The 141,483-nt window shown below is 48.2% G+C and overlaps 3 protein-coding genes across 5 annotated transcripts in view; 1 reads left to right on the forward strand and 2 right to left on the reverse strand.

Moving 5' to 3' along the window:
• Positions 1-6,748: 6,748 nt before the first annotated feature.
• Positions 6,749-70,221, forward strand: Nfx1 (nuclear transcription factor, X-box binding 1). 2 transcript variants are annotated; one of them, XM_051157766.1, is made up of 22 exons: positions 6,749-6,801; positions 11,551-12,540; positions 19,437-19,595; positions 20,920-20,997; positions 23,444-23,549; positions 27,222-27,293; positions 28,048-28,187; positions 31,107-31,206; positions 31,302-31,519; positions 38,949-39,046; positions 41,366-41,396; positions 45,857-45,936; positions 47,810-47,918; positions 48,424-48,543; positions 53,712-53,791; positions 60,362-60,592; positions 61,253-61,326; positions 63,067-63,168; positions 63,726-63,767; positions 67,323-67,421; positions 68,204-68,270; positions 69,736-70,221. In XM_051157766.1, exons 1-22 carry the CDS (start codon positions 6,777-6,779, stop codon positions 70,129-70,131), a joined length of 3,417 nt encoding a protein of 1,138 aa, XP_051013723.1. In that variant the 5' UTR covers positions 6,749-6,776; the 3' UTR covers positions 70,132-70,221. The 2 variants fall into 2 exon arrangements, with proteins under 2 accessions (XP_051013723.1, XP_051013726.1); XM_051157769.1 differs by lacking the exons at positions 60,362-60,592; positions 61,253-61,326; positions 63,067-63,168; ... (2 more) ...; positions 68,204-68,270; positions 69,736-70,221 and adding an exon at positions 56,268-56,818.
• An 11,474-nt stretch (positions 70,222-81,695) lies between these two features.
• On the reverse strand, positions 81,696-93,831 carry Aqp7 (aquaporin 7). Of its 2 annotated transcripts, none has more exons than XM_051157775.1 (7): positions 93,677-93,831; positions 91,570-91,809; positions 83,992-84,118; positions 83,025-83,162; positions 82,695-82,813; positions 82,305-82,522; positions 81,696-82,003 (listed from the first exon to the last, which is right to left on the reverse strand). In XM_051157775.1, exons 2-7 carry the CDS (start codon positions 91,666-91,668, stop codon positions 81,754-81,756), a joined length of 951 nt encoding a protein of 316 aa, XP_051013732.1. In that variant the 5' UTR covers positions 91,669-91,809; positions 93,677-93,831; the 3' UTR covers positions 81,696-81,753. The 2 variants fall into 2 exon arrangements, with proteins under 2 accessions (XP_051013732.1, XP_051013730.1); XM_051157773.1 differs by having other exon boundaries at positions 91,570-91,687; positions 93,677-93,800.
• A 43,412-nt stretch (positions 93,832-137,243) lies between these two features.
• Aqp3 (aquaporin 3 (Gill blood group)) overlaps positions 137,244-141,483 on the reverse strand; it is a 4,938-nt gene continuing 698 nt past the window's right edge. Inside the window, exons 2-6 of the mRNA XM_051157783.1 lie at positions 138,975-139,101; positions 138,510-138,647; positions 138,079-138,197; positions 137,671-137,888; positions 137,244-137,561 (exon numbers count right to left, since the gene is read on the reverse strand). Coding sequence (XP_051013740.1) covers positions 137,393-137,561; positions 137,671-137,888; positions 138,079-138,197; positions 138,510-138,647; positions 138,975-139,101 — 771 coding nt within the window. The 3' untranslated portion in view covers positions 137,244-137,392. The remainder of the gene's footprint in view (positions 137,562-137,670; positions 137,889-138,078; positions 138,198-138,509; positions 138,648-138,974; positions 139,102-141,483) is intronic.

Consider the following 141,483-nt stretch of genomic DNA (forward strand, 5'->3'; position numbering starts at 1 on the left):
CAGCGAGCAGCCTCAGCCTGGGCTCTGGGCGTATCTTTCTTACAGTACTGTTTCTTTCTTTTTTTTTTTTTTTTTTTTTTTTTTTTAAGAAAATTATTTATTTATTTATTATGTATACAGTGTTTTGACTGCTTGTACCCCTGCATGCCAGAAGAGGACACCAGATCTCATTATAGATGGTTGTGAGCCACCATATGGTAGCTGGGAATTGAACTCAGGACCTTTGGAAGAACTAGCAGTGCTCTTAACCACTGAGCCATCTCTCCAGCCCCTAAACTACTGTTTCTTATTAGCACAGTTGTGCTGGCCTCACTAAGGCCCTCGTGCATAAGTGAGGAACTAGTCCTAAGTACTCGGTTAACTCTAGGGTGCTCTTCTCCCGTGAGGGACTGACAATAAAAGAAAACCCAGAACGCCGTCCTCGTGAACTACCTAAACTACTGAACCCAGCGTTTCTGCAAGAGCAGCCAGTGCTCTGAACACTGAGTTAGCTCTCCTGCCCCCAACCTCAGGGTCTTTCCTGATCTCTCTTTGGTGATTACTCTTGACAGTCAGCCTGGTGGGAGTTAGAATCGTCTAGGAGACAAGCCTCTGCAGGTCATGGAGGTAGAAGGCCCGCCCTAACTGCTGTGGCAGGATTCCCTGGGGTAGGGTCCGATGGGCACAAGTGCTCATCACTCTCTGCTTCCTGAGTCCTGATGCCGTGTGATCAGCTGCCTTCAGCTTCTGCACCGTGACTTCCCTACCCTGATGGACTGTGAGCCAAAAGCGACCTTTCTCTTTAGTCAAGTGTTTTGTCACAACAACCAGGCAAGTAGCTGATACATTTTCCTTTTTTTTTTTTTTTAACCCAACTTTTAATGAATCCATTCCCTCTCCAGCCTGGCTTGGCAATTCATGTTGTGGTGTCTGTGGAACAAATCAATAACCATACGTTGAATATTAGCTGCTTCAAACTCTGTAACAGCCCAGGGACTATGAAGAGCAGTCAGCCCTCCCTTCAGAAACTCAGCGCCTGTTTTCCAGTGGGGCTAGGGCATACCTGTGACCCACAAACCTCAAGGCTTTCTCAAGAAGCCTTCCTTGGTTTTCCTGACTTGTCTGAATTTTTCTAGTTATCTAGTCTCTTCATCTCTTGCATGGATTCTTCTTTCTCACTCACTTCTATTATAGTTATAATGTATACTCAATTAGTACATATTATGTATGTGCTTATATACGCATTAGTACATATTACGTATGTGCTTATATACGCATTAGTACATATTACGTATGTGCTTATATACGCATTAGTACATATTACGTATGTGCTTATATACGCATTAGTACATATTACGTATGTGCTTATATACGCATTAGTACATATTACGTATGTGCTTATATACGCATTAGTACATATTACTATAGTACTACATACGTAATATGTCCTAATGACCCAGAATAATTGTCAGTAGCCTTATCTCCCTATTCTTTTTTTTAATAAAGATTTTATTTATTTATTATTATGTATACAGTGCTTTGCCTAAGGTACACCTACAGGCCAGAAAGGGGCATAAGATCACATTATAGATGGTTGTGAGCCACCAAGTGGTTGCTGGGAATTGAACTCAGGACCTCTGGAAGGACAGTCAGTGCTCTTAACCTCTGAGCCATCTCTCCAGCCCTATCTCACCATTTTTATGTTCAGTTCTGGGTGTTTCCATTTTAATGTCTGTGACGGTTGGCTTTTATTTTCAAGGGAAGAGAGGCTCAGTGAGTTAGTTGGTATGGGAAGCCCCTGCCCCCTGTGGGTAACACCATTCCTAGGCAGGAATCCTGCCGTGTGTGAGCTGAGAAGTTGTAGTGTTGTGTTCCAGGATCCTGGTTCTTACATGCCATACTTTCTTTACTTGTTAGTGACCTCATGGTCTTCCTGCTCACCATCAAACCTATGCTTCTAGCTCTGGCCTTTCTCCTGAGCTTCAGAATCCTAGTTGGTTGTTTTTTGGTTTTTTTGTTTTGTTTTGTTTTGTTTTGTTTTCCATGTTTATCCTTTTTGAGAATTTTATATGAATACATTATATTTATATCACTGTCACCCCCATCTCCTTGCTTCAGTTCCTCCCATACCCCCCCCCACACACTTTCTTGAACTCGTGACTATAAAAGTAATCTTATTCTCCCGTCTCAATTGTCTGGGAGGCTAAATGCCTCCTACTAACCTAGGCCTAGTCCTGGAAACTTCTAGCCTATGTATGTACACTCTAACCTAGGTCTAGAATGTTTCCAGCCTCTGAGACTTACTGCTTAATAAGCTCACCCTTACTTGTTCTTTCTGAGCTCTGGGCTGGCTGGTTCACCTCAACCATTCTGCCTCAAACTCCTCTCCTGGCTGACTTATTTAACCTGACTTTCCTCTGGACCTGGAATTGCTTGAATCTTCTGGTTTCTTTTGGTTTTCTGGCTTGTTCCATCTTCACCTGAGCTCTCTGCAACCCATCTCTCTATTACTATCCTGGTTTAAAAAAAAAAAAAAGCAAAAACCTGCCTCCTCTCTCTACAAAACTGCCTCTTTTAAGTAGTTTCTCTTTTCCTCTCTCTTCTCATGAGAGTTGGGTGCATCCTGTTCTGTCAAATCTTCTTTGACTCATCCATCACCTTTTCTGCCACTCAGACATCACTTTCAAACATGGGTGCTTCCTTCTATAAACTAATTTTACCTTTGTTTGGGATTAAGACATGTACCACCACACACACAGGATCTAAGCTTTTCTTTACCTGATATTTGCTCTGTCCCATGCTGGCCTTGAACTCAGATCTGTTTGCCTCTGTCTCCTGGATTAAAGGCATGCTTGTATTCCAGCCGGATCACACAGACCTAGAAGATCTTTGGATGTGATCTCTTGCCAGAATAACAGCCACATTCTGAATTAACATTCTTCTACACATGACTTCTTCTATAACTATTACATGCATACATATGTATAGCCTACTGAGTCCATCTCATGTTGCTGGCATGTACCCTGTGTTCGGGGCTGAACATTTGAGATTGTGTAACCTGTCAGGGGCTTATCCCTGGAGACAGCTGATGGCTGCCTTCCTCAGCAGCCATTGCGTGCCTACAGCTCCTCATCTAGTGATGGAGCCTTGTGACACTCCCTCCATTCCTGTTGGCGTGTCAGCTGGAGTTGTCATTATGCAGGTCTTGTATAGGCAACCATATTGTTTCGATTTCATGAGTGAAACGTCTCCGTCCTGTCTGGAAGACACTAACTCATGGCAGGCATCTGCTTTGGCTCCCTAACTCTTTTTTTTTTTTTTTTTTTTTTAAATATTTTATTTAATTTTAATTTATGTGCATTGGTGTGAGGGTGTCAGATCTTGGAGTTACAGACAGTTGTGAGCTGCCATGTGGTTGCTGGGAATTGAACCTGGGTCCTTTGGAAGAGCAGGCAGTGCTCTTAACCACTGAGCCATCTCTCCAGCCTGGCTCCCTAACTCTTAAATCTTTATCTTCCCTCTACCGAGATGTTCCCTGAGCCTTAGGTATAGATAGAGGTGTTAGAGGTGTGCCCACTGGAGCTGGGCACACCATGGTCACTTACTCTTGACATTTTAGCCAACTGTGGATCTCTAGAGCCTGGATATCTCAGTCAGTAAAGCATCAGACTTCCAGTTGTGGGTCCCTTAGTAGTCTGTGTTAGCTGCCAATATCCAGCTCTTTGCTTGACCATTATTTGGATGCCCCAGACTCTCACAAGCATTTCACAGTCACGTGGCAAAGCCAGCCCATTACCTTTTTCTACACCCACATCTCTGCTGCTTTCCCCCTCTGGCTAGTGAAACCATTATCCTATCACCCAAGCAGAATGCTCTAGAATTGTCTTCAGTGCCTACATTTTGCTTTATCCTACACAGCCACTAAATCATTAAACCGTCCTCTTAAAAAGTCATATTATTGAGCCGGACATGATGGTGCACACCTTTAACCCCAGCACTCAGGAGGCAGGGGGATCTCCATGAGTTCCAGGCCAACCTGGTCTACAAAGAGAGTCCAGGACACTCAGGACTACACAGAGAAACCCTGTCTCAAAAAATCAGAAAAAAAAATTAGTCCAATTTTGAATTTTAAAAGATCTTCCAACTCAATAATTTAGAGAAAAGCAAAATAAGATGTTACACCTACTGTGCACGGTGGCACACATCTTTAATTCCAGCACCTGAGAAGTAGAGACAGATAGATCTGTGAGTTCAAGGCCAGTCTAGTCTACATAGAAAGTTTCAAGATGGCTCTACTTCATGTTCCTGAAGAAGCCTGAATTATTGGGCAAATGCAGGTCCTTCATCTATTCCATCTAGTAACGCAGTGTTGTGGTACAGCTCAGGCAAAGTTGGGTTCTACAAAATTGGATTTTTACCTTGTGTTTGCTTTTTTTTTTTTTTTTTTTTTTTTTTTTTTGGTTTGGTTTTGTTTTTTCGAGAAAGGGTCTCTCTGTGTAGCCTACACTATCTTATCTCTGAAAGTTATTTCAAGAATTGTGTATGTTGGACCATGAGCATTTTCTCAAAAATCAGAGTGCTGGATGACAGAAAAGAGCACACACAGGGCTGATCTGAGCCTTGCCCCCAACAGAGACTAATGTGATACGTCCTTAGCCAACTTTGAGTGTCCCAGGCTTGGGGACATCCTGTCCATGACTGATTGTTTTGGTTAAGCAATCAAGCCTACATCGTGGATGGCAGTGGATGCTCCCCATCAGTCATTTCAGGAAAGCCCTGGGATGAATAGGAAAGTAGGAAAGAATTTCTTCTAGTCAAAACACAGCTGCTGCTTAAAAGGCATAAATAATACTCTATATTCAGGACCAAGTATCAGTGACCGTGATCTAGAGAACACGATTCAAGTTACCCTGTAGAGAAAAGAGGTTATGGGGACTTTCATTGCTACAGAATGAAATAAATCCTAAGTCAATGTTTTGATCAAATACAGTGGTGGGGCCATCTGGTAGGTGAGTGTCAGCAGCCTGGGGAAACTGTTACAGTTCAGATGTTTTATCATTCTTAGCTTTAGGTGGTCTGCTGGGTTTAACAGTACATTCCAAAGGTTTCACCTGGTTTCACCTAACACTCCCAAAAGTGTTAGTTCAGATACGGAGGTCGGTGGTAAACCACTCTTAGAGGGACCAAGGATAACACAATTACAGAACTCTAGTGAGTGCAGGACCTTCAGCCTTTACAGAGCTTCAGTTCAGAGTTCATTGTAGAATTCTGTGAGATGACCATAGTGTGTGTTGCTGCTGCTGCTGCTGCTGAGAATTAAGCCAGATCTCTGCCACAGAAAGAACTTCCGGTTGTAGAAACAGGATTGGGCTCTTAGGCTGTCAGTGGTAAACTGCCATGGCCACTTGACTCTAATTGTCAAGCCTTTGTTCAAAGTGTGTTAAGAAGTTAAAGCTTGGTCTTTGCTCTGCTCCAGGGACCCAGAGTGAGATGTCAGTATGTGGCATACTGAATCCCAAAGACACGAGGTGAGAGTCTGCAGCTCTCCCACAAAATTCCAGTCTCTTCCTTCCTCACTCCCTCCTCCTGTCTCTCTGATGGTCTCGCTACTGCAAGTGATACAACACAATCATGCCCCACTTTTGCGAGACAACTGTTTTCAAATATAATTCCTAAAGGATTCCCAAATTTGCTGGGTTAGAGGAAAGCTAGGCTGCCCAGTAGAAAGGGCTTCTTAGCCTATAGGTGTTATAAGGAAGTGCAAAGCCCTACAACCAGAGGTCAGGGACATTGTGGAGGATGTTTGTTTAAGACAGGGTCATATTATGCGTCCTGGCTAACCTGGGACTCACAATGTAGCTCAGGATGGCCTCAAACTCACAAGGAAGATCCTGCTTTAAGGCCAACGTGCAGTTACATTGTGACACTCTCTCCCTCTCCCCCAAACAGTAACTTCAAACCTTCACCCTCAATTGGTGTTCATTTTATTTTTGTTATTGTTGTTTTGTTTGTTTTTCGACACAGGGTTTCTCTGTGTGGCCTCGAACTCACAGAGATCCGCCTTCCTCTGCCTCCAGAGTGCTGGAGTACAGGACTGTGCCACCCCGACCGGCTTCATTTGTGTCTGTTATTTGCGCATCTATTCTGTGGCTCATTTGCATAAGCCCCTTTAGATGTCGTTTTCGTTTCGTTTTACTTAGACAGAGATAGGTAGCCCAGGGCCTGGCACTCATCCCACCCACAACCACCCCCCCCCCCCCGAACCCCTATTCAGCCTCCGACGGCCTGGGGCTGTCTGCTACCACCACTGCCAGGTAACCTTTTATCGTTTTTGCAGTCTTTTCCTCCACACTGCCCTTTGATTACTACAGAGGACCCTCGGCGCCGCCGGAGTGGAGCCACTCCAGGCAGACGGATGGCAAGTCGTGACAGGGAAAAAAAAAAAAAAGGCGTCGCAGCTGAAGAACACCGCACCTCTCAAAACAAAACAAACAAACAACAACAAAAAAAAAAACCAATTACGCAAGTGAAGGCCCTAGCACCTGCGATGCGGCCCCCTCCAGCCTCTGGTCCCCTCCCGCCCCTCCGCCTCCCCGACCCCCCTCGCCTTCCGCTCAGCCAGTCGCATTGGCCTGACGTCCCAAATGCGCCATTCCACAGCATCCTTCCCCCACCCTACCCCCGGGCTGTCTTCACGCGCGCTGGAGCTAATAGTCTCCGGGCGCCGGAAATCCGGGGCACGTGACCAGGTGACAGCCCTCGCGCGGCGACGGCGGTGGCGGCGGCTGCGGCACGGGATGGCGGAGGCACCTCCGGTCTCAGGTACCGTCTTGGTTCCCCGCGCGGGACCTTCGAGGGTCCGGGTGGGCGGCCTGGTGGAAGTGTTCGGTGGGGCGAGCGCTGCGCGGGGATCGCGGCTCGCGAGGGCCAAGCCACGGCGCGCTGCGCGTACGGAATCCTCCACCATCTTCCACAGAGGCGGTGAGGCGCGGCCTCTGGGTTTCCGAGGAGACAGATCGGGGCGGGTCCCGGGCGCCCAGCGAGCGGACACGGGTGTCCTGCGCTCCCCGCGGGGCTCCTCTCTGCCTTCCCGGGGCCGCGCGGCGCGAAGTCCGGCCGGCGCGCGTAGGCGAGTCCCGGTAGTGGGCCCTGGAATCCATGAAGGGAGTGTGCGTGCGCGCGGGGCTGGATGTGTGTGTGTGTGCTCCTCACCTCTCCGAGTGGCGTGCGCGCGAGCGAGCGGATCCAGCCTTGAGTGGTGGTTTTGGAAATCCCGTCTCGCTGTGCGTGATCCAGTCTTAGTTTCCCCATCAGTCAGTTCGGAGTTAAGTAAACTTAATTCCCGGGCCCCTCCCTGTTCCCTCCTGGAGCTTACCCGGGAGGTCGAGAAAGCCTCTATTTGACTGTTAATATAGGCTGTTTCCGTTTTTTTTTTTTTTTTCTTCATGGTGTACTGGTTAGATCCGGGGATGCACATTTTGTGGAGAGCAATCAAAAAGAAGCATTTTTTGCACTGGGGTGTTCGTGCACACTTACTTAGTGAACCGTGAAGCTTTGGAGAGTTAGTGCACTACATTAGCTCCTCCTATGTTCGGCTCCCACATCCACCTCCTTGTAAGCTGTAAGAGATCTGACGCCCTCCCTGGCTGAGGGACATCCGCTTACAGCCCTCCCCACTTCCCTGACGCACACTTACTAACTCGCACACACGATTAAACAAATAAACCATTTTTTAAAAATAAAGTAAACCAATGTTTCAGTGGTTTTTTTTGTTTGTTTGTTTTTTTAATGTTTCAGTGTTTTAAGGCATGGTGGCGCACACCTTTAATCCCAGCACTGAGGAGGCCCAAGCAGGACGATCTGTGAGTTCGAGGCCAGCCTGGTCTACATAGCCAGTTCCAGGCCAGCCAAGGCTACTACATATAGTGAGATTTGTCTCGGAAGAGCAGATTGGGGGTGGCGGTGGTTTCTTTTACTATCAACAGCATACTCTAACGTTATGATTTAAAGAAACACTTGTCACAACCCACTACGTAGATTTCATTTAATGGGCTGCTTTCTAAAAAATCAGCACAGCAATGTCCAGCATTGCCTTGAATTATAGCTGTGCTTCTGATAATTGATGGGGGCCCTAGTAAGGCTGTGCGTGTACTGAGCGACAGGTGAGATGTACTTATTCCTGCCTGGGTTTAAAGAGTGGAAGAACACACTGCGTTGGTGTACCCTGGTCCAGACTTGGATATAAAAGCCAGCTTGAGGAGTGGCAGCCTTTAGGCAGATGCATCGTCAGTCCCTCCCGCTAGGCCTTCACCGGCCCTCTAAGCTGATCAGATACTTGAGGCAGAGTTGAGCGAGGGGCTGGTTGTGACTCAGAGTCCTGGCCTCTGAGACTATGCCTTGGGCTTACCACCTCTACTCCCTAAAGTATTTGCTGAGTCCCAGCGGTCAAGAAGGCCTACTTCCTTGTTTCTACAGTCTTTGTTCTTGCTTTAACATCTCTAGCTCCCCCACTCCCTAAAGTAGAGCTCCCCAGCCTTCATGCTGTGGTGATCCCCAACCATAAAATTATTTCGTTGCTACTTCAAAACCACAGTCTTTCTGCCGTTGTAAATTGTAATATAAATATCCGTTTTCCAGTAGTCGTAGGTGACCTCTGTGAAAGGGTTGTTCTGTACGCCCAAGGGGGTCGCAACCATACCGGCCTGAGGTCTTTTATTTATTTATTTTTTTTTTGGTTTTTGGTTTTTTTTTTTTTTTTTTTTTTTTTTTTTTGGTTTTTCGAGACAGGGTCTCTCTGTGTAGCCTTGGCCATCCTGGACTCACTTTGTAGACCAGGCTGGCCTCGAACTCACAGCGATTCGCCTGCTTCTGCCTCCCGAGTGCTGGGATTAAAGGCGTGCGCCACCATGCCCGGCTGGTTTTTGGTTTTTTGACACAGGGTTTCTCTGTGTAGCCTTGGCTGTCCTCTACTCACTTTGTAGACCAGGCTGGCCTTGAACTCACAGTGATCCGCTTGCCTCTGCCTCCCAAGTGCTGGGATTAAAGGTCTGCACCACAGTACCTGGCACTTGAGGTCTTTAAATAGACTAAGCCAGGATGATTTTTTTTTTTTTTTTAGTGATCAGACTTTCTAATGGCAACGTTGTGGACAACATCACTGGTTGGATTCCTTTCACGATGCTGTGTTTTGCTGGGTCTCTGGTAACCCTTACTTGTATTACAATGATGCTTTGCTCAGAAGACATCTCACTTACTGAGGCGCTTCCATTTAAAATAGTAAAAAGGGTCTTACCCGTGCCATGGGACCATTTCCTGATTCATGTATCCCTTTCCTAGTGTCTCTTTAAGGATCTTTCTTTCATTAAAAAAATTTTTTTTCCCTGCGCATTGTTGTATCTATGTGAGGTTATTAGATCTGCTGGAACTGGAGTTACATCCAGTTGGAAGCTGCCAAATGGGGGCTAGGAATTGAACCCAGATCATTTGGAAGAGCAGCCAGTGAGCTGAGCCGTCTCTCCAACCACCTCTACCGGTCTTTCTGAGGGCTTTGGCTTAGGTCTAGTGAAAACATAACTGTATGGCTAAGGACAGCGTTGTCTGGATCTGCTCACTACTGTTCAGTGGGCAGCTCCCTGTGCCAGGCGGGTGGGCAGCTCCCTGTGCCAGGCGGATGGGCAGCTCCCTATGCCAGGCGGATGGACAGCTCCCTGTGCCAGGCAGATGAGCAGCTTTCCTGCCCTTCTTTCTAGCCCCTCTTTCCATCCTTGCTTCTTCAAGAGGAGAGAACTGTACAGCGCCTCTTGGTGCCATTTACCCATTCCACTTTTAGGTTTATCTCATGTTTCTGGAATACCTGTGCCACTCTGAGTTTGTTAATCCTCCTGCCATTTTGTAAGGCCCTTTCCTCCAGCCTTAGAACCACTCCCTACGTGCAAGTGTTGGGGACAAATCCTGGAGGGAGTGAGATGTTTCTCCATGGCCTTTATGATCTCACCAATTCTTCACCATGTTTCTATGGTACTGCTGCCTTGCCTCTGTCAGTGTGCAGTGTGGGTACAAGCACAAAGCTACCAATGCCACACGTCCTGAGTTAGAATTCTGAGCTTGCCTTGGAGTGCCTGTGGCCTTGGATGCTGCTTTTTTCTTCAGGAATGTGAAGACTGAATGAGTTAATGGGGCCAGAGAGATCGCTCTACTGTTAAGAGCACTTTCTGCTCTTCCAGAGGGCCCGAGTTTGGGTCTTAGCACCAGGTGACTCACAGTTTCCTGTAACTCCAGCTCCAGGGGATTGGATACTTCCTTGCCTCAGACTACACAATCATGGTGTGTACACACACACACACACACAGAATAAAGAAGTTGACATATGTAGGGCTTAGAAGATTGTGTGGCACCTACCAAGTACCTAGTAAGTGCCAGGCCTTATTATTAAACTTAAATGCACAGGCTGTGCAGGATACAGTTGGAGTCTGTGTTCAGATCATCAGTAGCTCTAAGAACAGTAGTAAGGCACCATTTTAACAGTCGACTTCATGTCTTACGGACTCTGTTGTTGCTGACTGGTTTTGTGTTATCGGGCAGATAGTTTCTCTTCTTTCTCTTTCTGTCCCCTCCCTTCCTCTTGAGACAGGGTTTCTCTGTGTAGCCCTGGCTGACCTGAAACTCACTGTGTAGACCAGCCTCAAACTCATAGAGCTCTGCCTGCCTCTGCCTCCTGCGTGCTGGGCTTAAAGTATGCACTGCCACGCCCTGCCCTAGCAGATGATGCCTCTGGGCTTCAGGAACTGAGTGGCCTGTACTCACAGTCACCTTGGGAGGGAAATGAGTGGGCTGAAATGAAAGCAAGGTTAAATGTTAAGGCTTGGAATTTTTAACAGTGTGGGAGTTACATCTGAAAAACCCAGACTGTACTCTAGTGGGAAGAGAGGGGCTGAGTGCTCGGTGTTCTGATACTATCTGTGTGGAATCTTTTAGGTGCATAATAATCCTTGGAAATAACATTGTTATCCTTTACTGTAGATGCAGGTGGCCAGGTGACAGCCCTGAGCTCATTCAGACTTTAACCATGTTAGCTGATTTCAAAGCCTGTTTGCTTGCTGTTATGCAACACTGCTTTAGTGTTCTGAAAGACCACATGGAACGTCTCATCCCTAGATCTGCCCTTTATATTTTATTGAGACAGAGTCTCACTCTGGAACCTGCCTTGGCCTCTCCAGCGTGGGGATTAGAGGCATGTACCAACATGCTCTGCCCTCTTCCTGAGCTTTGGTTTTGGTTATAAGCGTTCTTTGATTTTGAATCCCAAGTTAGGTCTCCTAAGAATTTTTAATGAATGTGCGTCCATAGTGCTGGATGGCCTAGGCCGTCAGTGGCCGTCTGTGGCCACTAGATATGAGATACTAACCGTCTTCTACAAGACTGAGAGCCTGACACCTTCACAAGAAACCAGTCTCGTTAAGCCTGTTTTATACAATGTCCTTAGGAAAATATTTTTTAGATGTCCTTTTAGAGTCCTGTGGGCTTCATAAGTGACATTAATTTCTTACTGAATGTCTATTTCTTGTTTCCTAGGCACTTTTAAATTCAATACAGATGCTGCTGAGTTCATTCCTCAGGAGAGAAAAAATTCTGGTCTGAATTGTGGGACCCAAAGACGACCAGACTCTAATAGGATTAGCAGAAGAAATTACAGTTCCTCACCTCCCTGCCACCTTCCCAGACACATCCCTTATGATGACATCTCTACTCTTCATCAGCACAGTTACGCCTCTGGAAGCAAACCTAAGAGTCAGCAGGGTTTTTTCCAGCCGCCTAACAAGTCGCTCAGGAACCATGGCTTTCAGCATCAGCCATGGCAGAAGTTACGGAACGAGAAGCACCAAAGCAGAGTCAGGAAAGCACAGGGGCTCGCCGAGCAGGCGGCAGATACGTCCAGTTCAGAGAGTGTGACCAGGTCAGAGAGTGGAGCACACCCTAGAGAGCACAGCCCTCCAGAGAGTGAAAAGGAGGTGGTGATTGCAGATCCAAGGGGAGCAAAGCCCAAAAAGGCAGCACAGCTTACATACAGCTATGGCAGGGGACCAAAGGCCAAAGGGAAACTCAAATGCGAGTGGGGTAATAGAGTGAGCCCGAAGTCTGAGGATGAAAATACCAGACCTGTGGGGATTTCCCACACTGACCCTGCAGATGCCTCCTGTAGAAAAGCTGTGGTGGATGGATGTGTGTCCAGACGGAACGAGCAGAGGAGATACCCACAGAAAAGGCCTCCCTGGGAAGTGGAGGGGGCCAGACCACGGCCAGGCAGGAACCCACCAAAGCAGGAGAGCCAGCGACATGTAAACGCAGGGCCCAAAACCAGCGTGTCCCCCATCCCAAAGGATAACCTCAGAGAAAGACCAACAAAGTCACCCTGTGACACTGGGAATTTGGCAGCTGTCAACAAGCCCTCCCGAAGGGTTGACCAAGAGAAAACTGCTCTAAGGAGACAGGCTCCTCAAGTCCTATCTCCTTTCTCCAGAGGCAAACAGAGCCATGTGCTGAAGAATGTGGAAACACACACAGGTATGTGTGCCTGGAGGGTAGAAAGGTGCTGCTTGACTTTCATCTTTAAGCAATATGTTAACATATTAGAAGCCAGAAAGTAAAGATGATATGGTGAGGTCTCTCCCTTAGTTCAGCATCTGCTTGGACTCTGCAGTTACCCGTTGCTGGGTTTCCTTTTTCTTTTTTTTTTTTTTTTCTCCCCCCCCCCCCCCCCCTTTGTTTATTTGGGACAAGGTTGCAAGTTCTTTACCACTGAGCTATATCCCCAAATCTTTTATTTGAGACATAGTCTTTATAAGTTATCCAGGGTGGCCTTGAACTTGGTCATGATCCTCCTGCCTCAGCATCCTGAGTAGCTGATATTACGAGCCTGCATCCCCAGGCCCAGCATTTTTTCATTTGCACGTTTTCCTCCAGTAAATTCTGTGTGAGAGCTTTAAATGTAGCCAGAGGCGGCACACATTTCTGCTAGTGTGCTTTTTTGAGCCGTGGTAGCAGAAGCAGGTGTTCCTCCACTGACTACGGCCTGTGCCTCCGCGTCATTTTTGCCCTACTGCAATGGTCCTGTCTTTTGTCTTCTTTTTTCAGTTCATTTTTTGCTCCATTATCAGCGAACAGTTTTTTCAAAACACACCCTGAACCCATCATTTGTCTGCTTTCTGGTTCTCATCACCAGCAGACTCCACCTCCTGCTCCTTCAGCATCGCCGTCCCCTGCTGCCTTGCTCTGCCGTTCATTCCAAATGCCTTCCTGCTTTGTCTTGCTACGCTTCCCTGTGCATCTCCTGTAGCTAGAGTTTCTGCCCCTCAGCTCACTGGTAAACTTTTTGCTGTTGTTTGGGTTTTTGGTTGTGTGTGTGTGTGTGTGTGTGTGTGTGTGTGTGTGTGTGTGTGTGTGTGTGTTTTGGTTTCTTGAGAGAAGTTTCTCTGTAGCCCTGGTTATCTGGGAATTTGCTCAGTAGATCAGGCTGTCTCTGAACTAAAAGATCTACCTTCCTCTGCCTCTGCCTCCCAAGTGCTGAGATAAAAACTATGTACCACCATTGCCTGGCTTATTCTCAATTTTTTTATGTGTATCTGTGTCTGTGTACTATGTGTGTGCCTGGTGCACATGAAGGCCAGAAGAAGGAGTTAGGCCCCCCACCCCCTCACTCACTCCCACCCCCTCATCCTCCCACCCAGAATTCAAGTTGTAGCTGATTGTAAACCAAACCTGAGGCCTGTGGAAGAAGCAGACAGTGAGTGCTCTTAAGCACTGAGCATCTCTCCAGCTCCTTGTTTTTGTTTTTGAGACAGGGTCTCACTCTGTAGCTCTGCCTAGTCTGGAACTTGCTATGTAAGCTAGGCTAGCCTTGAACTCACAGGAGTCTGACTGCTGGGATTAAAGACATTCATCCCCAGAACCAGTTATGTGTGCCAAGAAGCCCCCTGAGGCCAGAAGAAGGGTATCAGATCCCCTGGAACTGAAGTTACAGGTAGTCATGAGCTGGCCTAGGGCTGCTGGGAACTGAGCAGCAAGATGCGTACACCACTGGGCCATCTCAACAGAGAACTGCTGTTAGGCTGTCCTCACTGTGGATTCCTGGCTTGCTTGGAAGTCTCTGTGCTGACCATGCTGGCCTAGAACTCTTGGAGTTCCTCTGCCCTTCCAAGTGCCAGTAGAAGGCTTGTGCTCTGGTTCCATTAGCAAATTTTTTTTAAAGGTTTATTTGTTTATTTAGTGTATGAATGCTCTATCTGCATGTACACTTGCATGCGAGAAGAGATCTCATTGTAGATGGTTGTGAGCCACCATGTGGTTGTTGGGAATTGAACTCAGGACCTCTGGAAGAACAGACAGTGCTCTTCACCACTGAGCCATCTCTCCAGCCCCCAGTACCAAATTATTGATGCTTCAAAAGCTAATTTAGTCACATCTCCAGGGAGCCTTTTCTTAGCCCTGCAGTACTTACCTCTTCCAGTCCTTAACAAACATGTCTTTTTATATCATCATATATACCCTGTCTCCAGATTTATCACCTGAAACCATAATTTGTTTACACGACAGTGCCACTCATCTCAGACTAGCTAAGAAGAAGATACTTTGCTTTTTTTGAGACTCCCTATGCAGCCCTGGCCTCTCAGTGGTGGATTAAAGGTATGCACCACTACAACCAGCTTTTTTTTTTTTTTTTTTTTGCTTGTTTTTTGAAATAGGGTTCCTTGTGTAGCCCTCGCCAATCTGCAACTTGTTATCTAGACCAGGCTGGCCTTGAACTAACAAAAGGCTTTCTTTCACTGCCTCTGAGTGCTGGGATTGGAGGCATGGGCCACTATCCTTGGCCTAGTTACCGTATCTATCATGGTTGCTTTCTTTTTTTTTTCTTTTTTTTTCCTTGCTCGTGCCACACAACTCTTGGGATAGTCAGCTCTGACTGTTACACAGAACTTAGGTTGTACTGAAAACCTTGCTGTCAGTACATTCTGTCCTTGGTTCAGATTTCATCTTCCGAAGAAGCACATGTTCTCTTTGCTCACAGTTCCCATCCTGCCCCCTTCTTTGCAAATAAGCCTTTTACAGTGTTCGGAGCCACTCCTCATTTTGTTCTGAGTGTGTATTTTATCAGGCAAGAGAGCTGGGAATGGCAGCGGGCGTACCTTCAGTCCTAGCCCTCGGGAAGAATGGCAGCGGGCGTACCTTCAGTCCTAGCCCTAGGGAAGAAGACTGAGTTTGAGAACAACCTGTGGCACTTAGCAAGACCCTCCGAGTGTGTTGGGGTGGGGTGGACACCTTCAGGACATGAGATAGTCCTCGTGAATTGTCCCCTATTGGTCTCCTTTTGCTTTAATGTGAGACTTTGACCTAATCAATGGAGCTGCCACCTGCCCAGGGCTTGTTTTTTCACTAACCTCCTCACACTCGACCCCACAGTGTTTCTCTGTGTAGCCCAGGCTGGCCTGGAATGCTAAGATCAACATGCCTCTGTCTCCATAGTGCTGGGATTTAAAGTGTGTGCCATCATGCCTGGCTTTCACTGACCTCAAATCCTTTTTGGGACTCAAGCATGGGTGTAAAGAGGTTTGTTTTTAACACAGGGTTTGGCCATAGAGCCCAGGTTAGCTACTAAGTCTTGGCCTTCTCACATCATCCTCTTGAGATTATAGGGGAAGTAGCTGCCCACATCTTGGGTTATATCGTCTTCTTTAAGAACAGCTGCCTACTTGCAGTGCAGAAACCTAGTAAAGCCCCTTCCCTCCAATGGGAGATTATGTCATGTCCATCCCCAGATGAGACAATTCTTACCTTCTTACCACCTGTTTCTTTGTAGGGTTTTTTCCCTTGTGCTGGGGACTGAGCCCCAGGCCCCATGAATACGGCAAGCGCTTCACCACTGAGCTAGATTTATAGCCCACGTGACAGAATTTTCCCACCTATGGTCCCACGCTCTCTGTCACATCGTGTGTGCTGTGTGTCCACATTGTGTCTACATGCTCTGAGGCCAGCGGAGGATGTCAGGTGTTGAGCTCTGTCGCTGCTGTTTACTCCTTGATTGTTTAGAAATACAGACAGTTTATTAAGAAAAGGAAAGCACTCTTGAGAATGGGCCAATGAGGAGGAAAAAGGCTTTTAAATTATTATTATTTTTTTAAAGACAGGGTCTCATGTAGAACTGATGGGCCTTGAATTGACCACACAGTTATAAAGGAGGATGGCCTTGAACTTGCGGTCCTCTTGTCCCCACTTTAGATTGACAGGATTGCAGGAGTGTGCCACTGCACCTGATTGCATCCTAGCCTCTCATGCAGAGCCTGGTGCAGGTTAGGCAAGCACTGTACCATCCTACTTGTTTAATTAGATGTGGCTTTGCTCACTGTTGTAGTCCTGGTTGGCTGGAATGCTATGTAGACCAGGGTGGCCTCAAACCTTTTCACCACCCAAGTGTTGGGATTAAAGGTGAGTGCCACCATTCCTGGCTCTGTATATTCTATACATATATAATTTTTTTGTTTGTTGTTATATTTTAAAGTAAAATTATGATAATCAAGTTATTTTACCCACATGCAACTATTCTCAGTTTGCATCTATCCAAAAGACAATCCTCCAGTTTTCTTACATGATCACAGTTCTGCCATCACAAAATTACAATACTTCAATCTAGCACATAGTCAATACTCAGATCCCTTGGTTATCTCATAAAAAAAAAAATCTTTGTACACTTGAAACTTGAAAGTTGTAGTTTTTTGTCTTTTTGTTCATTTCTTTTTGATTACAGGGTTTCCCTGGCTGTCGTGGACTCACTCTGTAGACCAGGCTGGCCTCGAACTCAGAGATTTGCCTGCCTCTGCCTCTCTAATGCTGGGATTACAGGTGTGCGCCACCACTGCCTGGCTAGTTTTCTGCTTTATAAAATAGTGTTCTATTTGTTCCCTATGCTCAAGCGTTCTGTGCAGTCTAGCCTGGCCTTGAACTGCTGCAGCCTCCTTAGTGCTGAGATAGAGGTATGTGCTACCAGGCCAAGTGTTAGCTTTGTGTTTTTGTTCGTGTGCTGGTTACTTTTTTGTCAACTTGAGGCAACCTAGCATTATCTAGGAAGAGGGAATCTCAATTGAGAAAATGCCCCGGTGAGATTGGCCTGTAGGCATCTGTAGAGGCATTTTCTTGATTAGTAATTGATGTGAGGGATCCACCCTGTTGTGGACAGTGCTACCCCTGGGCAGATAGTCTAGGGGAGGTATAAAGGATAGACTGTGGGCTGGAGAGATGGCTCAGTGGTGAGAGCACTGGCTGCTCTTCCAGAGGACTAGGGTTCAATTCCCAGCATCCAAATGGCAGCTCACAACTGTCTGTAACTGCAGTTCTAGGAGATCTGATACCCTCAGAAAAGTGCATGCAGGCAAAAAAAAATACCAATGCACTTGAAATTGGGCTGGTGGCGGTGGCACACGCCTTAATCCCAGCACTTGGGAGGCAGACATTGTGGGTCTCTTGAGTTCAAGGCCAACTTGGCCATGGAGTGAGTTATAAGATCGGGTCTGACTATAAAAACCCAAACCTTCACGGTGGTGCCACCTCCTCCCAGTCCCACTGTTCCTCTTCGTGCCTCATAGAGTGATTCAAGCCCTCACTGGCCTTCCCGTTCTTCATGCTGTCCGGCCTAGGTGAGCCTTAGAGTCTCGATCCTCCCGTCTCAGCACCCTGTCAGGCCTAGATGAGCCTTAGAGTCTTGGTCCTCCTGTCTCAGCACCCTGTCAGAGTGCTGGGATTGCAGGAATGTACCATGACGCCTAACCCTACCAGAGAGCTGTAGATTGTTGGGGAAATGCAGAGAGGAAGAAGAACAGGTATGTTCAGGGAGTGAACTATAATTTTTGTAAGTGTGGCTGAGGAGTGCTTCATGAAGAAGCCACATTTTGAGTAAGGGGCTGAGCCATGCAGATATTTAAGGTAAGTCTCCTAGGCAAAGTATGGGGCATAAGGGCCCAGGCAGGGGCATAGCTGGCAGTATGAGAGATAGGAAGGAGGCCAACGAGGGCATTAATAACCATACCAGGCATGAGGCACTTCAGTTGTAGCACCCACGTGCAACGATAGTCTGAAACTGCAGTTCCAGGGTGGCTGAGATTTTCTTCTAAGCTCTGAGGGCACATGCAAGCCAAACACTCATACACATGAAAGTGGTGGTGGTGGTGACTGTTATTGTTTAATGAATTGGTAAGCTCTGACCAGAAGACTACATCTAATTTTCTGTACCCAAACTAGGACTTGAATGTGGGGCATCAGTGCCAAGCAAGCACTCTACTGCTGACTTGTATTTCTGCCTCCTTTTCCTTTTTGTTTTGAGACAGTATCTCACTGAGTAGCCTAGGCTAGCCTTGCCATTACTCTGGCAGGAAGCTCATAAACGTGTGATCCTCCTGCATGAGTGCCAAGTAGCTGGGATTGCTGGCTTACAGCCACCAGGCCAGGCTTAATTTGCAGTTTACTGTTTGTATTACTAGACTGCTAGTAAGGAGGGCACTGTGATAACCCAGGGAAGCAGAAAGCAGCTTAGACCAGAGTTGGAACAGCAGAAACTGGATCCTAGACATAGTCTGCTAGTTGCCGACAAAATGTGGAACATGTGAGAGAAAGCATCTGTAAAGGACTTACGAGTAACGCGTGGGTTTCCACAGTTGGCAGCCACCCATCGGCACATATGTGTGACATGTATCTTGGTACCAAGTTCACTGCAGCTGGGTTATAAAACAGCGGTTACCAGACAGGTGTGGCGGTGCCATCTGCAGTTGCAGCCCTCTGGAGGTTGACGCAAGAGGACTGAGGTTAGCTTGAGCAGTACAGCAGGACTATCAGCAACGGCAACAGAAAAGTTATTTATTAATAAACTGTAAGAGTAATGAGTCAGATTAAATCTGGCTGGGTGTGGTAGCGCTGGAGAAGCCGAGACAGGAGGAAAGGGTGTTCAAGACCAGCCTGGCTGAAAGAAGACTGTCTCAGAAATGCTAAACAAGTAATTAACTAACAGTGACACACTGCTGGGTAAGAGCAAAACAACAGGTAGTTGTAGTCTGTTCAGTGCTTACTATTATTTACTTACTATTTTGTTCATGGCATTTTGAAACAAAAGTTTCATTATATAGCTCAGGCTGGTCTTCAAATCCTGACCTCAAAATGAGTCTCCTGGGACCACAGGTCTGAGCTACAGCTCTGAGTGATCTGGGTGGATTTGGGAGTTTCCTCTGCTATAGGAATCCCTACCGAAGTGTCTCCTTTCTCTGTCAGCAACAGCTGCCCTTGCTTGGTCTCAAAGAATGAGTAGCCAGTTACTCAGAATAAGGTGTCTGTTTATACGATAGCCTCTCAAATGCCTTGTGTCTTTATTTACTAGTGTGGGGGACGGTTTTCTATATTTCAGTTTGTTTGTTTTTCTTTAACAGGTTCCCTAATTGAGCAGCTAACTACAGAAAAATACGAGTGTATGGTGTGCTGTGAGTTGGTTCAAGTTACAGCGCCCGTGTGGAGCTGTCAGAGCTGTTTTCACGTCTTTCATTTAAACTGCATAAAGAAGTGGGCACGGTCTCCAGCATCTCACGCAGGTCGTTTACTTCTGTTTGCTAAGTTGTTTTCACTCACTGCTTTGATTAATTTGGATTAGAAGCCTAACTTAAAAATACTATTTACTTAGAGCTGGGAGTGGTGGCGCAGGTCTTTAATCCCAGCACTTGGGAGGCAGAGGCAGGTGGATCACTGTGAGTTCAAGGCCAGCCTGGTCTACAAAGCAAGTCCAGGACAGCCAGCACCTCACAGAGAAACCCTGTCATGAAAAAAACAAAAATATATTTAAAAAAACAAAAACAAAAAACAACTAATTCTAAGCTGGGCATGGAGGTGCATACCTCTAATCCCAGCACTTTGGATGCAGAGGCAGGTGGATCTCTGAGTTGGAGGACAGCCAGGTCTATCTCTTTTTTAAAAAAAAATCTTCTAAACATTTAATCTGTAGGTAGACTGTTACTTATTCTCATGTCTTATGACTGGATTTAAGTTAGTGTAGTGGTGTACGCCTTTAATCTTAGCACTTGTGAGGCCCCCCTTGTCTACATAGCAGGTTTCAGATAGCCAGAGCTATATGCTAAGACCCTCCCCCCAAAAAGCTATGTATATAGTTTGCTTAGACGTTTATATAAACTTATCCTCTGGCTGCTGTTCCTGCATTTCACAAGTCTCTGTATATTAGAGCCCTTCCTACAGTATGCTCATGTTTATAGGTAATGCACATGCTCCTGATAATATGTTCCCAGCCGTGCCTCTCAAACTCAGGACATGTGGGTGTTCTTGTATACCCAAACGGTCTGTTTTCAGATGTTGGTATTAGAAATGGTTGAATAACAAGGATACCTACTTGATTCACCATATTAGTAAATCTTTATAACCTGAACACAACACTTAATGACACATTCAGCACTGTGTTTTGTTTTGTTTGTTTGTTTTTGTTTTTTTTAAGAACTTTATTCAGAAGCAGTAGGACAGAATTCATACACTACAGGGGAGCAGCTCCTGGTGGAAGCTACTTAAGACCCTGGATCTGTTTAATTGTAACTACTTCATGATGTGAATTCTACTTTTTTTTTTTTCTTTTTTTGAGACAGGATCTCATTAGTCTAGGCTGGCTTCAAAATCACAGATTTCCTGCCTCTGCCTTCTGAGTGCTCAGATTAAGGGTGTATGCCATTATACTTAGCCAGATTTTAATTTTTTAAAAACTGCTGCTTTTCAGGAGGGTGCAAAGGATTGAACCTAGGGCCTTGTATAGACAAAGTGCACTCCCTACCAATGAGCTGTATACACTGTTGGAAGAAACTGTATTTAATATTCTCTCTCTCCTTTCCGTTCTCTCTTCTCCCCCACCCCACTCAACAGATGGCCAAAGTGGTTGGAGGTGCCCGGCTTGTCAGAATGTTTCTGCATATGTTCCTAACACCTATACTTGTTTCTGTGGTAAGTTTGTTTGCACACACTGGAGCACTTTTTACTCATACACTGTACCTCAGTGGTCTGCTGGGCTTGTGTTAGAAGTTACCATTAAGACTTCAAAGTTGGGGCTGGAGAGACGGCTCAGTGGGTAAGAGCACCGGCTGCTCTTCTAAAGGTCCTGAGTTCAATTCCCAGCAACCACATGGTGGCTCATAACCATCTATAATGTCATCTGATGCCCTCTTCTGGCCTGCAGGTGTACGTGCACATTCATACATTAAATAAATGAATCTTTTTTTAAAAAGACTTCAAAGTTGTAAGACACTATACTACTGTCCTCATGCATCCTGTCACAGGGGAGTCATAGGCCCTGGTGCTCTTGGCAGGCTGTTCTGGAGGTGGGTCTTCACGTGGTGCCAACCAGGCCCATATAGATCCGAAGCTGTCATGCCGACCTCTGGGTCTTAGTGTGACACCAGAACAGTCAGTTGGCAGAGGCAGGTAAGATGTGGGTTTCCTGTCAGTGCTGGCTGTGACAGCTTTGACACTCTAGATTTATGTAGCATGGGTAAAGATAGTACTTAAGAAATTCATCATTGTCTTTAGAATGGAGAGGATGTTCTGTAAACAGTTTTTTATTTTGTTTTGTTTTTAAAGATTTATTTATTTATTACATACAGTGTTTTGCCTGTGTGTAGGCCTGCATGCAGGAAGAGGGCACCAGATCTCATTATAAATGGTTGTGAGCCACCATGTGGTTGTTGGGAATTGAACTCAGGACCTTTGGAAGAATAGACAGTGCTCTTAACCTCTGAGCCATCTTTCTAGCCCCTCTGTAAACTGTATCTTCCCTCTCTATAAAATAGTTTTTCTTGGTTTTGTTTATTTTGAGACAGGGTCTCACTGTGTAGCCTTTGCTGGCCTGGAACTTACTTTGTAGACCAGGCTGGACTTCAACCCACAGAGTTCCACCTGCCTCTGCCTTCCAAGTGCTGGGATTAAAGGCAGAGGCAGGTGGATCTCTGTGAGCTCAAGGCAAGCCTGGTCTACAAAGAGAGTTCCAGGACAGCCAGGACTATTACTCAGGGAAACCCAGTCTTGAAAAACAAGAAAAGATGTGCCACCCTGTTCAGCCCCCTTTTCCTGTTTTTTAACAGCAGCAGCCTTCTTTGATACAGATGCCAATCCCCCCTGCTGGCTATATGTCGTTTTTCCTCCTCCTTCCTTTTAGTAACTAATCTCCTTCTAGTTGATGTCATTTCATGATGGTTTGTTTCTCTCTTTAAGCCATTAGGTTTTGCAGCTGCCTTTGTTGCTTGTACTCAAAGGCCGTCGATGACAGTGGCCATATGGGCTGTGTACGTGGTAGCTTTTTGGCAGCATGATGCCCTTGACACCTTTGACCATTCCCTTCATAAAAAATTCAGCTTGTTCTATTTCTGTTTGTACACTATCCTTATTGTCCTAGCCAATTTGCTCATAGTCCTCTTTTTTTTTTCCCCCATAATGACAAGGTGTATTCAATCCCTGATTCTTTAACTAGCAAACATGTTCTCTCTCCCACCTTTTCTGTGGTTCTGGGTCAAATCCAGGGCTTCACACATGCCAGGCAAGCGCTCTGCTCCTGAGCTACATCCCATCCCCAGATCCCTTTTCATTATAATCTCCACTTAACTGTCTAATTTTGAATGCCTTTTTTGCCCAAAGGAAGCTCCTTTTGTTAATCCCTTCTCTCTTTAGCTTCTCAGTGTGGAATCTGCTGGTTGGAAATGTTTTATTACCAAAATCTGAGTTCTGGACATTAGCTGGTATTCGTGAGGAGAGCAAATATTCTTGAGTATTACACTAGGAGGGTAATGTGAGGTAGAAATAAGGGATCGCTGAGAAGTTAGGCAGACAGAATAACAGCAAGGCTTAGTTACCTTGGAGAACTAGCATTTACACACTTTAATCCCAGCACTTACTGCAGCTCCTCAGTGCCCACTGTGACGTTTTAGAACCAGGCTCCTCCTCCATCTCAACCTCTGCTGGTTCACTCCAGAGCTGCTGTCCCTCAACTCCCCTACAGGCTAGCCTAGGTCCCAGGGTGTGGACCGTGTTACAGAAATGCCCAACCACTGTGCTGTGCTGTGGCACTCTTCCTTTCTTCCCCAACTTCTTTGTCACTATTTAAGAAGATTTATTAATGGTTTATCTAGTCAGTACCTTAAAAAATAGATTGTGTTCAGTAGTTAAAATGTAAAAAATTATGTTTTCAGGTAATCTTGACATTAAGATTTATCACACTCAGTAGATTGTTTGACAAGCAGCATTATAGCCAGCTCTTTGTTTTAAGATAAGCAAAAATATGGTTGTAGTGGTGAAAACCACACTTAAGTTTTACACTGTCTGGTTGTACTGTGCGGTTTTATAAAAGTTGAGACTATGGTTAAAATTTATAGCATTGACTCTCTCATCTGACATGTTGTAGGTAAAGTAAAGAATCCTGAATGGAGCAGAAATGAAATTCCACATAGTTGTGGTGAGGTTTGTAGGAAGAAACAGCCTGGCCAGGACTGTCCACACTCCTGTAACCTGTAAGTTGGAAATACAGGCTTCTGGGGGTTCCCTGTGGGGGTGCTTTGCTAGTGACTCTAAGTACACGTCTGTTATCATGTAACAAGCTGGGGTAAAGAGGGTGGGGCCCTTTGCCGAGCACTGCATTTTTAGCAGGCATTCTACGTGAGCAGTGCTTAAACCCTTCCCACAGCCCACGATGTGATGCACACGTGTGATCGCTTCACTTACGGAGGAGGCTCAGAAAGGCTGTGAGCATCACGTCCAGCGTCATAGTGCTAGGATGTGATGGGCCTGGGTATCAAAAGCCAGTGACCCTTCCACTGTTCCATCCTGCCGGCTCTAGGGAGAAAAGAGCTTCCAATAGGAGCCAGGGGAAAGCATTTGTGCAGGACTTTGAGGGTGTAAGGAATACTTACTTTTCTTTCTCACAAAATTTCATTACCCACATGATGAGTTAGACTTTCCTCTGATTGCCGTTCATTCCCAAAGGATTATATTTGCCATCATTTAGTATGTCTCTCCCCAGACTACGTACTGCAGACAGTTGTGTCCTGGGAATCGAACCCAGGTCCTCTGGAAGAGCAGCAAGTGCTCTGAACTGTCAACCCATCTCTCCAGCATGTAGATTTTAGTTTTTCGTTGTAGTTTTTAGTTTGTTTTTTGTTTTTGTTCTTAAAGACATAGAAGAAGAAGGAGAAGGGGGCCAGCTAGAGTGGGGAGGGGACAGGAAAAGACAGCTGAGGAGAGGTGGGTGGGATGGGGACAGGAGAAGACAGCTAGGGAGAGGTGGGCGGGGAGGGGACAGGAGAAGACAGCTGAGGAGAGGTGGGCATCATCAGAACTACATGCTACACATGTAAGGAGCTGTCATAAAGAAATCCATCATCTTGGGGCTGGAGAGATGGCTCCTCCAGAGGACCCGGGTTCAGTTCCCAGCACCCACATGGCAGCTCACAACTGTCTGTAACTCCAGTTCTAGGGGCTCGGACACCCTCACACAGATACATATGTAGTCAAAACTCCAATGTACATAAGATAAAAATAAATTAATTTAAAAAACAAATCAGTTATCTTACCTTTTTGGCTTTATTGTCTGTTTGTGTGTGTGCATGCCACAGCACACATGTGGAGGCAGTGGAGCATTCCCTGCATCAGTGCTGTCCGTCTCTCTTACATGGGTTCTGGGAACGAAATCTAACAGGCCACCTGGCTCAGAGAGAAGCCCCTTTACTTGCTAAGCCACCTCCACGGCCGTGCCTTACTTTGTTTTGTGTTTTATTCCTTTGGTTTGGTTTTGGTTGGTGAGTTGGGTTTGGTTTGGTTTGGTTTTTTGAGACATGGTTTCATGTGTATCCCTGGCTGTCTGTCCTGGAACTCTCTTTGTGGTCCAGGCTGGCCACGTTCCTCCTGCCTCCACCTCCCAAATGCTGGGATTGAAGGCGTGCGCCAGTACTGCCTGGGTAAACAGGGAATTTGATTTTGTTGTTGTTGTTTGTTTTGTTTTGTTTTAATTTATTTTCTTTGTGTGACTGTTTTGCCTGTATGTATGTCTGTGCACCACAGACATGCCTGGTTTCTTCGAAGGCAGGAAGAGGGCATTAGGTGTGCCCAGAACTGGAGTTACGGATAGTTGTGAGCTGCCATGTGGGTTCTGGGAGTGAACTCAGGTCCTCTGGAGGAGCAACCAGTGTTTCTAACTGCTGAGCCATCTCTCCAGCCCTGTTTTGTGTTTCAAGACAAGGATCTCATGCTATAGCCCTGGCTGCCCCCGGCCACTCTTATACTCAGCCTCCTGAGAGCTGGGGTTACAGGTGTGAGCCACTGTGCCAAGCACAAACCACTGCTCTGTATGACACATACATACATATATGTGTATATGCACATACACATGTGTGTATGTATGTGTGCATATACATATCTATTCATCTTTTTAAAAAACAACAAAGAACTCCCCAATTTGTAGAAATCTCAAAAATAGGTTGAAGTGAGCTAGGTGGCTTGTGGGTAAAGTTCTTGCTGCCAAGACTGAGACCTGAGTTTGAACCCTAGGAATCAGCATGGTGAAAAAAGAAAACTGACTCCCACAACTTGTCCTGAGACCTCCACATGGGCACTATGGACCATGTGCACACACACACACACACACACACACACACACGACCACACACATGCACACAAAATGTGATTTTTTTTTTTTAGTTCCAAAAATATTGTAAGTAGAATTTCTTAAGCAGTCTCTAACTGACACTGCGTGAAGACAGCATTTATCTGAATATGCTTCAGTTGCATTGTGTAATGTTTTTCTTGTTCTGGCTTCTGTGCAGGGTCTAGCCTGGAGCACATCACTAAGCTCAGGTCTTCCCACAACCTCACGCCCCTGTCCTGGGGTCATGTGCCACCTCATCCACTCACTGTTGCTCACAAGCATGCTGTCCCTTGTGTCACCTTCTTTTCACTGTCACCACTGTCAGCCCATTGCCAAGCCAGCACATCACCAACAAATGAGAACATTTCTGTGCTTCTCATGGTCTTAGCAGATGTTGCTTCTTCCCTCCCTCCCTCTATCCTTCCCTCCCTCCCTCTATCCTTTCCTTCCTCCCTCTATCCTTCCCTCCACCCCTCCCTCCCTCCCTTCTGAGAATCCAGCCCAAGGTCTCCCACATGCTAGGCTAGTGCTCTAACAGTGGCAAGGTATTTTTATACACACATACTGTTACAGTTGGACAAAGACCCTATATTTTAAACCTAAACAAAACCAATATTTTGAGTTAGGTTTTACTCTTGGTTTGTTTGTTTGTTTGTTTGTTTTTTCTAAAATGATCGTTATTTAGAAATGATAATGCCACCAACTTTTTCTACATAAAAATATTTATTCTTACTTTTTTTTTTTCCCAGACAGGGTTTCTCTGTGTATCCTGGCTGTCCTGGACTCACTTTGTAGACCAGGGTGACCTCGAACTCACAGTGATCCACCTGCCTCTGCCTCCTGAGTGCTGGGATTAAAGGTGTGCACCACCACTGCCCAGCTTTATTCTTGTTTTGTTCTGAAGCAGACTTACTGTGTTACCTTAGCTAGCCTAAAACTCACATGTAGATCAAGCTGACCTCAAATTTGCAATCATCCTCCTGCAAATGTATTTAAGTAGCTTTTGAGAAGTACTAAGGCATTCCATAGTAGACTTACTTGTTGCCTGTCCTAGTTTGTTTTTGTTGCTGGGATAAAAAAAATTTTTTAAACTGACCAAAGCAAACTTAGGGAGGAAAGGGCTTCCTAATTTTATGCATCAGAGCCTATCACTGATAGAGGCCAGGGAACGAGCTCGGCAGGCACCTGGAGGCAGGACCGGGAGCAGAGGCCGGGAGGAACCCTGCGCATTGCCTCTCTCCTTCTACTCGTACTCAGCCAGCTTAATTATAAAACCTAGGACTACCCGCCAAGGTGGCACTACCTCGGTGGGCTAGGCCCTTTCATAGCAATGATCAGTCAAGACAGTGTCCCCAGACATGTTCACCGGACACTCTGAGAAGGCAGTTCCTCAACTGAAGTTTCATATTCCCTGTTGTGTCAAGTTGACAACAAAGATTAATGGCCACATTGCCATAGTCACAGTAGAACACAGCTACGGCAGCTTTGTTTCAGTTTTAGTACACAGAGATGGTTTATTCATTGAATCTTTTTCCCTCCTCAGCCTCTGCCATCCTGGACCCTGCCCACCCTGCCCTGCTTTTACAACTAAAACATGTGAATGTGGACGGACAAGGTAAAGTTAGAATTGCACCGAAGAAGAACCTGGTTTCATATGCATGATTTACTTGTGAGTGTCTAGCGTAAAAGATTAGTAAGCAGGTAAAAGTGAGTGGTGGGTGTAAATAAAGTCATCCCTCGGTGTCCCTGGGGACTAAAGGCAATGAACCAGCAAAATCAGGATATTATTAGGACAAGCTAGAATCAGAGTTCCGTCTCGTGCCTTGTAGTCTTATGGCTGTGTGCAGTGTAAGCATGCTTGATCCCAGGAAAATGCTGCTGTGGTTCTGGTCTGAGGGATCAGATCTGGACGCACTGTCCTCTTTCTGTTTGTAAGAGGAGGAACTGCAGGCAGAGTGAGAGGGGCTCAGAGCTGCCCATCCTTCCGGTTTCCTCAGGTTCTTTGCCCTCCTGTGTGCTGCTCATGGAGTCGGTGCTCTTAACCTCTGAGCCATCTCTCCAGCCCAAAATAATATAAATGTTTAAAAATTAGCTGAGCAGTGGTGGCATACCCTTTAGTCCCAGCCTTGGGAGGCAGAGGCAGGCGGTCTACAAAGTGAGTCCAAGACAGCCAGGACTACATAGAGAAACCAAAAATAAATAAACAAATACAATAAAAATAGAAGGAAACACTTAGAAAAAGTTGGGAACAGCAAAGTCAAGAGAAAGGTTTAATTTAATGGATGTTGAGGGAAGGGCTTGGGTGTCACCACTGTTTAGTTCCATGTAGTAGGAACCTGAGGGTGATGTGTTTGTGTCTGTCTTTATAGGCACACAATTCGCTGTGGTCAGGCTGTCTCAGTCCACTGCTCTAATCCGTGTGAGAATATTTTGAACTGTGGACAGCATCACTGTGCTGAGCTATGCCATGGGGGTCAGTGCCAGCCTTGCCGGATCATACTTAACCAGGGTAAGTGGTGTATACACTTGTTAGCAATGCTCGTGTGCTTTTCTGGAATTATATGATATGTCAGTTAACAACAAGACAGCTTTACAGAAACCTGCACGAGGGGGAGGGTCCGAGGAACGGGCATCAACAGCAAGCTCATGGTGAGTCATCTATACTTACTAGAGTGTCTGAGGTGAAAAGCGACTAAAGCCCAAGTGTTGGCAAGGGCAGAGCTGCTGGCATCTTCATACATGTCAACAGATGTATGAACTGCTGCCGTCACTTTGGACAACTCTTTGTCCAACTTGAGCATGCTTACAAATTACAAGCAAAGGTACACAGTGAAGCACATGTGTGTGCTATGACCCAGACACTCTGCTCCTTGATGTCTGCATAGCTGAAATGCAGAGAAAGGCTTAATACAGGGTTATGTGTCTCTAGAACCTCAAACTGGAAACAGTCCAGATGTCCATTAACTGGGGGAAAGAATAGACATCTTAAGTAATTTTCTTTCTTTCTCTTTTTTTGTTTCTTTGCTGACACTGGCCTTATTTTGTTGCCCAGGTTGTTCTCCAATTCCTAGGGTTCTGCCTTAACTTCCCAAGAAGCTGGGACTAAGTAGTGTACCAATAATAGTATTATGGCCATATGTAATCAATCTTGTCAGGTGGTGACTTGTCTTTCCTCTTTGTGCCTCATCTAAACACGTAATGACCATTGCTTCTGCTGTTCACTAACTGCTAATCTAAACATACAGATTACGGCTGAGTCCCCCTTGACGCTGCTGCCACCATCTTGTAGCTTTGTCTCTTGTACTAAGCATGCCTGCAGCCTTTTGGTATTGTACTCTGGTCATTTCCTGGTTGATTAGAGAGCTCCATTTTGTTTTTATTGTGATTTTACCGCCTTCACCCCACCCCCTCTATATGGCTGTGTAGCATATGTGTATAATAAGCATGTTCATATGTATGTGGGCTTCAGACAGGTGTCATCGTGTGTGCATGAGGCCTGAAATTGACACTGACTGCCTTCCTTGATCACTCTCTACTTTATTCTTTTAACTTTTATGGTATTACTTATTTATTATGTGTGAGAGTATGCGTGTATGGACATACATGCCATAACATGTGGAGGTGAGGGTCCGTTCTCTCTTTTTACCTCACGAGTTACAGGGATCAAATGCAGGTTTTAATCAGGCTTGCCAGTAGGCGGCTTAGCTACTGAGCCGTCTCACCAGCTTTATTCTCCACTTTATTTATTGAGTCAGGTCTCTCAATTTACTGAGAGCTCAATGATTAGCTAGTGTAGGCAGCTACCTTGCTCTGGGGCTCCTGTTTCTGTCTCCTGAACACTGGCGTTGCGAGCAGCTGCCACACCTGGCTGGCTTTTTATGAGGGTTCAGGGAATTAGATCTTTGGTCCTCTTGCTTGTTTGGCAAGTTTTTCTCAGCTAAGCTCTCTCCTCAGCCCAGTGTTCTGCTTATTAATTCTCTCTCTCTCTCTCTCTCTCTCTCTCTCTCTCTCTCTCTCTGTTTTGTTTTTTGTTTTTTTGAGACAGGGTTCCTCTGTGTAACTGGCTGTCCTAGACTCACTTTGTAGACCAGGCTGGCCTTGAACTCACAGAGATCTGTCTGCCCTTGCCTCCTTGAGTGCTAGGATTAAAGGTGTGCGCCACCATGCCTGGCTCAATTAACTCTTTCTTCTGTATTTCATTACCTCTAACAAAAGCCTCTGTGTGTTTGAATAGAAACATATCAGAGAGCCAGGCATGGAGGCCTGTTCCTGTAACCTGTGCCTTTAGAGGCTGAGACAGAAAGAGGGAGAGTTGGAGGCCAGCCTGGGCTACCAACCAGATGCTGCCTCAGAACAGAAGAAAAGAAAAAGAGAAAGAACAAAGAAAAGGCTGCTTGTAGAAGCTCCTGGCCGCTGCATCAGTTCACTGATTCTAAAAATATTCATTGTTCCTGCAACTATATTAATTCATCCATTAATTCATTTAGAGTAGTGGATAGTGATGCACATATTCTTACTAGAAGACGAAATGTCTGTGTGTGTGCGCGTGCGCTTCGCCTACGTGTGTGTAGGTATGCCAGTGTCTACACCATACATACCTTCTCAAACTGCATCAGGACTGACGTGTCCTCTTCCCCTGTGGCTGTTTTAGCAGGCTATCTCGTTATAGCCCTGTCTTGCCTAGAACTTGCGATTAAACCAAGCTGGCCTTGCCCTCAATTACATGCTGATTTTCTGTGCCAGTAGATAACCTAAATTGTCCTTAGGAAGAAATTGCCATTAATTAGTTCTATAGAATTTCATTTTTGTTTCTACTCGTAGTCACCATTCACCATGCGGGCAAGGGATGCATGCGTAGATTAATTTGTGATAAATATTCATTGTGGAAGAAAAAGATCCAGTGATACCAGAAAATTATGTGTTTAATGAGAATTATCCCTTTCTTCAAATTTAACAGTAGTATCCAAATTATTAAGAATTTCATCTTGTAATAAGTTTTTTTTTCAAAAGCGTGGACCATTGAAAGCATTTTTATGTGGACCCTAATATTTAAAGTTTCAAGTTCCTTTTGCTTGTGTTGAGGTGAAGATGGGGATTTGGAGTGAGCCCCTCCATGACTGCTCTGCAGCACCCTATGACATCCCAGGGAGTCCACAACCCGTGCTGCTCCACCGTGGCCTTAGTTACTGACTTGTGACCTTTTAACTTGAGGCAACCTGTCTGCGGGGTGTGCTGCAGCGGCACTGAGAGCTTGGCCGAGGAGCACCCTGTATTCTTATGTGAAGCTTTTAGTTGGTTGGAGAGCTGCTGTGTAACCGTGGAAATTTCTGCATTATGTCTGACCTACGCTAATGAGCATTTATAGATTGTTGGGAATATTTTTAAACCATGGAGAGGTTATTAATTTGTTTTAAATTGTGTCCTCAAGTGTGCTACTGTGGCAGCACCTCTCGAGATGTGTTATGTGGAACAGATGTGGGAAAGTCGGATGGATTTGGGGACTTCAGCTGTTTAAAGATATGTGGCAAGTAAGGTTTTCCATTTTTTGCTCTTAAAGTTGCTTTTAGATTAAAGCTTCATTTTATATAACAGGTATGCAACTGTCTGCTGTTTTTCTTCATAGGGACTTGAAATGTGGCAGCCATACCTGTTCGCAAGTGTGCCACCCTCAACCTTGCCAGCCTTGCCCACGGCTCCCCCATTTGCTGCGATGCTGCCCTTGTGGCCAAACACCTCTCAGCCAGTTGCTGGAACTGGGAAGTAACGGTCGGAAAACATGCATGGATCCTGTCCCTTCGTGTGGGAAAGTGTGCGGCAAGCCCTTGTCCTGCGGCTCCTCAGGTAACTAGTGGACATAAAGTTGTTTTTAAAATATTTAATTGGGGCATGAAGAGATGGCTCAGTGATTAAGAGCACTGGCTGCTCTTCCAGAGGACCTGGGTTCAGTTTTTAAGCACCCACATGGTGGCTCACAGCTGTCTGTAATTCCAGTTCCAAGGGATCTGATGCCCTCTCCTGACATAAATGGACACAGGTTCCACAGATATACATGAAGGCAAAATATCCATACACATAAAATAAAAATTAAAGAGACTAAAGAAAAAAAGAATGTAAATGTTTAGCAATAATGACACTTTCACTAAATAGTATTAAATGCCACTCATAAGAGCACACAGGTTCTGGGCTGGAGAGATGGCTCAGCAGTTAGGAGTTCAATTCCCAGCAACCACATGGTGGCTCACAACTATCTATAATGAGATCTGGTGCCTTCTTCTTGCCTGCAAGTGTACATGCCGGCAAAACATTGTATACATAATAAATAAATAAATCCTTTTTTTTTTTTTAAGAGCAGAGGTTCTTATAAATATAATGATCAAATTTGGATAAGTACTTTTTTTTTTTTCTTTTACTGAAACTACACTTGGGAAAATACAGGTTCCCCAGTAGTCGCTCCAGTTTTATCGCCAACATTATCGGTTCTCTTCTTAGCAGCCTGTGCCAGTACAAACACCATATGTACTTTCATTAATCTAGCATTCCACACGTGTTTAAATGTCATCTTTTGTAATAGGAACATGCTAAAACAACTGTGGTGGGATATTTAAGAACTGAAATTCACACCTTTCATCCCAGCACTCAGGGAGGCAGAGGCAGGCGAATCTCTGTTCAAGGCCAGTCTGGTCTACAAAGGTAGTCCAGTGTTGTCATACAGGGATTGTCACTCGAGCACCAAACTCAGTGAGATATTGATGGTTTATTAGAACGCCACATCCCAAGACTGGCCATGGCCAGGGGCACAGTAGACTTGGGAGCCTAACTGTGACATTGGCCTCCCTCTAAGGTAGGCTTTTTATAAGAAAAACCATAAGCAGGTAGCCAGGTGGGAAGCAAGGAGAGGCCAGCATTACAGCATTTTGACCAGTTAAACATAAGAGGAATCCATTTTGTTCTGAGAACAGTGTATTCAGGCAGCTAGACAAAACAATATGAGCTGATTGGCTAGGATATAGGCTTGGGGACTTTCCAGTCCCTGCCGTTCCGGGAAAAAGGAACAGGTACTGTGGTGGTGTTTAAGTAAAACATAGATTATCATTATCAAGCAGGATGTTTAACAAGAATTGAATTGTAAGTATGATCAAAATGGAGACATAAAACCAAAATGGTTTCTGATAAAGACAAAAGCTTTAGAAAAATAAAAGTAGGGAACTGAGATAAGGAAGAATTCCATTGATAATCATGCATCTTCCTAGGAAAAAGTAGACTGGCTTGGTTCGGTTTCATTTTAGTAAAAAGTATTTCTCCTGAGTGCCAGCAGGAGTCAGTGACGTACCCTTATCCTTTTCCACGGTCTGATTTTAACCCCATGTTCTGTTTGACTTACTGTCATTTTCAGGGCTTTTCTTTGGTTTGATTTGTTTTGGAGACAGTCTCGTATAGCCCAGGCTAGCCTTAAACTTCTTTGTGTGTCAAATAAAGACCAAATGACTTCTAATTCAAGAAAGACAGCGAAGGCTTCCTTTTTCTGGAAGGGTGTGGCTTTATAACAGTTCTGCAGAGCAGTAACCAGAAGCCCTCCCCTGAGGCTCAGCTGCTCAGCTGGCAATAAGCAAAACCAACTGAGACATGGGCAGTGAACGGAACCGAGGGCAGGAGAGTCAGTAAGGCAGCTGTGGCCCAGATGCAGGGCTTGCAGGGGGCGGCCATGCTGCTGCAGGTATTTACCCAGAGTTCAATGTTGAGCACAGGCTCAGCCATTGCTATCCACCAAGCTGTCTCCAGCCCCAGCAGGTTGTTGTATGCTTATTTCCTTTGGCTTTTAATTTTCACTTAATTTTTTAAATGGCTTTGAATGAAGTGCAGCATATTCTCATTAAAATTTTCAAACAATACGGCAACACATGGAGCAGAGCTGCGCACTGCCTGCCGCTCACTTCCTGTGACTCCACAGGTAGTGCCCGAGAGCTTTGTAGACAGCTGCTTGGAGCATATGCTTGTGTGTTTACAAATCATCTAACTTTTGACTTTTCCTAAGTGCTATTGTACAGTGTTTAATTTAACTTGCTTTTTGCAGGTGTGTGTGTGTGTGTGTGTGTGTGTGTGTGTGTGTGTGTGTTTATAACAGTTCTGCAGAGCAGTAACCAGAAGTCCTCTCCTGTGTGCAGGTGTGGAAGACAGAGGTCAATTTAAGTTATCTGCCTCTGTCTCTCCTCTTTCTTTTTTGAGACACGGCTCCTCCGGTGAAGCTGCTGTTTGGCTAGACTGTCTGCCCAACCAAGGCTCTGGGTGGTGTTGGGGATCCAAACTTAGGTCCTCATCCTTGAACAGCCACTGCTTTACCTAACGATCCAGCTCCCCAGCAAACAACGTATTTTGCAGATAATATTTGTGATCAAATTTTTAAACTTGGAAACCTAAATTCTTTTAAGAAACAACTAATCTTTTAAGTTAGGTGCAGTGGTATATGCTTGTAATTCTAACACTGGAGGCAGAAGGATCAGGATGTCAAGGGCCAGCCGAGGCTACATAAGGCTTGTCTCAAAGAAAGAAAAGGACGTAGTGATACACACCTGTAACCTCAGCACTTGAGAGATGGAGGCCTAAGGGCCCTTTAGAAAATACTAGATGTTCTTAATTAAAAGCAATACACTAGACTGTAGTGTAGGCCACTATACTACACTTCACTAGAAAAGAACCAAGGAGAAAGGGATGTCTACAAGGAGCCTTTTTGGAGTCAGACAAACCTCAAAGACTGTCCTCTTGACCACATTTAATAGGATCGGGCTGCTGAGCAGTTAAAAATGCTGCTGCTGGGTTAACAGAGCCTCAGGCCTGAATGTAGTCCAGACAGGGTACAATTTACCCAAACCAGCTGAACTGGAAAGAAGGAAAGAGGTGCTTAGAAAAACACCTGCCAAAACACTTGCCATCCTGGATAAGTCTGTACTTCCAAAGCTTTGCTGCCCAAAAAAGTAGATGGCTTTAGAGTAGTCTGACCACATCACAAATAAGTAAATCAACAACGAAAATGCTGGAGTGCTGTCTCATGCCTTTAACCCCAGCAGTCACTCAGGAGACACAGGCAACGAGTCTCTGAGCTAGAGGCCACTCTACCTGGTCTACTTAAAGAGGGCCAGCCCAGGCAACATGATTGGGACAATGTCTCAAAAAAGGGGAGGTGGATAACCAGATGTCAGATTTAAAAAGAACTTCAAGATACCCATTATAAATAAGTATGTTCATTAAACCAAAGGACCATGTTAAAGAGGTTAAAAAAAGTATAAGACAGAGTCACACCAAATAGGATATCAGCAAAGAAAAAGACACAGCCGGGCGTGGTGCTGTACTCCTCACACTGGGGGAGCCGAAGCAAGGGAGTCAGGAGTTCAGACCATCCTTAGGCCGGCCTGGGATACTGGAGAAAGAGCTGTTGGAGAAGAAACCACATGTCTGCAAGTAGTGGCACCGGCCAGCATCCAGCATCTAGAGGCTGAGACAGAAGGGGCTTGAGATGGACGCCATTCTAGCAGGCTGTGTAGTGAGGCTGCTTAAAAACAGCAAGAAGAACCAAATGGAAGGTTCTAGAGTTGAAATTTTAACAACTGCGTTCATTAAAGGTGCTCACCAACTGATTTAACCTGACAGAAGAAATGACCAATAGGACTAGGGTGTGGCTCAGCAGAGTGCTTACCTGGTGTGTATATTAGACTCTGCTTTCAATCTCAAGTAGCACAGAGAGGCAGGTGTGGGTGAGAGTTGGAGATGGAGCTCAGTAGAGCGCTTGCCAAACCTGCAGAAAGTGCTGGGCACTTCATGAAGTCTTATGTGGAGTGTGTGGCTGTAATTCTAGCTCTCAGGAGATGGAGGATTAAGAATTTGGGAGTTCGAGACCATCTTTGACTACACAAAGGAGAATCAGTTCAAGGTTAGTCTCAGCTACATAGCAAATTTTAGGTAATTCTGAGATACACAAAACCCTATCTTAGAAAAAAATAATAAGTAGAGCCTGGTGGCCATGGTGGTGCACACCTTTAATCCCAGCACTCAGGCAGAGGCAGGCGGATCTCTTAAATTTGAGGCCGGCCTGATAGCAGAGTGAGTCCCAGGACACCCAGGGCTACACAGAGAAACCCTGTTTCGAAAAACAAAAAAGAAAAACCGGGAAGGGAGAATATAAAGAAAAGAAAACTGATAGAACCTCAGGAAAATATTATTAAACACATTGTTATACATAGAGGGACTAAGAAGGTTGAAAGGAAAAGAAAAATACTTAAATAATGGGTGAAAACTTGCACATTTATTGGGAAACATTATATATCAAGAAAGTTTAAAAAAAAAACAAAACAAAACTAGGCAATGGTGGCGTGGCCTTTAATTCCAGCAGAGGCAGGAGAATCATGAGTTTGAGGCCAGCCTGGTCTACAAAGTGAGTCCAGGACAGCCAAGGCTACACAGGGAAACCCTATCTCAAAAAACCAAAAGAAAAAGAAAATGTTAGCAATGCAAAGAAATTCACAAGATAGGTAATAAGAATACTGTAATTCAAAGACAAAAAGATAGTTTTAAAAGCAGCAAGATAAAAATAAATTGTAATGCTACAAGAGAGACAACATACTCAAAATGCTGAAAGGAAAAAAGAAAGAAAAAATAAGACCCTTCTAACCAAAGATCTTTTATGTAGCAAAACAGTCTTTTGAAAATGATATAAACAAAACTATGGATTCATTAATAGCCTTACAGTAAATAAATACTAAATGTAATTCTTTAGGCTAAAAGCAAATAAACACAGATGGAAATTCAAATCCACTCCAAAACAACTTAGAGTATCAGAAAGGTCATTCATTATGAAAGATGGTATAGATTTTTTTCCCCTTGGACTGAGATTGTAGCTCAGCTAATAGGCCGCTTTCCTAGGATGAGTGAAGCTGTGGGTTCAGGCCCAGCACCACACAAAGCAGCTATGCAGAACAAATCTGAGTGTCCAGCACTTACACAGTAGAGCGAGAGAATTTTCAGGTCAGTGTTATTCTAAGCTACATTGTGCTTTTCAGGCCAGCCTAGACTACATGAGACCATGTCTTCAACAGCAAAAACAGAGCCGGGCGTGGTGGCGCACGCCTTTAATCCCAGCACTCGGGAGGCAGAGGCAGGCGGATCGCTGTGAGTTCGAGGCCAGCCTGGTCTACAAAGTGAGTCCAGGACAGCCAAGGCTACACAGAGAAACCCTGTCTCAAAAAACAAAAAACAAACAAACAAACAAAAGCAAAAACAAAAATGGTTTTTTTTTTTTTTCCCAATTTATTTATTTTTTGTTTTGTTTTTTAAGACAAGGTTTCTCTGTATAGCCTTGGGTGTCCTAGACTCACTTTGTAGACCACACTGGCCTCGAACTCACAGCCATCCACCTGCCTCTGCCTCCTGAGTGCTAGGATTAAAGGTGTGCACCACCATGCCCAGCCAAAGATTTATTTATTTATTGTTATGTATACAGCGCTCTACCTGCAGGCCAGAAAAGGGCATCATATCACATTATAGATGGCTGTGAGCCACCATGTGGTTGTCGGGAATTGAACTCAGGACCTCTGGAAGAGGAGTCAATGCTCTTAACTGCTAAGCCATCTCTCCAGTCCTCCAATTTATTTTTAAAACAAATATTGATAGCAGTAGCGGGATGGCTCAGTGTTTAAACAAGACTGATGACTTGAATTCAGCCACTGAGCCCCACCTGGTGGAAAAGAGTACCAACTCAGACCTCCACATTGCCCCGTGGCGCGCAGGCATACACACAAACTAAATGAATGGTGGTGCTCACATACCTTCATTCCCAGCACTCAGGAAGCAGAGTCAGGCAGGTCTGAGTTCAAGGCCAGCTCGGTTTATACATATGCTGTGGCATGTGTGCACATCATACACAGTAAATAATAAATATAAATTAACTGGCTTGTTTTGAGACAGGATTTCACTATGCAGCTCTGGCTGTTCTAAAACTCACTCTGTAGACCAGGCTGGCCTCAAACTCACAGTGATCTGCCTGCCTCTGCCTCCCTGAGGGCTGGGATTAAAGGCGTGCGCCACTACACCTGGCCTAAATATAAATAGAATAATTATAAATTGCAATAATTAATGTACGCAATACTGACTTGGACCGGGAGTATAACTCCGTGGTAGAGCAGTCGCTCAGCATGCACCGTTCCCTGGGCTTATCCTCAGCACTGCAAAGGTGAAAACAGCTCTGCTTGGACTTGCATGAGCCTCTGAGAGAGGGTTTGTCCTGGGCCTGGAGTGGTGCTGCCTACCTGTAATCCCAGCACACAGGCCAAAAGGCAGGAGGGTTATGAGTTTGAGGCCACCTAGGCTACATACTGATACCCTGTCTCAAGAAAGGAAAAAGGAAAAAGTGTTTGCTGTAAATCTAGTTACCTATCAACTGAATGCAAGCTGTCTGTGTCCATGCAGAAAACCCCCAATTGATGGACTTACCGTTTGTTCCTTCAGGATCATCTGAGATCCCCAGATAACTGTCAGAGCCCAGAGCATTTCATCGAAGTCTTCCATGACTAAATTTTAGGGAGGTGTGAATCTAATAGAAAGCAAAGGTCAGAAAGTCTGCTTTGCCAGTACTGAAAAAGAATTTAGTAACAATACACTATTAAGATAATTACAACACCCTGGTGGTCTACACCTATAAAGTCAGCACTGGAGAGGCTGAGGCAGGAGGATCAGAGGTTCAAGTCTAGTCTGGACCGCAGAGCAAGACTATGACTCAAAAAAAAAAATTTTTTTTTTTTTTAAATATCTTTACTAGGGGTTAGGATGGATGTTCAGTAGTAGACTGCTCGCCTGGCTGTGCGAGAGCCTGAGTTTGATTCTTAGAGCTACAAAAAAAAAAAATTTTTTTTTTGTTACCATTAAGTAACCTAGAGTCTTTATTTTAAAGAAAAGGTAGTTGTTTTAAAGAAAAGGTGAATTTGGGGAGGAGAGCTCAGCAAGTTCTTCCATTTAAATTAGAAGCAACAAAATGTAGAAAAGTTTTTACATTAAAAAAGAAGAACGTGTGCTTTGCCTCAGCAAGCAGCATGTGTGCAGCGCATGCTCTGTCTGTGGAAGTGCCCAGCCTCCCGCAGGAAGGGAAGCTGAGGAGGGCTCGCTGGTCACACCCTTCTCCCTCAGCTCCGATTCCAGAGTAACTGGGGGCAGAGGTGAAGAACACTGTTGGTGGTGAATTTGGAGTCACTGCAGTTTTCATTCCTGGCTCTTTTCCTTTTTCCTGAAGATTTCATCCATACCTGTGAAAAGCTCTGCCATGAAGGAGACTGTGGGCCGTGCTCCCGCACGTCAGTGATTCCCTGCAGGTGCTCCTTCAGAACAAAGGTGAGTCTGAGCAGTTAGAACCGCTGTCGTGGCCTTTTTAAGTGGTGGCTGGGAGAGGAGGAACGAAGCTAACCAGTTTTGCTCCAGTGTAGACGCACTGAACCCCGTCACTGTACACATAGATAGGCTGCAGTTGGGGGGCCAGTCACGGGGGTGAGGCAGCGCTACCAAGTGCACATGCAAAGAAAGAAGCAAAGCACTGCTGGGATTTAGCCTCGTGAGAACTGAACACGGCTCACAAAACTCCTCCCTTGAGAGCTGAGACAGCTACTAATGTAGCCAACATTTCTATTCATCTGAGCTGAAGGCCAGTGGGCCCCAGGACCACTTACAGCCTGATAATTCAAATGCACTGAAAACTGTCAAAGGCATGGTTGCAGTTTTATTACCAGGAAAGGACACACGTTAGAATGAGTCAATAGGAAACTTGGAGAAAAGAATCCAGCAAAGGACCAAACGTGACGCCTCATTTGTCTTCCCAGTGGAGTCAGGGCAGCGTTGCGTCTCTGTATCTGTGTGTGGTAACATATGGTTACTATTCCAGCCAGGGACGCTCACAGCAGCCTGTGCGTTTAGAATGTTTACTGTCATACTGGTGTGACTGCCCACCCACAAAGCCAGTCTCAGTCTCCCCAGACTTGGTGGCTACTGTGTGACCCTAAGACCATCCGGTGTGGCTGGCCTGCTTCTGTGTCATTGCTTACACTGCCCAGTTGACACAAGCCATAGACAAATAATGGCATTCAACTAAATAGTACCTCTTGAGAGTCAGGTCAGAAGCCAGATTTCAGTTTCTGATTTCAGTCCTGGGTAGTATGATTGTGCTTGGTGTTATAGAGAGGCAGCTGACCGTTTTGGAATTGGGCTTTAGTGCCCATTTCTGTCTTTAATCAAGCATAAACTCTCCCATGGCTGTCTTGGGATGGAGCCTCCTAAGTAATGAGCTGTCCTGCACTTCTAACAGGAAATCATTTCACTGCCTGGCAGGACTTCCCTGAAGAGCTAGGGTGGAGACAGACCTCAACAATTGATTGTTTTTCTTTTTATAATTTATGTAATTTTATTTTATGTACATAGATGTGAGGGTGTCAGATCCCCTGAAACTGGAGTTACAGACAGTTGTGAGCTGCCATGTGGATGCTGGAAATTGAACTTGGGTCCTTTGAAGGTGCAGCCAGTGCTCTTAACCACTGAGCCATCTCTCCAGCCCTGATTGATTGTTTTTCTTAAAGTAGCCAAGGTCTGAGCAACAACTGATTCCCAAGTTATTTGAAACTAAGCTTCAGAATAAGAGAAAAAATAAAACACAATATAACCTGTGACAGAAATTGTGTTATCTTCCGAGGCATCTCCTTTTACTTCCTCAGTGTCGGATCAGGGGTTGAGAGGGAGCTGGGGGTGTGGCTCACGATGCAGCATGGGCTTCGCACGTGAGGCCAGAGTTCACGTTCCAGACCCAAAAAGAGAACAGGGCTGTGAGCTGTTGTGATTTAATAATCGCCAATTTTGTGATGCTTTCAGGTGTTCTTAGTGACTTTTGTGAACGAAAGCTACAAACAATGCCCTTTGCTTGTCTTCCCTAACAGTCCTGGCTCTGCTCCCCGTCTCTCCCCAGCAGTCCCGTCTCTGCTCCCCGTCTCTCCCCAGCAGTCCTGTCTCTCCGTCTCTCCCCAGCAGTCCCGTCTCTGCTCCCCGTCTCTCCCCAGCAGTCCTGTCTCTGCTCGCTGTCTCTCACTCATGCTGTTTCCCATCTGGCACAGTTACCACTCATGTTCCACATTATCATGGCTCAGCAAATGGCATGTGGTAAACCTTTGAAAGTTTAAAAGGCCAAAGGCCTACTACATTTTGGCTGTGCTGTTTTTAGGGGCACTAAGTGTTTGCCCTTATGTTAAATGACAGCAGATTATTGCCTATTTTCGATTTGCCAAAAGTAATTTTTTGAGATATTGTCTCACTGTGTTGCTTGGCTTTCCGTGAAGTCATTGCCCTGACCCTGCCTCTTAGCTGCTGGGATTACAGGCGTGTACCTGCATGCTCATCTTCAATTTACCATTCTTACGTCTGCTTTTACCTTTAGCCACCTGTTTCTTTTCAGACTTTATAATTCCTAATCTGCTCTGAGTTTCAAGACCAGACCATAAAGAGTGTTGGAGTTGTATTGCATGGAACATGGGGAAATCTGGGGCGGTTGTGAGTGAAGTGCGCTGACGTAACTGGGCTGGCTCCTGCGGGGTGGGTGGGTAACCATGCTGTATTCTGTGTTCTCCTCATTTTCATTACTCCTAAAGTAGCGGCTGTTTCTTTTTTCTTCTGTAGGAGCTTCCATGTACCAGTCTTAAAAGTGAAGGTATGACTGTAATGGGGAATTTTCTGGAATGAAGATAATGTCCTGTGTATTCATTAAATTGTTGTGAGTTTGTCAAAGTTCAGTGAAGAAACATTTAAGATATATCCATTACATTTATAACTTTTATTACATTTATAAATTAAGGTAAAAGGAGAAAAATCATACATTGAATTCGAGTTAGTAGATTTCTTTTTAAAAAAATTTTTAAGTACAGTATGTCTACAGTTTAATTTGAAATACTTTTTTTTTTTGGTTTTTCGAGACAGGGTTTCTCTGTGTAGCCTTGGCCATCCTGGACTCACTTTGTAGACCAGGCTGGCCTCGAACTCACAGCGATCCGCCTGCCTCTGCCTCCCGAGTGCTGGGATTAAAGGCGTGCGCCACCACGCCCGGCTGAAATACATTTTAAAAATAGATTTAAGCCAGGTGTAGTAGTACATGCCTCAAGTCCCAGCATGCTAGAAGTGGAGGCAAGACAATTGAGAATTTGAAGCCTGGCTGGCATAGCGATTTCAGGCCCACCTGCAGTACACCCCTATATAGTCAGCAATTTTGAGATAAAAATAAGGCTGAGCTGCCTCAGCTGGCAAAAGCTACACAAGTCTGATGACCGGAATCCAGCCCTAGAGCCCACAGAAGCCGGTATGGTCTGTCCTAGCATTGCACTGCAAGGTGGGGAGCAGGGACAGGAGAACTACTTAGACACTCACGGGCAGCTGGTCTGGAGCATGTTTTGTTGTTGTTTGTTTTAGTTTTTTGAAACAGGGTTTCCCTGTGTACCCTGGCTGTCCTGGACTCACTTTGTAGACCAGGCTAGCCTCGAGCTCAGAGATCCACCTGCCTCTGCCTCCCTGAGTGCTGGGGTTATAGGCCTGTGCCACCACACCTGGCTCTGGAGAGTGTCTTAAAGCTACAGAAACAACAAAATACCTGCCAGGTGAAGAGAGAGAACCAGCTCCCAAAAGTCATCCTCTGACCTTCACTGCACATTTGTTTTCGAACACAAAATTAATATCTTAAAGGGGACTCTCTAGAGAGAAGCCAGTCTAAGAGTGCTCGCTGTGCCGTCTTGAGAGCCAGAGGTGAGGTAATCTCCAGGCATCGTCTACACTGTGTACGTGCAGCTCCAGCAGCTACATGCTGCTGGCTCCAAGCCCAGCTTGGGAAGATGGGGCCCACATTCAAAGGGAGACCACAAAAGAGTCGGCAGAATTGCAGAGCACATCTCATGCACCTGTACACATGTTCACACTCCCACACACATGCACACATCTCTTTAAAAAGAAATACAAAGCAAGGGGCTGGAGAGGCGGCTCAGAGGTTAAGAGAACTGGTTGCTCTTCTAGAGGACCTGCATGGTTCCCAACACCCCCAGAGGAGCTTAGGGCCATCTGTCACTCCAGTTCCAGGGGAACTCATGCGCTCTTCTGGCCTCTCCTTGGGCACATACACATAAAATAAAATTTAAAACAAAAACAATTTTTAGATGAAATAAAAGGCAAGTAGAAAAGATAAATGGGGAAAATAGTTATGTTAATGATAGAGAATAGCAGTTAGGTATATTTGGATGTTCACTACAAAATTTCATTTATATTTATTTGTTTGTTTATTTATTGCTTTGAAAATTTGTTTTAGACAAGGCCTGGCCTGGTTGCTGGGATTATAGGCTCACACGACCATATCTGGCAGTATGTTTGCAAATCTAACAATAAGAAGTTGTAGCCAGGCCCTGTGTAATCCCAGCACTTGGGAGGCAGAGGCAGGTGGGTCACTGTGAGTTCAAGGCCAGCCTGGTCTACAAAGCAAGTCCAGGACAGCCAGGTCTACACAGAGAAACCCTGTTTCCAAAAGAAGAAGAAGGGGCCGGAGAAATGGCTCAGAGGTTAAGAGCACTGTCTGCTCTTCCAAAGGTCTTGAGTTCAAGTCCCAGCAACCACATGGTAGCTCACAATCACCTATACTGAGATCTGGTGCCCTCTTCTGGTGTTCAGGTGAAACACTGTATACATAATAAGTAATAATTAAAAAAATAATAAAGAAGCCCTCTGGCTGACAGCAGTACTCAGTAGAGGTCACTGATTAAAAAGAAGAAGAAGTAGGTACAGGTAAGGCTGGGTTTATTTCTGTGCTCTGATGCCTGACCCCTTGGTGCTTGCAGGACTGCCTGTAGGGTCTGCCTTAGCCGTGCCCTGATCTCCCACTCTACACCTGACAGTGTCTGTCCTGAAAGCCATCAGAGGGTCTTGTCTTAGTCACCCTAAAACTCATTTTGGAGAAGTTTTAGATGACAGTAGCACAAAGTAGACGTTCTGTTCAGGAGAGCAGTGTTGATGAGGATGCTTCTGAGGGTAAACGGTCAGATTCACAGTGCAGAATTAGCCACTCGAGAGCTCACAGGTCAGTGAAATTCAGTTCACTTGCCATATTACCATATTGGCACCTGTCACACCAAAAATGTCTTCTTTATTTCTTTATCCCTACACTTTCTGGTTTTTCGAGACAGGGCTTCTCCGTGTGTAGCCCTGGTGGCCCCATACTTCTTAAGCGTTCTTTCTTCTTCCAGCCTTCCCCATATGCCACCACCAACCTTCCATCTCTATGGATTTTATGGATTATTATATATGAATTGTTATGCAATGTATAATCTTGATGGTTTATTTCTTTTTTTTTTTTTGAAGGTTGTCATTTTTACGGCTGAATAATAACTTCATTTTGTCAATATACTGCATTTTCTTTATCTATTTGTTAGCTGATAGCTACTTAGGTGATTTCTATTTTTTGACTGCTGTGAATATGCTGTTACAAAACCTACACATGATTTTGGTTTCTTCTTTTTTGAGAAAGGGTTTCTACACCCAAGCTGGCCTCTAACTCACGTATAGTCAAGGGTGCTCTTGAATTTCTGATCCTCACAACCAGCTCCCGAATGCTGAGGTTATAAGCATGCACTAAACAAGCTTTTGTTTCAATTACTTTTCAGGGAAGGGAGTTGGTTTTTTTGAGGAAGGGTCTCTCTGTGTAGCCTTGGCTGTCCTGGACTCACTTTGTAGACCATCCTGGCCTCAAACTCGCCTGCCTCTGCCTCCCGGGTGCTGGGATTACAGGCGTGCGCCACTGTGCCTGGTTATGTTTCAATAACTTTTAAGTGTTTTTTATTTCATTTATTTTTGAGACAAGGTCTCGCTCTGTAGCCCACGCTGGCCTATAGCTCACCATTTGTACCTCATGCTGGTTTTAAATGTGTGCTGGTCCTGTCTTAGCCTCTTCAGTGTTGTGATCGTAGGTATAAGCCCCAACACCCAAATACTGTTTTTTTTTTTTTTTTGAGACAGGTTCTCACATATCCAGGGCTGGTCTAGAATTCACTATGTACCTAAGGATAACTTTGAACTTCTAATCCTCCTGCCTATACCTTCTGAGTCCTGGGATGACAGACATGCACCACCACCGCTGGCTTATGCAAGTTCCAGCCTGACCTTGGCTGCACAGTGACCAAAAGTCCTCAAACTGTCACAACTGGGTGTGAATGGGGTTTTGACTTTAATTTCCTTAATGATGTTATTACACCATACTGTGTTTCTATGGCCATCTGTGTGTCTTTTGGGGGAAAAGATCTCTTAAGTTATTGATATTTTTTTAAAAATTGGGTTGCTGGTCTTTCTGTTCTCAATTTGTAATATGTATTTGGATCTTAGATGCTTATGAGGTATTTAATTTGCAAATATGTTTGTTTTGTGAGTTATTGCCATTTTTTGATGGTATCCTTCAATTTCATACACAGAAGATTTTTTTGAGTCCATAAGTTGAGTCCGATATATGGTTCTTTACCTTTTGTGTGCACCATAGGTGCCCTGCCCTCAGCCTTCTCAGCCTCTGCCTCCCCTTCTCATCTCTTCCTTCTTCTCTTTCATTTTTTTTTTTTAAATAGGGATTGAGCCCAGGGCCTCATACACACTAGGAAAGTGCTGTAGCATTACTAGAGTTATCTAAGGCGTCTCTAGAGCCCACTTGGATTTTTATTGGATACAGTGTACTCCGTCTGCAAAGAATGAGTGTACCTTTTCTCTACACTCTTATCCATAACATGTATTAATCAGCTTTGGGTTTTCTGTTTTGATGGGTGAAAATAAGATTTTAAAAGCAGTTTTAATCAGTAATTTTTTTGTTTGTTTTTTGTTTTTGTTTTTTTATGGTTTTTTTGAGACAAGAGTTTCTCTGTGTAGCCTTGGCCGTCCTGGACTTGCATTGTAGACCAGGCTGGCCTCCAACTCACAGGGATCCACCTGCCTCTACCTCCCAAGTACTGGGATTAAATGCGTGTGCCACTACGCCTGACTTAATCAGTAATTTATTTACATTATTACATTTGTTTTTCTTCAGCATATAGTCAATCAAATATGTGTTGAGTGAATATTAACATCTTTTGCATGTTTGTTTTTTTCTTTAATTGGCTATAACAGATGCTACATTTATGTGCGACAAGCGATGTAACAAGAAACGATTGTGTGGACGGCATAAATGTAATGAGATCTGCTGTGTGGTAAGTGGACTTGGCATTTGTTGTTGTTATCTGATTCCAGTCAGCTGGAAGCCTCAGCCCTCTGGAATTCAACCCAGGTTTAGAAATCAGCAGGAGGGGGCTAAACAGAGTCTAGTCTCCTAGTCTCTGAGCATTCAGCACACACGGCCTCTTAGGGGTGCCCAGCAGCCCAGAGAAGAAAGAGCCTATAGAGAAGGCCTCTGACCCCAGTCCTAAGACAACTTCATTTTTCTTTTTAAGATTTCGTTTTGTTTCTTTAGTCTTGTAGGTGTGTGTCTGCGTTGGCCTATGTATGTGAGTGCAGAATTAGAGGCGCCAGATTCCCTTGGAACTGGAATTACAGGCAGTTTAGGCCACTTGACATGTGCTCCGGGAACCAAACTTGTGTCCTCTGCAAAGCAGTAAATATTCTTAACTATGGAGCCATCGCTCCAGCTTCCAAAACAACTTTAGATAGGATTGGTCCCTTGGGAGAGTGACTTTGTTGCCCCAACACTGGCATGGGCTTAGCAATTTGAGCTTTGCATTTCATGCATTCATTCGGCAGATCAGAGGCCAAAATGAATATGCTAGGGTTTGTTTGTTTGCTTTGTAAGTACAGGTTCTCCATATATTGCCCTAATGGGTCCAGAATTTGCCCTGTAGAACAGGCTAGTCTTGAACTTAGGGCCCATTCTCCTGCTGCTGCCTTCATAGTGCTGAGATTACTGCCGTGAAGTTGCCGTGCCTAACTGACTATGGGTTTTTTAAAGGCACAAGTTTTGTTTATTTAAAATACTTATTTCTGTAGAATTAATTGTAGGACCATTACCTCACACCGTTATTGTGTTATCTATATGTGCATAGATGGATGGATGCATGGATGGATGGATACATGGATGGATACATGGATGGATGGATGGATGGATGGATGCATGGATGGATGCATGGATGGATGGATACATGGATGGGTGGATGGATGCATGGATGGATGGATAGATGGATGAGTGCATACTGTACAATATACATGAATAAGGCAACATGTATGCATATGTATATGAATATGTGTAGACAAACAAGACAGGATAATAGTAATAACAAGGTAGTACAAATATATATGTGCATATAAGTATATATGCATGCAAACTGCAATGTTGTTCTTTTTGTTTGTTTTGTTTCTTTGGTCAGGTTTTGAGATGGTCTCACTATGTAGCACTAGCTAGCCTAGAACTTACTATGTAGACAAATAGACTAGGCTGGCCTTTAACTCACAGAGATCTACCTACCTCTGCTTCTGCCTCCCAACTGCTGGTATTAAAGGCATGTACCTCAGCACCTGACACAATACTGTTCTTTATATTTTGATGCTAGGGAGATAGTTAAGCTATTAAAGTGCCTCACAAGCATGAGAGCCTGAGTTTGGACCCCAGCACACATTACAAATGCTGGGCACAGTGGGGCATGCTTGAACCCCAGTGCTGGGGAGACCAAGAAGGAGAATTCCTGGAGTTTGCAGGCCAACCATTCTAGCCTAATTAATGAACTCCTATCTCAAAGCAGGCAGAAAGTGTCCTGAGGAGGACACCTGAGGTTCTCTTCTGGCACGCGCGCGCGCGCGCGCGCGCGCACACACACACACACACACACACACACACACACACACACACACACTGAAAAAACATTTTGTCTTGTTAAGGTGAAGAATGACAGTGTCGTGTTTTATACCAAGGTTGATAAGCAGAGTTTGGAAGCCTAAAGACTTCCTCTAATTTTGAGAAAATTGAGACAAAAGCAGAGCTGTGATAGTGAGGCTCATCCGCCGTGTCCCCTACAGGAAATGCTCATTTGTAAAATGGAGAAAATATCCTGAACAAATATCTATCTCTCCTCTTAGGACAAGGAGCACAAGTGTCCTTTGATTTGTGGGAGGAAACTCCGCTGTGGCCTTCATCGCTGTGAAGAACCTTGTCATCGAGGGAACTGTCAGACCTGCTGGCAAGCCAGTGAGTACCTTCACGGTGCACTTAGTTTCTGGAGCCAGCCTAGGGGCGCGTTCTTTGTTTCCAGCACTTGGTGGTAGAGGCAGGCAAATCTCTGTCACTCACTGTGTAGACCAGGTAACCTCAAACTGACACAGTGAGTTCCCGGACTACATGTAGCCGGAGCTACATAGACATACCCCCATCTCAAAAACAAAACTAAAGTTTCCTAGAAACTTTTTGAACAATTGGTTTGCTTAGATTGACAAGGATTCGCGCACTCTTAATCCCAGCACTCTGGGAGGCCAGCCTGGTCTCACACTCACAGAGATCCACCTGGCTCTGCCTCCCCAAGTGCTGGGCTCACAGGCGTGCACCACCATGCGAGGCTTAGTTATTCTTAACCGAACACAGAAGTGCATTCCTATAATGAAAGCGCAGGGACCAATTAAATAAATATATATCTGTGCATATTGTTATATCTATGTACAAACTATGAAGGCTTGTTTTGTTTAATCTATTTTCTCAGGTTTTGATGAGTTAACCTGCCACTGTGGTGCCTCTGTGATCTACCCACCAGTTCCCTGTGGGACTAGGCCTCCTGAGTGTACCCAGACCTGTGCCAGGATCCATGACTGTGACCATCCAGGTGAGTCACTTCATGTGCCCACACCTCATGGCCTACTCACACCCTGTCGTTTAGAATTGGAATGCCGCTGCTGGTTAGCTGTCCGTGCTCCTCTGTTCTGTGAAGATGTGTCTAGGATCTAAGCCACAGCAGGACTCATAGCATGCTCACCTCCTGTTTCTTTGTCCCGTAGCTGTTAAGCACATCCAACGGTTTGGAAGAGACCCTAGTTTGTTGACTTTCAAAGACTCCTTTCTTTGTTGCCTCTACTTTTGATGCATATTTCAGAACTGAATGTTGTTTTTACAGAACTAAAAATCACTTAGTTAAAGCCAGTGAGCCAGCTCAGCAGGTAACTGTGCTTACTCCTAAGTCTGATGACCTGAGTTTCATTCCCTGGTCCCTTATGGTGGAAAGAGAAAGCCATGCCATGCCATATGTATTCTTACACGCATATGCACACATGCACACCCACACACAAACACACACTTACACGGCACACATACTCTTACACACACACATTCGTACACACATACATACACAGCAAATAAGTAAATATTATAAAAAATTCTTGAAGTTGGTTTTGTTAGGAAAGCAATATGTTTATTAAGTAATTATATAAAAAAAAGTAAGCCAAAAGATTGATATTCAGTCATCTATTATGGCACTTTTTAAACAATTTATTTTTAATTATGTGTATGTGTGTGGGTACATACATAAACGCAGAGGACAGAAGTCAGTGTCAGATCCCCTAGGGTTCCAGGTGGTTGTGAGCTGCCTATTAGAGCCCTGAGAACTGAACTCTAGTCCACTGAGCTATTTCTCCAGCTTTCCGTTATGATGCATTTTAAGAAATAATTTTCTATGTGCATGTATGTATGTGTGTGTGTATTATATGTATGTTTGCCTTTTTTCTTAGACTAAAAGTGAGGTTCTACTGAGTGCAATGATTTTAAAGTTGTTGGTTTTGCTATTATCTTTACTTTTTTACAGTGTAATTTGTTGGGGTGTTTTCTCAGGAGTTGAGACAGTCTTACTTTGTAGCCAGCCTGACCTCCAGCCATATCTTATCTGGCTGGTCCCAAATTCTTGATCCTTTGGCCTCAGCGTCCTGAGTGTTGAGGCTACAAGCATACAGCACCATATCTCAACAATATAATACCAATTTATATTTTCTAAATTATGTAATTAGGTTACATTTTATTTCTGGGGGCTGGAGAGATGGCTCAGAGGTTAAGAACACTGTTAAGGTCCTGAGTTCAATTCTCACAACCATCTATGAGATCTGGTGCCCTCTTCTGGCATACAGGCACACATGCACGCAGAATACTGTATAAATAATAAATAAATCTTTAAAAAATAAATAAATTTTATTTGTGAATACACGCTGGTACACTGAATCAGAGACAACCAACAAGAGTCAGCTTTGGAGCTAGGTGGTGGTGGCGCATACCTTTAATCCCAGCAGAGAGGCAGAGGCAGGTGGACCTCTGTGAGTTTGAGACCAGCCTGGTCTACAGAGCTAGTTCTAGGTCAGCCAGGTGAAACCCTATCTCAGGAAAAAAAAAAAAAAAAAGAAGAGGAGGAGGAGTCAGTTCTCTCTGTCTACCTTGTAGGCCCTAAGGATAGGACAGAGCTCAGGGTGTTAGATTTGGTGACAAGCATCTTCATCTTTCCCCCGGTATAAATTTTTTGTATTTTATTTTTATGTGTATGGGTGTTGCCTGTTTGTCTGTCTGTCTGACCGTTACATGCAGTGTCCACTAAAGAAGAGGGCTTTGGGTCCTCTGGAGCTGGAGTTACACACGGTTGTAAGCATATAGATGTGTGGCGTCAAACTGGAGCCCTCTACTCTTAGCTGCGGAGCCATCTCTCCTTCTCCCTAACGCTGATGTTCAGGTAACAGTGGAGTGACCTGCTACATCAGTGGTTCCCAGCTTCCTAAAGCTGCAGCCCTTAATCCAGCTTCTCATGTGCGGTGACCCCAACCACCACATTGTTCTCATTGCTACTTCCGAACTCCTAATTTTGCCGCTGCAACGAACGCTCTTAGGCTACCCCTGTGAAAGGGTCATTTGACACCGCCACCACTGCCCAAAGGGTTGCAACCCACAGGTTGAGAACCACGGTGTTGCTGGATAGGCCACCATTTTTCTAGTCCATTTTATGTTGCTGAATATTTAAGTTGTTTTCAGTATTTCTCTGATAAACTGCTACAGATACCAGGCCAAAACCCACATCATATTTTCTCTGTCTAGAAAGTGTTGCTAGCTGTTGTCTATGATCATATTAGATGCTGCTGTGTGACAGACTTTTCCTGAGGAGACATCTACTCCCCCAGATAGAGAGCCCACAACACACCAACGTACAGACACTACAAAAATCCACCTTGGTGAACCAGTGAATTTTATTGGTGTTATTTACAGGAATGCTGGTGAGGGTTTGTTAAAGGACCCAAAATAACTAAGTAACAGCTGGATTAGCATAGCTGCCCAGCACAGGTGACAGCTCACAAAAGCTGGGAACCTGGAGCACACTGACAGACTGCAGGCAGCTCAACGTTATAAAGAGTGCTTTATCGGGGCCTCCCTTAGTCCAAGCCTCCTGCAGGCAGCTGGTCTTGTCAGAGGGTCTTTGCAGCTTGTCTTGTGTGAGAGTGACTCTCTGGTGTCTTTATTGTTTACTCTGGGAGGGAGAGAGGGACCAACCTAGAGACTGGTTGGTTTCAGGGACTTCCTGAAGCTATTTTGAGTTGATTTACTTGTAGCTTAAGGAGCTTCCCTGCAGAGTGCAGTGTTTCCGTCTCAGAGGAAACTGGTACGCAACAGGGACATTGTTTCATTTCTCAGCCCCTGTGAAATAGCAGCTGAAGGCACCAGATCCCATATGTCACCCCACTACATGGGCCTGCGGCTAAGACCCCGGGAAAGGGGAGAGTCTCCTGGACTGGGGTTGATGTTTCTGCCAGGAGAAAACCTGCAGTTTCAATTCTCTCATTGCTGGAAGCTGTTCCCTATGCTTTATTCTTAACTGCGTTTCACTCCCAAAGTAGGACTTCTCAGGCGTAACCACGGTCGCTAGGAGACGCTGACTCCTGACTGCAGCCAGGGACTGTCCAGGTCCAGAGGAGTTCTGCTTCTCTTCCACTTATTAAAAGAGACATGACTAGAAATTAATCATTAGTTAATAAGTTATACCATGGCCTACAAAGAAATGGAATATTTCAAAAGACTCCAGGTAGTGGCACTCAGAGACAAACTTGGTCTTGAGTTTTGTGTCTGTTTGTCAATGCCTTTTCTCATGTACACCGACACTCCAAGAACTCCCATTCCCAGGGGCCTGTCCCCAGCTGAGCTGGCCCGTGACACCCACACCTACCCTGTGTCTAGCCTTGTGATTTGAAGTTCGATGACTGGTTCTCCATTTTGTTTTGTGTTTTTGTTGAGTTTTTTGGATTTTTTTTTTTTTTTTTTTTTTTTTTTGAGACAGGATTTCTCTGTGTAGCCTTGGCTGTCCTGGACTCACTTTGTAGAATAAGCTGGCCTCGAACTCACAGAGATCCACCTGCTTCTGCCTCTCTGAGTGCCGGGATTACAGGCGTGTGCCAGCTGCACTTTCAGAATTTTTTTTTAATATAATAAAACAGAACTAAGCAAATGTGTCTTGAAGTAAAAAACTCTTTTTGGGAAACCCTGCATGGTCTTCCCACCATGGTTTGGCAGTCATGCTGGCATGAAGTGTGCAGGCCAGTCCCCACCCAGCCCTTCTTTTCCACCAGCTTGCAGAAGTTGCAGCCAGTGTCCAAATCCTGCTTTTGTTCAGCATTTGTGTTCATTTTCTCGAGTGTCTTTTGAATATCCAGCGTGCTGTCAGGCAGAGGGAACTTGAGAGGATGAAAAAAAAATCTCCCATTATGAGGGTCTCATGTTTCTGAGAGCTAGAGATTGGTAGCTATACATGTAGATGGGCCAGCTAACAAGGTGGCCAGCCTTGTGTTGGACTGCTAAAGACCTGGGGGGTGGCGGGGGTGGAGCTCCGGGTAGAGCACAAATCAGTAAAAGCATTTTAAATAATTAAAAACAGTTTATTTTTGTATGAATGGATATTTTGCCTACATGTATGCCTGTGCACCACCTGTGTGCCTGGTGACTGTGGAGACCAGAAGATGGCATCCGATTCCCTGGAACTGAACTGACAAATGGTTGTGAGCTACTTACTGTATGAGTGCTAAGAATTGAACCTGCATCCTTTGGAAGAGCGGTGAATGCTTTTAAATGTTGAGCCATCTGTGCAACCCACAGTAGAAGCATTTTACACAGACTAAATGACAGATGTCTGGACATCAGTTAGCAGTTGCGGTGTAAAATAAAGCTAACAGTTGGGGCTAGAGAGGTGGCTCAGTGGTTAAGAGCACTGATTGCTCTTCCAAAGGACCAGGGTTCAATTCCCAACACCCACATGGCAGCTCACAAGAGCCTGTAACCTCACACAGACATACATGCAAGCAAAACACCAGTGCACATAAAATAAATAAATACATAAATTATTTTTAAAAACAAAGCTAGCGATGACACACTCCTGGAATCCTAACACTCAGGTCAGAGGCAGGCAGATCTCTGAGTTCAAGGCCAACCTGGTCTATCTACAAAGTGAGTCCAGGACATCAAGGCCACACAGAGAGACCCTGTCTGGAAAAACAAAATTAAAGAGAAATAAAATAAAGCTAACAGTCGAATGCAGAACAGGCAGACCAGATGGCTCTCTGGGGGTGATAGGATCCTTCCCATCTCCAGCTTGTGTGTGTGAGTGTGCATGTGTGTAAGTGTATGTGTGAGTGTACATGTGTTTGTGTTTCCTGTGTGAGTGCCAGCAGAGGCAAGAACAGGGCATTTCATTCCCTAGAGTTAGAATTACACCCAATTGTGAGCCACGGATGTGGGTGCTGGGACCCAAATTTGAGTCCTGGAAGAGCAGCAGACTAACTGCTCGGCCATCTTCCTGGCCCTGAATGCCCACTTTTCAGTACTCGGATATAAAGCCAGAGACATTTTACTTCCTTGTGACCATTTAGAAAAAGTCCTGACTCTAAAAACTTGAACGTTTCATCTTATGTGCCATTTATAACAGGTTTATAGTATTTGTGACCTTATTAGGAAATTATTCCTAAAGTTATTTTCCTGTTTTTGCAGTGTATCATACTTGTCACAGTGAGGAGAAGTGTCCCCCTTGCACTTTCCTGACTCAGAAGTGGTGCATGGGCAAGCACGAGGTAAGGCTCTCTCCTTGGTGTTGTGTTCCTATCAGACATGTGTAATTTAATTGCTTAAATATTGTTAGTCTCATTTCTCAAACTATAGTCCAAGAAGCAGACGCTTTCTATTATCAATTTTCATTATTATGTTAAAATTTGCATATAATAAAATTTACCAGAGCCTGGCAGAATGACTCAGCAGGTAAAACACTTTCCATACAAACCTGACAGCCTGAGTTTAACCTACATAAAAGAAGGAGAAAACTGACTCCACAGAGTTGACCTCTGACCTTCACATGGATGCTGTAGCATACTTGTATGCACACACGCACACATAACACGCACGCACGCACACACGCACTAATAATAAATTTTTAAAATTTATTTTTTGTGTGTGTTTTGCCTACATGTATGTCTGCGTGCCTCATGCCCATGGAGGCCAGCGGAGGCCATCAGATCTCCTGGAATTATAGTCACAGATGGGGCAATAAGCCACCATGGAGGTGCTAGGAATCAAACCTGGGTCCTCTAGAAGAGCAGCCTGTGTTCTTCACTGCTGAGTCATCTCTAAGATGGCTGCACTGTTAAGAGCACTGGCTGCCCTTCCACGGGCACCTACATGGCGGCTTACAGCCATCTGTCACTCCAATTCAAGGAATCCTGTGCCCTCTCTGACTGGAAGAGGCATACGGCATAAGGCATGCATACATACATATATGCAGGTAAAACACTTACATAAATTTAAAAAATTAGAGATCGATATATATTTAGGAGCCAGCAAGATGGCTTAGTGCTTGCCAAGCCTGACACCCTGAGCTCAGTCCTTGGATCACATGGTAGGAGAGACCCCGCTTTCTCCAATTGTCCTCTGATGTCTACACAGACAGCATGGCACATGTGTGGTCACACAAAATCACACACTCGCACATTATTTCTTTTCTTTTTTAAAAGAATTACTATTTTTTTTTTATGTATATGAGTATTCTATTTACATGTACACCTGCAGGCCAGAAGAAGGCATCAGATCACAGTATAGATGGCTGTGAGCCACCATGTGGTTGCTGGAAATTGAACTCAAAACCTCTGGAAGAGCAGTCAGTGCTCTTAACCACTGAGCCATCTCTCCAGCCCTGCACGTTATTTCTTCAATGCATATTTATTATAGAAAACTGAGAAAATACTGCTCTGATGCAACAAAAAACAAAACAACAGCACCAAACACTTTTTGTTTGTTTGCTGTGCTGGGCACTAAACCAAGAGCTTTGCGCATGTTAGCTGTACTGGTTAGCTTTAACCAACACAACTTGATATAACCTAGAGTGGCGAGAGAAGAGAGTTTTGAAGAGAAATTACTTAGACCAGGTTGGCCTGTGGCCTTGTGGAGAATTGTCAGTTGTTGACGTATATGAGAAAACCTAGTCCCATGTGGAAGGCACAGTGCCCTAGGCGCGGGGTCCTGAGCCATGTAGGTGGAGACTTCAAGCCAAGCAGCAAGTGAGCAGACACCCAAGCAAGCAGCATCCCTTCCCTCTCAGCTCCTGAGTTTCCCCTGGCTTCCCGCCATGAATGGTTAACTGGAAGCGAAAGCCAAACAAACCATTTCCTACCACATGGCTTTTCCTTAGGCTGTTCTGTTACAGCAACATATTGAACCTAGACCAGAAATTGGTACTGAGGAGTGAGGTTGTTGCTGTGAAAGCTCTGACTGTGTGTTTTGGAGGCGGAATATGGAAGACTTTGGGACTGGGCTGCGAAGTCCAGTGTGGAAGCTTGGGCGAAGTACTGCCCTTTGAGGACTAGTTCTTGAGGTTTCAGAGAGAAGAGAGGACTTTATCAGGAAGTGGGCCTTTTCCTACGTGGCTAATAATCTGTGTGTGGTGATCAGTCTGGGGCTGAAGAACAGCCATGATTGATAAGAGATCAGCACCACCGAGGCAGAACCTTCTGTGCCTCCTAGAGACAACAGGAAAGTATTTCCTTAGGGTCAGCACAAAGACGCGAACATAGCTGTTGTCCAAGGGCTGGGCTGCACCTCAAGCCTGCAGCAGAACTTGACGTTGTAAGCGCTGCCACATGGTGCTGGGTTTGAAGGCACAGGAGGCCATGGGGAGCCGCGGAAGCCAGGCACCATGCAGCAGGGTCCACGTCCCTGCAGAGTCCTGTAGAGGCCTTTGGTGAAAGTGAAGTCTCGGCAGCAATGGAGACCCCACAGTATTGGAGATACCAGAACTGCGCTGTGTCCACCAGTGAGAGCTGCTGGTGTGGGATGGATCAGCCTGAGAGAGGAGCTGTGTGTCCTGGGGATGTCAGAGCTCAGGAGACAAGGCTGCCTAAGCCCTCGGGACCCTGGAAGATGACATAATGATTGAGTTCCACGTGTTGGACAGTGAGCTGCAGGATTTTGGGGTTGCTTTAGTGTAGCTGCTTTTATGCCGTAGTTCTTCCCTTTTGGAATAAGAATGTTTAAGTATGTAACCTGTTTTTTATTTTGCAGGAGCTCACAATTAAGAAACTTTGGACTTTTAAAGAGACTTTGGACTTTTGAAGTGTTGGAATTTTTGAAGACTTTGGGGGGCTTTTTTGGAATTGGACTATATTTTATACTAAGATATTACCATGAGATTTGGGGACAAGAAATGAAAAGCTCAAAGTGACATGTTTGTGTGTTAACTTGACAAGGGATGAATTGTGCTGATGTAACCGTCACCTTGACACAACCTAGAACCACATAGAAAGAGGGTCTTACTGAGGAACTACTTAGATCAGATTTGGCCTGTGGGTATGTCCGTGGGGGATTTTTCTTGATTGTTAATTGATGTGGGGAGCCACGGCCCACTGTGAGAGGCACCGTTTCTTAGGCAGAAAATCTTAAACTGTGTGAGTGGAGAAATGAAGCTGAGCAGCGAGCAACGTGCATGCGTTCACTCCTCTCTTCCCTGGCTGTGGGTGCGATGTGCTGGCTGCTTCAGTTCCTGCCCTTGCTTAGACGCAATAATGAACTGTAACCTGGAATTGTAAGCCAAATAAACCCTTTCTTCCTCTGTTTCTTTTTGTCAGGCTATTTTATCACAGCAGCAGGAATGGCAAGGGCCCTGTGGCTGACCTGCACCCCTAGGCAGTGAGAGAAATACTCTGACATTTTGTTGTGTAACCAGGGAATGTGTACATGCTCCTCCTACTCCAAGATGATGGAGTGTGTGGCCTGCTCTTGTTCCTTCGTAACTCTTGCTATCTGTAACATGTTTTCAAATATTCTTCTATCTTTAATAGACATTTTTTCTGTACTTATATCCTGTGGTAGCTTATTTTGGGGTGGGTTTTTGGTTGGTTGGTTTTTTTGAGACGGTTTCTCTGTGTAGCCCTGGCTGTCTTGGAACTCACTCTGTAGCACAGGCTACACAGAGATCCACCTGCCTCTGCATCCCAAGTGCTGGGATTAAAGGCGTGCGCCACTATGCCCAGTCTCCTGCCGTAGTTCTTAAATCATAGTTCTTTATGTTCCTTCTCTATAATTTGTGTGTGTGTGTGTGTGTGTGTGTGTGTGTGTGTGTGTGTGTGTGTGTGTTTGTGTTTGCTTTGAGGCAGGATTTATATAGCTTCAATTGGCCTTAAGCTCCTGACCCCCTGTCTCTACCCCTCAGGTACTGGGATTACAAGCATGTCTCACCCTATCTGCATTGTACTTTCTGTTAATTTATTTACCACGAAATACTCGTGTGTTACCTTTACTCAATAAATAATAATTGAATACCTACTTTCTGCCAAGTAACAGAATAGGTGTGAGGTAACTCAGAAGTTAACAAGGCTGACACACCCCTGCTTTTATGGATCCATCATTTCAGGGGTAGTGGGCAGAGAGAAACTTACCATTGTGAGCAGAGAAAGTGTGTGGGCGCAGAGATCCTGCCAAAGAAAGGCATACTAGAGGAAACAACTCCGTAAGGGACACTGAGATAGAATAAGTAAGTCCTGAGGAGTGGTAACAAGAGCGCAGAACTTAACAGAAGGTATCCCTAATTCCAAAGCAATTGGAAGGATGTGTGGTCTAGAGCTGGTGGCCTCTTCAAAGCGAGAAGTTAGATGTCATGGGAGCTGGACGTGATAGCGCATGCTTAATCTCAGCATTAGAAAGGCTGAGAGTGGAACTGGAGTTCAATTCCCAGACACCACATGGTGGCTCACAACCATCTATAATGTGATCTAATGCCCTCTTCTGGCCTGCAGGTGTACATGCAGACAGAGCACTGTATACATAATAAAAAAATAATATTAAAAAAAAGAAAGGCTAAGAGTTTGAAGCCAGCCTGGGTTACATAGCAAGACTCCATGTGAAAAAGTCATGTATTACTGGAATAAAACTGTCTCCAAGCCAAGTGTGGTATCATATGCCTTTAATACCGGCAGCAGCAGAGGCAGGTGGACCTCTGAATTCAAGGCCAGCCTGGTCTACAAAGTGAGTTCCAGGACAGCCAGGGCTCTGTTACACAGAGAAACCCTGTCTCAAAAAACAGGGGGAGAAAAAAAAAAAGAGAGTCTCCAAATTTCAAGGGCTCTTGAAGGAATTGTAATGAATATATAAAAATAATCTTGAAGCTGAGCATAGTACCACATGTCTGTAATCCCAGCACGTGGGGAAGTGGAAGCAGGGGATCAAGATAAGACCCTGTTTTTTATTATTATCATTATTATTATTATTATTATTATTATTATTATTATCATCATCATTATTTAATAATTAATAATATTTGATTAGTAATAAATTTCCAATGTGTTTTTCCAGCAATGAGAGGCCTAGAAGCAGGTAATTTTTCAGGAAATAAAATGAATTGGGAGTTCTGTTGCCTCTTCATTTTAAAAAGTATGTGTGTGATGGGGGAAAGGTTTGTGTGCCACAGAGTTGTGTGTGGAGGTCAGATGACAGCTCCCGGGAATTGCTTGTCTCCTCCTGTATGGGTCCTAGGAATTGGATTTGGTTGGCTGGGCTTGGCAGCATGTTTTTTTGCCAATTTGCCGGTCCTTGCCTCATCCTCCCTTATGCCAAGGTTAGCTGAAGTTATGAGACCATCAGCTGGGAGACGTGACGGGATAGTTGAGGATATAACCACATAACACAGCTCTGCAGCAGTGCCAAGCCTGCCCCTGTCCACTAGTTTTTCACCTCAGCCTTCTGTGAGTGGGCAATGACACCATCCCCCTGGTTTGTCAGGTGATTTTGAGGGGAGGAAGGAAAAGCTGGAAAGGCAAGCTCCAGCACAAATCACCCTGGCCCTGCCTCCTGAATGTTAGGACAGTAGGCCTGCCCGCCTTAGTGGTTGCAGCATTTTAAAAGGTGTTCCCTAGTTACCTGGTCTCATCTGTGCATGTGGGATCCCCACAGTGTTATCCTTAAACAGCGTCGGCATTTGCTTTTCTTTCTAACCACTTGGACTTTGAAATTTTAATTGTTGTCAATTGGTGATGGTGCTTAATCCCAGTTCTCGGGAGGCAGAGGCAGTTAGATCTCGGAGTTCGAGGACACCCTGGCCTACAGAGTGAGTTCCAGGGCAGCCAAGGATACACAGAAAAACCCTGGCAGGAGATAGGGGTGCGGGGGAATCTGCTTTCAGTTAGAAGGAGTTTTTAAGTCTTTATGACTGTGTGTGGTGGTGTCCAGCTTTAATTCAGCACTCAAGAGGCAAAAGCAGGTAGATATCTGTGCTTTGAAACCAGCCCCATCTACATAATAAGACCCTGTCTTAAAGGGGGGTGGGGGCGCTGGAAAGATGGCTCAGAGGTTAAGAGCACTGACTACTCCTCCAGAGGTCCTGAGTTCAATTCCCAGCAACCAAGTGGTGGCTCACAACCATCTATAATGAGATATGGTGCCCTCTTGTGGCATGCAGGTGTACATGCAGGCAGAGCACTGTATACATAATAAATAAATTTTTTAAAAAAAGATTATTTAAGCAAGGCATGATGCCTCCTGTGGCTGCATAGTTCGAGGCCAGCCTGGGCTATTGGAGATCCTGTCTCAACAGTTCCTAAGCAGGGCTAGCCTCATGGTTAACAGGTAAAAGCACCTGCCACTCCGACTACCTGAGTTTAGTTCCTGGGAGCCACATGGTGGCAGCAGAGAGCCAACTCCTGCAAACCTTTCTTTGACCTCTACATGGATGCTATAACATACACACTAAGTTTTTGGTTTTTTGTTGTTGTTGTTGTTGTTGCTTTTTCTTTTTTTCAAGACAAGGTTTCTCTGTGTAGCCTTGGCTGTCCTGAACTTGCTTTGTAGACCAGGCTGGCCTCAAACTCACAGCGATCCACCTGCCTCTGCCTCCTGAGTGCTGGGATTAAAGGCGTGCGCCACTACACCTGGCTCATACACACTAAGTTTATATGTCAAAACAAAACACACAGCTCATTTTCTAAAGAGCTTACAGTCCAGGGACATAACTCAGTGGTACAGTATTTGCATAGCATGCCTGCCTGAGGCTCCTGGCTCAGTCTCAGAGCTGCAAAACATAAAAGGGGAAAGAATGCATTCTAAGAGTGAAAACTTACCCGGAACCCACACAAAGATGAGAATCTGGCTACTTCTGTCTCTCCTAGCTACGAAGCAACATCCCCTGTCACCTGGTTGATATCTCTTGCGGATTACCCTGCAGTGCCATGCTACCCTGTGGGATGCACAAATGTCAAAGACTTTGTCACAAAGGAGAATGTCTTGCGGATGAGGCCTGCAAGCAGCCCTGTACCACACCCAGAGCTGACTGTGGTCACCCATGTATGGCGCCCTGTCACCCCGGTTTACCCTGTCCTGTGACAGCTTGTAAAGCCAAGGTAAGTGTGGGTCCAGCATTGACTTCAGTGGCCCCACTATGTGCATCTAGGAACTGCCAGTCATCAAGAGAAATCATACAGCCTGCATGATACCGTGTGAGGTGGTGGCGCTGAACCTAGTGAGCACAAGACGCGTGGTCCCTTAGGACAGGACAGACGATGGGTGAATGATGACTCGTGTAACTAGGACTGTGGTGTCGTAGAGGAGTAATTATAGTCTCATAGCAGGGACGTGGGGGGTTTCAGTTTGCTCTGAGGGGTCACAAAAGGCCACCCTGAGGAGATGAACACAGAGGGATCACCTGAGTCAGCTAGGCTTGTGTCTGCATCCACTCTGTACACTGGGTTCAGTGGCACAAGCTTCCTTCTAGGTTTGCCCTTTGCACTGGGAGTAAGAAGAGAGGTGCTTTCCAGAAAGGAGCGTTCTGATCTGGGTGTGTCCCCCGCCCCAGCATGTCCACAGCTGTATCATTGGCGTGTGTGTGTGTGTGCGTGTGTGCGCGTGCGCTTGGTGACTAGCGTCTCCAGCCTCGAGAGATGCTGATCCAGCTGGTCTCTACTATGGTTTGATTTAGGAAAGGCTTTAAAAAGGGAAAAACCTGCCTGGTTCTCATATAGTTCTCTGCGGGAAGAGTCACTTCATGCTAATTAATATTTCAGGTAGAGTTACAGTGTGAGTGTGGGAGAAGAAAAGAGATGGTAATTTGCTCCGAGGCATCCGGGACTTATCAAAGGTCAGTGCGATATGTGTGCTCAAGCGTGGGTCTACTTGAAGGGCGTTCCTGTACTAGCTAGAGTCTAGCTAGAGTCTAGCTCCTCTAAAGCTGGACAAACGAGGGCTCTGCCACTGAGCTGCATCTCCAGCCTAAAGAGTTGGTAGGGCTTGTCACTCGTTGCCTTGGGTTTTGTGAAGGTCTGTATTTATGTATTTATTTGTTGCCGGTGCGTGTGTGTGCACAGGCACGTACACACACATGTCATGGTGCATAGGTGAAAGCAAAAGGACATCTTGGGGGAATTGGCTCTCTCCCTCTACTGTGTGGGTTGCCAGGGATGAAAGTGAGATTGTCAGGCTTAGCTGCAAGTATCTTTACCTGTTGAGCCATCTTGCCAGTCCCTAGAAAAATTTTAAAGTAGAATTTTTTACATCTGGGGCTGGAGGGGTGGCACAGCAGTTAAAAGCATTTATTGCTCGTCCAGAGAACCTGAGTCTGGATCTCAGGCAGCTCCTGGTCAGTCTTAACTTCAGCTTCAGGGATCCAGTGCCCTCCCTGGTCTCCTCAGACACCCACACAGACACATGGCATACAGACACATGCACACACGATAAGTAAATAAATGAAATACTAAGTCTTGAGAAAAAGGTTATTCTAGTAGAAGCAGCGACACACACCTGTAATCCCAGCACTCTGGGAGGCAGAGGCAGGTGGATTGCTGTGAGTTTAAGGCCAGCCTGGCCTACAAAGCCAGTCCAGGACAGCCAAGGATATACAGAGGAAAACCTGTCTCTAAAAACAAAAAAACAAACAAAGATGCCTTTCCCCTTTAATTTGTAAAGGAAATACTTGGCTTCCTCCTTCCCACTCTTTCCTCCCCTTTTCATCTAATTACACCAGAAGAGAGAAGGGGAGATGTCGTGAAGTCAGGTACAGTGCCTTAATGCTCTACCTTTTCTTGTCGGTGGCTCAGCCATCACAAGCATGGGCTTCCCACTTGTTCTGGCAGACAGCTGTACAGCTTCCTAAAGTACTGATACCCGTGTGGTTGCGCAGAGATCTGAGTACAGAGATGGCTGTTGGTGAGTGGCCGGCTACACACATCTCTAACATACATAGATGTGAAGGTGTTGGCCGTGGCTGTAGGACTACACGCTTACACAAATAGCTGATTGGACATTAAGTTGGTTTTGTTCATTTGTCTTTGGAAACAAGGGTTTATTTGTTTCTTTGGTGGTTGGTTGGTTTTGGTTTTTCAAGACAGGGTTGCTCTGTGTAACAGCCCTGGCTGTCCGGAAACTCACTTTGTAGAGCAGGCTAGCCTCAAACTCAGAGCCATCCTCCTCCCTCTGCCTCCCTAGTGCTGGAATTAAAGGCATGTAGACCAGGCTGGCCCCGAACTCACAGAGATCTGCCAGCCTCTGCCTCCCAAGGACTGGGACTAAAGGCGTGCACGCCGTGTCTTGCCTGATGGCCTGTTTGAATAAAGCATTGGGCATGGGCGTGGGTGTTCTGGAGACAGAAGGTGTGATAACTCTTCACCTCCTGTGTAGCTGCTTAGAATCTAGCTGAGCTGTGCGCCATAAGCATGTCAGGAGCTTATGTGTAGTGCTACAGTAAGCATCAATGGTAGGTGAGCTTCCAAGGCCACACAGCTGCCCTGTGGTTGCTGGGCTCCGAGGGAGCTTCCGTATCCCCAGCACGGGGAGGTTCTTAGGGCACTGCTGTGCCTCATCATCTTTCTTTCATATATTTCAGGATCGCTGCTATTTCTATGGCCTCTAAACTATCAGACATGCAGCTTGGAGACTCCGTGGAGATCAACAAGTTCATTACCAAGAAGGAAGTCCAGCAAGCCAGGTAATTCTGTGTGTGCCTTCTTCCTCCTCCAGTTGAGCAGTTTGAACAGGGATCCGTGCATCTCAGCCCTTCGAGGTAGCCTCTCACAGTGGGTGTCCACCAGACTGGGATGCTGAGACCATATACAGCACAGCCACACTGAGTCCTGCTCGGGACGCAGCAAAGACCAAAGGCGGTCTTCTGAGCCTCCCTTCAGCCTGCTGGCAGGGAAAGCAGCAGAGGCCTGAATTTGTGTAGCTCAGTCCACAGGACCGAGATCCAAAGTGCTGACTGTTGTCTAGAAAGGGACGCCTGTCAAGGACTGCTAGGCTCCGTAACCAGAAGGCCACCCACCACCCCCCATACCCCCCAGGCCACCCTCAGAAGGACCCATCGAGCCATCTCTGAACTTAGGGAAGACAGCAGCAGCCTGCTGGCAGGGAGTGCTAGCGAGGCCTGGGAAACAGGTGGCCTCACACCAAGGGCTGCTGTATTCATGCACCGCCCACCTGGGGTTTTCTTACTGGACGGGAGCTGTCGTGCTGTGCCCTGACCACTTGTTCCATCTGTTTGTCAAGGTTGCAGTGTGATGAGGAGTGCTCTGCCTTGGAAAGGAAAAAGTAAGTGGTTTCCGTAGCTTGTCACCAGCTCCTCGAGCCCCGTGTAAGGGGACGAGGCAACCCTTCTTTCACTCAGCATCGATCGGTTCTGAGTCTGACCTGCTGTGGGCAGAGGAATGTGGACGTAGGGTTGGATTGGCTAAGATAAACCACTCAGGTAATTTCAGCACATTCAGAGACATGCACTGCGTGGCTTCAGCATAGTGTAGATTTCACATGTCCACGCATGCTTACGTAGTGTCCAGCCACCTTCCTGATCCAACCGAGGCAAGAGGCTATAAAAAATGTTGGATGGGTGTTCTATTGCAGTGTAATATAAGGTAGGTGGGTCTCTGTGACTTTGAGACCAGCATGATCTACATAGTGAGTTCCAGGGCAGCAAGGGATGTGTAGAAAGACTCTGTCTCAAAAAGTAAAAAAAAAATAAAGTGGAGACTGACCAAGGAAAACCTCCAGCCTAGACATGCACAATATAAGCCAGGCGTGGTGGCGCACACTGTAAGCCCAGGACCAGGGAGACTGGCTGGGGCATTCCTACGCGTCTGAGGCCAGACAGGGATACATGGATGAGTTTGAGGCCAGTCTGGATAACATACTCAGACCCTACCTCAAAATAAAAAGCCTGGAGCTATAGCCAAATAGTAGAGGCAACTAACACGCGTGAGGCTCTAGGTTCAGTCCCCAGTACAACCGCCAAAAAAACCTTGTTTTTTCTTGTTTGCTTCTCTCACCCTAATCCTCCACCCCATGTCTTTTTCTTTTCATAGTGCTTAGAATCAAAGCCAGGACCTTGCTTATACTAGGCAAACATTAGACCAGACTGGTCTTTAAACTCACAGTCACCTACCTCTGCCTCCAGGGTGCTGGGATCCACTTCATCTCTTGAGACGAGGTCTCTCTCACTGCTGACTTGGCGCTGGCTGGCTGGGAGGTCCCAAGCTTTCTGTCTCTGCACCCCCAGCTCTTGTTTGTTGGCTAGCTGTTTGATTTTTTGTTTGACAGGGTCTCACTATGTAACTCGTACTGACCCCGTAGTGCCTGTGTAGGCCACGCCTCCTAAGAGCTGGGATGTTGCGATCCATCATAGGCACCATGCTTAGCTTCTGCTTCACTTGGCAGTGTCTGTTTCTGTTAGATGTGAGCTTAGAATTCATATATCCAGTTTCTGTACAGTGTACCAAACTGCATTACCCTTCCTCTGGCAGGGTAGGAGTTCCTGTTGCTACACATTTTTTGTCATACTTGGAATTGTCAGTCTTTTTCATCTTGTTATACTTGTTGACTCTCCCACCTCCTCCTCCCAACTTGGAATATTACAGAATTGTGCAACTGTGCTCTTATTTTCCTTTTTTAAAAAGATTTATTTATTTTATATGTATGAGTGCTTTGCCTGTTGGTATGTATGGACACTGTGTGCATGCCTGGTGCCTTCAGGTATCAGAAGAGGGGGTAAGATGCCCTGGCACTGGAGTTACGGATGGTTGTGAGCCACATGTCAGTACTAAGAACTGAACCTGGCTCATCTGCAAGAGCAATGAGTACTCTAACCACTGAGACATCTTTCCACTCCCCACTGAGACATCTTTCCACTCCCCTTATTTTTGAAAGATTTATTTTTTTTAAAAAGCTTATTTATTATTTACACATGTTCTGCCCGCGTGTGTGCCTGCCCACCAGAAGGGGGCACCAGATCTCATTATAGATGGTCGTGAGCCACCATGTGGTTGCTGGGAATTGAACTCAGGACCTTTGGAAGAGCAGCCAGTGCTCTTAACCTCTGAGCCATCTCTCCAGGCCGAAAGATTTATGTTTATTGTACTCCTGTGTCTATGTGAATTTGTGTCACATATGTGCAGGTACCTAAGAAGCTGGGGTTACACAGATGGGACCTAAACTGAGATCTGGAAGAGCAGAGACCATGCTCGACCTGAGCATCTCTGCAACTCCAGTGCCCCTTATTCTTTCTTGGTTTTCCAAGACAGGTCTCTCTGTGTAGGCTTGGCTGTCCTGGACTCACTTTGTAGACCAGGCTGGCCTCGAACTCACAGCGATCCACCTGCCTCTGCCTCCTGAGGGCTAGGATGACAGGCATGCGCCACCACGCCCGGCGGGCTAATTTATTTAGACCCATCTATTTTGCATATTTTCTATGAAAACAATTCTGTAACCTTTGCCTAGATGGGTTTTGTTTTTGTTTTTGTTTTATGTCTATAGGTATTTTGCCTGGATGTATATTTATGCACCATTTGCATGTCCTGCATCTCTGGTGAAGAGGGTATCAGACCCTCTGAGTTGGAGTCACAGATGGTTATGAGCCACGATGTGGGTGCTGAGAACCAAACCCAAGCCCTCTGGAAGAGCAGCAGGGTAGCTGCTGAGTGTCTCTCCAGCCCCAGTTCCACACTATTTTAAGTAAAACAGTAAAACCTCATGCTATCCACTCTGTCCTGGAAGGATACGACTCACTCGTTTGCGCCATGTATCCACACTGAGTAAGCTATCCGCACGGTTGTCACCTAGGCATCTTAGTTGTCAGCTTGGCTGATGGCAGCAGCAGAGCGTTTCTGTCCAAGTAACCCTTGTAGTAGTTCAGAGTAATGCCTGGTCCTGGGGTTTGCTTGGTTTGGGTGTTTCTTTTCACTGTTTGCTTGCTTACCTGGTGTGTGTGTGTGTGTGTGTGTGTGTGTGTGTGTGTGTGTGTGTTTGCTGATTGGTTGTTGATTGGCTGTTTTTTGAGATATGACAATCCTAGTTCTTGAGAGACCAAGGCAGGAGGATTACTGCTGTTCAGGGCCATCCTGCCAGTATTTTTTTTGTTTCAAAACAAAACCAAAAAAGCCAAAAAGCTAGGCATGGCTGCATATACCTATAGTCCCAGTACTTGGAAGGTGGAGGCAGGATGATCAGGAATTCAAGCCTTCCTCAGCTCTGTTTGTTTTTTCCCCTTCCTTCCTTAACTCTTAATGAGTTTGAGGCCAGCTTGAAGTACATGAGACGTTCAAAAACAAAGTATAGCTGGGCGCATGCCTGTAATCCCAGCACTTGAGGCAGAGGCAGACGGCGGACAGCCTGGTCTACAAAGTGAGTCCAGAACAGCCAAGGCTATACAGAGAAACCCTGTCTAAAAGACCCAAAAATAAAAGAAAAAGTGTGTGCCAGGGGTGATTTCTGTAGTAAAAGGGAGTGAAAGCTGTTGAGTTATGTAAGAACGTGTGCTGAGCTTACTGCAATCTATAGAAAGCTAATGTCCATCACTTACTGCACCAGACTCATAATTTAAACTTCATCGTAGGTTTGCATGTATAGAAAACAGTATGGGGCCAGGGGTGTGGCTCAGCTGGAGGAGAGCTTGGCTAACTGGCATGCAAGTAACCTGGGTCTGATCCCAGCATCACAGGATGCTGCTGTGGTGGTAATCTCAGGGAGAGATAGGAGCATCACAGTAGGCACTTCAGCCAGAGTGTTTTGGATTCAGGCATCAGTAGGGAGTCTTGAGACAAAGCCCCTGTAAATAAGGAAGGAATACTACACGACTTCCCTGTCTGTCACTTTCAGGAGGTTGGCAGAGGCATTTGACATCAGTGACGATTCTGATCCTTTCAATGTACGTTCCTCAGCATCAAAATTCAGCGACAGTTTGAAAGATGATGCCAGGTATGTGACTGGTTACCCACTTTCTCAGCTGAAGCTTATGAACCCGTCTAATGAGTATTATAAGATGTGGTAATTAATGTGTGTTTCTCTCCATTATTAAGCCAATAAAGTTAACTTAAGTTGTAAGAAATCCCATGTTGTTTAGCTGCCCCTTGCAGAACTCAACCTATAGTTGAGGGTGGTCCCTGCAGCAGTAGGTGAGGGTGGTCCCTGCAGCAGTAGGTGAGGGTGGTCCCTGCAGCAGTAGGTGAGGGTGGTCCCTGCAGCAGTAGGTGAGGGTGGTCCCTGCAGCAGTAGGTGAGGGTGGTCCCTGCAGCAGTTGAGGGTGGTCCCTGCCACAGTAGTTGAGGGTGGTCCCTGCCACAGTAGTTGAGGGTGGTCCCTGCAGCAGTTGAGGGTGGTCCCTGCCACAGCAGTTGAGGGTGGTCCCTGCCACAGTAGTTGAGGGTGGTCCCTGCAGTCATAGTCCGGGCCTCCCAAGGGCTACCCAGGATGTCCTGAAAAGGGATAGCTGAGCTGCCTCTCACCCATCTCATAGTCGTAGTGAGGTCCTTATCTGGGGTAGGAGCATCTCCTTTTCTGGCTGTCTGGGGGCTGCTTCTCCTCCTCCTCTTCTCCTGTCTCTTTCTTTTGTTTGTTGTACCATGCCTCTCTTATCCGGCAGTTCCTCAGCTCTGCACTTCTGCTAGCCTTGTCCTCGCTATCCTGTGGTGGCACTAGGGGAGTAGAGGTTCCCAGGACAGCAGGAACAGATGGAATTAACTGATGCTTTCTCATTTCAGGAAAGACTTAAAGTTTGTCAGTGACATTGAGAAGGAAATGGAAACGCTTGTGGAGGCCGTGAATAAGGTAGAACTAAACGCATCCAACTTGGCATCTCTGAGACCAACTTGATTTTTCCCCCCTGAGACAGAATTTCTCTGTCTAACGGCCCTGGCCAGGATCACTTTGTAAACCAGGCTGGCCTTGAACTCACAGAGATCTGCTTGCTCCTGCCTCCCAGTTACTGGGACTAAAGGCACATGCCGCCACAGCTGGCTCCAGCTTGATTTTTTTTTTTTTTTAATATTAGTAAGTTTCAGAAATAGTGTTAGCCTAGGGGGTTGTAGGAAAAGGATGCAGATTCTCAATGCTCAGCCAATAACATTTATGGAATCTTGGATCGCTTCTGTCATTATAGAAAAGATGTCTACAATTTAATTGAGTGTACATTAACGATAATCTTTAGCCGGACATGGTGATGCACACCTTCAATCCCAGAACTCGGGAGGCAGAGGCAGGCAGATGTCTGAGCTCGAGGCCAGCCTGGTCTACAGAGTGAGTTCCAGAACAGCCTAGGCTATAGAGAAATCCTGTCTGTAGGGGAAGAAGAGATGCTCAACAGTACTAGGAGAGTGATTTCAAGTTAGAAGCCGTGCAGGACCCTCAGATGACGACAAGGTGGCCTGGGATAGGGGGCCGCAGGCTGAGGGATGGGCTCCAGCCTGCCGGGGACAGCAAAGTGAACCTTGCGTGGGAAAGTAATTTAGTGCGCTGGGTATGTGATGAACACCATTTATCCCACCGCTCAGGAGGCAGACACAGGTGGATCTCTGTGAGTGAGAGGCCACCTAATCTACATAGCAAAGTCTAGGATAATCAGGCTACACAATAAGTCCCTGTAGCCAAAAAAAGGAGAAGCCAGTCCTGCCCTGGCTCCCTCTCTACTCACTGGGTGTGAGGTCAAAGCGGCTGTTTGGCTGTTTTGGGGGCTTATCTAACAATAGCTGCCCTTCCCAGTGTTTGTTGCCCTCACCGGCTTCCCACTTCCTTCCTTTTCTGCATAGGAAGCCTGAGCAAATGCATTTCTGTTCATGTGCCTATATCTGCACACTTAATGGCTTGAGTAGAACAGACTGCTCCAGGAAGTGGGGGTGGGGATATTTTTTGGGACTATCACTCGGCAGTTATGGGCTCCCTCGGGAAGAGCCACTAAGCCCCACCACGTACTCTTTGTTTCTAGCCCTCTCCATCTGCGTCAGATCCCATCTCACACAGAACCCCTTTGAACCTCTAAAATTCAGTCACAGGCTGACGAGACGGCTCCACGGTCAAAGCCCTCGTCACACAAGCCTGCCAGCCTGAGTTTGATCCCAGGAACCTGCAGTGAAAGGAAGAACCAACTCCCCAAATAATCGTCTGACCTGCACAGTAATGCTAACACTAATAAAGGTTCAAGCAGGAAACATGAAGTGACGCTCAGTCACCACCGAGTGGCTGCATTCCTGTGTTTCCAGGACAGTGACACTAATCGGTCTTCTCTCCTTCCAACCAGGGCAAGAGTAACAAGAAGAGCTACAGCTTCCCTCCCATGAACAGAGACCACCGCCGGGTCATCCACGACCTGGCCCAAGTGTATGGCCTGGAGAGTGTGAGCTATGACAGTGAGCCAAAGCGGAACGTCGTGGTCACCGCCATTAGGTGGGTTGACCTTGATGTCATAGGGAGAGCTCTTCAGCAGGCCAGGCATGACCACGGGAGTCACTGTGTGCTTCCGTTACTTGTTCTTCCTCCGGGAGAAATAGGTACAGCCAAGTGCCCAGGTCTCACAGCTGCCCCCATCCACTGTGGACACTGGAGGTGGCATCTCTGCAGGTGGAGGGAGGTGGAGCAGAGTGCCCACTCATCACTCCGGTGCTCCCGTCCCTCTGTCCCCTGTTTCTCCCCCTGACCTCCCTGGCTCTAATCTTGGTATGACGGGAACAGAAGGGACGCTGGACCCTGACTCAGTGTTGCCATCAGAGAAAATGGAGGTGGTCGTGTGACAGGAAGGGATAAGAAGGACATAGAATCACCGTCTGTACCTGAGGGTATTGAGAGAACTTCACAGTGAAAAAGAGTGAAGCGTGGCCCAGGAGGGCGTGGGCAGTAGGGCTGGCAGGGTGGCTGGATGGGACAAGGTTGACTGCATGCTGACCACACTGAGGCAGGTGCTGTGTGGGTGTGCTGCTCGGTCAAAGGCCAGCCTCTGGCTCTGCGATTTCTGCTCGTGACTCTCATCTTCAGACCTCGCTTTACTCCTCAGAGGGAAGTCTGTCTGTCCTCCTGCCACATTGACCAGCGTGATTGAAAGGGAAACGCAGACACGGCCTCCACCGCCAATTCCTCACCACCGACACCAGACAGACAAGTAAGAAAGCTGCTTCCCGTGGACCTGGCGTGGGCAGAGGGCAGGCACAGCCTCCCCCAGCAGTGTCTTCCCTTCACTCCTGAAAGCCAAGCGGCCTCCGTTTGGGTCAGCAGAGTCTGTATCCAAACAGGCAGTGGTTTTATTATTTGGGTTTGGGTTTGATTTTCTTGAGGCAGGTTGGTCTCAAAGGATGACTTTGAATTCCTGATCCTCCTGCCTCCACCCTCCCAGTGCTGGGGTGACAGCTAAAGTTTGTGAAGCATGAAGCCACAGCTGTATTCAGTTCCACCTAGTAGGGCACCGTTAGCCTGCCCGTGCCACAATCTTTCTTTACCCTCCCTGCTTGCTTGATTTTCATACAAAACTTTTTTATGAAATTTTTTTAGAGTAGAAAAAAATAATATAATGTACACCAGTAGGCTGTTAGCAGAGGCACACATGTTGGCGGTGGGTTCCTGCTGTTACAACAGCAGGACGCACACATGTTGGCAGTGGGTTCCCACTGTTAGAACAGCAGGGCGCACATGTGGACGGTGGGTCCCCGCTGTTACAACAGCAGGGCGCACATGTGGGCGGTGGGTTCCCACTGTTAAAACAGCAGGGCACACATGTGGACGGTGGGTCCCCGCTGTTACAACAGCAGGGCGCACATGTGGGTGGTGGGTTCCCACTGTTAAAACAGCAGGGCACACACATCTGGGCGGTGGGTTCCCGTGTTACAACAGCAGGGCGCACACATGTGGACGGTGGGTTCCCGCTGTTACAACAGCAGGACGCACACATGTTGGCTTATTTCCCCTGATCGTCCTTTGCTTGCTTTGCAGGACTCCTGGGAGCAGTAACTTACAGAAGATAGTGAAGGAGCCAGTGATCGACTACTTTGATGTCCAGGACTGAGAAGATGGAGACACTCAGAGAAAAGATTGATTCTGTGTAGTGGAGACTGATTTGCCAGCACACAAGCCGTGCCCGTGCCTCCTGCGTGCGGAACCCCAGCACACGTGCTGTCTTGTGCCTACACAAGTGTGCAGAACCCCCTGGTCACTCCTATCCCGAGGATCTCGCTGGGGCGTGTGGCCACAGGATTTCTAGTCGTGGGTTTGAAGAGACACCTCACACCATCACCGTGACTACTAAGAGGTTGGAGGTATAGTGTCTTATTTGGATAAACCAGAATTTGTATCCCAAGCTGGCTTTGTGGCGTCTAGCCGTAGTCTTGGTTGTCCCAGATGTTCCCCTGGGGGACATCACTCTCCTTATACAGAAAGACACATGAGGTAGTGGCCGTCGGGAAGCCACGCCTGGAGTCACGCGGCTTTAACTTGTGCCGAAAGCTCCTGTACATCTCTCTAGAGTGGTCAGGTTGCTTTGTAGAATGCCCTGGCATTCTTCTACCACGTCCCCAAGTCTACAGGGACGGTTTGACTGTCTCCCATAATGGTCAGAACTTGAGGCGAGCTCTTCTTCTGCCACGCTCACACTGTAGGTCTACGCTGACCCTGTAGCCCTGAGTCCTCTCTCTTTAATAAAGACTCGTACATAGACAGCTGCCCTGTGTTGTTTTCTCCTAGGCCTTCAGCAGACACACTGGCTCTCCTTATGTCTAAGTTCTGAGCCGCTGTTTGAATATTTGAAGACACAGTCCAGAGCATTCCTCAGCTTCCGTTAAGGCAGCTGTGTGGCCGTCTGCATTGGTCCCTCTTCAGCACAGTCTAGACATTTTTTTTTTCAAGCCAGGGTTGCTCCGTGTAGCCCTGGCTGTGCTGGAGCTGACTCTGTAGACTAGGCTGGCCTTGAACTTAGAGATCTGCCTCCTAAGTGCTGGGGATCAAAAATACATGCCACCACCCCCTGGCTTCTTTTCTGCTTTAAAATAAGCTTAGAGCCCCAGAAAATTGCAATCATAAAACAAGGCACTTAATTTTTATTTTGCTTTTTGAGATTACTTAAACCCATCCAGATCTCAAACTCTCAGCCTCCCGAGAGTGGAGTGCAGACCTCTACCCTCAAGCCCAGTGGAGAGGTGCTTAATTTTACAGGACAACTGGGCTGCTCTTTGTCCTCACCACAGTCTGCATGGAAGGCATGAGAGTGTGGCCGCATGGACAGGTGGCTGCGGAGAAGTGATGAAAACAGCCTCCTTCTGGGCCCCACACCCAACAGGAAGCCTGTGTAAGTGGGTGCTCGGGCTGGGTGCTTCTCAGAAAAGCAAGAGGCAAATCTGACTTTGGATTCTAGCCCTGCCACTTGACGGGGTGTGTGCTCTCCCTGCCTGGCCTGGGATGTGAGGATTAAGGGAATCACGCTGCCTGGTGCATCAGCCACGCACAGAGGGAAGTGCGTGAACACGTTTCATCTACAACACTAACCAAGTAGAGGATGTGATGCCGCTTGGGCCTCTCTGGGTGGGATGAGTGGATGCCCTGTGCCAACCTCATTGCCCTACATTCAGCCCAGAGGATCATGCCCATGGGGGGACAGTGCTTCTGTGTGCTGTTGTAACTAGCCAACCCCACCATTATGTACGCATGGCCCTGGCTATAGCACCGAAATCGGACTTAGTTTGTCTCCCTGACCCCAGGCAGCAGTGTGGAGAAGGGATTGGAGGCTGCTCTGAAGCAAGCGGCCGGTCCAAGAGGCTGCAGAAGATGAAAGGGTCAGGACAGTCCCAGTCAGCCCCACTGGCTGGGAAGAAATTCAGGTCAGGGAAGTGGGATAGTAAGCCAAAGGTCAGCAGGAAGTTCCTTTCTCTCTTGTCCCCAAGGAGCCCCCAGGCCCCAGTGAAGGCAAGCTATCTCTCATGGGTCTACTACATTGCTCACTAAGCAGCGCTGGACACGAAGGCAAACTGAGAAAGGCAGCCACCACTCTACCGCATTCATGGAGGGAGCCGGCACAGCTGTCTCCTGGCTCCCGGCCCCATGCTCTCAGCAAGAGTTCTTTATGTGGTCCTGGAGAGATGGCTCAGAGGTTAAGAGCACTGGCTGTTCCTCCAGAGGTCCAGAGTTCAATTCCCAGAAACCACATGGTGGCTCACAACCATCTATAATGAGATCTGGTGCCCTCTTCTGGTATGCAGGTAAAACTTTGGTTTGGTTTGGTTTTGGTTTTTTAGACAGGGTTTCTCTGTGTAGCCTTGGCTGCCCTGGACTTGATTTGTAGACCAGGCTGGCCTAGAACTCACAGAGATCCACCTGCCTCTGCCTCCTGAGTGCTGGGATTACAGGCGTGTGCCACCATAGCCCAGCAGAATGTTGTATACATAATGTTTTGGGGTTTTTGTTTGTTTGTTTGTTTTCATTCTTGTTTCTGTTTTGAGACAGAGTTTCTCTGTGTAATCTAAATCTGAGAGAGAGAGAGAGAGAGAGAGAGAGAGAGAGAGAGTGTTCTTTATGGGCCAGAGCTTGCCAGAGACTGAATTCTTGGTGATTCTACCCTGTCTGGCACAGTTGGCTCCTTTCAACTTTAAGGCCATCCGAGTGGCCAGTGGGATGGTATGTGTGTGGCTGAAGATGAAAAGACAGCTCTGTAGCTGGATGGCGACCCTGTTGCTGCCTCGGCTTGCTCTGACTCAGGCACTTTATCACAGTGGGCATCAGGTTCTACATCCGTCTGTGGAGTGATGGTTCCTGCCCATGGGGCTTTCTACATCTGCTCAGTGGGACAATGAGTCTGTGTGCTGCACCAAGCCACCGTAAGGGAGCTGGGCGGCGGGGGTGGGGACGGTTGGCAGTGGGGAGGGGTTGGCGGCGGGGGGGGGGGGCACGGAGTGGCGTACTAGGGTTAAAGAGGTGGAGAGTCTCCACTCGCCACAGACCATCTGAAGAGCTAAGCCTCCAACCTAACCCTGGACAGTCTCTGCAGGTAGCTTGGGGCCGGGGAGGGATGGAGCAGTAGTCAAGTAGCCCTGATGAGGCCATTTGTTTCTGCTGCTGTGCCAACTGGTGAGTGGGGGTGGGGATCCAAAGTCCATCTCTCCACCCTTTCCCAGGAGTCTCTTCTAGCAGTGGATGGCAGTTACCAAGGTAACCACCTCATCCGCATCAAACACAGCCACCACGTTCATCTTTGACTCCTCAAAACCCCAGAAAGTATGTTAGGTCACTTTCCTCAAGATCACTCATGAACAACAGGGAATCTGGGATCTTGTCCTCCCCACTGAGAAGACAGAATTTTTCTAGATTGGCCACTAGAGGGCAGTATAGAGCCCTAAACCAGAGGGCGGGGCCTACCTACCTGACGACAGGAAAGCACTATAGTTCAAACTTTTGTTCTGTTTTTCGAAACAGGGTTTCTTCTGGGTATGTCGCCTTGCCTGTCCTGGAACTCACTCTGCAGACCAGTCAGAGGGAACAGCTGCTTAAGGGCTCTACCATGCCATGAACTATGGAGAAACAGCAAGACCAAAAGGCCATGGGGGAGCCAGAAACAGGGATTAGCAAGTATCCAAAAGGGAGCAGAGGGGACCTGGTAACGTCAGGGCTCAGGCCTTGCTGGCCAACGGGAAACTTTGGGCCGAATAATGTGTAAGCTCTAGCTCACTTTTTACAAAGTCTCCAGGGCCAGAGTAATGGGCTCAGTAATGAAGAGCATCCACTGACCTTCCAGGTGACCCAAATTTAGTTTGCAACACCCAGATCAGGCAACTCACAATCTCCCCCAGCTCAGAGAGCCCCTGTGCCGCCAGCTCCCACGGGCATGCATGCCATCCACATACAAAAGGACACTTTAGAGCAATAAAGAAAATCCGTAAGGGATCCAGCCCGGCATTAAGGCTGGACTGCAAGGATGCGCACCTTCAAATAAAGAGGCTGTCACACATTGCTGTCCTCCAAGAGAAGCAACGGTGACAGTGGCTGGGTGGTGAGACGGGGCTAAGTTCTGGGTACATTTTGCAGATACTGCCTAAGGGGTTTGTTGACAGCTGGGGTGTGGGATGTGAGAGGAAGGGTCAGGGGTGGTTTCAAAGGTTTTGTTTTGTTTTGTTTTTTGGGTTTTTTGTTTTTTGTTTTGTTGTTGTTGTTTTTGGCCAAAGCCATTTAAAGATTGAATTTACCATTTATTCGGGAGGGTGTGAGGGGGGCAGGCACTGGGGGGGAGGGGGCCAATCTGTCCAGCAGGTGGCTCTACATGGGAGTCTGAAGTCTGGAGACAGGGCTGGGCCGAGGAGCTAATTTCAGGAGCTGTGGTACCTAACAGTATTTAGAGGATTTTGAGGTCCAGAAAGTGGATGAAGAAGCAGTAGTGCTGAGATAAGCCCTGAGCACGCCATCTATCCTTCAGGGGACAGGACAGGTCAGGGGACCAGGGCAGCGGTGCCTCTAGCCCTCCCTGCCTGGCCGCCTCTGCTCCTCGACACCTTACTTCGCTCCGCCTGTGTTCCCTTAAGCCGAAGCCTTCGCGTCTCTAATGAATGGGACTCTTCCTGCAGACACTACCCAGCCGTGCTCTATCACGGAAATGCTGGCAGCAAAGTTAAATTTGAAACTCCTCTGCCTCGGTAAGCCGACTGAGGGCCCCAGAGTGCCGACAGCCTGCTGGGATTCCAGAAGTGGACACTTGAATGTCAGCCTTTCTAATACAAGAACGGACTTCGTTTTGTTCTTGAAACAGTGTGTTTCTATGTTGCTCTGCTGCCTTCAAACTTGTGGGCTTAAACAATCCTCCTGATTCAGTCTCTTGGGTATCTGGCACTACAGGCTCTGCGCCGCTAGGTGTGTGTGAATGCGTGAGGTGTGTGTGTGTGTGTGTGTGTGTGTGATTGTTCCAGTACGTTATTTACATTTGTTTAATCTTTTTTAAAATGTATTATGTGCATTGGTCTTTTGACTAATTGTATGTCTATGTGAGGATGACAGATCCCCCTGAAACTAGAGTTACAGACATTTGCGAGCAGCCCTGTGGGTGCGGGGAATTGAACCCGGGTCTTCTGGAAGAACAGCCAGTGCTCTTAACCGCTGAGCCATCTCTCCAACACCCCCCTTCCCCGTTATTTACATTCTTGTTACAGAAGATATTTGACTTTTTTTTTTTTTTTTTTTTTTTTTTTTTTTTGGTTTTTCGAGACAGGGTTTCTCTGTGTAGCCTTGGCCATCCTGGACTCACTTTGTAGACCAGGCTGGCCTCGAACTCACAGCGATCCGCCTGCCTCTGCCTCCCGAGAGCTGGGATTACAGGCATGCGCCACCACGCCCGGCCTGATATTTGACAATTTAAAACCCAAAACTACCCTTGGGTGACAAGACACATGGACCTCAGTTTCCTTTGAATGTAAGGACGACTGGATGAACTGGGTGTGGTAGTGCACATCTTTAATCCCAGCACTCAGGGAGACAGAGGCAGGCGGATTGTGAGTTCGAGGCCAGCCTGGTCTATAAAGCAAGTCCAGGACAGCCAAGGCTACACAGAGAGACCCTGTTTTCCGGGGAGGGGCGGGCAGGACTGGATGACTGGACTGGATGCGAGATTGTAAATGCAGCAGGCATAAAGACCCCTGTGCCATGCATATGCCCTTCACAGCAGCGGCAACCTGAGGCCGGAGCTCTTTTCCTTTTCCCTCAGGTCACACAGCTAGTGGATGGCAGAGCAGGGACTCAGATCCAGGCTGGTGGCTTCGCCGTGCTTTTAAGTGTCCCAGGATGCTCCTTATGTATACAGGATGACTGGAATCTAAGACCTGCAAGGTCAGTGCAAGTGTGGGTGTGGCATCAAATGGCACACCAGTAGGGGGCGCCACAGCCTCCTCACATAAAGGGCATTAGCATGAAGCCTGGGCTGAGGTGGCTCTTCGTCTTCCCAGGCTACAAGACAGTGAGGCCAGCCAGGCTAGAGTGCAGCTGCGGTCCCTAGCAAGACCTAAACTGAGTGGAAGGACTGGCCAAAGGAGGAGTCAGGGACTCTGGTTCCCAAAAGCTGGACCCCTGAGCTGAGCGCCAAGCCTTTACCCCAGAGTCCTAGAGTGGCCTGGCATGGCACTAGCTGTTTCCATCTCACCCCTACCCCCTTCTCAACAGCAGATTCCACTGGAGAGGGAGACCAGGCTAGAGAGACCCATGGGTCGAGGTGCTGGAAAAGTCATCAGGGTGGCCACCAAACACCAACAGATCCAAGTCTCATTGTCTAGATGGGAAAACACGGGCCCAAGTCAGGAGGGCACACAGCCAGCATGTGCGGGGACAGGAAGCCAACAGCCCAAAGCCCTGCAGGTGATGTGACGCCCACCTCACCCATCCTGCTTCCTTCCTTCCTGCACTGAGACCTGTTCTCTCTCCTCCAGAGACGCCCTCAGCTGTTCCTTGGGGCTGGCCTCAGGCTCCCAGGCCTAACTTCTGTGACCTCACCTCGTTCTCACTTCATGGACTCTGTACTGGCTGCACCGTCAGCCTGGCTCCTTCTTGGCATCATCACTCACACACATGGAGTGTGCTTGACTATAAACTCTGGGAGAGCACAGTCTTCCTTGTGTCTCTAGCCCTGAAGCGAGGGGGTGTCAGCCATAGTTGTAGGCTTTCAACCAGTGTCTACTGATCTGTGACTGGGGTCAAGGCTCTTGTGACCTCATGCTGAGACCAGAAACTGCAAGGTGTCCCAGGAGCCAACCATGATACCACAGGTCTGGGATCCCAGCAGGAGGGTTCTAAGTTAGAGGCTAGCCTGAGCTACATAAAGAGATCACGTCTCAAAATAACAAAAAGCTTGTTTCCAGCGTGATGACTTAGCGGGTAGAGACACTTGCACTGAGTGGATATGGGAGAACCACCAATAAACAGAGGAGAGAGTCAGCCCCTTGGGGCCCGTATATGCCTGTCATATGTTCCTCTGGAGTGTCAATTCTTTTTTTTTTTAATATTTTTTTATTTAATTTTAATTTATGTGCATTGGTGTGAGGGTGTCAGATCTTGGAGTTACAGACAACTGTGAGTTGCCATGTGGGTGCTGGGAGTTGAACCTGGGTCCTTTCAAAGAACAGGCAGTGCTCTTAACCACTGAGCCATCTCTCCAGCCCCTGGAGTGTCAATTCTTGAGTTCATTAAGTCATGGGTTTACGAGGGCCCCTGGGGAGGAGCTTGGCCTGGGTGGAGAGGCCACTGTACAGCTGTGAGACTTGTAGCTGCCAGCATTTTCCTGGTCACCTGGTCAGTTCTGGAGCATTTGCCTTTCATCCTCCTATCATGGGACACCAGACACATTCAAACCTCTCTCTTCCCTTCCTGGACTCTGTCTAAGCCGGCTCCACACCTCACAACCTTCCTCTACTCGCAGGCTGTGGTTACTCCTTCCTCAGAGTTTTCTGTTTATTTCTTTTGTGGTGCTGGAGATTGAACCCAGAGCCTCAGGCTAGGCAAGCACTCTACCGCCTAACCACATCCTAATCTGCGTGTGTGTGTGTGTGTGTGTGTGCGCGCACGCTTCCGCACTCACATCATACCTGCCACAGCATCAGTGTGGCGATCAAAGAACACAGCCCAGCCAAGGCTCTTTTTGTTTTAAATACATGATGCATACACATACGGGTTTATATCAAATTGTTATCAGACAAAAATCATATAACAAATCCATAAACTTAGTCCTAGAACTAGAGAATCATTAAACTACTGGGCGTGGTGGCACACACCTGAAGTTCCAGCACTCGGGAAGCAGAGGCAGGCGGATCGCTGTGAGTTCGAGACCAGCCTGGTCTACAAAGTGAGTCCAGGATAGCCAAAGCTACACAGAGAAACCCTATCTCAAAAAACAAAACAAACAAAAAGGTGTTCTTACATACATGTAAAAGTCCTAAGAATGTACTGCTTATTTTCAACTGTACTGTATGGCTTTTCGATCCATTGTTTCTTTTGAGACAGACCCTCACTCTATAGCCCAGGCTGGTCCAGGACCTCCCTCTATAGGACATGGCCTCAAGCTCCTGGATGCCCTCTGCCCGAGCCTCCTGAGTCCTGAGTACAGGCATATACCATCACTTCAGTGACGTTCTGCGGATCTAGCCGGTGGCTTCACACATGCTAGGCAAGCACTCAACCTCCAGCCCCACCACCCACCACCCACCACCCACATCACCTTCTACACCTAATCCATGTCTCCCTGCCAGAGGCCCTTTCTAGGCCCATCTGCCCTCGGCCTGCTGGCTCCTCTCAGCATACGCTTCATGACTTGCCCTACAGGCTCATCTGTCCCAGCTCCAGCACCCTGTGCTCTGCAGCTCAAGTGAGCTTTTAAAATCTTACCTTGTCGTCCCCCACCCCTACCCCCCAGTTCCAGGAGGAAGTATAACCTCCCCTGTCCTATCCTTTTGGGCTGTAATGTGTGGCTCTCGGCTCCAGTAAAGGACACTTGACAGCCCTCGGCTCTGTCTTCACTGTGGAAGCCAATCTCTGGCCTCATTTGCAAGGCTGTCTGCGAGCCTCACACTGATCCCAGAACCTTTGGGATGCCCCTCTCCCTTTGCTTAGCTCCTTCCCTGCAAGGATCTATCCAACCCCTGACACACACACACACACACACACACACACACACACACACACACACACACAGAGTCTCTCTCTCTCTCTCTCTCTCTGATCATTCACACAGACACACATGCACACATTCACACAAACACACACATTCACACAGACACAAACACACACATTCACACAGACACAAACACGCACACACGCACACGCACGCATGCATATACACTATAGTCCTCAAAGGTCTGGCCTCTTCCATCATGCCCCAGGACCAGCTCCTCCTATGGCTCAGCAGCTATGGAAAGTAATGACAGGACAGAGGGTGCAGCCTTCTGAACTGCAACTGCCTGACCCCAGCAGCAGCTGGTCCTCTCTGAACCTCCTCTCTCCCTCAGGCTTTTTCATGTCTCTTAACCTGTTTGAGGGATTTGTCTCCTTGTCTCCTCCTCCCTGAGCATGGAGTTATTTCCTCCTAGTGGGGGAAGGAAGAGATTAGAGGCCAACAACCCTTTAGAAGCTCTCACTCCCTACCAAGCAATCCTAAAAATAAAAAATGACTCTGGAGTTGGGTTTAAAATTTTTCAGCCAGGCACGGTAGTACAAAAGGCAGAGGCAGGTCAATCTATGTGAGTTTTAGGTTAGCCTGATTTACATAGCGGAGTTCTAGAACAGCCAGAGTAACAGTGAGAGCCTGTAAAAGGAGGAAAAGGAGGAGGAGGAGGAGAAATAAATACACACACACACACACACACACACACACACACACACACATGTATCACAGACAAAAGACATAAACACCCAGGACACATGTGGCACTAAAATTTTTAAAGAAAAAAAAAATGGGCCAGGCGGTAGTGGCGCACGTCTTTAATCTCAGCATTTGAGAGGCAGAGGCAGGTGGTCTACAGAGTGAGTCCAGAACGGCCAGGACCACACAGAGAAACCCTGTCTCGAAAAACAAAAACACAAAAAAGCATTGGCGCTGAGGATGTAAGTTGTTAATAGATATTACTTAGCATGCACAAGGCCTTGGGTTCGGTCCCCAGCACCACATATAAACTGGGTGTGGTAGCGCACACTTGTAATCTCAGAACTCAGGAGGTAGAAGCCAGAAGATTAAGAGTCCATGGCCAGACTTGCTTACATAGAGTCAAATTCGAGGCCAGCCTGGGCTACATAATACCCTGTCTCCAAAAACAAAAAACAAAAAAGTTGACGAATTTTGATGTGAATTCTTGGCCTTGCCTTCTCTGACTCAAAACTGGAGGAAAAGAGAATCCAGGAGATGCTATATTCCTATCCCAAGGCACCCCCAAAGATTTCCCAAATCTGGCCCCTATCAGATACCTTTATATCACCCTGAGACCCCAAGGAGACGTTCCCCCGGGGACACCTCACCTCCTGGAGCTGGAAAGAAATGGAGTCTTTTGGCCTTATACTCTAGGATTAGAAAAAATCTCAGGATAAGCCTGGACTATGCAGGCAGGGTGGTACCTGCCTGTATCCCCAACGCTGGGAAGACAGAGGCAGGCTGAGGGTTATGAGTTCAAGGCCAGCCTGCTCTATGTGACAAGTTCCAGGCTGGACACTCAGGAGAGTCACAGGAGAGCTCAGGATGAAGTCCAGCTGTTGGAGGTCTCAGGGAGTGAGGGCCACTGGGTGTGAGGTGCATTTTATTGCAGTAGGATTGTGGTTACAGATAAGCTTGCTCTGATTAGAAGCGCTCTAGAGGTACAGAGCCACACAGGGGTGGGACAGATTGGGCGGGAGCTGGGGTAGAAGAGAGGGGGCTTAGGAGTTCATTGGGTGATACGGTTATCTTCTGTTCTGTTACATAATTCTCCAGTCTCTGAGGAGGCTCCTGTGGTATGCTGAGGTGAATTAAGCTCAGGTACACGACGCCACCTATGTAGGCACCCAAGATGGGTGCCACCACCGGCACCCACCACCAGTTGTTCCCAGCACTGCAGGCAAAGAGAGGGAGGCCTGCTGAGGATGCTGACGTCCAGGGTGCCACTCGTGCCCAGCTTCGACCCACATAGGGTGAGCAGAAAAGCTGCCCCATCTATTGTAAGGGACTCTCTCATCCCTAGCCTGATCCATAGACAGAGCCGACAGTCCCACAGCAGGACTGTGGGCCCTCGCCTGTCTCCAGGACCACGTGGAGACTTTGTGAGACTTTTCCCATACAATTTAACAGCTCACGCCTCTACATGCAGGGCCCCCCTGAGAGCTGACAGGAATGGGGGCCTGGCAGGGCAGTACCTGAACACTTGTTTGCCCCAGCCAGCAATGAAAGTGAAGAATCGGGGAGGCAGGTCACGGGATGGGTTGATCGCGTATCCGGAGTTCATGCCTAGGGACACCCCGATAACAGAAACAAGGATGCCTATCACCATGGCTTCTGTCCCCTTGAGGGCTGGACTGTTGTCCTTATCCGTGATGGCGAAGATACACAGCTGTAGTAGCCCGGTCAAGAACACCTGGGGAGTAAATACCATGGCAGGCCAGTGGGGACACAGCCAGAGTCACAAGCGCTCAGCAGGACCCCAACTCTGCAGCTGCAGAGACCTGTGTCCTAACGCAATCCCATCCAGAATCCTTCTGTCCTCTTTATCACGTGGGACTTGAGGTGGGGACACCCCGATTACTGACCTCATCCAGGAAGCCCCGCCACAACGTCATGTGTTCAGGGAGATAGGTAGCAAAAATGTTTGCGGTGGACCTGGGACCGGTCACCAACAGGCGTCCGCCTGCAAAGTGGTCAATGGCCCCTGTGGAGACAAAGATAGAGTCATTTCCAATGGGGTCCCAAGCAGGGCGGTCAGAATACCTCAACAGCTTTACTCTGCTAGGGTTTTTGTTTTGTTTGTTTTGTTTTGTTTGTTGTTGGTTTGTTTCTTCCAGAACAGAATACCAAGACAGAGCCCCATCCATATTTCAGAAAAAGTCGCCGGAGGCGGACAACCCAGGAGGAACGCTCACCGTAGAAAAGTAGGTAGGTGGTGGCTGCCGCCAAGAAGGAGCCCAGGAACTGACCCAGCACGTAGACAGGGAACTTCATCCAGGGCAGCCGGCCAAGTGCACAGTTGGCGAAGGTCACCGCTGAGTTCATGTGGGCCCCTGTTGTGAGGCAGGGTGGGCGCGGTGGGGGGAGGGTGTGTTAAAAGACACAAGCAGCAAAACAAACAAGATTAGCAGCACAGCAACAGTAATTTGGAGTTTATGGAGTGTGTTCCCCGTGACGAGAGCTCCCGTTTGACCCTTTTTTAAGTTGATTAACTTATTTTTTTAGGTTTTTCGAGACAGGGTTTCTCTGTGTAGCCTTGGCTGTCCTGGACTCACTTTGTAGACCAGGCTGGCCTCGAACGCACAGCGATCCACCTGCCTCTGCCTCCCGAGTGCTGGGATTAAAGGCGTGTGCCACCATGCCTGGCTCCGTTTGACCCTTAAAATACCACACGACACGAGGGCAGGGACCACCACCCCTATTTTCACCTTAAGGCAAGTTGGGGGAAGAGAAGGTTTACTCTTTGCTTAAGATAAGCCAGGTAAGGGCTGGAGAGATGGCTCAGTGGTCAAGAGCACTAACTGCTCTTCCAAAAGACCCAGGTTCAATTCCCAGCACCCACATGGCAGCTCACAACTGTCTGTAACTCCAAGATCTGACACCCTCTCATAGACATCCATTCAAGCAAAACACCAATGCACATAAAATTAAAATGAAAATTGAAAAAAAAAAAAAAAGATAAGCCAGGTAGTAAAAACAGTGAGTCAAAGGGCCCATAAAGAACTGGGAGAAGACATGGGCAGAGGCCACGGCCTCTCAGGGGCTCTTCTCCCTATAGGTCGCCTAAAGCTCCAGCCATGCCAGACAAGGAGTTGGGTGAAGGAGATGGCACAGTGAGAAGATTCGGCCTTGCCTACACGGCCATATATGGGCTTTACTCACCAGAGATGCCACCTCCCACATGCACTCCCATGGCAACTCCAAAGCCGAACCCCAAGTTGACAGCAAGGAAACTTCCAAGCTTTTGATCTCCTAGAACCATGTGAGCCACGGATCCAAGGCCAAACACCTGTGAGGAAGGGCTTCTGAGGAGGCGGCCTGCCTGACACACACACACCCCCCATCAGAAGAAGGACCAAAATTCAGTCTCCTGTCCTCAACCACCCCAACCCCGTGCCCCCATGCCTGGGCCTCTCCAACTTCACTTATGAAGACCTTGTCTTTTTTCTACGGAGTCTCGTCTTATAAACTGTCCTCCTTGGCCCCCAGTGAGACCTCTCAGACCCGAGTCAGTGAGAGCTGAGTGATAGGGATTAAAAAAAAAAAAAAATTCCAGGTAGGGAATCAATCACACAGCCTGAGGCTGGGTCTGTGATGCAAACCACCTGAAGTGGGGGTGTGAGCAGGACTTCAAGGAGGGGACGGCAGGGCTGGAGAAACTGAATGACCTGAGAATTGATGAGCCAAGCATGACTCGAGGAAGCCAGCGATGCCAGTCCTGGCTGCCATGCACATCTCTGTGTTCTTAGAAACCCTAACCCCTCCTGGAACATCTGATACTACATCATAAAACACTTAAAGGACCAGAGATGGCTCAGCAGGAAAAGACGTGCCGAGTTTGATCCCAGAACCTACATACAGAAGGAGAAAACCAACTCCAAAAAGATGTCTTCTGACTCCACACACTAAAACAAATGATGCATAGTAAACTTTTAAAAAGACAAACACGCTGGGCGTGGTGGCACACGCCTTTAATCTCAGTGCTGGGGAGGCAGAGGCAGGCAGATCGCTGTGAGTTCGAGGCCAGCCTGGTCTACAAAGCGAGTCCAGGACAGTTAAGGCTAACACAGAGAAACCTTTATCTCAAAAAACCAAAAAAAAAAAAAAAAAAAAAAAAAAAAAGAAAGAAAAAGAAACAGAAAAAGAAAAAGATACACGCAGACGGTGCTTCCTGTAATGTGTCTATGTGCTGTGAATAGATCTCTAGTGGTCAGGCTGCTGGGACCCAGAGACTAACATATGTCCTCTAGCATGGCAGGCACTGACCATGTGTGGCTGTTATGTGCTTAAGGGTGGCTACCATAAACTGAGATCTGCCATGTGTATAAAGAAGACACCATGGCCTGGCATGGTGGCGCACGCCTTTAATCCCAGCACTTGGGAGGCAGAGGCAGGTGGATCCCTGTGAGTTTTAGGCCAGCCTGGTCTACAGGCAAGTCCAGGACAGCCAAGGCTACACAGAGAAACCCTGTCTTGGGGAAGAGAGAGAGAGAGACAGAGAGAAAGAGAGAGAGAGAGAGAGAGAGAAAGAGAGAGAGAGAGATGCAACCAGCTCCATCAGTGAATGGCGCTGAGAAGGCCCAGGGCTGAACTGGGCAGGACTGATGGTGGGTGTAAGAAATCCCAGCTGGACCATATGTGGAGATGGAAGAATGGAGAAGTGATGTCATGAACAGCAGGGAGAGATGGCATCCTGAGGAGAGCATGGTCATCTCTGCCTTGGCAGGCTGAGTCACATGTATAAAAGTCTAAAGAGCAGTCTTTCGGGTGTGACGCTCCAAAAGTCATAGGCCTTGAGTGCTGTGTTGTCAGGGAGTGCGGGATCCCCGAGACTGAGAGGTAAATAAATGGTGGTGAGAAGAGGCGAACTTTTGGTTTTGTTTTGGTTTTCGGATGCAAGGTCTCACTGTATAGCCCAGAATTGCTTCAAGCTCCTTAACTCAATGTATCCTTCTGTCTCAGGCACAAATCACTGTGTTCAGCAAAGATAATTTTGAGGGAAGGTGTTGTTGGGTTCTTCTGCCCCTGAGCCCCAGCCCCAGGAGATGAGGAGGAACTGGGAGGAGCCTGTGCAGACCGAGGGCATGTTTGGGTCTGTCTTGTGTTGTTTGGGGTAGAGCGACTTTGGTATGCTCACAGACCGAGAGAGAGAAAGAGGGCGATAAAGATAAGAGAGTAGGCCCGGGCGTGGTGGCGCACGCCTTTAATCCCAGCACTCGGAAGGCAGAGGCAGGCAGGTCGCTGTGAGTTCGAGGCCAGCCTGGTCCACAAAGTGAGTCCAGGATGGCCAAGGATACACAGAGAAACCCTGTCTGGAAAAACCAAAAAAAAAAAAAGATAAGAGAGTAAAATGGACAGTGTGCCTGGGTGGGTGTGGGTGACTGGTGCAGAGGTGGGGAGGAAACGGGAGGGTGGGCAGCTGGGAGGAACAGGAGGGTGGGCAGCTGGGTGTAGGGAGCCCCCTTGATGATTTTCTCTGGTGATCAGGAGATCAAGCATTTTAGGGTGGGAGTGGGGGAGCACAGTTGGGAAGAACCTGGCCTACCATGGTGATGCATGGAGGCAAAGGATTCTACCCTCGGTTCAAAGCCATCACAGCCTACGCAGTACATTCCAGGCCAACCAGGGGCCAGGCCTAAAAATGTAGTGCGACCTCATCTCTAAGGAAGAGGGAGGGAGCTCAGCAGTGAAAGCACGTGCCATCCAAGTGTGGGCCAGGAAGACTAGCCCTATCAGCAAGCTCTGGGCTTGATTAGAGGCCCTGTCTCAGCCAGTAAGGTGGAAAGGGGATGATTCTCAACATTAATCTTGGCCCTCCACATACACACACACCAAATACACAAGCCAGCCAGGCACGGTAATATGTGCCTGTAATCCCAGATTTGAGCCTAGATTACATAGTGAGACCCTATCAAAAAAAATAATATAATAAAGAGCCAAGTGCCAGGCATGGTGACGCATGTCTTTAATCCCAGCACACAGAGAGACCCTGTCTGGGGCAGCGGCGGGGGGTGGGGGGGGAGGAAGACTGGAGAGATGGCTAGTGGCTAAGACTGACAGACTGCTCTTGAAGAGGACCTAAGTTTAGTTCTAAGTATCCATGTCAGATGGTTTACAACTGTCTGTAACCTCCATCTTCAGGAGAATCTAATGCCTCTGGCCTCCATGGCACCTGAACTCACCTGCACATACACACCAGTACACACTTAAAAAAAAATGAATATATATATATATTCCTTTGTTTTTTGAGATAGAGTTTCTCTGTGTAGCCTTGGCTGCCCTGAACTCACTTTGTGTACCAGGCTGGCCTCGAACTCACAGTGATCTGCCTGCCTCTGCCTCTTGAGTGCTGGGATTACAGGTGTGCACCACCATGCCCAGCTTCTCACATTTAAAAATAATTTTAAAGACAATAACAAACATTAGGAGGAAAAGTGAAACCAACCCAAAAGCAGAGAGAGGCAGTTGAGCAGGGCTCACTGGGCCCAGCAAAAGCCCAGGACAGGTACAGGGGAGCCCAGAGATGGCCTGACTTGCAGTCCCCGGGGAAAATGCTGGACAAGACAGGAACTGATGCTACAGAAGGCCAAAGCAGGCTGACAGGCTGGGGGTTACAGGACGTGGCAGGGCAAGCAAAAGCATGGAGCGGTTTTAGACAGAGTCCTACTTCCATTCCACTCACATCAAAGCCATTGACTTGGGTGTTTGTTGTTGAGACAGGCCCTCTCATGGCAATCCTCCTGCCTCAGCTTCTGGGATTACGTGTGTGTGCCACCACACCTGGCTTCAAAACCATTTGCTAAGGATGATGAGTGAGTGAACGGACTTCACCTGATGTGACCCTGCCGCCAGGGTTTGCCAACCGGCAATGCATCCCCCTGATCCATCCAGCACATGGGATTTGTTTGGATAGTTGATTCTGGAAGTTTCAGCTGCTCTTGAAAAATGAGACAATCCCGGAGTACTGGCCTTCGTCCCATTCTCCATCACAACTGACAGCTGGGCCAGCAGCAGCTATATGCTTATACAGACTGGGGCCAACGCCTTTCACACCACCCCTCAGCCTGTGGCTCCAAGTACAGCCGGGTTCCCAGGGCCCTGGTGGCTCCAGCCCCCCCTCTCCCTGGCCAGTGAATGCAGCCCAGCCCATCAAAGTCCCACCAACAGCCAGGAAGCCAGCTCTGGGAACAGCCTACGACATCCCAGCTGCAGTAAATGGGGCCCAAGGTCACATCAGCCTTTTTTTGGCAGAACCTTTACCCTAGTGATCCCCTGAGCTTCCTATAACCAAAAAAGCGCCCCCACTTCTTGGCACAGGACTAGAAACTAAAAATAACAACCGCACACTGTCCTACAGAAGAACTTCAGCTTCACCGAGTTCTGTTTACAGGCGCTACTTCTCGGCCCGCACAGAAAATCAGTAGAGCAAATTCTTCTGCTCCCCGGTCCACAGACAGAACCTGAAGCCCAGAAGGTGCTCTTCCTGCCAGGATTTTAGCAAGCCTGCCATCTCTCAGCTGGGGGGTAGAGCAAAGCGAGGAAGGGTCAGGACAGACAATAGCCTGGCCTGGATTCCATTTAGGCTTGGGCAATTTGATTGAGCCTCATAGACCTCTTCAATTTCCCAACTGTAAAGTGGGGGAGGGGTGGTGGTGCTAATAATACCTATTCAGGATGGGTGTGCTAGCGCACACCCTTAATCTCAGCACTGGGGAGACAGAGGTGGGAGGATCTCTGTGAGTTCGAGGCCAGCCTGGTCTACAAAGTGAACTCCAGGACATCCAGGGCTATGTAGAGAGACCCTGTCCAAAATAATAATAGTGCCTATCTCATAGGCCACTGGAAAGATCTGGGAAGGGGCTGCTTGTAAGGGGCCTAGCATCAGAGTGCTTGGTGTGCTATAAGTGCTCAATTATAAGCAATAAATAAATAAATAAAAAGATGCCTAGCATGGTGGTACACACCCTTAATCCCAGCGCTCAGGAGGCTGGGGCAGGAAGAGTTCAAAATTGAAGTCAATCAAGGATACAGAAATAATCCTGTTTTAAATAAATAAAAATTCCTAAAGAAAAGAAAGGAAAAAAAAAAAAAGAAAGGAAAACTGGGCCTGGTCACGCACACCTTTAATCCCAACACTCAGGAGGCAGAGACAGGCAGATCTCTGTGGGTTTGAGGCCGGCCTGGTCTACAGAGTGAGTCTAGGACAGCCAGGGCAGTTACACAGAGAAACCCTGTCTCAAAATAACAAAAACAAGCCAGGCATGGTGGCACAAGCCTTTAATCCCAGCACTCGAGAGGCAGAGGCAGGAGGATTGCTATGAGTTCGAGGCCAGCCTGGTCTACAAAGTGAGTCTGGGACAGTCAAGGCTACACAGAGAGACCCTGTCTCAAAAAACCAAAAAACCAAAAATAAATAAATAAATAAAATAAAAGGAAGCTGGTAAGAAGACTCAGCAGGTGAAAGCACTTGCTGGCAACTGGAATTCACTCTTCAGGATCCACATAGTAGGTCCTCTGGCTTTCCATCTCACTCTGTGGCAAGCTTGTGCCCACACAAAATACAAAGACACATATACACCAAAAAATAATAATAATAATAATTGCAAAAATTCCAAAGGAAGGACTAGAGGTGTAGCCTGTGACTCAGTGATAGAAGGCTAGTCATTGACGCACAACAGCCCTGCGTTCGATTCCCAACACTGCCAAAAAAAAGAAAAAGAAAAGAAAAGAAAAAGAAAGCAGATGTAGGTATGCATCAAGCCATGTGGGCAGTTCCCGCTTTCCCAAAGAACTCTTTGGGGAGGCACCCTCCAGCCTCCCACATTCCAAGGTTTAACAGCCCTCATAGGACTGGAATGTCTTGTCATAAATGAATTACTTTGCTCTGGGTTAAGATCAGGCTGTGCTCCCCACAGCTCAGGAGCCAAAGAAATGAAGGCTGGAGGTAAGGGATGCAGAGAAGAAAGAATAGCTAGAGCTCCAGTCAGAATAATACCCAGGGGCACACGCGCACACACAAACACACACAGTTTTTGTTCGTTTGTTTGTCGAGACAGGGTTTCTCTGGGTAGCCTCGGCTGTCCTGGACTCGCTTTGTAGACCAGGCTGGCCTGGAACTCACAGAGATCCGCCTGCCTCTGCCTCCCGAGTGCTGGGATTATAGGTGTGCGCCACCATGCCTGGCTACAGACACAATTTTTTAAATCATACAATTATAGATAGATAGATAGATAGATAGATAGATAGATAGATAGATAGTTAATTAATAACAAGAAACCATCCACATATATGTACAATTTATGCTGGTGCTGGCACTTGACCGCCTTCATGTAAGTCTACCAGCTCGATCCATGCTGTTGTTCACGCTTGCCAACAAAAGACTCTAACTCTGTGAGGTGTTAAAATGCCCACAGAATGGTGTAGAGCTGATCCAGAACTCAGAACCAACTCCCAAACCCAGGAGCTGGGATTCCACACACTAGGAAACTGGGAAGTGAAGCTTGGGGCCAGGGAGAGACGGCTCCGGCCAGCTGTTGATGGCCAGAGTCAGGACAGGAGCCTCGGTGGCCAGAGTCCCTCCCACGTCACTAATGCTGAACGATTTTTACAACCGCCGCCCTCCATAGTGAACTTTACCTCTATCAGTCCAGCCCAAGCCTCCCTTGGGAGTCAACGCCCCCTACTTCCTGGATCTCTCGCTGGCATCTCATCTGTATCCAAATCAGCTCCATCTCTGGGCCTGTCCTGGGCCTGCACTTCAGAATGGCTCCTCAGAGCTTACCTTCCATCTGTGGCTTGAAAGTCTCCCTGTCGCATCCACGTTCTCCCAGCATCTGCTTTCTCCTCTATGCCTGGCTCCATCCCCTCTCACTCTCCGATCTCCATAACAACAGCCGGGAGACTGGCTCCGCCCCACAGTTACCTGCGCTCTTCTACTTTTTAAAATCATGTGTGTGTGCGCGCGCGCGTGCGCGCGCGGTGTGTGATGAGAGTAGGGTACACATGCTGCCGTGCATGTGTAGACATTAGGGAACCACGTTACGGAGGCGAGGCTCTCCTTCCATCTTTACCTTAGCCCCAGGGACTGAACTCAGGGCATCACTCAGACTTGTGCACCCAGCACCTTTACCTGCCGAGCCATCTCTCCTTCCCTGCCATTTCCCTCAGACCAGTTCTCAAAGGTCTCACCACCTCTCAGTATAAAGCCCAAGACTGATCTTGAACTTGCCAAGTAGCAACAAGACAAAGGACTCAAACTCCCAAGAGGCCCTGCCTCAGCCTCATAGTACAGGCATGTGCCAGCATGCGCAGATCTTTTGCCATTTTCTCCTTTCATTTGATTGGTTGATTCGTTGTATTTTGTTTTGTCTTTGAGACAGTTCCTTGAAGCATAACCATGACTAGCCTAGAACTCGCTATGTAGCGCAGGCCAGCCTCAACTTTGCTTCAATCCTCCTGCCTCAGTCTCCCAAGTGCTGACGTCACAGCATCACCACCACGCCTTGCTCCTTGATCTCTTCACTATTGGCTTTCCTTTCCACCTCATCCACCAGCCGCTGCCTCCACTCTCTCCTGGCCTGTCAGGAGCCCTTTTCCATCCTAAAAAGACTTGGTGAGCAAGGCCTCTGCTTCTTTCCCAGGCTCCCAGCTCAGAGGCAGGGGAAGGAGTGATATGACCCCTGGGGCCACTGCCCTTGGCGGGGGTGGGGGCCCCTCCCCCAAGGCCACCCATGCACTCACCATCATGACATAGGTGCTCATGAACTCCGACAGGAACTCCCGCACCATCTCCCTCTGCAGCACTCCTTGGACAGCCCTGAGCATAGGCCCAGAGGCCATCTCGGAGTTGTGGGTGGACCTGAAGCAGCAGGCCAAGCCAAGGAAGAGAAAGGAGATTCAAGTCTGCCTCCTGCCCGTCGGCCCTTCAACTCTTGGCTGAGTTAATGGGTAACCCAATGGCCTCTCCCCATGTGCCTTCTCCTGCCCAGGACAGGAGAGAGAGAGAGAGAGAGAGAGAGAGAGAGAGAGAGAGAGAGAGAGAGAGAGAGAGAGAGGAGATGAGAGATACCTGAGAGACAGAGGGACATGGAAGGGAAAGATGACCCAGCTAGGCCTCTTCCTTCAGCCCCAGACTGAACAGGTAAGAGTGGTGTGACAATGTGGCTACTTTACAGACTCGCAGCTGAAAGTGCCATCTGCTTTGGGGCGAGGGCGGGGTAGAGCAGTGAGCCACTCTGTACATGAGGTTCGGTTCGGCAAAATCTGTCGCTCGGCTATCCCAGCAGCACAGGAGCCAAAAACAAATCCTAGGTTGTTCTGAAGATGGGGGCTCAGCAATTGCATTGGGCTCTATAAGCAGGCCAGCACAGAGACGCTTGTGAGTGAACACATGAACAAGCAATACAGAGGAAGAAAGGAGAGACAGTCTTAATTCCCAGTGTACCTTCAGCGCCAGGCCCGCAGATGGGCCATAAACATTGGCTGAATGGATAAGAACCTGGCAACCCACTTCTTGCTTTTAACCAGATTGACACCAAAGCTTCCTAAAGAGCCCAACACTTGATGAGTGTTTGTTCAATAAAAGCTCCGTTTGAGCCGGGCGTGGTGGTGCACACCTGTAATCCCAGCACTCAGGAGGCAGAGGCAGGCGGATCATTGTGAGTTCGAGGCCAGCCTGGTCTACAAAATGAGTCCAGGACAGCCAAAGCTACACAGAGAAACCCTGTCTCAAAAAACCAAACCAAAACAAAACAAACAAAAAAACTCCGTTTCGATGGACAGATGGATGAAGAAAAATGAGTCTCAGGTGCCAGCATCTTCTGTGGGGGATGGGTACGGGGCTGGCAGCTGGGGAAAGTGTGCGTCTGGAGGAGGAGGAGGAGGAGGAGGAGGAGGAGGAGGAGGAGGAGAGGGCAGATGTGGCTAGGTGGTGAGAGACTCAACGGTGGGAGACACAAAGTCTAGGTAGTTTAGGGTATGGCGACTAGATGAAAGCCATGAGGGACATCCAGGGCATGGCTTGACTTCCGGCTGGAGCTGACGGGAAGGGAACCCCTGCCTGAGCTGATACCACTGAAAGAGGAGTACGCCTGGGGGCCGTGGAGAAGGTTATTTTCACTGCCAGTGAGACCCCAGCAGGTCTTAGGAGGTGAGTCTACAGCCAAGAAAGGAGAGCAATGTCGTCATCAGTGCAGAAGGGGCCATGGGATCTTTACGTCCAAGAGAGGGCTCTGCAGGCAAACATCTGTACTCTCGTGGCATAAGCGTGCTTCGCTGAGAGGGCAGTAAGTCCTACAGAGACCTGGGAACCAGAGAAGGGGGAACTGGGAATGCAGCGGATGTGCCTCACTGGAAATGAGTGGAGGAGGCGAAGGACTGACCATGTGGGTTAAGTGTGGGGAGTGAAACCTCAGGAAAAGGGAACAACTGCTGGAGGAGTCTGCGCATGCGTACAGAAAGCAAAGGGAGGCAGTGCAGCCGCAGGGCAAGCATAGCGAGGCACAAGGCGGAGGACGACGCGGTAAGGGGGACTGGGCTGTGGCCAAGGCAGACGCTGGCTGCACCCAAGAGTCAACCAACAGGTGGTGGAAATGGTTACACAGGGCGGGCAGAACCTGTTCGCCAGTCCTGGATCCTCATCTTGATCTTCACAGCTTCCCCTAACCCCAGGGCCCAACCTATGCTATGCTGTGTGACGTCAGAGGCAGGTAGGCTGGGCCCTGGGCTGCTGGGCAGGTAGAAAAGAAAGGGCCTTCTGGACAGCAGCTACCCTGAGGAAAAGGCTGGCATAGGACTAGAGGGCAACTGAATTGTTCTGGGCCAAGGATGGAGTATGAGGGATGCTTACCTCCTCCGCTGGTCTGCTTGGGCCATATTTTTTCTGACCTTTAGATGCTGTGGAACCAGAGGGGAACCTAGGGCTGAGAGACACAGACCTTGGCCCCACATTTCCATTTAGACCTCGGTTTCCCAGTGGAGAAGCCACCAGGCAGCCCTTGCCAGTGCTATCCCAAACCCAGGCAAGCTGGAGGGGAGAGGGAGGGAGAGAGGGCCTCAAGCAATTGTGAAGGGTCCGGTAGTCTCTCCCGCCCCCGCTGTGCCCCCCCCCCCCACATGCTGCCCCAGGATCCTGGACCTCAAGACCAGGCTCTTCAGAATCCTCCTGGCCTCCCCAAAATCTGCCATCTACCCCACTTTGGGCAATGCAGTGCCTAGTCTGGCCCTCCCGCCTTTCCTAAACCTTACCCTGTATCCCGTCCTGCTCTCAAAAGGTGAGGGTAACTCCCGAGTTGTCCTCAGGCAGGCTCTACCCAGTTCTCTCTGGATAAAGCTTCCTTGTATATCCCTACCCCTTAAGGCAGAAACTCTGCATCCTGGCCCAGCCTCTGAGGAAGGCTCCATGGAAGAAGTCAGCAGCTGACCCACCCCAGCCCTGCCTCCCTCTGCCCAGTCTGTCAGATCTCCCTTCCTCTCCCCACCAGGCCTTTCTGCCATCACAGCCCAATCCATCCTCCTGATCTCTGCTCCTCCACTCTGCAGCTCTGGCTCCCCCACCCACAGCCAAGTCTGGCCCCATCTACCCATGTCCACAGAGGGCTGAACCAGGACAGAGAGTCGATAAGCCTTCTTTCCCAGACAGCCGCCTGGTCACCCCTATATGGCCCTTGCTGGGCTGGCTGCCCCCAAGGAGGCCTACCTGCAGCCTCACACTGGCTCTGCCGAAATGCCCTGGGCTTTACAGCCTCTGTCCAGGCCCCTCCGTTAATGTCAAAGCCGGCCTTGCTTCTGTTCCAGCTCAAGCTGCAACTGAGCTGGAACTCACTCAGAGCCTGCCTCTCAGCCCTCCCCAGGATGGCCGTGAGCCCTGTTGTGTTCCTGCAGGCGAGAGGTCAGTAGGGCAGGGGTTTGGGCTTATGCCACTTAAGCCAAGTCCATACACACTGCCCGAAATAGCACCCCTGTTCTTGCCAGTGGCACCGTGGAGACCGAGTTCTAGGGCCGTCCTTGTGAGGTCAGAGGTGGAGTTCCAGGTGCGCATTCTGGGCCTCATGGTCCCAGAGGAAAGGCAAGGCCTGAGAGTCAAGTGTCTGGCTTATTTCTAAGGCCCCAGGCAGAGGTAGGCTGCAGAAGGCCACAGAGGCTCCTGAGACCCAGGCTGTAGAAAAAACTGTGTACATGGGGTCTGCAGGTAGAAGTTTCTAGAAATCAACAGAGAGATGGAAGAGTGGCAACAGCAATCCTGGGTCAGTCTTCAAAGAGGCCCCAATCTGAAGAAGAAGAGAATTAGACCCTGTCCTCAGGAGAGGGGGTCCCCAATTGGGAGAGGAGGGGAAAAGCCAGAGCTGGTTTCCTGAGTGCCTCACCCCAGGCCCTGTCTCTGGACGCTGCCTCTCTTAGAAAGGCATGCCCAAAGCTCCATAGGAAAACCTAAGCTGGCCGAGTGGTGCCAGCACTCAGGACAGTAGTGGGATCTGAGCGATGAGGGCGAGATCAGGAGGGGGCGTGAGGACCACGGAAGTGTCAGCAGGGCGAAGGTGGGCACCTGCTCCTGGAGAAAGCTCAGAGAGACCCGCGGCACCTTGATGGGAGATGCTGTGGCTGCCCAAAAGTTGTGCGGGAATGAAACCATCTTCTAGAGATTGTTGAACATGGTGACACATGTCTGTAGCCAGCACCCATGAGGCAGAGACTAGAGGAATGCATGTTTAAGCACAGACCGGACTATGTAGGATTTCTAGCCCATCAATACACAGTAACCGCCCCCCCACCCCCCGCATGTGGAAAGGTGGAGGGGGGAGGGGAGATGGGGAGAGGGGGAATAAAGTCAGCAGGTCAATGTAGTGTGTTCAGGCCAGACAATGCTATACCATCTCAAAACCGACTCAAAGGCTAATGAAGAGCCATGTGCTTAAAGTCAAGAGTTCAAGGCCATCCTCATCTGTATAACTCCAGCTACATGAGATACACACACACACACACACACACACACACACACTCACACACTCACTCATTCCTTTTTTATTTATTATTATTTTTTTTTTTTGTAACTAAAACAGGGTTTCTTTAGGTAGCTAGCCTCTGCCTCTGGAGTGCTGAGCTTAAAGGCCTGCAGCAGCCCTTTCACACACCTCCACTCAGGTGAAGCCAGGATTCCTGCCCGTGCCACAGAAAGCAATTTCAGGGACTCAGTCAGTCAGCATAAGGTAGAGTTGGAGGTTTCTTTAATTTTTATTTTTATTTATTTATTTTTAGTTTTTCAAGACAGAGTTTCTCTGTGTGTAGCCCTGGCTGTCCTGGAATCACTCTGTAGAGCTTATTTTTATTTTTTATTATTATTTTTTTCGAGACAGGGTTTCTCTGTATAGCCCTGGTTGTCCTGGACTCCTTTTGTAGACCAGGCTTGCCTCTAAAGGTGTGTGCCACTACTCCCAGCTAGGGTTTTTTGTTGTTGTTGTTGTGTTTTGTTTTGTTGAAACAAGATTTCTCTGTGTAACAGTCCTGGCTGTCCTGGACTCCTTTTGTAGACTAGGCTGGCCTCAAACTCAGAGTGATCCACCTGTCTCTGCCTTCCGAGTGCTGGGATTACAGGCATATGCCACCACTCCCGGCTGGTTTTTTTTATTTTTTAATGATTTATTTATTTTTATTCCATGTGCGTTGGAGTTTTGTCTATATGCGTGTCAGCTCCCCTGGAACTGGAGTTACGGACTGTTGTGAGCTGCTATGTGGGTGCTGGGATTTGAACCCAGAGCTTCTGGAAGAGCAGCCAGTGCTCTTAACTACTGAGCCATCTCTCCAGCCCTGAGTTGGAGTTTATTAGGAAGAGATATCCTGTACCTGAGATTATAGCTCAATTTAGAGAATGTTTGTCCTGTGCGTTAGCACAATGTTAAAAGAATGGGCATGGGCGTTGGGGATTTAGCTCAGTGGTTCAGCACTTGCCTAGCAAGCACAAGGCCCTGGGTTCAGTCCTCAGCCCTGGGGTCGGGGGAAGAGTGGGCGTACTGGTCCATGCCTGTAAACCCAGCACTTGGACGGTGAAGGCAGGAAGATGGGGAATTCAAAACCATCTTAATTTAAATAGCAAGTTTGATATCAGTCTGGGATAGTTGGTTTTGGTTTTTTTTTTTTTTTAAGATTTATTTATGTATATAAGCTCTCTATCTGCATGTACACCTGCAGGCCAGAAGAGGGCACCAGATCTCATTATATAGATGACTGCAAGCCACGATGTGGTTGCTGGGAATTGAACTCAGGACCTTTGGAAGAGCAGCCAGTGCTCTTAACCTCTGAGCCATCTCTCCAGCTCCACGGAATACAGTCTTAACCAAACAAAACCTGAAGAGATGTTTAACATAGTATTAATTTTTAGGTGTGCTTCTTTTATGTGTATGAGCATTTTGTATATTGCCTGCATGTGTGCGTGTGTACCGTATGCATGCCTACAGATGGTTGCGAGCAACCGTGTGGGTGCTGGGAATCGAACCTGGATCCTCTGCAAGAACAAGCACTCTGAACCACGGAGCCATCTCTCCAACCTGGAGATTTTAAGCACTTTTAAGCACAGAGACGAGAGGGAGGAAAGGAGACTGACTTAGAGAAAAGAAAGTACAACCCAAACGTGAGTGTGGGATACTTATAAGAGTCACGTGGGGCTGGAGTGGCTCTTGTGGTTAAGAGCACTGTCTCCTCTTCCAAAGGACCCGGGTTCAATTCCCAGCTCCCACATGGCAGCTTACAACTGTCTATAATTCCAGTTCCAAGGCATCTGACACCCTTACCCCCACACGAATGCACATAAAATAAAATTTAAAAAAAAAAAAAAGTCACACAGCCCAGCAGTGGTGGTGCACGCCTTAATCCCAGCACTCGGGAGGCAGAGGCAGGCAGATCACTGTGAGTTCAAGGCCAGCCTGGTCTACACAGCGAGTCTAGCACAGACAAGGCTACACAGAGAAATCCTGTCTCGAAAAACAAAAACAAAAAACAAAAAAGAAAGAAAGAAAGCTGAAGCTGGGACAGGGCAGGGGGTGGGAGGGTGGATTTGGTGTACCAAGACAAAAAGAGGAAAGCAGCTGTCCTCTAGAGGGCGCCAAAGACCAGGCCATGTCTGGAACCTGCAGGGCTGGTTCACATCCCCACGCCCAACGCAATTCTCCCAGCAGCTCAGAGTTGTGGCCAGAGAAGCCAAAGGTTCTGCCTCACTCCCCCGTAGCAGATCCTAAATGGGCTCAGAGTGCTGCATTTCTCCCAGGAAAGGAGAGCTGCACCTTGGGAAAGCGGAAACACCTGCCTTCATCTCTGTCTTATGTGTGCTGCCCAGTCAGAGATGAGGTAAGGTTAAGAGTGAGCTATGGGCTAGTTGGTGGTGGTGCTTGCCTTTAATCCCAGACAGCCAGATCTCTGAGGCTGGGACCACCCTGGTCTACAGAATGAATTCCAGGACAGCCAGGGGTACACAGAAAAGCATTTTCTTCGGAGTAAAATAGGGAAGGGGGCTATGGAACTGGGTATGAGACACATACCTATAATCCCTGCACTTGGAAGGCTTGGGGCAGAAGTACTGAGTTTGAGGGTAGCCTAGGCAACACAGAGAAACTGAGTCAAATAAGTAAGGCTAAGGGTTTTTTGGTTGGTTGGTTGGTTTTTGTGTTTTGTTTTGTTTTGTTTTTTGGGGTTTTGGTTTTGGTTTTTCAAGACAGGGTTTCTCTGTGTAGCCTTGGCTGTCCTGGACTCACTTTGTAGACCAGACTCACAACGATCCACCTGCCTCTGCCTCCCGAGTGCTGGGATTAAAGGCATGCGTCACCACCTCCTGGCTCAAGCTAAGATCTTACATGAAGCCAGAACTTGGCTGTTAGACTAGCAAGAGAGAAAGCAAGAATCTATTAGGGTCAGGCCATGGACACAGTTACATAGCTAGTGTGGGAACCAAGGTGGAGACAGCTCCCTCTGCCTCACAGACAAGCAAAGGAAACTTAGGATTCATGGCAACGGGCTGTTGGAAGGACCCTGCTGTTTGAGGTTGCAGTCTTCTGGGTCTGCATAAGTCACTTTGAGCTTGGTGTTAGGTGCAGGACTCCCTCACCCCAGCAGAGCCTCCAGCTCTCTGCCTGACTCCATCTGGAGAGTGGCTTTAGACATAGATGCCCCTAACCACACTTGATATATGGTCCTTGACACAGCTCCCTGCTAGCTCTCCCCTCCCTGCGCCTATAGAGTAGTGAGGTATTGTGTTTCCATTTGTATGATAGGAGCGTGCTGTCAAGTGCAAAGCAGGCGTCCTTAGAAGTGTCTGGTTTCAACCAACTATGTATGACTATCCTGGGAGCCCCACCTCACCCCCCCCCAAGGTACAGCCTTGGTTCTCCCCGAGTAAAGTGGTTCCCAGAGAGTGATCCTTCAAGTTTGTGGCCTTCCAAGCTCTGCCCCCTCCCTTTCTGCTGCCCCTGCCTTGGTGGGCTGGTGGCCAACCCCCCCTAGGGAAGAGGAGACCCACAACAGGCAGGGGGATCTCCAGTCTAGAGAGACACGAGTCTTCCAGGAAAGGCAACATGGAAGCTGAGTCCTCCAAGACTCAGCCACAGAGGAAGAGAATCGCTTGTAAAGCCACCTAAAGTCCCCAGAGGACCGTGAAAACCTGATCTGGGACGGAGAGTGGCTTACGGAGGCCGTGGAATGGGCTGGGGTTACGTGAAAGGCTTTGCCTGGGTTTTGCGCTATCCCAAGGGCCAAGCAAGCCTGTGAAGGGATCGAAGCAAGCAAGGAACAGAGTAAAGCCTTGTCTCCCTACATCCCTGAGGCCCTGGGCTTCCCAAAAAACTTCCAGAGGAGGGCCCGGTCAAGGAATGAGCAAGTGACACTCAGCCAAGGTGGCTCAGAGTCATCCAGGAATCACAGGGAGTCGGGGCCAGGGCCAGGACTGTGGAGGACCAAGAAGGAATCTAGGCACCGGGCTGCCCAGAGGCTGTGGAGGGGCCAGTGTTTGCAGAGGGTTGCCTGGGACGACCAAAGGTCTGCCAGCGCTCCTGGCTGAAAACCTGGAAGTCAGGAGGCTCCATGGTGGAACAAGGAGAGGCAGCCCAAGGCACCAGGAGGGAGGGAGGCACAGCTCAGATTCACACTAGTCTGGACAGGACCAATGCAGATAACTGGGAACAGAGAAGAAACATCCAGACCTCTTTCTCCTAAGGGTAGGTAGGTATGCTCTGAGTAGGGTTAATTGTGAGTTTCAGAGAAACAGTATTTGCAATGTTTAGAATATGTTTATAGGTTGGTTTTTTTGTTTGTTTGTTTGTTTTCTTTTTCACCATTTCTTGGGGTACTGTGTGTGTGTTTATCTGTGCAGGAATCAATTCCAGGTCTTCACTTTGGTGTGGCAGTGTCACCTTTAATCCCAGCACTGGTAAAGTAGAGGCAGGAAGCACATAAATTGGAAGCCAGGCCGAGCTACATAGCAAGTACCAGGCCAGCCAGATCTGTATAACAAGACTGTCCCAAAACAAAAACAGAGGATAGAAAGACGGTTCAATGGTTTAGAAAACTTGCTGCCCCAAGTCCCAGCACCCACTAGACAGGTAAACAACTGCCTGTAGCTCGTTCCAGGGGATTTGGCGCCCTCTTCTGGCTCATGTGAGCATGCAGGTGGTGTACAGATACGCAGGCACAACACCCATACACATTAAAAAATGACATTTCTTTAAAAAAGGAAAGTGAGACAGCTGAGTATGTAAAGGCACTTTTATACAAATCTGATGACCTGAGTCCCATCCCAGGACTCAGGTAGTGGAAGAAGAAAAGCGACTCTCACGGGTTGCCCGCTGACCTCCACATATACACAAAAAAATCAAATAAAATGCAATTTTTAAAAAAGCAACGGAGCCGGGTGCCATGGCACATGCCTGTGATCCCAGCATTCTAAGAGGCAGAGACAGAAGGATCTCTGTGACTTTAAGGCCAGCCTGGTCCAAAAAGCAAGTCCAGGACAGCCAGAGTTACACAGAGAAACTCTGTCTCTAAAAACCAAAATAAATTAAAATTAAAAAAAAAAAAAAATTGAGGGGCTGGAAAGATGGTTCAGGGGTGGTGGTGGTTTGGTTTTATTTTTGTTTCCTTGGTTGGTTTGGGTTTTAGGGTGTGTGTGTTTCTAAGTGATTGTTGAAACAAAGTCTCACTGTGTTGCCCTTGATGGCGTGGAGGTCACTATGTAGACCAGGGTAGTTTTGAACTCACCGAGATCATCCTGTTCCTCCCCAAAGTCGTGTGCTGCTAACCCCAGCTGTGGGAAGTGAGTCAGGGGTGCAGGCGGAGGTCTGAGGGTGGCCCACAGGCATGGGTCTCCCCTTCCGCTGCATGGCTCCTGAGGCTTGAACTCAGACGCCGGCCTCAGCAGCACCCTTGTACAAGCAGCCATCTCTTCCACCCGTACCCCTGAAACTCTTACCTAACTGTCCACCCTATATTTTTATTTGTCAAATCCGGCCACTCTGCTCTGCGGTGAAGAGCTTCTGGCATCCTGCACACTGATTTAGATTTGAGTCGTAGCCTCAAGCCTCTGCGTCTCCATCTGGAAGTCAGGGCCAGAGGATTTGAGCTTTTCTGCTCTGTTACGATAATCGGGTTGTAACCACAGCAGCAGGCTGTAGTGGAGCGTTGATTACCCTAACAAGCCTGAGGCCCTAGAATCAAGCCCCCAGCAATAGCCAGGCATGATGCTGCAATACCATGAACCCCAGCACTCGAGAGGCAGAGGAAGGTGGATCTCTGAGTTCTAGGCCAGCCAGCTCTACAGAGACAACCAGGGCTACACAGAGAAACCTTGTTTCAGAAACAGGGATGGTGGTGGTGGTGGGAGGCCCTGTCTTTAAAAAGGGGTGTGTTTGAGCTTGAGGGATGGCTCAGTGGTTAAGAGCACTGGCTGCTCTTTCAGAGGTCCTGGGTTCAAATCCCAACACCCACATGGCAGCCCACAACTGTCTGTCACTCCAAGCAAGATCGGATACCCTCACACAGACACACCAATATACATAAAAATAAACAGGAGGCAGAGGTAGGCGGATTGCTGTGAGTTAATAGGGTGAGAATGCAGAACTTCCTAGAAAGGGGAACTTGAAACTGAAAACTCAAGTTCACCTTAAAAAAAAATTCTGGAGCCAGGCAGTGATGGCACATGCCTTTAATCCCAGCACTTGGAGGCAGAGGCAGGTGGATCTCTGAGTTTGTGGCCAGCCTGGTCTACACGGTGAGTTCCAGGATATCCAGGGCTACACAGAGAAACCCTGTCTCAAAAAAAAAAAAAAAAAAAAAAAAAGAGAGAGATTGAGAGAGAGAGCGAGAGAGAGGAGAGGAGAGGAGAAAGTGGGGGTGGGGAGGTGGGGAATCAAGCCCAGCACTTCAAAAACAATACAAAAATCTTGGCTGCCAGGGTAGTGCATGCCTATAATTCTAGCACTTAGGTGGCTGAGACAGGGGGATAGCCATGAGTTTGAAACCAGCCTGAGCTACACAGTGTGTTCCAGGCCAAACTGGGTTACAGAGCAAGACCATATCTCCATAAACATTGTTTCTGCTTTTAGACAGGGCCTCACTGGCTTGAAACTTAGTATGGTAGACCAGGCTGCCCTCTGTGGCCCAGGCTGCCCTCTGTGGCCCAGGCTGCCCTCTGTGGCCAGCCTGCCCTCTGTGGCCCAGGCTGCCCTCTGTGGCCAGCCTGCCCTCTGTGGCCCAGCCTGCCCTCTGTGGACCAGGCTGTCCTCTGCGGACCAGCCTGCCCTCTGTGGCCCAGGCTGCCCTCTGTGGCCCAGCCTGCCCTCTGTGGCCCAGCCTGCCCTCTGTGGCCCAGGCTGCCCTCTGTGGACCAGCCTGCCCTCTGTGGCCCAGGCTGCCCTCTGTGGCCCAGGCTGCCCTCTGTGGACCAGGCTGCCCTCTGTGGCCCAGGCTGTCCTCTGCGGACCAGGCTGCCCTCTGTGGACCAGGCTGCCCTCTGTGGCCCAGGCTGCCCTCTGTGGCCCAGCCTGCCCTCTGTGGCCCAGCCTGCCCTCTGTGGCCCAGGCTGCCCTCTGTGGCCCAGGCTGCCCTCTGTGGCCCAGGCTGCCCTCTGTGGCCCAGGCTGCCCTCTGTGGCCCAGGCTGCCCTCTGTGGACCAGCCTGCCCTCTGTGGACCAGGCTGCCCTCTGTGGACCAGCCTGCCCTCTGTGGACCAGCCTGCCCTCTGTGGACCAGGCTGCCCTCTGTGGACCAGGCTGCCCTCAAACCCTCAGAGATCCGCCTGCCTCTGCCTTCTGAGTGCTGGGACTAAAGACATGCGCCACCAGAACACAAATACGTTTTTCCAACAATCTGTTTTTGTCTGCCATCCAGCTGTTTGCTAGTGGAAGGTTGGCAGTCACCCACTCACTACCCACTGACCTCTCACTCACTCGGTACCACACTAACAATCTGACAGTGCAAGCTGGTGCCTGGGAGCATTAATGTTTACCTAACTGAAAATTTTAACTATTTATTGACACATAGCCAAAAAAACCCATCAGATATAATAATTGTCCATTGGGCTGGAAAGTTTGAAATGGGGGGTGAGGTAGGAGGTGGGGGTGGGGAGCCAGAAATAAAATAATTTTCTTTTACTATTTAATCACCTAAAATACAAGTGAGCCAAAAGAGCCTTTCCAGACCCTTTATGTTCACTGACAACTACTGTTGACCTTTTAACAGATCTTCTCTGGCTAGTCTTTTCTCTCTGCGTACACATACAGACATCCCCTGCCACTTTCTAAACAATAAATAAATAGGTCTTACATAGGGGGGTAGGTAGCCCCAACTGGCCTGCAACTCATTATGTAGATCAGGCTGGCTTCAAACTCACAGAGCTCTGCCTGCCTCTGCCTCCCAAGCGCTGGGGTAACCACCGCCCCCACCCCAAGGCACGAGGTCTTCGGTGTACATTTTTCATTCAAACAGTCCTGAGATTATTTTGCCTACAAGTCAGTGCACAAGCTCCTGCAGTATGTAGCTGGCTGCTCCTCTGTGATGTGAGGACCCCCCCCCCCCCCCCCCCCCCCCCCCCCCCCCCCCCGCTAGCAGTGAGAGTGTCTCCATTTTCTGAGTAGCTTTGTTTTGCTTTGTGGAGCACTGGGAGATTGAACCCAGAGCTTTTCACAAGCTTCAGAGTTTCCCTGCCCCTGAGCTACGTCCTTGCCCTCCAGCCACACCTACCACTCTTTTTCAGGAAGGGAAACTGAGTTTCCTTTCCCAAGGTCGCTCAGAATTGAAACATCCAGCCCAGGACCCCCTACCCTCATCCCGCAGCAGGAGGATGAGACCTGGGTGACTAGGCCTGGATGGACTTTGACCTTGACGTTCACCAGTTGCCAGAATTCCTCCATGCCTAGCCCACCTCTCCAAAGGCATGCATGAGCTTCAGCACAGACACATGGGGTGGAGGCTGGGGCAATAAGGCAGACAGGGCCAAGTGTGTCTCCGTGCACAAATGCATATACTTTTTCAATTTGACCTAGTGCCTTCCTCACGTGTTAGGCAAGTGTGCCCCAGCCCTGAGGAATAAGAATTTAAACCTAGCCCTGCTCTACTCAAGGCCAGGTTACATTGTGAGATGTCTAAGAAATAAAAATGAAAATTAAGCTAGGCATGATGTCGTCACATGTGCCTTAAATTTCAGCACTCGGGAGGCAGAGGCAGGCGAGTCTGTAAGAGTAGCGAGTTCCAGACCAGCCAGGGCTGCAGCATAGTGAGTCTCTGTCTAAATAAATAAATAAATAAATAAATAAATAAATAAAAAGGCTGGGCATGGTGGCACACACCTTTAATCCCAGCACTCGGGAGGCAGAGAGGCAGGCGGATCTCTGTGAGTTCGAGGCCAGCCTGGTCTACAAAGTGAGTCCAGGACAGCCAAGGCTACACAGAGAAACCCTGTCTCAAAACCTTCCCCCAACAAAAAAAGAAGAAAGGAAGAGAAAAGCAAATGTCAAGCTGTCGTGCATAAGGAACCAGCCAGACCACCTGGACCTTTTCTTTCTAGAGCAAGCTTCCAAGGAAGGCTTCCTAAAGCCTAGAGGAGGGGTACTCACGGACAGAGGCAGCTGGGGAGGTAACACAGAATTTGCATATGTGAGAAGAATAGAAGGGAGGTCTTATGTGTGGGGGTGGGGTGTGAATATCTGGGTCCTTTTGATATGTATATATATATATGCATATATAGAATATGTGTATGTGTACATATACATAATTATTTTGAACTGTAGACAGCCATACACATATGTATTTAATTTATTTATTTCTTCCTTTTTAAGAAATTTTTTTAAAAACAGGGTTAGACAAGCACACATATGTGGAGGTTAGGGGCGAATCCTTGGGACTTGGCTCTCCTTCCACTGTGTGGATCTCTGAGGTCAAATTCGGATCATCAGGCTTGGTGGTAAGCACTTTAACACCTTGAGCTGTCTCACTGGCCCTGTTTCTGGCATTTGACCCAGGGTCTCAAGTAGCCCAAACCCGCCCAGCCTCGCGTGGCCTGCAGCTACTGATCTCGACTCCACCTCTCAGGTGCTGACATCAATAGTTAAGCACCAGCACACCTGGCTTTCTTGTTTTGTTTTTGTTTTTGGTTTTGTTTTGTTTTGTTTTGTTTTGAGACAGGGTTTCTCTGTGTAGCCTTGGCTGTCCTGGACTCACTTTGTAGACCAGGCTGGCCTCGAACTCACAGCAATACACTTGTCTCTGCCTCCCGAGTGCTAGGATTAAAGGCGTGCGCTACCATGCCCAGCAATTTTTTCCCCCAAGACAGGGTTTCTCTGTGTGTCTCCTTGGCTGTCCTGGAACTCTCTGGGATTAAAGGCATGAGCCTTCACCACCCAGCTGATAGACAGGGCCTCAGTGTGTATCCCAGGCTGGCAGCAACACACACACACACACACACACACACACACACACACACACACACACACATGAGTTGTGCACACGTGAGCATGCTCCTGTTGGGCTGGGTTAATATTTTCCTGCCTGCGTCAGCATGGTCTCAGGCAGCAGGCAGCTTACTGTGGGAACGTGCCCTATCTAATCTGGTTAGGGGCTGTGGACCTGGAACAGTCAGGGTTAGGGTGGGCAAGGAGCCCATCTCAGCTCCCCCAGGGAAGCCACACTCTTCACTCCCTGATCAGCCTGAGGAGCAAGGCAGGCCCAGAGGCCACAAAGCTCGAACATAATGTGACTGCCTGCCTCCCCATATCTACTGGGGGCTCCCAGCAACAAAGCCTCTCTGCAAGTGGGCCCCCTTCCCCCACCACAATCTGTTATAGTCTGACATCTTTGTCACATACACATCTGTCCCCTTGGGGGCAAATAGAGGCAGAGACCCTAAGAAATGCTCACAAATAACTCTTAACAGCAATGCACCTTTGAAATGGCCTTGGGAGCCTTGGGCATTGTGGTACTCTGGAGCCAGCTTGCCAGTAACTGCATGGAGGACCTGCTCAGAGGTCTGTGTGAGCAACGTCTGGGACGCCAACATCTGTGGGCACTGAGCGTTAGCCAGGAAGGCTTAGTAAAACACAAGGACCCCGAGCAGGGTGGGGCCTTCCCTGTTCCTGGGCGTCTCCCTGTGTCATCTGAGGGTCCTCCCACACCCACACTGGTCCCTGCGGTGTAGGCTGGGCCAACTGGGTTGGGCAGGCAAATGCTGTGTCTCCTGCTCCTGCCATAGTCCAAGACGCAGGATGAGTCAAACTCAGGTGTCCAAGCTCCTGGGCCAGCCTGAGGATGTCCCAGTGTATATCTGAGCATGAGCAACAAGGACGCTACTACAAGGAGGGAAGGAGGGAGGGAGGGAGGGAGGGAGGGAGGGAGGGAGGGAGGGAGAAAGCTGTCACCACTGGAGTAATTTCTCATAGCACGGACCCTGAACCTTCCCCCTGGACAGCTTTCCCCAACTGCCTAGGGGAACACGCATTCTGAGTCATGAACCTTTAGCTTTTTTTTCCTCCAGTAAAAAAATAATTATAAGCTAAAATTGTCATCTTTTTTTATTTAAAAAAATTTATGAAAGGTGGGCTAATGATATTATAAAAAAGCATCAATGTGTGTGTATGTGTGTGTGTTGAACCTAAGAAGGAAAACAGTGATTATGTGCCTCATAGAAACTCCTGTGAGGTGGGAGTCCTTGAGCTCCTGCTGCCCCACAGCACTTACATATAAAAAACTCAGGTGTTCCTTTCAGGAAGCCTGGCCTGACGGAGTGACTGGTGTGAGGATTGCCACATGAATGTAGTGCTTGCAGAGGCCAGAGAAGGATGCCAGCTCCTCCAGAGTTGGGGGTCACAGGCACTGGTGAGCTGCCTGGTGTGAGAGCAGGCAGCCAGACACAAGTCCCCTGTAAGAGCAAAGCTGCTGTACCTACTGAGCCCACTCTTCTGGCCTTGCTCAGTAGTTTTGTTTTTGCTTTTGTTTTCTTTAAGGTTTATTTTTAACTCTGTGTGTGTGTGTGTGTGTGTGTGTGTGTGTGTGTGTGTCTGTGTGTGTGTCTGTGTGTGTCCATCTGTCTGTCTGTCTGTCTCTGTGTCTGTACAGGTGCCCTCGGAGGCCAGAGGCATCATCAGTCGCCCCTGGAGCTGGAGTTACTGGTGGTTTTGAGCCAAGCAGGGTGGATGCTGGGAACTGAACTACATACAGTCACAGCAAGAGCAGCAAGTGCTGTTAACTGCCGAGCAATCTCTCCAGCACCTTGTCTCATGTTTTTAAAAATATAATCTAGTGGGGGCCAGGCGTGGTGGTGCACACCTCTAATCCCAGCACTCTGGGAGGCAGAGGCAGGCAGATTGCTGTGAGTTCGAGGTCAGCCTGGTCTACAAAGCAAGTCCAGGACAGCCAAGGCTACACAGAGAAACCCTGTGAGGGGGAGGGGGGAGGGACACTGCTAAAACATGATCTCACTGCATCTTCCTGGCTGGCCTGACTTCTTTGCTGTGCAGCTCAAGCTGGCCTCGAGCCTGAGCTGTTGCTGCTCTTGTTCCTAAGTGCTGAGCTGACAGTTGTGCACTAACACACCCAAGCATTTTTTTTTTAAACCATTATCTGTCCTTGAACTAACTCCCTCCCTCCCCACCATGCGTAGACAGGGATCCAGGCTTGCAAGCGGACAGCTTCTGGCACTATGTGCTGTTGTCGTGCCTTTGCCACTTTTACAGCTGTGGCACCACCTCTACTTCCCGGGGGACAGAACTCTGCCAACTTCCGGGAGCAACCCCAGCATCCTGTCTTCAGTGCTCACCACTCACTGCTTCCTGGTTCCAAGGCTCCTATCTGCACCTTCGCCACAGCCCTAACTGCCTCCATGAGAGTCCTCCTGGCTGCCCTCTCATCTGGGCTGCTGGGACACGCACCGCCTGCTTTCGCTGGAGCGTCGCAGATCGTGAGCACCCCAGCGGTGTTAGCTGAAGGAAGTTTTTGGTAGAGGAGGATGGTATCATTATAGCACAGGGAGGCCTTTGGCTGCCTAAGGATCGGGTGAGATAAGAAGAAAATGAGGATGTTCCATGAATCTGGAGAAGAATCAATAAGGGCTTTGGAAGAGACTCTCGTGCGAGAGAATTCAGCTTGCTCGGTCTTGGCTCTCGGTCTAAGTGTCTCCACTGTCCTGCTTTATACCGAGGAGGGCGTCTAAAGAGCTGCTCTCCCCCACCATGTCCCTCCTTACCTGGGAGATGGTCTAGGGATTTCTGGCTAGGTGCAAGAGCTCAGCTTTCGTCTTCCTGCCTGCTGTGGGTCTGTCTGATGTCCATAACCTGAATAGCCCGGAACACACTATATAGACTAAGCTGGCCCCAAACTCACAGAGATCTGCCAGTTTTTGCCTCCTGTCTACTGGGATTAAAGGCACACATTATTGTGCCTGACTTCTGAGCCCTTAACTTGTTTTGTTTTGTTTTTTGGAGACAGGGTTTCTCTGTGTAGCCTTGCTGTCCTAGACTTACTTTGTAGGCCAGGCTGCCCTCGAACTCACAAGAGATCTGCCTCCCTCTGTCTCCCCAAGTGCTGGGATTACAGGTATGCACAACCAAGCCGAGCTATGAGCCCTCATCTTTTTTGTTTGTCTGTTTTTGTTTTTCAAGGCAGGGTTTCTCTGTGTAACAGCTCTGGCTGTCCTGGAACTCACTCTGTAGACCAGGCTGGCCTCGAACTCATGGAGACTGTCTGCCTCTGCCTCCCAAGTGCTGAGATTAAAGGCATGTGTCACCAGCGCCTGGTGGCAAGCCATCATCTTGATACCCCTTCAGCCCCAAGATTGGGTATCTCTGTGTAGCCTTGGCTGTCCTGGACTGACTATGTAGACCAGGCTGGCCTAGAACTCACAAAGATCTGCCTGCCTCTGCCTCCCGAGTGCTGGGATTAAAAGTGTGCGCCACTAAGCCTGATGCAGCTGAGCCTTTTCATTAATACTGATGAGTTTTAGTACAAGACCTATCTGGGTATCATCATCAGTGTTGGAAGCGTGGCTTGAGTTGATAAGGAGTGTGGTAGGTGCCTGGTAACATTTGGTGCTAGGTGAGAGCATTTTCAGCAAGAATCTGCTGCCTAGCCCGACCCTGGGGCCAGTGGTGGGACATTGTATACTCATTTCAGGCAGTGAGATCTAAGCCCATGAATTGCCAGCATGCAGGTCTGGTCTTCTAGCCCTTCCCTCTGCAGCCTGGCCTCTCAACGTGAACCCCTGGCACAGCCAAGAGGCCCAGCTGCCTCAGGCACACTCCAATCTCCAGGGTAATCAGCAGGCAACTGCCTCAAACTCACTGAACTGTTGGGGGACCCAGGCGTGACAAGGCCCTAAGCAGGCTGCCTTTTTTAGTTTCTTATCTTTTTTAAAATTTTTTTATTTTTTTAATTTTTAATTTTAATTTTATTAATTTATTCAGATTATAACTCTATTGTTATCCCATCACTTGTATCCTCCCATTCCTCCCTCCCTCCCACTTTCACCCTATTCCCCTCCCCTAGGTCTAAGACCGAGGGGGACCTCCTCCCCCACTATATGGTGATAGGCTATCAAGTCTCATCTTGGTAGCCTGCCTATTCTTTCTTTGAGTGCCACCAGGCCTCCCACCAAGGAGAGGTGGTCAAATATGGGGCACCAGAGTTCATGTCAGAGTCAGTCCCCACTCTCCACATAACTGTGGAGAATGTCCTGTCCATTGGGTAGATCAGAGTCGGGGTTCAATGTTTACTACTTGTATTGTTCTTGCTTAGTGCAGTAGTTTGAGCAGAGCCCCCTGGGCCCCAATCCATCCATCACGATGTTCTTCTTGTAGGTTTCTAGGACCCTCTGGTTCCTTCTATTTCCCCATCTCCTATATTTCTCTTACCTAGAGTCTCAGTAGGATGTCCTCACATCTATCCCAATCTCCTGGTAAGTGAAGACTTCCATAAGACGTGCCTCTTGTGCTGCTGCCCAATTATAAGTGAGTAGCACGCTGCCTTTTAAGGACACAGGGGCCTTCTGAGTTCTTTTGGACAGGGATTCCAGGATCCCTCCTTCACAGGGAACACAACAGGTGCACAATAATTGAATGTCCAAAGATCTGAGTTCCAGCTGGGCGTGGTGGTGCACACCTTTAATCCCAGCACTTGGGAGGCAGAGACAGGCAAATCTGTCTACAAAGATCTACAAAGAGAGTCCAGGACAGCCAAGATGACACAGAGAAACCCTGTCTCAGAAAAAAAGGAAGAAGGAAAGAAAGAAAGAAAGAAAAGAAAGATCTTAGTTCTTCTGCCCTCAGTGGAAGAGAAATCGTGTGTGAGTGGGATGCAGATGATGTCTTGGGCATCAGTGTGAATCTGTGGCTCGCAACTCTACTCCCAGCTGTTTGCCCCTCCCAACAACCTGGCCCAGTTAGCCTCTGTCTGTCCTTCCTGCAGCAGCCAGCCTGAGCCCTCAATGGGACAGCTGAGGTGAGGGTAGGTGTAGAGGACAACTCTCCACTCCTCAGATCCCCAACCATGTCCCCACGAGGGTGGGGGCCAGCGCCCTTCCTGGTGATCTACACTGATTCCTTTGGTGGGAGATCCCTGCCGCCACCAACCAGCTGGGAACCCCGCCTAGCTGGAAACCTCCACCTTGCCTTGAGAGACAAGCTGGCCTGGCCTTAGCCCCAGGGTCCTCGTCTTAGAGAGAAACTTGGCTCCGTTCAGGGCTGCCCACACACCTTCCTGTGGCTTCCCAGTTTTTCTTACCCACCACGAATCACCTTTGCCGGCTTGGTTTCGTGTGTTGACTTCAGCGCTGTCTCTGTTTACTCTGGCTAAGCCTACATCCAGCCTCAGGATGAAACCTCTGAACTTGGAAAAGTGTGAACGTAAAAGGCAACAAACAAGTGTGGAGGTGGGGAACCGAGGGAGGGAGAGATAGAAGCTAGTCCAGGCCTCTCAGTTGGGGGGAGCACTATTGTTCTACACCCCCCCCCTCCCACACACACACACCTTCTCCACCTCTGGGACAGGGCCTAGAGGCAGGAATGGGTGGAGAGACTTTCCCAGCCTCACTACAGGCAGGTCTTAACCTGCCACATTGCTAATTTGTTTTTGAAGCCCAGACCCAGAATGCTTAAAGGTTCCACAGCTCTGAAAGGCTGAACATATTGTTCAGCAGAGTACAAGCCCTCTGATTACTACCTACTTGCAGCCTCTAGTCCTTCAATTAAATTACTCAAGGAATGCCACTGTCCACTGTGGAGGCCCAGGGATTCCTGTCTTCTGTCTTCCTAATTTCCCATATACCCATGACACCCATGACAGCCCAACAGGATTGTATGGCAACCTTGAAGGGATCACTGGCCCTCTAGCTGTTAAGGAAACCTCTGGCAGTCACTGTGTCATAGTCTGGAGTAGTCCACACTCCCTGGCTCCTGGCCCAGACTCTTTTCCCCACTTCAGACATCTCTCAGATCACAGAGCAAGACAGGAAGGCAGGACCAGGCAGTGGGGCAGGGGCCAGCATGTCCACTTGTGGTGTTTGCACATAGCACAAGCCAGTGCGGAAACCTCTCTCCAAGCAAGAACATGGGCAATCAGAGGCGCTCTCTGCAGTTCCACAGAACAGACAGTGTCTGCAGAGGGGGTAAGATGGAGCTCTGGCTCCATCACCACCTTCTATTCTTACTGCTCTAGGCCTGTGCTTGTGGCTATAGCCAGTGTATATTCTCTCACAGGGTGTGGGAGCCACCATGACCTGCAGCTGGGCCTTAAGGAATAAAGAGGAAAGATGCCATAATCACCACAGACTTAGGGTGTCTGGTTCTGCCCGCTGTGCCAGCCAGGCTCTTTGAAAAAGCAGCTGTCATCAGTCTCTCCTCAACTCTTACACCCTGCCACTGCCACCACCCAGGCCACCTCCTCTGGTGGCTCACCAGACTACCCCTCTCTTTCAGTGTGAAATCCTCACACCCCTACCCATGTACTCTGGGAAGTACTGCTGGTTCATTTACAGTGTAGTGTCTCTGCCTCGAGTACCCTCCCCAGCTGGGGCTACACCAGCGGAGCGCACGGTGATATCCTGTGTTTTTGCAGACCCACATGTGCAACACAACATACCTTCTACAGACCTCAGACACTTCCTGAATGAGGTCGTTTTAGGGTACGAGATGAGCCACCTGTTTTGGGGATCTGCTGAGCCATCAAGGGAGGAAGCCCCAAGTTCACTGTATCACTCTGTACCTCCTCTCTGCCTACAGAAAAGAGGCAATCTTTCCTTTTAAAGCCCTTTTTAAAGTTACTCAATTTCATACATGTAAACAAAGCACCTATGTTCTTTTAAAACTTATGTCTGGGGCCAGGTGTGGCGGTTGGTGCATGCCTTTAATCCCAGCACTCTGGAGGCAGGCATAGGTGGATCAATGTGAGTTTGAGGTCAGCCTGGTGTACAAAGTGAGTCCAGGACAGCCACAGAGAAACCCTGTTCAAAACAAAACAAAACAAAACAAGGGCTGGAGAGATGGCTCAGAGGTTAAGAGCAACGGCTGCTCTTCCAAGGGTCCTGAGTTCAATTCCCAGCAACCACATGGTGACTTGCAACCATCTACAGTGAGATCTGGTGCCCTCTTCTGGCTTGCAGGTGTATATGCAGGTGAAACACCGTACTCATAATAAATAAATAAATCTTCAAAACAAAACAAAAAACATATATCTGATAGGTCAAACGTGTATCTCAGTGGTATAGCATCTACAAGGTCCTGGCTTTGGTCTCCAGTGTACACATAGACATACACACACACACACACACACACACACACACACACACACACACACACACACACACACACACACCGGGGTAGGGTAGCTAACTTCTCTGTCACCATACATCAAGGTCTATCTTCCAACTTCTGCTCTACCCAAGTGCCCTGCAGGCAACACCCTCAGGATAAAGAACTTATCTTAGTTCAGAATTCTATGTTATAGTTTACCACCACAGAGAATTCACAGCATCATCAGTAGCTAGAGGTGGCTGAGCACATAGCTTTCTCCTCTTATATAGCCCAGGACGCCAAGCCTAGGGAATTGCATAAGCCACCCTGGACTGTGTATTCCCACATCGGTTAAGGTCCTCAGATAATTCCCACAGGTCAACCTGATCTAAAATGATTTCTCAACTAATACTCTTCTTAGAAGATTCTAGACTGTGTCATGTCGAAATTAACCGCCACAGCAGCTGCAGTAAGTGCTCTTACACATTTCCTGTTACTCTCCCCTCCTTACACTAATTAAGTCTCAGGAGTAGAACTTTTGGTTTCTTTAAACACTCAGGCCAGGCGGTGGTGGCATATGCCTGCAACCCCAGCAGAGGCAGAGGCAGAGGCAGGCAGATCTCTGTGAGTTCAAGGCCAGCCTGGTCCATGAAGTGAGTCCAAGACAGCCAAGGCTACACAGAGAAACCCTGTCTCGAAAAAAAATAATAAGAACTCAGTTATGTTATGTACACATGTTTTTGTTTTAATCGCGGGTGTGGGAGATGGTGCCGCTTCAGTATGTCCACTAACGAGGACCGTCCCATGCTCTAGCAGGGACATGGCCTGTGCCAGCTGCAGATGGCTTAATTATGGAAATCCGAGAAGGAATAAATGCCAGAACCCTGAGAGGGAGGCCGGTGGTGGCTGCCGGTTCTCCTTGCTGCTTCATTTCCTGTTGCTGGTTCGCTGGACAGCTGGATATCCTGACTTCGAAGACTGCACTTGCCCCAAGGAGCTACAACCCTAAGCAACCGGAAGTAGTGAAACAGAACTATTCTCTCCTCCTCACTAACCTTCTTTCTTTCCTACCTGTGGTTGGGGGTGTTGGAAGGAATTGGGATAGATAAGGGGAAGGAAGAAATATAAGAAACCCAAAGTAAAATAGATTTTTAAAAAGCACCAATAAAGCCAGGCACGGTGGGTGGTGCACACCTGTAATCCCAGAACTCAGGAGGCTAGCCTGTAATTTTTTTCTGTGACTCTTTTTTTTTTTTTTTTCCGAGACAAGGTTTCTCTGTGTAGCCCTCGCTGTCCTAGACTCACTTTGTAGACCAGGCTGGCCTCGAGCTCAGAGAGATTCGCCTGCCTCTGCCCCCCAGAGTGCTGGGATTAAAGGCGTGCGCCACTGTGTGTGGCTCTGTGACTTTTTTGTTGTTGTTGTTGTTAATGTGCGCACGCTCACGCAAGAGAGAGAGAGAGAGAGAGAGAGAGAGAGAGAGAGAGAGAGAGAGAGAGAGTGACTTGTGTCACAGCACATATGACAATTTGTAGGAGTCACTTCTTCCTTTCACTGTCTGGGACCTAGGAATCTAACCGAAGTTGCCTGGCTTGACAGCAAGCATCTTTTGGCTTTTTTGGGGGGGGGGGTAGGGGAGGTGTTTTTTGTTTTTTTGTTTGGTTTTAGTTGTTTTGTTTTGTTTCTTTTGAGATGAGATTTTGCTATGTAATGGTGGCTGGCCTGAAATTTGCTAAGTAGACCAAACTGGGCTTGAACCTGTAGTTAGGTCATCCTAGCTCTGCCTCCTGAATGCTCATCTTGTTTATTTGTCTTTGATTTTTGGGTTTTGTGCTTTGGTTTGTTTGGTTTTTGTTTTTGTTTTGTTTTGGTTTGGTTTTTAAGACAGGGTTTCTCTGTGTAGCCTTGGCTGTCCTAGACTCACTTTATAGACCAGGCTGGCCTCGAACTCACAGCGATCTGCCTGCCTCTGCCTCCCTGAGTGCTGGGATTAAAGGTGTGCGCCATCTTGCTTGAGAAGTGATTAGAACAGAAGTCTACTCTTGCTACTATGCCTTTCGCAGGCCGTTCATGGCTCCCATCCCGCTCCCCACCACCCCAACCCACCCCCGTCACTCTCAGGAACAGGCACAAGACACGATGGGCAGATGGTCCGTGTCTGTGGCATTCTCCTTGCTGCAGCCACATAGAATTTCTCAGGCCCTTTCGGTGTAGGAACAAGGAGACCCACCCCTCTTTTCCTGTACCCGCCCCCTTGCTGTTAGAGCAATGCCCTCTCTTCTGGAAAGTGTCCTTTATGCCCGCCTCCCTCCCCGACGTTTGGGTCAGCTCCCGCTTGGAACTCCCTTTGGCTAAGCGCTTGCTGCCTGAATTGCAAGTCTTTGTTTATCCGAAAGCTTCTCCGTGTGCCCTGTAGGCCTTTCCAAGGCTGAGGCGGACCTGCTCTTCCACACACAGCCAACATCCAGCCTCTGAGAGGCCATCCACTGCCACTGAAAGCACGGATGAGGAATAACAAAGGTGCGCCCTTAGGAGAGTAATGCTTGGGGCAGGGGATATAGCTCCATAGCAAAGCACCGACTGACTTAGCTTCCACGGGACCCAGTGTCATCCCCAGCAGAAACCGTCCTTTCTTGCTAAGGAGTTCAGAAGCAGTGTAAACATCCTCCTCTTTTCCTTTTTCTGTAGCTCAGGGTGGCCTCAAACTTGCAGCCACTATCCTGCTTCAGTCCCCAGTGCGCTCAAGTGTGGAGAGTACAGAGGTGAACTGCCAAGCACAGCTGATTAACACCCATAGGATTTAGGAGCTAGGTGTCCATTTTTGCAGAACTGGATGCAGAGCCCGTGGGCAGCCACGGGCAGTCAGACTGCCTTTAAAACTCTGGAGTCAAGCCGGGCGGTGGTGGCACACACCTTTAATCCCAGCACTCGGGAGGCAGAGCCTGGTGGATCACTGTGAGTTCGAGGCCAGCCTGGTCTACAAAGCGAGTCCAGGACAGCTAAGGCTACACAGAGAAACCCAGTCTTGAAAAACAAAAAAACAAAACTCTGGAGTCAAGCTGGGCATGGTGGCGCACACCTTTAATCCCAGCACTCAGGAGGCAGAGGCAGGTGGATCTCTGTGAATTCGAGGCCAGCCTGGTCTACAAAGTGAGTCCAGGACAGCCAAGGCTACACAGAGAAACCCTGTCTCAAAAAAACAAAACAAAACAAAAACAAAATCTTGGTAAAGTTTGACAGGCTTGCTGTGCCGTGGTGGCGCACGCTTGTAATCTCAGCACTCAAGGAGGCAGAGGCAGGCAGGTCTACAGAGGGAGTTCAGGACAGCCAGGACTACACAGAGAAACCCTGCCTCCAAAAACCAAAAATAAAAAACAAAACAGCCAACCAAACAAAATCATTTTGGCAGACTTGCTGGCATATACCTTTAATCCCATCACTCAGAAGGCAGAGACAGGAGGATCCCTGAGGCTAGCCTGGTCCACATAGTGAGTTCCAGGATAGCCAGGACTATCCAGTGACACCCTTTCTCAAAAGGAGAAAGGAAGGAGCCATGCGTGGTGGCACACGCCTTTAATCCCAGCACCGGGAGGCAGAGGCAGGCGGATCGCTGTGCGTTCGAGGCCAGCCTGGTCTACAAAGTGAGTCCAGGATGGCCAAGGCTACACAGAGAAACCCTGTCTCGGAAAAAAAAAAAAAAAAAAGGAGAAAGGAAGGAAGAAAGGAAAGAAAGAAAGAAAGAAAGAAAGAAAAAAAGAACTAGGTTTCAAATGTGCCCATGCTTATATTCCCAGCACTTGAGAAGTAGAGGCAGGAGGCCGTCAAGGTCCAAGGTCGCCATCAAGTAAATATGGAGTTTGAGACCAACCTGGTCTACCTGCTCTCAAAACCAATAACCAAGCAAACAAAAAAAGAAATGGTGTGGATTTGTAGGTGGGGATGGGGGTGATTATATAGTTAGGAGCCCTAGTGTGTGTGTGGGGGGGGAGACAGTGGGAGTGGCCTGCCCTGTGCTTAGCTTACCTTGGACGTCGTTTTGAATTGCTGTTTGCAAACACACAGGGATAGACTGGTTTTTAGTCATAGCCTCTCCACCCCAACACACGCTTTGGTCACGGTGCTGGAGGTCACAGCTGGAGCTCTGCAGATTGGTCAGTTGCAGCGCTTTCTAGATCTGTGCTGTTGACGCGCCACCAGCCTGGTGGAGGACCCCTCCTCCCTGTTAAGACACCCTGATTCCTGGGGCACTGATCTGCTTCCGTCCTTTTACTAATCTAGGCTGCAGCCTCCCCAGACACTGCAGGGCAAGGGGTGTTCCCTGCTGTGGCTCTTCAAGATAGCCAGGATAGCCCATGAGTCTCCTGCTTGGAGGCTGGCTGTAGGCTGGGCTCTGTGGGACGTGGCCTGGGATCCTGCCCTGCCAACCGAACCTCAGAGATCAGAGGCGACTCTCAGAACCTTACTTTGCCTAATAGGAAAACGGGTGTGTGGTGAACCAGGCCTCAGAGTCCTATACAAACCTGGCCAAGCTGGGGAAGGGATGTCAGCCTTGGAGACAAAGGAGGGAGTACGGGGTGAGGGGGGGGTGCCCCGTCAGGATTCCTGATGCTCTATGATTGAACTGAGACATTCTGCACAAGGGGTGGCCTGGGTTGGGCACATCAGGCGGCAGGACAGAAGGCAAGTCCAGACAGGTGGACAGTGGAGCCTAGGCTGTGGGGTGGGGTGTGCACACTAGTCATAGGTGGTGGGGAGGCAAAGGTGGAACCCCAGCAAAGGTCAAAGATTGAAGGATGGTTCCCGCAGACTGGTTGCCCCCCGTTAGGTGACTGCTTCCAAGAACTGTACAGATTGACACTGGGCTGGGTCACATCTCTGCCATGGGGTTGGGGAAGAGCTAGGGGGTGGAACGCAGCGCCCCTTCCCCCCACCTCCTCCCGCTTGGGAGGTCACTGCTTGAGTGAAGGGAAGGCAGGGTCATGAAAGCTGGAGGGGGTTAGTGCTGGCTGACGGGAAGGCCAGGTAACAGCAGAGCAGGAAGAGCGAGCTGCCTCCTTAGTGTTGCTGCTCCTAATAAGGAAAGGAGAAAACCACAGCAGACAGCCCTGTCCCCAGACAGGGGGCCCCTGAAGCAGAGGAAGTGGCTGGGGGAAAAATGGATGAAGCCTCAGCTGGGGTTTGGGAAACTCATAGGCAAGGAAAACACCCAGGCCGTATCTGGGTGTTCCCCAGTTGTTCCTGTAGGACCCGGGGAGAGCCCCCTTGGTCCATATTTAGCTATGGAAAACCCACATAGAAAGCCTGGAGACCCCCCTGGATGTGTTTCTGCTGAAGTCCTGGGGAACTGAGAGAAAACACAGCTGCAACATGAGCACGATTGGGACTTGAGGGTGCCAACAGCCGGATGACACCAACTGACCCGAAGGCTGTCACAGTAACCTTTCCAGACATTCAGAGGCCCTGGGGATAAATCCTTCACATCAGACCTCCCCCACCTCTGTTTTCTAACCTCAGAACTTCTCTCTCTGACCCTCACTGGACACATATTTACAAAGGGTCTTCTACCTGTTATTCCAGTACATTCTGAAGTGGGGAAACTGTGGGACCTTGTATTCCTCGCTCCTCCAGAAGAAAGCTGGCAAGAAAGCACCGGAAACACCCCAGACTGCATGTCAGCGAGAGAAGGAACCCACAGAAGGCTTCACGCCCAGCCCAGGGGAGGCAGGTTCTGTGGCTCCTGACCTGGGAGAGCCAGTTGGCATTTGCCAGGGACAACTGTTGAGGGCAGTTCGAGTGTATGCATGGTGCGCTGGAGACGTGCAAGCAGGCTCAGAGGAAGCCCCGCGTCAGATCTTCAGGGACTCTGGGAGGCTGCTTATTTCATATTTTAAGAAATTAACTTATGCAAGCATATAATTAAATTATCTTAAAAACAAAGGTGATATATAGTCACTTGCCGATAATTACTGCATTTTGCTATTATCTGTGCTCTTCAAAGCACTGGCACCTACTGCGTCCTCCGGGTGGAAAGGGAACACATAATTGTGCAAGGCTGCTTCTCTCTCCCTAACTCCTTGTTCAGTGACGTCATGGGGACAGCTGGAAAAAGCCACGTTAAAACTAATTATCACGATATGGCGCCACTTAACTGGCTGAGATTCAGGGGGTGGTCAAGGCCACACCGGGCAAACAAACCCAGCCTGCAAGCTGAGAAAGGTTTGTCACTGAGCCAGTTGACCTGTAATTCCAGGTACTCAAGAGGCTGAGGCAGGAGGATTGATAGTTTAAGACCAGCTTGACCTACTGACTGAGTCCAAGCCCAACCTGAGCGATTTAGTGACAGCTTGTCTCAAAACAAAGGGAAAAGTGAGGGGGGGCAATAGCCTTGTGGTACGGAATTTGTTTATCTAGCATGAGTGAGGTCCTAGGTTTAGTCCTTAATACCACATAGACACACACACAAAAAAAGAAAAGAGCCAGGTGCTTTAATCCCAGACGCGGATTCGGTGAATGAGTGAGTAGAGTGGAGGAACTGGTTGGAGAAGCAGCTTGAAGATGAAGAAGGGGTCTTGGTGGCAGCGTGGCAAATGAGTCCCTGTAAGGGTTCAGGGACAAGAGGCTGGGGGAACCCTGAGACTGGCTGCAGTGGTGAGTTGGGTTTTTTTGTTTTTGTTTTTTAAGATTTTTTTTTTTTTAATTAACACCTGCAGGCCATAAGAGGGCGCCAGATCTCATTACAGATGGTCGTGAGCCACCACGTGGTTGCTGGGAATTGAACTCTGGACCTTTGGAGGATCAACCAGCGCTCTCAACCTCTGAGCCATCTCTGCAGCCCTCGTGCTCAGGTCTTATTGTCACATCTGGTGCAGTTCTTTCCAATTCATCGTGCCGCTTTCCTATGGCAGCCGCTGCGCAGGCGCAGATTGGGGTTTGGAGATCACAGCAGCCCCCAGAGGATTCTATACAGGAGAGCATTACTCTGAAAACTGAGTCAGGTGTGGCTTCATCATCCATCAGCTCCAGAGGCTGAGTCAGGAGAATCCTCACAAGTTTAAGGCCATCCTGGGTTACGTAGTGAACTGTAGGCCATCCTGGGCGACGTAACAAGTTCCAGCCTTTATACACAGTGACACACTGCCTATTAAAAAATTAAAAAGGAGAAAGGTGTGAGAGACAAAAAAGGAAAAGTATATATATATATATTTTTTTTTGTGGGAAACAGACAAAGTTCCTGTCCTCATGGGATTTACAGTCTAGTAAAATAAAAAATAATGAGGGGCTGGATCACAAAGCACTGACTGGCACCTTTGCATGAAGCGTCGTCTTTACCTCTCTTGGGAAAGCATAGCTATTTTATTATAAATGTAATCATGGCCATGAAGGAAAATGAGAACTGCAAGAGTTACTCATATTTAAGGACAGTGTAATTCCGGGAATGCTTGCATTGATGTCCATCCATTAACCTACCCAGTCTGTTGGCATCTCCAAAAATAATTCCATATAAGCCTGTTTGTATAATGCCCTTTTCTTTTCTTTTCTTTTCTTTTTTTTTTTTTTTTTTTGTTTTTCGAGACAGGGTTTCTCTGTGTAGCCTTGGCCATCCTGGACTCACTTTGTAGACCAGGCTGGCCTCGAACTCACAGCAATCCACCTGCCTCTGCCTCCCGAGTGCTGGAATTAAAGGCGTGCGCCACCACGCCCGGCTTAATGCCCTTTTCTTTTTCTTTTCTTTCTTTCTTTCTTTTTTTTTTTTTTCTTTCTCTTTTTTCTTCTTTTTTTGGTTTTTCGAGACAGGGTTTCTCTGTGTAGCCTTGGCTATCCTGGACTCACTTTGTAGACCAGGCTGGCCTTGAATTCACAGTGATCCACCTGCCTCTGCCTCCCTGAGTGCTGGGATTAAAGGTATGCACCACCATGTGTGGCTCTTTTTTTTTTTTTTTTTTTTTTTTAAATATAAAGACAGAGTTTCTCCACAGGAAACTATCCTGGAACTCATTCCGTAGACCAGGCTGGCATTTATAAATAAGTATTTATGAATTTAAATATTAAAAGTAGCATGATCTGTGACCACGGAAGATTGCAATTGGCAAAGGCTTCTCTAAGCCTTTTCCCAAGGACAAATCCTCAGAAATAGCGTAGACAAATCACATGGGAAATCCAGGTAAACTTAGATGATTTACTTCTTGAACACACGAGTTTCAAGGTGTGAGGTGAGGATCTGATCTCTGCCTCCCAAGGACCAGATGCTGTCTTTGTCTTGGCCTCGCCTCGGGAAACCGAGAGAGCATGAAATGGAGAGGCGATGTTACAAGCCGAGGTTTCCTTTGCCCTAATTACAAGAAAGTGCTCTCCTTGTTCTGTGAGTAACCAGCCCTCTCTGCCTCTTCACTTTCTGATGAGTAATTGGAAATGTGCTTCAGCCTTCAACTTTGTCAGGATAATCTGTGCCAACTCATTTAAAAATTCTTGAAAGGCCCAAAACTTGAAAAAGACACATGACAAAAGGAGACAAACTGACAGGTGTTAAGCACTTACCACTGTGCCAGCACACAGTAAAGGGATCAATCAGTAAATGGTGCTGCTTATTCACTCAACAGGAATCACTGGGCCCCAGTCAGAAACAAGGCCCTGTCCTGGGTCCCAGGAACGTGCTAGTGACTAAGACGGACGTAGCTGCTGCCTTCCTGCAGAGCTTGTCAGGACAGCCTCAAACACAGCTACCCAAAGAGGTTTTCATAAATGTGAAGAGAGGTGGGATATAGTGGACAGATAGGTAGTTGTCTAAACAAGCATTGAGGACTGAGAAAGAGGAAATAACAGTCAATACAATGATGGTGGCGCACGCCTATAATCCCAGCACCCAGGGAGGCAGAGGCAGGCGGATCGCTGTGAGTTTGAGGCCAGCCTGGTCTACGAAGCGAGTCCAGGACAGCCAAGGCTACCCGGAGAAAAACCCTGTCTTGGAAAACAAAACAAAGCGAAAAAAAGAAGAAAGGAATTTTAGCCAAGTGTAGTATCTTGTCAATCTCAGTTCTCCAGACGCTGAGACAGGAGAATCTCTTTTGAGGCCAGCAAGAATAACATAGCTAGATAGGGCTGCCTGCTGCGATTTTAGGTTGGGGGGGGTTTCAGAGCCAGGTTGGGCAGATTCGGGGTTCCTGGCAGCCCTCTGCCTGGGAACCCTGAGAAGGGCCTGGACCCAGACAACCTAGGGTGAAAATGAAAGCCTTTCGCTAGGACAGATTGCAGTGGTAAGGAACGTGAGGAAGCTCAGCAGAGGCCCTGACCTGGAAGGTCGCGTCAGCCACTCAGAGGTGGGCGTGTGTTGTGTGCCAGCTAGGGACCCAGGTGAGGAGCCTGAGTCAAAGAGGAGTTGGCAAGGAGTAGAGGCAGTGATGGATCAGTGAAGGTGAGCTAAGAGCAAACAGGGTGAGGCTGGGCGGGACAGTCCAGAGGACCTCAGGGGTCACACGGCCTGAAGGAGGTGGCTGTGAGCGAGCTGGGAAATGGGATGACGACAAGGATGGGGCTGTGATGTGACAGCAAAGATGACTAAGGTGACAGGGACAGGTGAGGGTAATCCTTGGTGACAGAGGAATGGAAAGGGAGCTAGAAGTGACAGCACCGGGGTGGAGGCACTTGAGGGATAGCAGGGTTGGCTGAGATTAGCAAGGACCTCAGGCGTAGGGCTGGGGAACGTGGGGACCGCGATGGGAACTGGGTCATGTGACAGCGTGGGCGTGAAAGAGGCAGGGATTGTGATGCAGGGATGACAGTACGGATGACAAGTAAGTGACAGGATCCAAAAAGGACTGATGGCCATCCAGGTGGCCCAGGGTGACAGGAAATGTGAGTGATAACGTTGTGCATGCATATTAGAGACACTCACCCTACTCCCTCCCCTGGGTCTGTGGAGCATCAGAACTGTTTTCTAGGCCTCGGGCCTGTGACTCAGTCCCATGTGTCAGCCATGTCACTGATAAGATCTCCAGGCCCAGCCACAGGAGGGAGGGCGGGCTGAGTGCTCATCCTGGCTGTGTCCAGGCCCTTAGAAGGACTCAGGCGTGGAACCTTTGTGTCACTGACACCTCCTCCCTTCTGGGTCTTACATCCACCCAAAGGTGTTCCACCAAGGTTCCGCTCTATTCGGAGAACACAACTTTTGCCACAACTTTCTTTTGGAAGAGTTGTCTGCTCCGGGCTTTGTCCACAGGTCACCCCGCTAGTTTTCTGGCTTTCATAAAATCACTGGGAGGAGAAAGAAAGAAAGAAAGAAAGAAAAAAAGAAAGAAAGAAAGAAAGAAAGAAAGAAAAAGAAAAAGAAAGGTGGGCCTGGGTGTAGAGTCTGAATTAATCAATCTATTCATCCCAAAGATGTTAACATATTGAGTGTCTTTTGAAATTTTTACTTATTTATGTATTTTTATGTGTACAAGCACTCTATGTATGCCTGCATAACAGAAGAAACCATCAGAGCCCATTACAGATGGTTGAGAGCCACAATGTGGTTGCTGGGAATTGAACTCAGGACCTCTGAAAGAGCAGCAGCCAGTGCTCTTAACCACTAAGCCATCCCTCCAGCCCTGAGGAGTGGCTTTTATAACAGGCCTGTTTCCCTGTCTGCACAAGGCTGCATCTGGGGGGACAGATTTGTAAATGCATTTGCATCCAGACTGTATTATTTAACCTGTACTTGAGGATTTTTTTTTTTTTTTTGGATACAGGGTTTCACTGTGTTGTCCTGGCTGTCCTGGAACTTGCTCTGTGGATCTGGCTACTTGGCTAAAGCTACTCCTTATTGGGTTTTGGGAGAGGATCTCATTCAATAGCTATGGCTGGCCTAGAACCAGCTGGACCAGACTGGCCTCAAACCTGTAGCAGTTCTACTGCCTCAGCGTTCAAGTGCTGAGATTATTACAGTTATGAGTCACCAGTTCAGCAAACTGCTTCTGAAACCCTGAAGAGAACAAAAGACATCTCAGGTCTGTGCCCCTTCAGCTTGGCTACACACTCTACCTCAGATCCGAACAGTCAGCCGGGTGTGGTAATGCACGCCTTTAATCCCAGCACTGGAGAGGCAGAGGCTGGCAGATCTCTGTGGGGTTGAGGCCAGCCTGGTCTACAGAGAGAGTCCAGGACAGTCAAGGATACACAGAGAAACCCTGTCTCAAAAAAAAAAAGAAGAAACCAAAAAAATAAATAAATAAAGGGGGGGCGGTAGAAGGCTAAAGCCACTGATAGGCTAGGGTACTAAATAGGGTGAAGTTACCAACAAAAACTAAAAACATTTCCATGCATAAATGTTTTGCCTGTATCTATGTCTGTGTACAACGAGCATGGTAGGTGCCTACTGAGACCAGAAGAGGGTGATCAATCTCCTGGAACTGGGTTACAGTCTTGTGTGTACCGAGAATTGAACCAGGGTTCTCTGGAAGAGCAGCCAGTGCTGCAACCGCCCAGCCACCTCTCCTGCCCCAGCTGATTTTATAACATTTTGTGCATGCATGGGAAGATATGTGCAGGTGAGTGCAGGTGTTTTTGGAAGCCAGAAGAGGGGGTCAGGTCACCTGGAGCTGGAGTTACGAGTTGTGAGCTGGCCAGCGTGGGTGCTGGAAACAGACCCCCTAGTCCTCTGAAAGAGCGTGCTCCCGACCGCTGAGCGATCTCTGCATCTTTTTTTTTTTTTTTTTTTTTTTTTTGCGATATCTGCATCTTAACTAAGATGCTTTCGAAGAACAAGAACACTTCCAGTATTTAACTCCTGAATATAGTAAACTTCTGTATCCCCAAACTATCACACAGTTTGTGCTGACACAGACCAACCTGATAAACAGGAAAAGTTTTCCTCCTTTGCCCCTCCATCCCTACTACCTTCCTTTTACTCATTTATTCACTTACCTATTTGTTTATTTCTTTTGGTTTTTCTTTCTTTCTTTTTTTTTTTTAGATTTATTTTATTATTTATACAGTATTCTGCCCATGCGTGTGTCTGCCCACCACAAGAATGCACCAGATCTCATTCCAGGTGGTTGTGAGCCACCATGTGGTTGCTAGGAATGGAGCTCCAGACCTTTGGAAGAGCAGACAGTACTCTTAACCTCTGAGCCATCTCTCCAGCCCCTATTTTGGTTTTTCAAGACAGGGTTTCTCTGTGTAGCCCTGGTTATCTTGGACTCACTTTGTTGACCAAGCTAGCCTTGAACTCCAGAGTGCTGGGATTAAAGGTGTGCACCACCACGGCAGGCCCCTTCCTTTTTTTTTTTTTTTTTAAAGATTTATTTATTTAGTTTTACATATATGAGCGATCTATCTATGCCAGGAGCGGGCATCAGATCTTAATATAGATGGCTATGAGCTACCATGTGGTTGCTGGGAATTGAACTCATGACCTCCAGAAGGACAGACAGTGCTTTTAACCACTGAGCCATCTCTCCAGCCGCCCCCCCCCTTCCTTTTTCTATTTGTTTTTGTGAGTTGTTTTTTTGTTTTTGTTTTTGTTTTTTCTGAAACAGGGTTTCTCTTTGTTGCCCTGGCTGTTTTGGAATCAATTGGTAAATCAGGCTGGCCTTGAACTCGGAGATCCACTCCCTTCTGCCTCCTGAGTGCTGAGACTAAAGGCGTGTGTCCTTTTTATATTCTTTGTTGAGGTACAGTTTGATGACAAGTATTTTACCCTTCTAAATAATAGTTTACCCAACAAAAGGGTACAATTTGGGGTAAGGACATAGCTCAGTAAGAGGGTGCTTGCCTAGCGAGTCTGAGGCCCTGGGTCAATCCTAAAAAAGTGCTGCTGTGGGCAGGTCAGTGAGGTTTTGTGTTTTCATAGATTTATGAAACTATCTCCATGCTCTCATCCCAAAACATTTTGTCACCCACAAAGTAACTACAAATCCTCAGTAGTTACACCCCATCTCTCCCTCTACCAAGCCCCTGGCAACCTCTGTACATGTCCTATAATTCTTGGCATTTTAAAAAACACTTGCTTTATCTGTATGTATGTGACCACGTAGCCCATGGCTGTCAGAAGACGGCCTCAGATCACTTGGAACTGGGCTTGCAGGCAGCGGTGAATTCACCATTTGCCTGTGCCTCCCGCCAGAGTGCTGGGATTAAAGGCATGGGCCACGAGGTCCATCTGGCTCAACAGGAAGTTCTTTAAGCCACTGAGTTATCTCTCCAGTTGTTTTTATTTTTGAGACCAGGTCTCACTGTGGAACTTTGTCTGGCCTGGAACTCACTATGTAGACCAGGTTGGCCTGGAGCTCACTAAGTAGACCAGGCTGGCCTGGAGCTCACAGAGACCCACCTGCCTCTGTCTCTCAGGTCCTGAGACCAAGGGCATGTGCCACCACACTAAGAACATAATAGATGCCCATTTTTAATTTTTTTAAATTTTTTTATTTTTTTGGTTTTTCAAGGCAGGGTTTCTCTGTGTACCTTTGCTGGTCCTGGACTCCCTTTGTAGACCAGGCTGGCCGGCCTCGAACTCACAATGATCCACCTGCCTTTGCCTCCCAAATGCTGGGATTAAAGGTGTGCACCGTCACACTCCACTCAATAGGTGCCTTTTTTATTTTTTATTTTTTAGATTTATTTATTTATTATGTATACAGTACTCTGCCCGCATGTACATCTGCAGACCAGAAGAGGGCATCATATCACATTATAGATGGTTGTGAGCCATGATGTGGTTGCTGGGAACTGAACTCAGGACCTCTGGAAGAACAGACAGTGCTCTTAACCTCTGAGCCATCTCTCCAGCCCCTAGATGCCCTTTTTAAAGGACTAGGTGATCTCCTTGGAGCCAAGCACGAGAGACCTGAGTGAGCATCTGGATTAATTTCTAAGACATTTCATTGATTTCAGCCCTACTTAGACAAAACCTCAAGATATATATATTTATAAAACCGTCAATTCACTGGGCGGTGGTGGTGCATGCCTTTAATCCCAGCATTCAGGAGGTAGACGCAGGTGGAATCAATGTGAATTTGAGGCCAGCTTGGTCTATAGAGCAAGTTCCAGGACAGCCAGAGATGTTACAGAGAAACCCTAACTGGAAAAACAAAAACAAAACCAAAAACAATATATATAGAGAGTAATAATTAAAAAGTTAAAATAAATAAATAAATAAAATCATCAATTCAGGGGCTGGAGAGACGGCTCAGTGGTTATGAGAACTAGGTTCCCAGTTCCCCCGTGGTGACTCACAGCTATCTGTAACTCCAGTTCCAGAGACTTGCCTCCTTTTCTGACCTCCCAGAGGTTCAGGCCTGTGTGTGGTACACATACACACATTCAAGCACACACACACATACACAAAACAATACATACATTTTAAGGGCTGGAGAGATGGCTCAGTGGTTAAGAGCACTGTCTGCTCTTCCAGAGGTCCTGAGTTCAATTCCCAGCATCCACATCATGGCTTATAACCATCTATAATGAGACCTGATGCCCTCTTCTGGTGTACAGATGTACATGCAGGGCAGAGCGCTGTATATGTAATAAATAAATACATCATTTTAAAAAAATAGATAAATTGGAGCCAGGTGGTAGTGGTGCATGCCTTTAATCCCAGCACTCGGGAGGCAGAGGCAGGCAGATTGCTGTGAGTTCGAGGCCAGCCTGGTCTACAAAGCGAGTCCAGGATGGCCAAGATAACATAGAGAAACCCTGTCTCGAGAGAGAAAAAAAAAAATTCAATTTGGGGACCCGTTTTATTCAGAGAGAGCTGACATCTTTTACTGCCAGGAGTAGGCATGTGACTTAGACTAATCCAACCAGGTCAAGCCATTCTTGGGACTCTGAATTGGGCACGTGGCCAAGCTGATCCAATCAGAGTACAGCTTGGAGTCTGCCTAAAAGCGCCGTGAAGGAGATGTGCCGTGCTGGACTTTAAAGGAAGGTGGTAGGCAGCCTGAGAACCACACCGCCAGCTGTCTTGAAAGCATGAGAGGATCTGGCCTTACCACAAGGCTGCCACCATGGAAGGGAAAGGCAAGAGACAGGAGGAACAGGGTGGATGCTGACCTTGCACGCTCTCACCTAGATTTCTTAGTTCTCTCTGGTTGCCATTATTGCCTATGGCGAGCTAGATCAGACGTCTTTTTGCATGCAGCTACTTCCCACTAGCTACTACTGTATGTAGCGCGCCCGTTATAACATTTGGGACACCATAGGCTGCCGTAAAAAAGATACCTGAGGCCGTGCAGTGGTGGTGCACGCCTTTAATCCCAGCACTCAGGAGACAGAGGCAGGGGGATCGCTGTGAGTTTGAGGCCAGCCTGGTCTACAGAGCGAGTTCCAGGACAGCTAAGGCTACATGATGAAACTCTATCCCAAAATAAAAAGACTAAAATAAATATATAAGAATTAAAAAAAAAAGAATAAAAATAAATTTTACCTCTTTTCTCCCAGCTAGGCCCCAAATCCCTGACACAGCCCAAAGCAGTCTGGTTTTTTCTTTTTTTTTTTTTAATTCATCCAAGGCAGCTGGGCTGTAAGGTTTCTCTCAGAAGTCAGATGTCCTTGGGCTTAGGAGACAAGCCGTACGCTCATGACGCAGACCCCCGACTGGCCCCTCCTAGCCACTTCTTGCACGTTCCTTCTGCTCTGAGACTCGTCTTTGCTCTGGGAAACGGAAGCAAGAACACAGGTGACTTCAGACTCTGTGGTGGCCTGGGACTCTAAGCTTCTGTGGGACAGGCCAGTGAAAAGCCAGCTCTTCCTGTTGAACACTGAGCATTCAGTCAACCTGCTGTTTGCTTTATCCAGCAAGAATCTGCCCCACCCAGACGAGGCAACTCAGACTCCAAACCTCTAAGGCTAAATGTGATGGTAAAGCTGGGCATGGTGACGCACGCCTTTAATCCCAGCACTCGGGAGGCAGAGGCAGGCGGATCGCTGTGAGTTCGAGGACAGTCTGGTCTACAAAGTGAGTCCAGGATGGCCAAGGCTACACAGAGAAACCCTGTCTCGAAAAACCAAATAAATAAATAAATAAATAAATGTGATGGTAAAAACCTCTCATCTCAGTACCTGGAAGGCAGGAGGATCTCACATGTAAGGGCAACCTGAACTACATAGTGATGCCATTTCTTTTTTTTTTTTTTTTTTTGTTTTTTTAAGACAGGGTTTCTCTGTGTAGCCTTGGCCATCCTGGACTCACTTTGTAGACCAGATTGTCCTCGAACTCACAGTGATCCGCCTGCCTCTGCCTCCCGACTGCTGGGATTAAAGGCGTGTGCCACCATGCCCGGCTCCAGTGATGCCATTTCAAAAGAAAAGAAGCTCAACTCTCCTGACCTCTTTACCCCTTAATCTAAAAATCTTAGCTGTAATCCCAAAATCTAAAGAATTCCCCTAGTGGCACACCTTTAATCCCAGAACTCGGGAGGCAGAGGCAGAGGTAGGCAGATTGCTGAGCTGAGGCCAGCCTGGTCTACAAAGCGAGTCCAGGACAGCCAAGGTTAACACAGAGAGACCTGGTCTCAAAAGCAAAAACCACTGGAGAGATAGCTCAGTGGCTTAAAGAACCTCCTGTTGAGACCCTGTCTCAAACAAACAGAAACTAACCAACCAACCAAACAAAATCCCCTAGTGCTACTTTTTTTGATTGTTTGTTTGTTTGTTTGTTTGTTTCAAGATGAGGTTTCTCTGTGTAACAGCCCTGGCTGTCCTGAACTCACTTTGTAGACCAGGCTGGCCTTGAACTCAAGGGAGATCCTCCTGTCTCTGCCTCTCCTAGTGCTGGGGTTACAGGTGTGTTCTTTTTTTTTTCTTTAAGATTTATTTGTTTTTCTTTTATGTGTACAAATGTTTTTGCCTGAAGGTGTGCAAGCACATCATATGTGTGCAGTGCTGGCAGAGGCCAAAAGAGGGCATTGGATTTCTGGAAATTCGAATTATACAGATGCTTGTGAGCCGCTGTGTGAGTGCTGAGAATCACACCCAGCTCTTGTGCAAGAGCAATCAGTGCTCTTTAGCCAGCCCACCAAACCCACTTGTTGGCCTCTGTGTCCCCTTTCTCTTTTCTCCTCACTTAACTCCCATAAATATCACTTCCAGGCATTCTCAGTGCATAACTGGGTGGCTCTGGGCCCCCTACAAGGAGAAGTGTGGGTGTATACCTGAGTGTGAGTGAGCCTCGGGTTCTCTACATGTGCTTAAGCATGAATGAAAGGACGTCGGTGTGCAAGCCTGGGAATGTGGACGTGCAAGGGTGTTGGTGCATCTGAGTGTGCTACAGCATCAGTTCGAGTGTGTGCCTGAATAAGTGTTGCTGTCTTGAGATCAGAGACGCTGGGATTAGATCGTGCCGCGTGACCTTCGCAAGACTGGGCCCACAAACATCTCCCCCCTGAAAGTGGGGAGGCAATCAAGGCTCAGCTTCCCCTGGAAGATATATAAGTTGGGGGACTTTCCTGTTTGTTTGTTTTTATTTTTCAAGACAGGGTTTCTCTGTGTAGCCCTGGCTGTCCTGGACTTACTTTGTAGACCAGGCTGGCCTCAAACTCACAGCCATCCGCCTGCCTCTGCCTCCCGAGTGCTGGGATTAAAGGCGTGCACCACCGCGCTCGGCTTGGGGGACTTGTCTTTGGCGGTGTTGCAGTCTGTGTGTTGCCCATGCTCCTGCAAGTAACCGCAGTGAAACTCTAGCCGACCAAGCTAGACTTGGACGGAGTTGTTGCTTTGCTCTGTCCCCTGTGTCTTATCTAGGATGAGCAGACATTTGCTCCTGTCTCCCCAGGAAACGTCACACAGCACTGAGTTGTATCAGCCTGAGAGCCTGCTGAAAGCCGATGGGCCCAAGTGTGAGATGGGTATTGGGGAGGGGGCGGGGAGGGGTGTGAACGTGTGAGCATACGCACACTCCCAGCTCTTCATTCGTCCCAGGAGATGCACTTTCTCATGTGTGTGGACACACACAACCCCAAGAGCGAAGGTGTTGCAAGCTATAAACCCTTTGCCTGATAAAGGGATGACTTTGCCTGTGGGTCAGGGGTCAAACTATTCTCCCCAACCCTGACATGAAAGCAGCTAAAGGCTACCTCTATCAGGGAAAGAGCCACCATGGTCTGGAGCCTGCAGCTTGTTTGTAGATTCAGGCCTGGCACCCCTTCCTCCCCGCCACCCCAGCAAGCTCTGCAGCGACCTGAATAGGAGAAGCAGTGGAAGAAGGTACAGGTTGACATTCCTGGTGCCTCCTCAACTATGGGGGGGCGTTTCCATGGAGAAGAGTGAACTCTAACCAGATGATTATCAGTCTCTAGCCAGCCCTCTTCAGTTCTCAACAGTAAGGAAGCCAAGTTAGAGCTCAGCACAGATCATAGAAGCCTTCAAAACAGGGTGGAGACTGCAGGCTACCAAGCACGCATGACGCCTTGGGTCCCTTCCAGATCCAGCATCATCATCGACAGGGGTGGTGAGGAAGGAGCCGGGAGGGGGGGTGGGTGGGAAGGGGCTGAGACTGACAAGTCTTTCCTTCTTTAAAGATGACTGGAGTAAGGTTTTCTCCCTCATACAGCCCTGAAGGTAGGGAAAGGTCACGCTCATCTTTTTTTTTTTCCCCCAAGACAGGGTTTTACTGTTGTAGCCTTGGCTATCCTGGACTCACTTTGTAGACCAGGCTGGCCTCGAACTCACAGAGGTCCACCTGCCTCTGCTTCCTCATGGGCTGGGATATTACAGGTGCATGCCACCATGTCCAAACTCTCTCCTCCCTTCTTGGTGCTGCAGCCTATCTCACTCCGAGCTAGCATTTTGACAAAGGCAGTGATTGGGGTGGAAATAGCGGGCTGGGGGTTTTAGGTTAGACCGTTTTCAAACCCACTTGTGCAGGCTCCTGGTGCTGGAGGGCTGGGTGTCTCACTGGCTGTGTGCACTGTCCCTCTTCAGTATAGAAGAAGAAGCCTGTCATCAACCACCAGCACCTCTAGCACTTATTCCTCCTCGTCTGGCATTGTCCCTCATCCCAGGACTGGTAACCCAGTTCATCCTCACCTCTTGCAACCTACAGATGTGGGTCCCATCCGTATTCCCACTTTACAGATGAAGAGCCCCAACCATAGAAAGGGATCCCACAGGAGTGCGTAGGAACCTCACTGGGCTTCATTAAGAGTGAAGGGTGAGCCAGGTGGCCCATGCCTTTAATCTCAGCACTCGGGAGGCAGAGCCAGGCGGATCTCTGTGAGTTCGAGGCCAGCCTGGTCTACAAAGTGAGTCCAGCACAGCCAAGGACACACAGAGAAACCCTGTATAGGGGAGGGGGTGGGGGGGAGGGGGCGGAAGAGTGAAGGGTGACCACAACCGTTTGGCCCTCACTCAGAAGGAGCAAGATAGGCAACATTCTGGAAGTCAGAAGATGGATTCTTGGAACAGGCACAAACATACCTGGACCTTTCTCCCTCGCCCTTCTTGCTCTCTTGTTTCCTAGATATGCCTCCTACTTGCCAAAGTCAACAGGAAACCATGGCAAGAGGCGATACAGCTCAGGGGATCCGGCTCCTAGGGACAGAGCTGAGTGAGGGGAGATCGGAGCCACATTAACAGAGCCACCTACCTGCCCTGAGTCTGAGTGCTGCCAAGGGTCAGCTTGCAACCCCAGAGACCTAGGGGTCTGGGTTGCAGTCTGCTCTTCTGCTCCATGACCCTAAGAGACTTTCAGTCCAGTTCTTGCTTCCTGTGAAGAGGAGGTGTTCCTTTGAAGAACACCCCCACCCCATGCATGCACGCGCGAGCGCGCGCGCGCACACACACACACACACACACACACACACACAGATGGTGCCTAAGCCAGTCTGTTTCTGCTGCTCCCCCGAGTCCCTCCCTGCATCCCTGAGCAGGCCCTTCCCAGATACCTGCAGACACACCCACTCCTCTGTCCTCTCAGGGCTCGATCATGCTATTGTAAAGACCCTTTAGGTCTGAGGGATGGGTGCATCTCAGTGCCTCCTCCCTTCCCTGGGACAGCTCACTCCTCCCCCCTTCCTCAGCCAGATCCCTCCCCAGCTAGATCCTTGGGGGCTCAGAGCCTTCTCTAGCCTTTAGGGCAGTGGTTCTCCCAACCCCTTTAGTTCAGTTCCTCATGTCGTGACTCCCAGGCATAAACTTATTTCATTGATACTTCATAGCTTCATGTCATGCTTATGAACACCAGGTATGTGATACATGATTGCGAGGGGGTCATGACCTGCAGGTTGAGAACCACTGCTCTGATGTTTCTATACTGGGTGGGGCAGGACCTCTTCTTGCCTTCCCACCACACCCAACTCTACTTCACCCGAGTTTCTTCAAGCTTGGGGATGCCCCACCCAGCTTTTTCAGAAAAAAAAAAAAAAAAAAAAAAAAAAAAAGCAAGGAGAGTTAGTGGCAAGCCAGGACTCATTACCAGGAATTAAGAAGACATGCCCCAGGGCACAGATGGTTGGCTGCAGTCACTTCCACTCAGAGGTGTGCTGTGAGTACACAGAGAAATGGACTGAAGTGCACACAGAGGGACACGGTGAATTAGGCAGTAACGCACAGAGAGAGCCGAAGATGAAGACAGCCAGAGACTCTGATGGCCTAGGCTGCTGAGAGAAAGACAGCCCGCAAAAAGCCTATGTGCACAAACACAGAGCCAACTAGCCAACCAGCAGCCAGTTTCAGGGAGCTGATTTCAATGGGGCAAGTCAGTGCTTTAAGACACATGGCTCCAGCCAGGCGGTGGTGGCGCATGCCTTTAATCCTAGCACTCAGGGAGGCAGAGGCAGGTGGATCACTGTGAGTTTGAGGACAGTCTGGTCTACAAAGCGAGTCCAGGACAGCCAAGGCTACACAGAGAAACCCTGTCTCAAAAAACAAAAGAGGAAAAAAGATGGAGGGGAAGGAAGAAAGAGTTGGGCACAGTGGTGCATGCCTGTAATCCCAGCACTCACGGAGGCAGAGGCAGAAGCAGATCTCTGTGAGTTCAAGGCCAGCCTGGTCTACAAATCGAGTTCAGGAAAAAAAAAAAAACATTCTTTGAAAGGGAGAAGAAACTTCTGTTTTTTTCGAGACAGGGTTTCTCTGTGTAGCCTTGGCTGTCCTGGACTCACTTTGTAGACCTCAAACTCACAGCGATCCACCTGCCTCTGCCTCCCGAGTGCTGGGATTAAAGGCATGCACCACCACGCCTGGCCGAGAAACTTTCTTATTGGAGGTAGAATATTTTCCTTCAAGAATTTACAAGTAGCCACAACTTTGTCGATTCAGAGTGGAGTATTCATGGGAGCTCTTTGCATAGAAGAGTCACAAAGTGGCTGCCAAGCCCGTGTTTCCACACACTGTTCCTGGCTTTAACCAAGTATTTAACCAACATTCCTTTCCTCACCTCTGCCTTGCTCACCTGTGCCTCAATTTTGCCTTTCTTTTTTTTTTTCCTCTCCCCCCGCCCCCGTTGGTTTTTCCAGACAGGGTTTCTTCCTGTAGCCCTGGCTCTCCTGAACTTCATTTATTGACCAGGCTGGCCTCAAACTCACAGAGCTCCACCTGCCTCTGGCTCCCAGAGTGCTGGGATTACAGGTGTGTGCCATATAGCTCCTGGCTCAGTCTTGCCTTTCTATACCCATCCCAAGAGCTTTCTAGAGTCTGGGCACAGAAGCATAAGGAGGAGCCCAATTCTTCTATCTCTCAGTAAGTTCACAAGTGTAGGAGGGATCTTAGGTGAAAGATGGTTGTTGAATTCAGTGGCCTTACAAAACAGCTCTCAGCATCCTCCTCTCCCTCCACTTTCTCATCCCATCTTGCGTCTACCAGCAGTCCTAAGGGGCCATTTTTGTTTTTTTGGTTTGGTTTTTATTTGTTTGTTTGATTGGTTGGTTTTTCGAGACAGGGTTTCTCTGTATAGCCCTGGCTGTCCTGGACTCACTTTGTAGACCAGGCTGGCCTCAAACTCACAGTGATCCACCTGCCTCTGCCTCTCCAGTGCTGGGATTAAAGGCGTGCGCCACCACGCCTGGCCAGACTCCACTGTTTTACAGTCATGGCACCTGAAGGCCTCCTGCCACCCACTGACTGACTGGTGGGATTTGAAAGGAAGGATGGTGCGGCAGGGTTACGGATGGAGTCCCAAGGAGGAAACGCTATGGCTGTTGAATGAAACTGGTGTGGCATGCTGAAGGGAACCCTGCAGGCACCTTTCCGCTCCCAGGTTTCACATTCTCCTGACTCAGGGTCTGGGAAAGAGACCCTCCCTCTGCCTCAAGTCTCTCCAGCATTCCAGAGATGCCTCTTGGGAGCTGGGGGCACAGGGAAAGGTTAGAGAGCTATCAATGAATTGTCTTCTCCCACCGAGCAAGCGGTGGCGCACACCTTTAATCCCAGCACTCGGGAGGCAGAGGCAGGGGGATCACTGTGAGTTCGAGGCCAGCCTGGTCTACAAAGTGAGCCCAGGACAGCCAAGGCTACACAGAGAAATGCCCCCTCCTCCCCAAAAAAGAAATGTCTTATCCCACCCTGACTCCTAAGTCAGTCCTAGTTGTGTGGTCTAAATTTGCTGGTCACCCTTTCTTGGGCCTGGGGGTCAGCTGTGAAGGGGCTATGGCACAAGAGCCCTTGACCTTGAAAAGCACAATTTTGCAGGCCCAGGTTTCTCTGGCTCCTCCAGGGTTAACTGTGCAGGATGGTTTCCCTCATATACCTGGTGAAACTTAAGTCAGCTATAGTAAGGAAGGCGGAAATGAGGCACACTTCCTGGGCTCAGGTGTGCCAGGCTAGTCACACAACCCGTGCCTTACTGGGCACAGACATGTCCCTAACTAATGAGGCAGAGAAAGGGGCTTGAGTAAACACAACAGGCAAGTGACTTTGGGTTGGAAGGGAGAGTGACCCATTTCCTAGGGGAGGGAGCAGCACTAATGCAGACCATAATATTAACAAGCAAAGATGGGAATAGGAACTTCAGAGTGGAGGCCCAAAGTAGGGAAGCCCAGGGGCCCAGAAAGTAGACAGCAGTCAAGGTAGAGCATTGGGGTGGGGTGGGTAAGGACAGGGACATGGCCAAGAGACCCTGGGCAGATGGAGGACTTTGGAATCTTCTCAGATGCGATGAGGATGGTGGAGGGAGCCCTATTCTCAGGGCGGTACCCTTAGGAACCTGTGCGGACTGACCCTGCAGGGAGGCTGCTAAGAGTGCACAGTCAAAAGCCTGAGTGGAGGACCATACAGGCCCCCAATCCACTTGGCCTCCTCAAGCCATAGCTTTAGCCTTTCCATTCTCCAGGCAGGATGGAAGGATTCCTCAGATGCTCAGGAGGGCTGGAATCTGGGGCAACTGAATCCAAACTGAGCCTAGACCCTGAACTAGACACTTGGGAGTTTATGGTCAAATGACACCAAAGCTCTAAGGTGTCAGCAAGGGGATCTCTGTGAGTTCAAGGCCAGCCTGGGATACATAGTGAGTCCCAGGATAGCCTGCACTATATAGATCCTGTCTGAAAACAAACAAAAACAAGCAGAAAGCCACAGTTTCTGTTTTATGCATACATTTTATTCTTTATGTATATAAAAGGCAACAGCACATTGTTGATTGGAGGATTAAAGGAAGGAAAACCTTTTTAAAAAGTGGGGTTTCCCTACCCCTAGTCCTAAGACAGTAACATATATGTATGTATATATGTATATATTATTTTTAAAAAAACAGAAAATATGAAACTTACGACCTAAACTTCTTCCCCCTCCTAGTGTCTATCTTATGTCAGAAAAATATTACACAGTCCCTACTCAAGGATCATAGCTCCAGGTAGGAGCCACACCCCTCTTACCCCTCCCCCCACCCCCAAGCCTATAAATCCACTTCTAATAAAGAACAGACACACACATACTCAGAAAAGCACTTCCAGGTCCTCCTCCACGTGGACTCCCTGAAGCACGCACACTCTGGCAGTTTCCTCACTCACCTCCCTTCCCCTGAGCTCCCTTGAACTGCTTCGGTCTGTTTTGAAAACTTGGTCCCTTGCCCTGAATGCCTGGAAAACGGCACACACGCATGCACATACACTCACGCACGCACACACACATACACACATACTCTCTCTCCCTCTCTTTGTGTATTCTCTTCCTTTTGGGAAACGAAAGGACATTTGGTCCTACTTGCTCTCAGACCTTGGCTTAAGGGTGGGAACCTAATGCGCGGTTGGACAAAGAGTTCAGTAGACATTCTGGAGGGGCCATCCTGCCAGGGTGGATACAGGGAGCTTCTTAGCTTCCCCGTGAGAGGCATCCCAAGGGGGCTTTTAGGGAGTGGCCCCCACACAGTCAGTGGATACTCAAGGGAGTGGACAGTGGGGGACGGACGGCCGCCGTCCACTCAGATCTGCTCTTTGTGCTTCACGTGGGCCAGCTTCACATTCTCTGCCTCGGTGGAGGGCGGGGGCTGCTCCAGGTGGCAGCCAATCATGAGCTGGTACACGAAGACGCCAGCAATGGAGCCCAGGAGTGGGGAGACGATGGGTACCCACCACCAGTGCCGGCCAGTCCTGGAGGGTGGATACTGGTGATCAGAGACTGGAGGGCAGGGAAGAGGGAGAGGCAAGCTAAGGTAAGCTGAGTGCGGGGAGTGGGAGTGGGGGGGAGGGGCGTACTCACGTGAAGACTTCTGAGCCCCAGCCAGCCAGGGCGGTGAAAAGGCGGGGGCCAAAGTCACGGGCAGGGTTGACGGCATAACCAGAATTGAAGCCCATGGAAGTGCCAATGACCAGGACCACAAGGCCCACAGTGAAGGCCTCCAGGCCGCGGGGGACAGGGTTGTTATACGGGTCGACAATGGCTAGCACACACACGATGAGGGAGGCTGTACCTATGAACTGGAAAGTGAGGAGAGGAAGGTGAGGGACGGCTCCTTGCCTTGCCAATCCTGGGATGCTCGCAGGGAGCAAGCATTCACTGGGAGGCTCTGCGCATGTTCTGAGGTGCCCTGCTACAACCAAGGAGCGTTGTCCCAAACAGGTCTGTTCCTCCCTCCGCTTTTAACTTTACACTTCCCCAGCCCCGTACCTGATCAAAGAAACCATTGACCATGTCCAAGTGTCCAGAGGGATAGGTGGCAAAGATGCCAGCTGTGCCATTGGGTCCGGAGACGATAAGCTCATTGTTGGCAAAGCCCCAGATCGCATCTGGTGACAGATTAGGCCCATTGTGAGTGACAGCCCAGCCTCCCCTCTCAGACCTGCCTTCCCCACCCTGCCAGGGGTCACGGATAAACAATACTCTGGAGGCACCTAGACGGGGTGGGGCGGAAGACCCGAGATCCTATTGTTGCCCAACTTGTTTCTTTCCCCTAGAGCCCCGAACCTGGGCCTGAGTGTTAACGAGTGAGTCATGAGCACTGGGCCTGGGCAGGCCCCAACTGTCATCAGTGGGCTTGGTGCCAGCCAGAATTTCAGAAGGGAAAGGTGCGCGGAGAAGAGCGGGACAGGACCGCTTACCGTAGTACAGCCCAAAAACGATGCCAGCACCCAAGAAGGCCCCCAGCGTCTGCGCCAGTGTGTAGATGGGCAGCTTGATCCAGGGCTCGCGTGCCAGGAAGCACATGGCAAAGGTCACAGCAGGATTTAAGTGGGCTCCTGAGGAGAGGAGATAGAATCTGTTGGCTACAGCCCACCACAATGGGTGGTTGAGCTTGTAAAGGCTCCCATGCACTCCTCTTTCTTTTCTGGGGTACAGAAGGGTTTCTTGGCCTGGGTGGCAGTTGGACTATGTCACAGACTGACCTTTGATTCCAGGGTGAGAGTCAACGGTTCTGTTCCAACCTTGCCTCCAAAGGAGCCAAAGCTGGGGTGCTGTCAGAACCCCAAGCTTGAGGATGCCCCCACCTCCCTCTGTGCTCTAGTCAGACACTTGTTGGAAATGCTGATGAGGGCTGGGAACTGAGGCTGGGGTTGAAACCTTACCGGACACTTGGCCAGCCACCAAGATGGCAAGGGTGACAGCGAAGCCAAAAGCCAAGTTGATAGTGAGGAATCCACCATGGGTGCCCCGGCTGAGCACCACCTGAGCCACGGAGCCACAGCCGAACATCTGTCAGAAAGCAGAGCAAATGACACCCCATTGAGAACAGCGACGCCTGCCACCAGAGAAGACCGGAAGTCCATCCTGGAAAATAACCAGATCCTCTCGCTGCAACTGCAAGTCCCAGAAAGAGGAGACTCATCTTCACGCATTTAGTCTCCATCTTGAATAGAGAGAGCAGAGCCCTATAGGAGGGCCTGGGAACCCAGATGGTTGGATAATAACATTCACTGGTTTTTCTTCAATCCCAGAAGGGAATGGCGGGGGGTGGGGGGGCAGGCCGCGAGACTGTCACTATAGCAGTTTTTGTCTCTGCCCTCTAGACCTGGCACACAGAGGCAGGAAGTATGCCTTAACCCCCAACTCTTCCACAGCTGAGGTCATAGTGGAGGTGGCAGCGTGGGGGGGGGGGGGATACAGAGACTAGAGGGAGAACAAAAGCGAGGGTGAATCTCCTAGAAGCGTCTGTGCATACCTGGTCCTCCCCAGGCCCCTCATTCAGCGTCCTCTCTCCTCATCTGTCCCTTTCAGCACCTCCCCAGGCTAACCTTCCTCTTCCTGCTGCCGCCCTCTGTCTCCAGGATTCCCACTCAGATCCGGAGAGTCCTAAATACAAGGTTTTAAGAGGCTCTTCTAGCCAGGCATGGTAGCGCATGCCTTTAATCCCAGCACTCGGGAGGCAGAGGCAGGCGGATTGCTGTGAGTTCGAGGCCAGCCTAGTCTACAAAGTGAGTCCAGGATGGCCCAGGCTACACAGAGAAACCCTGTCTCAGGGAAAAAAAAAAAAAAAAAAAAGAGGCTCTTCTCTCTAACTCCAATGAGATCTGCTCAAACCCTTCTGCCTGGGATAGGGGGACTGAAAGGGACTAGGGTCCCTCAAATCCAGCATATACAGGGTGTAATATATGTTCAAAAGTCCCTGGGTCTCCATTTCCACCTCTCCAGAACTCAGAGTGCTGTGCTGAGCCCACTCTGATCCCTGCACTCTTGAAGTAGAGGCCAGCCTGGTCTATAGAACAGAGAGACCCTGTCTAAAAAATAAAATAAAATAAAAATTGCTATGTTGGCCAGCAGGCAGTGGCTGTTCCATTTCCTCTCTGATGGGTGCTGAGCTGTCAAGCATTGGTTCTTATCACTCAGAAGGATGAGACAGGGGAAGCCAGTGGTGCTTCCCAGTGCAGGGCAAAGGTGTACAGGAGGCAGGTGAGAGCAAAGGTCAGTGATTGTCAGAGTCCGGGGTGGAAGCATGTGGAGGTCTGGGACACTGTGCCCAGCCAGACCCTGGCCTGAGCTCTTTGCCTGCCTGAGGCCCAGACCTGGTTCCATGCCAAGGGGCACTGGAGGGAGGAGCTCTGAAAGCCAGTTCCACCACCTTGGGGCTAATCTTCCTCTTCCTTCTCCTCCCCCCTTCACCCAGCTCCAGGTTCTTAGCCAGCCCCTCACCCTACCCAACTAAGTACCTCAGAGAAAGGGGCTTTCCTCACCCCAAAGGTACCCTGGATTCTGACTTGGCAATGTCCTGGGCCCGTGTGACTCCCCCCTAAGCTCTGCTTTTCACCAGACACCTGATGCCTCACATCTCCCTAGGCCTGAAAGCCTTCACCACAAATCCAGCACCCTCTTTTTGTGGCCTGGGATAAGGCAACTGATCCTGGGGCTCAGCGGGGGACTGACTGCTCTTTTCATAGTTGAGTGGAACTGAGAACTGGGAAGGGCGAAGGAGGCCCCTCTGTGGAGGCGGAAGACACCCTCCCTGCTGCTCCCAAACAGGTGGCTGAACTCACACATCAAGATAGGGAACAGGACAGGGGTGGAAAGGTGATAAATGCGCCTCTCCACTCCCTTCTTGGCACAAAGAAGAGAGGAATGAGGACAACTGATAGGCCACCAGTCTATGAGGTCAGAGGCAAGTTTAGGCCTCTTCTCACCGAGTACCCTACCGGACCATCATCCTTCCCGGCTGGTTCAACTGATCTATGTCACCCAGGACTGAGGCTTGTGCTGCAACTGAATTCAGAAGACTTGGGCAAACAAATATAATGACATCAGTGGCTGAAAATCAGAGAGAGTAACTGGGACAGGAAACAAAAAACATAACTGCCTGTCAGACGGAGAAGTGCACCCCAAGTTACCCACAGCAACTCAGGGCCAAACTGCAGAAGCTGTGGAGGATGGGGAGCCCATCAAGAGCCACGGAGAGGCAGAGGAGGGATCAAAAGGCGAGCCATCTTCTGCAAGGACTCCGGAACCGTCAGGGTCCAGGGCTAAAGGGCACGTGAGGAACGAAGTCAGAGACTCGCACACACCCAGCCCTCCGTTGGAGCTGGTTTCCTTCTACAATCTCCATGACATTCCTTCCTTGCAATTTTGCTGCTCACAGCCCAAGAGGCC

Source organism: Acomys russatus, chromosome 2, assembly GCF_903995435.1.
Source record: "Acomys russatus chromosome 2, mAcoRus1.1, whole genome shotgun sequence".
Taxonomy (NCBI): domain Eukaryota; kingdom Metazoa; phylum Chordata; class Mammalia; order Rodentia; family Muridae; genus Acomys; species Acomys russatus.

Coding starts and splice junctions, on each gene's coding strand:
- Nfx1 (XM_051157766.1), top strand. CDS start 6,777: ATGGCGGAGGCACCTCCGGTCTCAG. Junction 45,937..47,809: donor GTAATGAGATCTGCTGTGTG/GTAAGTGGACTT, acceptor CTCTCCTCTTAG/GACAAGGAGCACAAGTGTCC. Junction 53,792..60,361: donor GGTGCATGGGCAAGCACGAG/GTAAGGCTCTCT, acceptor TGTCTCTCCTAG/CTACGAAGCAACATCCCCTG.
- Aqp7 (XM_051157773.1), bottom strand. CDS start 93,783: ATGGAAATGTGGGGCCAAGGTCTGTGTCTCTCAGCCCTAGGTTCCCCT. Junction 84,119..91,569: donor TGAGCACCTATGTCATGATG/GTGAGTGCATGG, acceptor CCTTCCTCACAG/GTGTTTGGCCTTGGATCCGT. Junction 82,814..83,024: donor CACCTACCTACTTTTCTACG/GTGAGCGTTCCT, acceptor TTGTCTCCACAG/GGGCCATTGACCACTTTGCA.